This window comes from Sinohyriopsis cumingii, chromosome 13 (assembly GCF_028554795.1).
Source record: "Sinohyriopsis cumingii isolate HCF-2022 chromosome 13, ASM2855479v2, whole genome shotgun sequence".
Classification (NCBI taxonomy): domain Eukaryota; kingdom Metazoa; phylum Mollusca; class Bivalvia; order Unionida; family Unionidae; genus Sinohyriopsis; species Sinohyriopsis cumingii.
The window spans coordinates 36993419-37137367 of NC_142973.1; the positions used below are offsets into that span (position 1 = coordinate 36993419).

The 143949-nt window shown below is 35.8% G+C and overlaps 1 protein-coding gene across 2 annotated transcripts; it reads left to right on the forward strand.

Moving 5' to 3' along the window:
• The first annotated feature begins 42164 nt into the window (after nt 1–42164).
• LOC149785219 (DNA excision repair protein ERCC-5-like) lies at nt 42165–109468 on the forward strand. 2 transcript variants are annotated; one of them, XM_089979032.1, is made up of 14 exons: nt 42165–42252; nt 51172–51303; nt 58736–58911; nt 60629–60834; nt 63659–63743; nt 70267–70398; nt 74526–75381; nt 79271–79587; nt 80498–80617; nt 82012–82370; nt 88662–88750; nt 91971–92073; nt 94904–94988; nt 97857–109468. In XM_089979032.1, exons 2-14 carry the CDS (start codon nt 51216–51218, stop codon nt 98682–98684), a joined length of 3444 nt encoding a protein of 1147 aa, XP_089835158.1. In that variant the 5' UTR covers nt 42165–42252; nt 51172–51215; the 3' UTR covers nt 98685–109468. The 2 variants fall into 2 exon arrangements, with proteins under 2 accessions (XP_089835158.1, XP_089835159.1); XM_089979033.1 differs by lacking the exons at nt 42165–42252; nt 58736–58911 and having other exon boundaries at nt 51201–51303.
• Nucleotides 109469–143949: the final 34481 nt, after the last annotated feature.

Consider the following 143949-nt stretch of genomic DNA (forward strand, 5'->3'; position numbering starts at 1 on the left):
AAATATTACAAAAACTACCAAAAACAGGTAGTGGTTATAATATCTGCCCTGATAATATTGTCAATGATGTATCTCGGCTAGAGGTTCTTATCGGGGGAAAACGAGCTGGAAATAATTCACACGAAATAATTAATGAAGCAACAGATATTTGCAGAAGATTATTTCAGAGTGGTGTTATTGATGTAGCTATTTACCGTGATCCCATTGATGAGATCGTCGACTACCACAGCGATTAAACAATCAGATGATAAATAAAAATGATCGTACATAAAGGTCATCGCGTAACATTACCGTCTCGCGTGGTAAATTCACGATTACCAGTATATAAAGTCACATACGGCGGTCAGTTAGGATTTATTACTCGAATAGCACCTAAATTTGTTCCTATTGCTAAACAACTAGCGATGAAAGCTATGGGATTTGTTCGTGATAAAGCTATTGGTGTCGTTCGCGATAAAGCTGCGGCCGCTGCCAGCAAAGCATTTGACGCCGTCAAAGAAAGAATACTAAGATTAGTAAGACGAAAAAAATCACCCGCCAAATTGTTACCAATTACCGCTGAGATGCCTAGCGATGTTAGTAAAATAATAAATCGCGCAGCTAATCAGAAACTAGCGTCGCTGATTCAACAAGAAATAATACAACCACAACAACCGCTACAAGAAATAGCAAGTACTAGGGCATACGGAGATGGTCTTCGTTTTAGACGATAAATAATAAAAATAAAATTGATGTTCTCGCGAACAACTAATGAGGCTTTTAGGTTAGACGAGATAGCAGAAAAAGATGAATCTGTACGAGATTTTCAATAGTATTCGTATGACGCGATAACACCAAACAGTAGCAGTCGAAGTGAATTACAAGTACAAGATACAGCAAGATATTTTCTACCATGTGAGGCTTTTATCGAGGTTGTTGGTAGAATTGTTAAAAACGACAATACTAATTATGGACGAAATTTTAAGATCGGATTAGTTAATAACGGTATTATGGCGTTATTCAAGAGCGCTGCTTACATGGTTGATGGAAAAGAAATTGAATCAATTAATGATAACATTGACGTAGCAACAACAATTATGGGCTTGGCAAGATACTCAGATGATTTTACCAGATTAGCTGGTCCAGGTATGATGTTTACTAAAGATAATTCTGATGTTGCTGAAAATACTCAATATACCATTAGACGACCAAGAAATTTTGCTGGTAACGCTGATGTCGAAGTTGAAAGTATGATAATAAATACTTCTCTCGGTTATAATGTCGGATTTAAAATGCGCACAGATATGTTATCAACTGATGATAGAAGGTTTTCATGCACCATTCCACTATCACATATATTTGGATTCTGCAGGTGGTTTAGAAAAGCTATTTTTGGGGCCAAACACACAGTTGTCTTTTATAGAAAAGGCGACAGCAATGATGCTCTCTGGAGAGAAGCAGGTGCTGGTGCAGGTGATAACGGTAAAGTTGTATTAGAAAAATTAACATTATGGATGCCATATATGACGCCATCAATAACTGAAGAAAGAAAATTATTATCTTTTATGGACGGCGGTGGTAGGTTTATTATGTCGTGGTTGACAACAGTAACAGATAGCATCAATTCTAATGTCAACGGTAATTTTGCCTGGCACATAGCATCTCAACGGGGTGTTTCTGCACCAAGACATATTTTTATACCTTTTCAGAGCTCTGATAGATTAAGTGATCAAACTAGAAGTCATATGATTTTTGATAATTATAATGCCAGCGAGATCTCACTCAGAATAAACGGACATCAGGAACCGATTGAAGAAATTTCGTTAGATTATGCAAATAATTCAGTAGCACGCGGATATCGCCGTATATGGAGCTTTATGGGTCGAGATCAAAATATTGATACTGGATTACAAATATCTCAACTGGATTTTATAAAATTCTATCCGATCTATTACTTTTCTCTGGAGCATCTTGATTTGATAAAACAGTCTGTTGTTGATATACATTTTAAGGCCAGAGTTAATAATCCAGGTGCCGCTGCGTTTAGACCGGTTGCTGTCATACTCAGCGATAGAACTATGATTCTCGAGGGTATTGAAAGCAGAATGAGAATTACCGACGCCGCTGTAGAGAAAATGTAATTTAAATCAATCGCGTTTCTTTAAAAAAATGCCATATGAACACGTCAGCGTGACTCTTACTCCGAGTCAAACTAAAAAGCTTCAAACAGAAACAACAAAAAAATGTGGGGTAAAATTAACTCTGAAAAATAATCAAATTCAGGGTGGTCCAAATAAATTATCAATAACCAGAACACAACAAAAACATTTCGACGCAGCAAAATCGTCCAACGTCGGAGTGCAAATTAGTTTATCTCCGAGCGCCATAAAAGATATGGTTAAAACAGGTGGATTTTTCCCACTATTAGCTGCGATACCAGCACTGCTCGCAGCAAAAGCAGCTGCGTTACCAGCGATAGCCGCGGCGGCTGCACCGGCCTTAGCAAAAGCTGCTGCGTTAGGTGCTGCTGGATCATTAGGAGGATTAGCTGTAAATAAAGTACTTGGTGGGCGATATAGCAAAAAATAAGGACGGGGCCTTCGTCTAGGAAGACCACGATACGGGATGGGTCGTTCTCCGGGAAGACCTCATCACGGGCTGGGCCTTCGCTTAATATAACGCCGATGTCTAATTATGATCTAATTGAAGCCGCTAAAAAACTGAAAATAAAATTCTTCAGAGGAGTATTTATGCGAGATAAATTACCGGCGCGTCCAAAATAAATACGAAACAGGAATTATAAATCTCGACAACGACACCGGACCAGGGACTCACTGGGTTGCTTACGCTATTAATCCACGTGAAGTTGTTTACGCCGACTCATATGGACTAGCTCTACCTAGAGAAATTTTAAATTATGTAGCTCAGTTAAATACTCCAACGTGGTATTCTACGTTACCAACACAAAAACAAACCGATCCTCCGATATGTGGCCGTGAAGCAATTAATGTTCTTGCAGCGATATCTAATTCAGATAAACCATATCATAAAACAGTCCACGAGTACACGTCGGATAAATTAAATCAAACAAAATAAATATAATGTCTGACATCTACGGTAGATCCTCGTTAACAAGAACGGTGAAAAAAATATTAGAAAAAGAAAAACTTGCTGCTATCGATCTATCTAGATACGTAACACGGGATGGCATTAATGATATTTTATCAATAGCAGGAGTAGAACGTAACGACGTTGTTGTCTTTCAGGATCAACATGGTAAGTTGATATCAAGTAACGCCAAAATAGGTGATATAATCAAACGAAACGAATATAACGTTCACGTGAATGAACATAACGTTGCTAAGGATGATATTGAAAAAATTAATGATGCTATCAATAATCGCGTAAAAATCACCGGTGATACAATGTCGGGAGAAATTAACATGAATAAAAATAAAATAATTTCACTTGGTAGCCCAACATCCGGCGAGGACGCGGTAACAAAAAAATACGTCGACGATGTGAGCATAAAAATCGATAATGTGAGTATAAGATTACGTGACCTAAGTGAGGAGTATACTCAACATCTAGTTAACTTCAATAATTTAAGAAGAAACACTTTACCGACGAATAAAATAGCTGAGGAGTTTTTCGGTAAACCACCCGTAGCCAGTGTAAAACTAGCAGAGATTAAAGATTCAGTTCGCGTGGTAGCATCATCTACAATTACAGATTGGACCAGAACAGATAACACGATAAAATATACTCCATCAGCTGCCGGCATATATAGATTATCAGTAATCAGCCCGATGAAATTTAAAATAGTTGTTGTTGGAGTATCAGCTGAGTTCTCCTGCCCAGCGGTAATTGAATTAGAAAAAGGTATTGAAAAAATATTCGAGTTGCAACCATCGGATAATGGTCTGATCAGAACAAATTATTCATACGTTATAGAACTTTTAGTTAAAATAGCAACTAATTAATAATGAGCGCATCAAAATGCAGATACAATCAAGCACGTGCATGGCAGATGTCGCTGAAAAACATCATTGACGTCTACCAGGTAAAAATAAAAAAATATCAGCGCAGATTAGTTATAATTGATGTTGTTGTTTATTCTGTCTCAGCGGTAACAACTGGTGCTGCAATAATCCTATCCGCGGTAACAATGACGGCCCCGGTGGTTATTACTGTTATTGTTTCTGCCACAACAACGCTAGCTGATGTATTTGGTATCATAACAAAAAAAAAATATCTTCATGCACCAGAGATAAATTAGCCGCGTATAAAGATAAACTGAAAATAGCAACGATAGCGTACTCGAAATTATCCTCGCTGTTGTCAGAGAGTCTTAATGATGGGGTTATATCCGACGCAGAATTTGCATTAATAACTAAAATTTATAATCAAGCGATTAAAGATACCAATATAAATAATGACCGAGTTGCTACAGCAGATCGCGACGAACACGACGCAGATAAAAACAACAGTGATATCTGCCAGCGCAACTAAACCCGAATTTAGTATTATTTTTCCTACTCCTATTTCTATCAGCGAAATAGCACTAGCTCAGTTGCGTGTCTATCATAGCTGGCCAAATATCAGATCGAGCTCATTTGGTGGGTTGTTATCGAATAATTCGCTCGTTTTTGCTTATAAAAACAAAGATGATGGTACGCCAGATTGGATCACAGTTGGAATACCAACAGGTAGTTATGAAATTGATCAGATCAACGACGAGCTCATATACAGAATAAAAAATATAACAGGAAAAGATCCTGGAATAAAAATATCTGTACATGAACCAATATTAAAATCAATTGTTGAGGTTAGTTCTGATTACCAGGTTGATATTCATGCGAGTTCAATAAGAACAGTACTAGGTTGGCCTGTAATTCAGCCACCAACACCACAACCACCACCAGAACCAAAAATAGAAGATTTTACCACAGGTGGAAAAATATTTATTCCTGGTCAATATGAAATTGGAATACCATCCTATACGTACAAATATGGTAAAACATACGGTAATAATAACCCACTTTACATAAATGAAATACGTGATTTCAGGAAAAATCGGAGTGGATGGAGAACTAAATTTGAATTTAATGAAAATAATTTATCCTGGAGATTTACCGTCAAACTTCGTAATAATGTTCCGGGAAGTGAAAGTATAATTTTTTCACAAATTCCTAAATTATTCGAAGAGATTAATGGAGATCACGAAGAAGACATGCAGCAACTACGGAATTATTTTCAGGAGTGTATTTATGATGTATCAATTTCATGTGATAAAATTATCGAGATCGCAAGAATATTAGATCAATACGCATACGATATTGAAAGTATTAATTATTTCTTAGTTCAGGCAATAGTTGATAAAAAATCAGATAATAAACAAAAATTTTTAACCGCGTATTCACTAACTGAGGAGACGCTACCAAATTATAAATTTCCAGGTTATAAAGTAGATGAATTAAGAAAATCTCTCACTGACACAATTAATGAAAATTTTGCTAAATTACATGACGCATGGAGAAAAAAATTGCTGCTGCAACCACCAGCTATTCTTAAGCGCGAGAACTCTGAAAACGAAGGTACCGGACGGCATATTTCACCTGATATAGTTAACATAACCGGCGTCATCGCGATCAATCTCAATTGTGATATCATCGAAAACAGGTATGTCGCTGATGCACCAGTTTCTGATCAAGCCAAACAAGGATTCGTCTTGTATTCATTTTCACTAAAGGAACCACCAGGATTTTTAATCATACAAGAACCAATCAACCCAATTTACCTTTGATGTCATAATAATTTGTTACAGCGAGTAAATTTCTCTCTGACTGATCAATCTGGTCATCTGCTCGATCTTCGTGGAGAAACGCTGAGCATAAATTTGTTAATAAAATCATAAATTATGCAAGACAAAAAATTTTTATTATTTCTGAATTTTATTTTATTTATTTCTGAGTTTTGTTTTATTTTTTTCTGAATTTCAGTGAAAAATCAATAAATTTCGATGAAAAATCAATAAATTTCACGTTTTCGAGGGTATTTTACCCATCTTGAGGTGATTTTTGTCAGGTCAAACCCCGAGCGATTCTCTAATTGTTTTATCGATAAATTTGCGAAAACCTACAAAAATCATCAAAATCAGCTTGAAAATCATATTTTTTTAAATGTAATTTCTTGTCATTTTACCGATAAAATATTAGCAAAATGACGATTTTTACCGATTTATCGATAAAACAATTAGAGAATCGCTCGGGGTTTTGCCCTAAAAATCAAGTTTTCCTCCGACAAAATCGACCAAAAAACACAATTTTTCACCCAAAAACATATTTTTTCACCGAAAATCAGAAAACAAAATAAAATTAAAAAAAAATAAAATTCAGAAATAAAAAGAAATTTATTTATCGCCGTCGATTAATCTTCGCAGCTGTCTTGCACGAGTATCAATTATTTTTTTGGATTCGTATTCGTCAGACAGCGATGATTTGATTTTATCAACGACACGCGCCAACAAGGTAAAATCACCTATTTCTGCATCATTAATGTTAATGAGTGATTTGTACATCGCCGATTGAATCTTTTTTTATAAATCTGTACTCGGCCGATAAAGTGTATCGACCCTCTTGCTGATTTTGTTCTACTGTTTCAAAATCTGTGATGATTTTATCAGCATCTAGTTCGTCCGATAACGGTATCTCCTTGATTTTTAGCACCTCAATGGATTTTATTATTTCATTGATATTCTTCTGGTTCATTATATATTTTTATTCTTATTTCTAAATAAATTTATTTATCCAATGCTAAGGGATAATAACTAAATTCGATCCAACTACCGAGTTTATAAGAAAAGTTTGAGTTAGTTATTCCTTCTGCAGTTCGGCGGACTGAAGCAGAATTAATGCCAAAATATTTACCAGCAGCTGTCTTAGACTGAAAATATAATTCTTCGTTGGTTTCTGCGTTTACCGATTTAACAACCTTAGAAACCTTACGTCCATAACCGGCGTTTCCCTTCAAATTATTTTCACTGGATGTTACGGCCTGAAGATTTTCTATAGAATTATTAAGTATATCTCCATCAATATGATCAATTACCATACCATTTTTATTGGTCCGTGAAAACATTCCAATATAAATCTATGGCTAAGATAATTTTTACTTCTATTATTATCTCTGACGGTGAATCTGAGATAACCAGAATTAATAACGTTACCAACAGGTTTTTTCGTTTTAACGTGTCTGATAACACCATCACGAGACTCTTCGTAGTTATCATATATTTGATGCTTCATGAATATTGGGTTCATATACAATATTCATATCTCTAAATCGAAGTTTGTCTGAAAACCTATCTAAATAATCTTCTTCGCATTTGATAGCGATACTACTATCGGGAGATTTTTTATCATAATGTCGTTTTAGTTCTCTGTATTTTTTTCCGCCACATTCTGCGCAGATTCTAGTTTTGCCTCGAATTCCAATGTTACATCTGATACATCTCGTTGGTCCAACTCCGCCTCGTCGTATATAGGCTAGATGTATCCCACAGTATTCTTTTTTACACGATCTACCACAACAAACTAACGAGCCAACCATGAGCCATTTACATTTATTCATATTACTATTTAGATATTTGTTTAAAATATAATATGTCATTTGATCTCGATGAGGCATAATATATTGTTCCTGAAGTAGATCAGGCAAAAAAAGACTTCTACGATGATGGAGCAGCTCATGTATGGTCCACGTGGAAAGCAGCCGACATCGATAATACTATGAACGATACAAGAGCTAAAAGGATAATTAACTCACTCAGTAATGATAAATTTATATTCAGAATAAAATTTATTGTAAATAACGAGAATGATGTGTGGATCACTCGTGATAAATGTGATCCAGTAATTGGTGGAAAAAAATCTGTCACGGTGAGCAATAATTCTAAACCAGGATTATTGACAGGTATTGATAAGCCATACTATGTACGAGCGTATCCTGTGATAGCTGTTGTTTATGGTATTTACCGATTAAATAAACCTGTCGCTGAGAACCTAGCTAAGATGAAAATGTCAACGAAAATAAACTCCGTGGTTGAACGAGTGATAGAACATTTTATCAATGCACGACGGGGATATGGTTTAACAGATCTGCGACGAGAGAAAATAAATGACTGGGCAGAATCAGTCGCTGATGGAGCATCAATAAATGATGTTGCTACGTTATCAGCAAAATTAAAATTCCCTATAACGGTAAAAACGCTATCGGGCGAGATTTTATACTCATCCACGTATCGAAATAATTGATCATAATTCTCATGCTTGGTCTAAGTCGGTAACTATTTTCCCACAGCAACGTAATATTAAACTCTATTCCGGAAACATATTCGATTTTATTTATGAAATAAGTAAATCTGATCCTGTTTCTGTTTGGTTATTTTCTAGTGATGAACGATACGATCAATTTGTCAGACCCAACGGAGATATGTATCGAAATAAATCTTTACACGATTCAATGAATAATATGGCAGAAAAATACTCAGTAAATAAAGATTTACTTGTTAATTGCTTCACTATTTCATCTGTTGTTGCTCACGCAGCGGCGGAGAAAAACTCGTGGAAGCCAACCAGAAAAGAATTTCTTAAAGATGTTCAGGACAGTTGCGTTGAATACGGCCATGGAGGATTATGGAATACAAATTATAATTGTGCTAATATGATTTCCTTTGACATAATAGCGTGTTATCCAGGAAGTTTTTTAGGGATGGTTGTTGTTGTTGTTGTTGGGTTTAACGCCATTTTTCAGCACACGATAGGCTATACATGGCGGCCAGTATTAATGGTGGAGGAAGAACCCGAGAAAACCCCGGAAAGAACCACCGACCCACATTGGCTGAATCCTAGACTCGAACCACCGCAGACAGAGGTGAGATGGCAGTGATCCGTAACGAAGAGCGCTTTAGACCACTCGGCCACTCGGGGCCCCTTTTAGGGATGGGAGAATGTAACAAATATTTCACTCAATTTGATCATCCAACCGATAAAATGGCAAGAGTATCAGTTAATGGTCCATTACCAGATTTTGTTTTAACAGGATTCGCTCGTATTACATCATTTGAGTTTGCTAGTAATTTACATAAAATATATTATGTTTGGTTTGGCAGGCATTTCTCCGAACAAAGATGGGCTCCAATAGTACTGTTGAGATATATGTTAGATTCTGCTATGTTGACATCGTTGACGGTCAGTGAAGCAATTATCTCGTATGATAGACAAATTGATGTCTGTTTGCCAACGGATCACGACGACTCAAAAGATCTAGGCAGAAAAATAATTGAAAAATTTACTCAAGGTGGTGCATATAATCTACAACGACATCATTGTAGATTAATCATGGATGAAGCCGAATTAGATTTTATTATCGCTGATACCGCTGAGAGGGGTATATTTTGTGATCGAGAAGATGTTTATGTTGTAGACGGAACAAAATTAGGTACCGTGGTTAGTTATCTTGAAAGAGAGTCACCTCAATATACTCATCTGAGATCATCAATGTTAGCTTATGCGAGTATAAATTTATTATCAATGATAAACAGATTTCCTGAGACCGCAGTTAGGGTAGCTACTGATTCGTTTTATGTTGATAAAAAAACACCTACCAGAATTAGAAAAATTAACCGGAGATGGCTCATGGGGAACGTGGCGAGTAAAAGATGAGAGTATTTTATATTATTGCAAGCACGCGAATGTAGTTGCTGAGGAAAAATACAACTCAGATAGTGTGCTAGAAATCTCGACGGCGCCTTCTGTGTATGATTCTGCTTCGAGATATAAAACAGTCTACATGAACGGATCAGGTAGATCAGGAAAAACAACCAGAATGATGGAATTATTTAAGAACTGTGATGTAATTGTTTTAACACCAACTCTTCAGTTAGCGCGAGAAATGAGGCAGCGAGGGGTTAATTCGTGTACGTATCATAGTTTTTTGAAATATAATGGTGGTACGTGGAGTCCGTCTAGAATGGGAGAAAAATATATAAATAAAGTTATTATCTGGGATGAGATCTGTATTTGCTGGGGTATTAAAAATGTCCTTAGATTGGTTGTTAACGAAAAATACTGCTGTAATTATGTGTGGAGATCATGGTCAACCAAATCCAATAGATGGAGAATCACCTCATAATTGGCTGAAGAATTTTGTTGATTACTACGAGGAGGTTGATACCGATTACAGATCATTAGCTGGCCGGCTGAGTGAGTTTAAAAAACTAATCCGATTAAAATCTAATAAAATTCAATGTGACGTGATGAGAGAAATAATTCAAGAAACATCAATGAAAAATTTTTTATCGACGTGGACACCAAATGACTTAATAGCAGCTATTAGAAAAATGATTCGAGATGTACTTCAACAAAAACTATTCAAATTACATCAAGAAAAATTTCCATTATTACCTGTTCCGTTATGTTATAGGCCAGCTGATATTAGATTACAAAATATTGACGTCGACGTACCAGGACAGGAAAAATAAAAACTAGTGTTGAATGATATTGTCGTGGTTGATATTAATCTGGTCGAAGAAGCACTAAACGCGATAAAATCACCTTGGAGTTTAGGTTACGCTATGACAATACACTCCTCACAGGGACTAACTATTTCTGATACTCGAGTTTGGATTGTGGATGACTACGTTGAGTGGTCCAATTTAGTATATTTAGCTGTTTCTAGAGTGAGAAAAATATCTCAACTAGGTCGAATTATCCTGGATAGATCGATTATTAACGACGAAACAAACGAGTACGTGATAAAGAAAAAATTATTTAGCCACAAACAATTTGATTAAAAAAAATAATTATGAATTTGACTTGGATGTTGAATTTGTTTTATCACTGAAAGAAAAGCAGCGTAACCATTGTAGTGGTTGTAATTGTATTATGACGTGGACTTATCAAAAACAATGATACGAGACCATTTACCATAGACAGAATAAATAATAATCTAGGCCATAACAGAGAAAATGTTACTTAGGCGTGCTTAGAATGCAATAGACGCGTCGTAGGTTATCTAAGTGATTGAGGTGGTAATTGAGTATCAGCTGGAATTATTTGTAATTCTTCACGAGTAAAGCCGCGCTGAGGAGCTAATGAATCTAACATATAAATTGCTGGTCTACCTGATGATCTAGTAACAGATACTATTTTATGTGTTGTTGTACTCCAAATACGATCAGTTGCTCTTTTTCTGCCCCCTTCAGCCTCACCTGGTTTATATAAATATCTGACAATGACATCTCCTAATACCGGACGAGTAGAAAAATCACGCCGCTTTATTGGTAAAAAATCTTTTTGTATAGCAACTGATGGTTTCATTGATATTGCTGCTGTTTTCTCGTTATTTATTGCTGAAATAACACCAGGTAACCTAATAACCCAGTCATTAGATCGCTTATTCTGAATAAATTCCATCGCGTATTGATAGCCAAATAATCTTTCAGCTAGCGTTCTGTTGAATCGCTCAACAATTGCTTGATCGTTATGAATATTAACCTTTCCTCGTCTTATTTTTGTATTTTTCTGTTTCATTAAAAAAGTAACAGCACCAAGAAATTCTCGTCCTGGCTCAACCTGAAGTAGACGCGGCCACGTTAATGGACCTCGTTGATATATTTTTTCAAATGCGTTAGCTACTTCAGTTGCTGTTTTAGTTGTCAACAGCTCAGCTTCTTTATATCTGCTAGCGATATCAACTACGGTTAGAACATATTTGTAGGTTTTATCGTTAACGGTATCGTGCGGCAGAAACATTATATCTGCCTGATGAACCTCATTTGGTACACTAACATCAAAGTGAGCGTATTCGATCTTGCTAGGTGGTGGTAAATAAATCTGCCAAATAGCCTGTTTAGATAACCAAGCAGCAGCTGTTGATGGTTTTACTCGAGCAGCCTTTGCTAATTTCTTAATAGCTGCTTGACCTCGCCAAAATCCAACAGGAGATTAATAAATTGCATCCATATTAATTACCAGCACCAAAAACTAATTGGCCTTTCATAACAGTATTAATAATCCAACTAGCTAATTTTTCCTTAAGGGTTTTATTTTTTATAGAAGTCAGCGCGTGAATTAATTTTATATCAGCTAAATGTCGTTGTTGTAGATCTTTACTTCGATACTCGATATCATGAATCATTCACGCTCGATCAATTGCATTTATAGGATCCTCACCTTAATTTGGTTGATCCTGATCATTTAATCTGATATCGAGTCGTGTTCCTGGTCCGCAGTAATTATATCCGGGTAAATGTTTTTCTCCGGGGTATTTTGCCCACGGGACTCCTGGTAACGATGATAATTTTTCTGCAACATCACCTCCGTGTTTTCTTCTTTTTTTTAATGGTTTTTACCTTAGCAGGTTTCTGGCTAGATGAGGTGAATCTAAATTTTTTTGTACCACATATTTCACATACGCCGGTAACAGCTGATCTATTATTTCTTGTGGTGACCATGGTAAGATCCTTCGTTGGTGTTCGCGTTTTACACTTAACACAATATAAATCCATAACATAATTATATCATGAATGTAATTGATTTTTCGGCTACGAAAAAAACTGTCCCAGTTAAGCATCACGCTATATTACCAAATTCGATTAGAATGATAATAATTAGCCCATCAGGGTCAGGCAAAACTCAGTTATTGTTGAATTTGATAATGAGATGGTTGAAATGGGATAAATTATAATTAGTTGCACCATCTGTTGATGATCAACGATGTTATCAGTTACTAAAAAAATTTAACGAAAACGCAGCCCTGCTAAATAACGGAGAGAATATTATTGATTTTATTACCGATATTGAAGAAGCACCATCCATTGATGCTCTAGATGGATCTGTTAATAATTTTGTGGTTTATGATGACGTCATGTTAGATAAACAATCTAACCCAGCCAGAATATTTTCTCAAGGACGGCATAAAAGTACTGATGTCATTTATGTAACTCAACGATATACTCAAATACCTAAAGTCATCAGAGATAACTGTAATATGCTAGCTGTCTTTAACGGCGTTGACGCACACACGTTACGAAATATTCATCAGACTTGGTGCAGCGGCGACATGGATCTAAATAAATTTAAAAATTTCTTTAGTCGAGCTCAATCTACCCCTTATGGATTTGTGACAGTTAATTAATGTGATCCACGAACAAGATATCGAATAGGTTTAGATAGAATCTTCATTTAAACACGACTAAGCAGCAGGAAGGCGGCCCTGACAGATTGGTCGTCATAAAGTAAAAAAACGACAAAATAAAATCACGTAGAATGCTCATGGCAGCCATTTATGAACCTGAAACGTTTTCTATCAGGTTGGCGGCCAACTACGTGAAAACATTTTCAGGAACCATTTATTTGTCAAAATAAATGTTTCTACGACATAATTTTTCGTGGAGCGTTTTATTTTTTGTCGGAACTCATAGGTCTGTTCCGCCTTCCTGCTGCTATAGCGGAGAACTCGCCCCATGGAGAACTCACCCCATGGCGAACTCGCCCTGGGAGAACTCATCACAGGTGTCAGGAGAAGTCGCCCCATGGTGGTCGGAGAAGTCGCCCCAAGGATCATATATAGTAATTCTGAGATGTCGCCACATGGTTGTTAAGGCTTTATTTATTGTTGTTTTTTCTCAACTTAATAACTTATTAAATCTATAAAATTTGCAATTTTTCAACTTTTCCATTTGATCAACTCCGCTTCTGTACTTAACGAAAAATAAGTGTTTTCTGTCCCTTTTGCTGTGCTCTTCAAATCATTTGATGCATTTTATTTGGAAAAATAGAGAGGGTGTAAGCATGATGTGATGTCTGCAGTTTTTTATATGTAAGGGTTCCAACATAATAACCTAAGTCATCCTGAGATGACTTTATGGCAAGGACCTATATAACCCGAAATCGACTGAATTGGCGATGACCGTCAATAAGCCAAAGGGTTATACTATCATCTCTCTAACTGAACAATTTAATCAGATTGTTCATTGAGATTTGCTAACTATTGACGAATGATACTTGAACTCGATAAAAAGCATCATTGACGCCTACTCAGGAAATGCGGTCGCTACCAAGTTCATCATCATGGCTAATGCGCAGAATTCGGACGGTTTCTGAAAGATTACTTGTACTATGCCCATCATTTAGTTTATTTCTTCTTTTTTGTCAGTGTTCTTAGTTTTCTTATTTCTCAATAATAACAAACTATTTCAAGTTGAACAAGAAATTTAAAAAAAATATTTCACTACTAAATTACCGATGTAAAATAAACAAGATTATGTTATTTTATTATATATAAAAACACCATGATCACGCGTACATATTGGTGGATATTAATTTCCTTGATATGAATATTTGCAGAGATAGTGTTATCAATATTTTTTTTTATTACATTTACATCTAAAAATAAAATATGCATACTAGATGCAGTATAAGTAAATTTAATCGTCGGGTGAAAATGATTTAGGCGATCAATACATTTGTTCAGTTCTTCAGTTGAATGCTTCCAGATCATAAATATGTCATCTAAACATCTGAACCAAAGAGATGGATTAAACTTTTCGTTTTGAAGAAAATCCTTTTCTAATTTATCCACGCAAGGGAAGAGTATGAAGGAGCCATATTAATACTCATTGACGTACCCATTATTTGTATGTAATTCGTATAATTAAATTGAAAATAATTATTTTCCAAGATAAGTTTTGTTATTTTACAAATATCTTCACTAGATAGTGTGCTGTTATTAGGATTGTTATCAGGAAAATATTTACACGCGTCAATACCATCTGCATGCGGAATGTTGTTATATAGTGATGTTACAGATGATGATACCAGGATTGAAATTAACAGATAGCTGTGGAATAGACTTAAAATTTTTAATGAAAGTAGTTGTATCTTTAATATATGAAGGAAGTGATTTCATCAAACGTTGTAAAATACTATAAATATTTTTTTTTAGGTTTTCAGTATATGAATTACAACCTGATATAATGGGTCATCCTAGATAATTTAAAGGTAAATTATGGTCAAGATTTTTATGAGTTTTGGGTACTTTGTAGAATTGAGGTGTATGTATGTTAAGAGGGAACTTATCAAATTCATCATATACGGATTTTTTATATATAGCGATCTCATTTATGCATGTTGAAATTTTTTATTTAATTTCTAATTGACGTTCAACTTCTTTAACATAATCATCTTGATTCATAATAATAATAATAGCGTTTGACTTATCATCCTTTTTAATCACTATACTGTCGTCATTAATTATATTATATAAAGACTTAATTTCGTCCTTAGAAATATTACTATAATATTGCTTTTTATGATTGCTAGTTAATATCTCTTTTGTGATCGTATATATATAAAAATCTAAATATGAATCACGCAAAAGATGACTTAATTCTGTTATAAAAAGGTTATTTGGGTGACAAGTTTTTGGATGACGTCTCCAACCAATTGAGGCGACTTCTCCAGATACGTTGGGGCGAGTTCTCCCAGGGCGAGTTCTCCATGGGGCGAGTTCCAGATAGAATGTACGTAACTTCCAAATATTTGGTTCCACCCATGACCCTCGATTTCCTTCTACTATTTCACTTTTTAAAGGCAAACATCCATACTCTGTAGTTTGTTTTACTCCTGATATATTTTTATATTTATCAAACCATCATTGACTTTTCTGCGTTGTACCAAACTAAAGTTACGGGCTAGGAAGCGTGCGATTTTCGCGAATTTTGCCTGCCGGGACAACGTCGCGCTCATGTGACAACCGGTGAAAAGAGCTATATATACCATGGTTGCGACTATGCGATACATCCCTTCTTTAATTACAGAACACTGGTAGATGCAAAAGTAAGTTTTTACTTACCATTAACTCGATTCAACTTTAGAAATCATGTTCCCTGGAAGAATTAGACATTGTCTTCTTCACTGCACATACATCGTATACAAGCGACTCTCGTTTTCAAAACATGTACACTATGCGGCACACACGTCAACACCGAAAAATGATTGACTCAAAAAGTTATATTTTAATGTATACCCTCATTAATTTAACACATTCAAATTATTTCTAATATGATGCGATCATGTTATTACCTATTTTTGCCTGGGTACAAATAGTCTACATCGTGAAATGGTTCTCTGATGCATGGATGTTATTTATGTATAAATGGAAATCATCTATCTTTCCGAGTATCAATGTAAGCAATGATAAGCAATATTGTCAATCATGTTGTAAAAAACAATTAGTAATAATATTCCGCGAATTGTTTTGTCGTTTGTTGTTGTTGTTTTTTATTTAAAAAAAGTTGCTGATTCTCTTTCTTCAAATAACCTGAGTAAGGTTTTCTAGGACTGAAAGATAATTTTATCCGACTATGAAATTCAATAAAAGCATAACTATAATTTTATCCGACTATGAAATTCAATAAAAGTATAAAGATAAAAGTTCTTAGGCCAGCTCATAAAATCGACTGCTCCGATGGACTAGTTAGAGCGTCCGCCCCGGATGCGGGAGGTCGTGGGTTCGAACCCCGGCCAAGTCACACCAAAGACTTCTAAAAGTGGTACTAACAGCTGCCTCGCTTGGCGCTCAGCATTAAGAGGTTAGTGTTAGGAGTGGTCGGCCTGATGTCAGGATAATGTGTCTGGGCCGGACTTCATGGTACATATCTGCGGCATGATGCCCCAGTGCTAGACCTTACTATAAACTGCCACGCTGCAGACATCGTAGCGATATGACTGGAGAATTGTTAAATCTACGTTAAAAATCTAAATCACACACACACACACACTCGATCCTCAGTCAACTCTTGTTATTACGACTGTGGTAGATTATTCCTTCATGATGGTTTGTCGTGATCTAGAGGATGATAGACCACGGTGGAATAGCCCGGATCAAAATATGAAATTAATGCATGGGATAAATGGAGATCTGAGCAGAGATATAGAATAGAACAACACGAGCCCCCGTTTACAGAATATAACAAGTTAATTAATTAGTTAACAAAATACAATTGTATAAGACGATTTGTAGGATGCACCTCTACCAGAAAGAAAAAAAAATAATATTAAAGAATGCAAAGTTCTAAAATGCAGTTAGCAGTTCCATTGCTTACGTACAGCAAATTTCATCGTGAAATCAAGTAAGCGTTTCAAACTTTAATTGTCCGGCATATCTGCATAATCTGATGACTGATTGAGGGTCAAAATCAACACAGCTAGCTGGTTAGGGCCGATTTCTTCCCTCTGGCTTTCTCTTGCTCTTTTTTTCTCACACCCGAATTGAATATACGTCCCCTCTCCGACTCGGAATTAGCCCGTATAATATTTAAAAACTGACCTTTCACTGTTTATTGGTTTCAGGTCACACCCTTGCATTCAACACAACCGTGCCGTTTAAGCTCGATTGCTCTCTTTCCACAGGCAATTAACATAGTAGGTAAAATTACTGTTTTTCTTCAAATAGAACTAGTTATCATTACTAATTGATCGATAGCATATTTGCTATCGCTTAACGACATTGAAACCACTGCAGTGTGAGTATTAATCACCATATGGAACTAAATGTTGGACACATGTACACATACGGCTGACAATAAATCGCTGCATAGTCCACATTGCTGCTCAGTTAATACAACCGATTGATGTATTAAAAGATTTCACATCTTAAATATGCAAATAGATCAAACACAAAATTCACTTATTGTCTTAAATACATTATTTGCTAACTAACAGTTCATCGACATAAACATCATACAAACATAATAATGATCAATTCTTAGCATACACGATTCATATATCATTTAAGACAAACCAATTCAAACAATTCTCTTAAAACTCGTATTAAAGACAAATTGTTTGAAATTAAGACACCATACCTCAGCGTTGATGTTTACTCCATTTATTTTTACTTTTAGAAGAACCGTCCTTACATTCCTTGTTTCTTGTCTCTCAAAGACTATCAACTACACGTCCCTTGCACAACATTTACAAGGGTTCACCCTACCTCCCGAGCCAAAACCTTTTCTTACTTAGACTGCCTGTCATACTTCTTAAAACATGATACTTCGCTTGGGAAACATACTCAAATCGCTAGCTTGACCAATCAGAATTCGGGTTTATTTAACCGACCGTCATTATTAACATGTTCCCCTCCTGAGTTTGGCAAATCTAACATTTCTCTTCCGCTTCAATTAATATAATGATCTCCGCAAAGTTTGAACTTATGACATATTTCAACACGTACGAATGATGTTTCTACAATATTTGAACCAATGGAATTGCATTAAACAAAACCAAAGCTTTACGCCATGACCAGTTTCGCGTGACTCAATTATCAAACGGAACCTCATCAAGAACCAATCAAGTCCCTACTAGATGCTTTCAAATACTAGCGTCCTTAAACATGTCACTGATTGAACCGAGTGTAAAATCACATACATGAACTTAAAATTGCTTTGTGTTACAATGCCATCTACAAAATGCATACTAATAACAATACAGGGCTCGAAATTAGCGGTAGTCCGCTAGCCCGAGGCAAGTAGATTTCCTGTCGGACTAGTAACTTTCATGATGTTATTAGTCCGATGGGCTAGTAAGTTTTGTTTATCAACAGTCAGCATTTGTTTACACCATTCCCTAATAAAGACTTGACTTCAGCAGATGTTCTGTAGAATCAAAGCAGTGACCGTTGTAAACAAAGTCATAAAATATTAACATGAGAAGATGAAGTCAATTTCTGCCTCGGAAATGTGTGTTTCTATAACAAGAAGCCATCCGATTTTGTGCATTTCGCTTAACAGCGCCAATTATGGTCCCGTCATTAACAACGGAAGTTTGGTAATTGATCCTAATTAATCTGATAGCGAATTAAATGAAAAATAACCTGGTATCACACTTTATTCACGCGACCACAGTAACAAACTACAAAGCGTTATACCACACAAAAGAACATGGTATCAACTATTCAAAGAAATTAATTTGCATGTTTGTTTGTTTAAGTTTTTTTTTTTAGTTTTTTTTTTTTTTGCTTTTTTTTTTTTGCTTGCTAGCCAAACGCTCCAACAGTCACAAACGGGAAACTGCATATTTTACGTTTGCATCGAAATAATTATAAGAATTAGATCAATTTATTAAGATTACATTACTGACACATCATTAGGGAGAGGCCATTTAATTTGGGGTGGTGGTGGCAAAGGCACGTGTTTTGAAACGTGTTTCTTGCTCGGACTTTCTTATATAAAGGACACTGTGCCATTCGTTTTCTTACTTTAAATAATTCGCGTCAGCTATACTGTAACATCTCGTATTTTAAAACGAGGCACAATTCCCGCCTTATAAGACCGGTAGCAGCAGAGAGACTGAGCCCACCAAGTATTCCGTCCAACAGAACCTCTCTATCGAGAACACTTTTGATAGAGGATCTTATTCAACAAAATAAAGCCTCTATTCAGAAAACTATGATAAATAAACCTTCTCTGCTGACTAGAAGAGTTATTTCATAAAAAAATAACTAACTATAAAAATACTTCTTGACTCCGGGGTCTACTAGACGAAACATTCGGTGGCTCAGTCTCTCTGCTGCTAAAAATGCTTCGTATTTCTAATTCTAGAATTTTTAATACAAAGTATTTCTGCTGAATTAATTGTTTGTTTTTCGGGGATTTTTGCAAGTGTCGCCTCACTCTGCTGCTGTAAATTAAACCATCAGTTATCAAATAATGGCAAATATCGGAGAAGCTCTCACAACTAGATTAGCTCGAGAACGACTTCAAGCAATCAAACAATTTCTTCCTGTTCGTGATAGTGTCAGAGAAAAATTGCAAGCGAGACAGCAATCGCGAGAAGGTTTCGTAGAGTCTACAGAGGAATTATTCAAACCTGTCACTGCAGTCACTGGAAAAGTTTTAACTGCAATCGCAGGAAGAACTCCCGAGGATGTTGCAAGAGAGGGTGGAAAGCCACAGCGAGGTTTGCATCAAGCAATAGAACAACTTAGTGAACAACAAGCAGCAGGTCCACTTGCAACTGTCAGAGCATCATTTATAGACAAATTTACTGATGATGGTATCGAAGAAATACAAAATATTACACTGAGTAGCCCAGAGGAACTTAAACGGTTTCCTGTTTGGATTGTTGATAATTTTCATCGTAAACATGAATTTCTAAAACCGGGAACTAAAAGTATGACTCAGCTTGAGTGGGTTGGTTATATGTATAAAATAAATCGAGGTATCCCCCGGATATCATCAGACGATGATACTTATAATCATACAAAATCAGGTATATATGGGTATAATAAACAGTTGAGAGATGAAGAAATGAAACGACAACAAGCAGAGCGAGAAGTGCAAAAACAACAACGAAAACGAGTCCCGAGACGAAAAAAAAAACAAGTTCCTCCTCCGACTCCAGAGGGAGATATTCTTGAAGAACTATCTTCTCCGCAACCAGCAGAAATAGTTCCTGAGAAACTTAAGAGACGGGGAAGACCACCAAAGTCTTCTTATCAACTTCCTCCTCCGACTCCAGAGGGAGATATTCTTGAAGAACTTGGGTTGTTTGAACCTAAAACCGGATCTGGTCTAGCTATTTATCCTGATAATGTCATCAATGATGTATCACGGCTGGAAGTTCTTATCGGAGGGAAACGTGCCGAAAATAATTCTCCGGAAATAAGTAATGAGGCCGCGAGTATCTGCCAAAGATTGTTTCAAAATAAAATTATAGACTCTCATATTTATCGGGAACTTATTGATGAACTCATCGACGATTAGAGAAATATTAATTAGATAACATGATCATACACAATGCTCAACCTAACCCAGTCAGAGTAGTAAACTCACGATTACCAGTCTATCAAGTAACTTACGGAGATGGTCTCGGTGACGTTATTCAGGGTTTGTTTAGAAGAATAGCCCCTAGGGCGTTACCAATCGCAAAACAATTATCGATGAAAGCTATTGATGTTGTCAAGGAAAAAACTCTCGGCACTGTTAGTGATCTTGCGGGTAAAGCATTTACAGCAATCAAGGACAGACTGGCGCGGTTAATACGTAAATCTCAAAGAGGTTCGCCGAAAGCGGTCCAATCAGTAAAATTACCAAGCACAGAACTTATGCCCGCGGATGTCAGTAAAGTAATAAATCAAGCCGCAAATCAAAAACTAGTAGACTTAGTAAACCAGGGAATACCCGAGCAAATAAATACGAATCTGATATCAGGAAGTGGTTTTCGTTTTAGACGATGATAATTTATATAAAATGTTTAGACGTGTATCAGATCCAGCGTTCGATATGGATGCACCAGTACTCAAAGATGAGTCTGTGCGCGATTATCAGTATTATTCTTATGAAGCAACAGCACCCAATCAACGCGGACGAATTGAATTACGAGTCCAGGATACAAGTAGATATTTCTTACCCGCTGAAGCATTTCTTGAAGTCACTGGGGAACTTGTAACAGATGTTATCGCTAATACAGAATACGGAGCTAATGTCCGAGTTGGTTTTGTTAATAATGGCATCATGGCGCTATTCAAAAGTGCTTCATACAACATCGATAGAAAGGAAATTGAGATAATTCAGGATAATGTTGATGTTGCTACAACAATTATCGGGTTAGCACGATACTCAGATGATTACAGTAGATCAGCTGGTCCGACTATGATGTTCGCTAAGGATAATTCCGATCATCCTGAACACAGACCTGTTATTCCGGTACAAACAGCACAAGACACTGCTGTAGACCCACAACCAGCTGGATTTGCGGTTAGACCAAGTGCTGCGTTTTCAATATTAAGACCTAGTCCGGAGTATAATTTAGGTTTTGCTACACGTAAATTAATGTTATCAGGTGTACGTAGGAGATTTTCATGCGCAATTCCGCTGTCTCACATCTTTGGATTTTGCAGAAATGTCTGGAAGGTTATTTTTGGAGCCAAGCATTCAGTTGTACTTCACCGAAAAGGTGATGATAACGACGCTATCTGGCGAGAAGACGGCGCTGCTGCCGTTAAAGTAATATTATTCAAGCTTGCGTTGTGGATGCCAGTAATGTCCCCATCGATCACTGAAGAGCAACGGCTACTCTCTTTCATGGACACAGGTGGTAAATCACTGATATCATGGTTAACAACATCCACAGATTCCATTCAGGGCGCCGGTGCCGGGCAATTCACGTGGCACATAGTATCACAGCAACAAGTGTCAGCACCACGACATATTTTCGTTGCACTCCAGGCTAATGCGAGAGTAAATTCACAATCACAAAGTCATATGATATTTGACAAACTTAATGTCTCTGAAGTTTCGCTGCGAATAAACGGACATCAAGAACCATCCAAAGACATACTGATAAATTTTGAAAACAATCAAGTTGCACGTGCGTATCATCGTCTGATGACATTTATGGGACGTGATCAAAATATTGATACCGGGTTGCAGATATCACAGTTGGATTTTACAACACTGTATCCGATTTATTACTTTTCACTGGAACATCTTGATTTAACCAAACAATCTGTCGTTGATATGGTATAACGGTACCAATTGCGCAAGTCCAGGTGGGCGGAGCTTAAGGTGTATGGAACATTGTATTCAGAATTAAAGAACAAAACTAGCTGTGATTGGTGCATTATGTAAGACTTGTACTTTCTGTTTGGCTTAAAAAAAGTTGAGCCTCTTGGCAACATGTGAGTTTGTGTTAATTTCTATCTAGATCATATTTTGTATTTTTTATGATTTTTTTAAAATATGGTACACATGACTGAAAATGTGCTTGTTGTGACTAGATAACTCTTACCCCTGTCTAGTTCCAGTAGAGTTATCTCTCTTAAATGCAATGGAGTACCTGGTTATGTCATTGTCAAATTGACAATCTAGCATTGTTCTATATGACAGCATGTGACATGCATGCCCAAGTAGGACAGAAAGTATATTTATTTCACAAAACATTAGCATTGAGGTATATGGAAAAACAATTGGTACCGTGATACCTAAAGGAAAGAATAGCCTCACAGTGTTTCCATAGAAACGCATACATGTGGGCGGCATTTATGAACTATACTAGTTTGATGTAGGAAAACAAATGTATGCTGAACACTTTTGGTCAAATATTGAAAGTTCTTTAAGAATAAAATGTATGAAATCTTTAGAAAATAGCACAAGATGGCTTTGGATGGGGACTTTTGATAACTATAGCTATGATAGATATAGACTTGTGTTACCTGATGCCTTTATGTATGTGCTGTTACCTCCTAGATTGGAATGCATGCAACAAAATAAGTTATGTAAACATAATATAGTTGATTTTGGCCAAATATTGGCTATTGTACCTGCAAAAGATGAAAAATCATGTGTACAAAAACAACTATCTTGTTCTTGTAAGGCATGCCATAAACCAGGATAGAGAACATTCTAAGTACACTTGTAGATAGATCACTTGTACCATGTGGGATGTTCTGGCATGAGTAATTTTTAGGTAATTTATTAAGGATTTGGTATTCCTTCCCATTTTGATTTGAATTGTCCTGCTCTAATTGTCCCTTTTTTTTTTTTACACTCTCCTGCTTTGAAATTGTTCATGTAGTTAGTTCAGTTCTCTTGCATTCCCTTTTGTTGAAGTAGCAGTGAATACCAACAAACAAGAACAGTTTCCTTAAGTCAGCATTTCCCATTGGCACTTGTATAAGCCCAATTATAATCTACTACTGACTTTCAATTAATCCTATTTCTTTCTGTCAAGCTGCTCTTGTGGAATTTCCATGTTTGGTCCAACATTACAGAATGATAACCATTTTAGTCACACAGTGCGTATTCATTCCATTCAAATCCACACTGTTCTTGAAACTTTGCATCCCATCGCAAGAATCCAAATTGGCATGAGATGATATCTGCATGGTTATGGAAGGCTGCACTCTACATGCCGGCATTGTAGAAAATATGAACTATGTGATATGAAAGAGCTGCGTCATCTTAGAAATTAAAATTACATGACTCTTGAGGTCTCCACTAAACATAGGAGTCTAAATGTTAGGTTCTCACTTTGTCAGTAATGTATTTTGAGATAATTTAATTGCAATGAAGTTAATACAGGTTGTTGATGAACTCATCTATATTACATGGATAATGTATTCAAGGTTACCACACCTTATGTATATCATTCAGTTATCTCCCTTACACCAGTCATAACATTTCAAGGAAATAAAATCTCACATTTTCAGTGACTGATTATGAAAATAAAGAGAAGATTTGTGAAGTATTATATTAGCCCTCAATCTTGATGCAAATGTAAGTAGAAGCAATTTGATAATTTCTCACAGTAAAGTTTACAAGTTTAAAAACTGATAAGGTATGTTCTGCTTGGCTCTGAGATAAGTTTCTCTCTATCTTATGCCAATTATTATTAAATTCTTATGTAGAAGAAATATACTTTAGATGTATCTATATTATCTAAATTATTCACCCTTTTATATTAGATGGAAATGAACACAACTTCACTTGAAATTTGGGTCCTGTAAGGGATGTTATAGCACAGTTGCCTTTGGGCTGTCCTTGGACCTGTTGGGCCCTGCCCCATATATTTGTCCAAGGTAAGGTCATCAAACTTTCACTTCTCATTTTTCGCATTGCTGATTTTGCCACCTTTAATTCCTTTATCATAAGCTACCTCTCCCTTTTAGATAAACACTTTCCTCCTGTTTTTAACTCCATTTGATGTGCTATACTTAGTGTTTATATTTGGCATTTTTCTGTATTTTATTCCCCTAATTTCACCTCCCAATCCAAACATAACCACTTAGAAGCTGCGATTTACTATATTTGGTGACTGACTGGCTTATTGAAACAATTTTATTCACATTACAAAGGAGGAAAGCTTACTATTTGTGTTACAAAGAGGATGGGTAGGTGGACCTTTGTGTGAGGACTGGTGGTTAGTGACCTCTTGTATCTGTAGATAGTGTAAAGTGGTCAAAGCTTATACTTTATAATAAGATTGGGTCATGTCCACCTGTCTCTGATGTTAAGTTCTGCACCTACCAAACAAATATAAATTCCTTTCTTTTAGGTGAATTGTACATTTTGAAGTAGGACAGGTGCATACTATTTGGTACATTGACCTTTGACCTAGTTATTACATAATATGATATAATGTGATTTATCCCATATCACCTATGTGAAGTTCAATAATTGCTGATATGAATAATATACAACTCATAGTTGAAAGAATTCATTTTATTTCAAAAGATGATTTTGATGGTGAAGCAAAAGTATGAAAACAGTAGTTCAAACAGCTCAATGACATTTCTATACACATTCATATAAGACATAGGTTAGTACCTCATCAAATTGTTTTTCACAAGTGAGACTAAGTATATTTGTTACTTATACAGTCCCGAACTATTTCACAGATTATTGGAAAAATTAAGGTTTGCTATAGGTATAACGGTACCAATTGCGCAAGTCCAGGTGGGCGGAGCTTAAGGTGTATGGAACATTGTATTCAGAATTAAAGAACAAAACTGGCTGTGATTGGTGCATTATGTAAGACTTGTACTTTCTGTTTGGCTTAAAAAAAAGTTGAGCCTCTTGGCAACATGTGAGTTTGTGTTAATTTCTATCTAGATCATATTTTGTATTTTTTATGATTTTTTTAAAATATGGTACACATGACTGAAAATGTGCTTGTTGTGACTAGATAACTCTTACCCCTGTCTAGTTCCAGTAGAGTTATCTCTCTTAAATGCAATGGAGTACCTGGTTATGTCATTGTCAAATTGACAATCTAGCATTGTTCTATATGACAGCATGTGACATGCATGCCCAAGTAGGACAGAAAGTATATTTATTTCACAAAACATTAGCATTGAGGTATATGGAAAAACAATTGGTACCGTGATACCATATACACTTCAAGGCTACCGTGGGTGAGTTTCCCGTTGGTGCTGCAGGTCCACCTGTAGTTCCTGCTGGTTTCAGAGCTATTCCTGTCATACTCTCCGATAAAGCAATGCTACTTGAAGGTGTTGGTGGACGAATGAGAGTCATCGATGCCCCGGTGGAAAATATGTAATTTTCAAAAATATGTAACATCACTGCTAGCAATGCAATTAGATCAATCTCGTATTAAATAAAATGTCATACAGTCATGTTAATGTCACTCTGACTCCTGGTCAGGTGAAGAAATTACAATCGAAGAACGCGAGCACATGTGGGGCAAAAATAACACTAAAACACGATCAGCTAATGGGCGGTCCAAACAAGCTGTCATTAACTAAAACCCAACTAAAACATTTCAATAAAGCAAAGCAAGCAACGACTGGAACTCAACTTGATTTCTCTCCAGCCGCGGTCAAAGATATGGTTAAAACCGGTGGTATATTTCCTCTTCTCGCCGCGATACCAGCACTGATAGCTGCTGCTGCTCCCGCAGCCGCAGTCGCAAAAGCAGCCGCGTTAGGGACTGTTGGAACAGCTGCTGGAATGGCACTAAAGAAAGCAACAGGAAATGGATACAAAAAAAGGGACGCGGTCTAAGACTTCCGGGAACTCCACCCTCATGGTACCCAAAACGGTTTTAAAAGCACAAAGTGTTTTCACACCAATGTTGAAGCTTCCAGCTTCTAATTTTGATTTGCTTGATGCTGTTAAACAATTAAATATAAAAAATTTCAGAGGCGTCTTTATGCGAGATCAATTACCAACACGACCGAATAATCTTGAAACCGGAATAATCAATCTTGATAACAGCAACGGTCCAGGAACTCACTGGGTTGCTTACGCGATCGATCCACGTGGAATTATCTATTTTGATTCGTACGGGCTAGCACCGCCAATTGAGTTTCTTCGATATACTAAAAACATCCCCCTGACAACGACGAAAGTTTGGTATTCAACGTTGCCAACACAAACACTAACCGATCCTCCGATATGTGGCCGTGAAGTATTAAATGTTCTTGATGCAATCTCGAAATCAGCGAGTTCTCCTCACAAAGTTGTGCATGAATACACGTTGAAATCACAGATGTGATTTCCAAATTTAAACAACCACATAACTAATAATGGTTGATATTTACGGAAGATCAAGCAGAACAAAGGAAGAAAAAAAAAGATATCGATTTATCAAAGTATGCGACCAAAGATGAAATTGATAATCTTTTAAGTCTGACCGGGATAGACCCAGACGAGGTTGTTATTTTTCAAGATCGACATGGCAAGCTAAAAACCAGTAACATTAAGTGGAATGACATAATTCGCAGGGTTATTGGAGCTACCACGGACAACATCGTTGTATTCACTGACAGCGGCAGAATCAGAGATTCGTCGATATCAGTTGCAGCTCTCCGCGATGATATGCAAAAACTTGCACTAGCCCGTGTAGCGAAGACCGGTGATACAATGACAGGTGAACTCAATCTCGGCAACAACAAAATAACCGCGTTAGCGATTCCAACCTCGCCGGAAGATGCCGCAAACAAACAATATGTAGACACCATTGATGGTAAACTAACCACGTTGCGGGCAGAGTATGATGTTCACGTGGGCGCGTTTACAAGACTTCGAAGAAACTTCGCAAAAACTGATGAGGCGGTGGAAAAGTTCTTTGGGACTCCTCCAGTCATCGACATGAAACTTTTGAAATCATACCAAATCTTACTAATAACGCCAACGATATCAACAAGATTAATACCCGGTTAGGTGTAGTCAGAACAGATAGAAGTTTTTCAGATCAAATCTCGTTGATACAAAATAGCATTGACACGATCGAATAAACACAGCAGGATATCGTATCGGGAATTCCTAATATCGTTAACAAAACCAGTCTGATTAAAGTCCCCACTGGAGTTACTCCCGGGCATATCACCAACGTAGTATACACGGTATCATCGGGATTCGCAACATGGTCCCGACAAAATAATACTATCAAATATACACAAACAGCCACTGGCGTGTATAGACTGTCTGTATTCAGTGCCGCTAAGTCTGAGATCTTCACAACATATCCCTGGAGACATTCCACCGATAAGTATTCCGGGGTTGTGACTATCATACTAAAGAAAGAAACCGAAGAAATATTTATACTGGAAGCCGCAGACAAGAAATTAACCGCAACATCTTACTGGTGGTGTTTGGAATTTGTAGCTGAAACGCCTCAATTGGTTACCGCGTAAAATAATAAAATGGCATCAACGACAACTCTAATGACAGAGTCATTAAATGCGCAGCAATATAGATATGATCAAGTACGCGAATGGCAGTCAGAGTTAAAAAACACTATTGACAAATGCGCAACAAAGATAAAAAATACAAACGGCGTGTAACTGTATTAGACACAATAGTGTATTCGGTATCCGCGGTAATTGCATCTACTGAGGTGCTATTATCAGCGTTGACACCAGTGACAACTGCAATCGCGATTACAATTACAGTTTCAACATCAACGACAATTGCAGGAGTTGCTAATATTATTGCGAAAAAAATACCCTCGTGTACGCTAACAAAATTACACGAATATGAAAAGTTAAACAGCGCTGCCACAAGCACCTACTCGAAATTGTCCTCGTTGATATCATCCAGCCTTGACGATACAGTTATATCCGATTCCGAATTCACATTGATGTCCAGCGCATACAACGATTACAAAAATAAAAAGAACTTTGATTTGAAACGACAGCAAATAAATAATGACGGAGATACTTCAAGAGATAGCCGCAAATACAGCTCCGGTAAAAACATCAATGACAACAATATCTTCGACACAACCAGAGTTTAATATTAATTTTCCAACTGCAATTCCAGTAAAAGAAATCGCACTGGCACAATTACGAGTATATCACAGTTGGCCCAACATCAGGTCGACATCATTTCACGGACAGTTGCCAGATAATTCATTTGTATTTTCGTATCAGAATAAACCTGGTGCCGATGGCACTGACGGTACTCCAGATCGGAACGTCATTCATTTACCAACAGGGCCTTATCAGATAGAAGAAATCAACAAAGAAATACAGCGTCAAATGAAGCGTATCACCGGAAAAGAAGCATAAATATCAATAACCGCCCACGAGCCAACGTTGTCAACGATCATCGAAGTCGCTTCACCGGGTTACGCCGTAGACATTTATAACAGTTCAATCAGAACAGTATTAGGATGGCCTAAAAATCCACCACCGACACCACCGATACCACCTGAACCAAAAAAGTCTGATTATATCACCGATAATAAGTCATATCACGGAATTACACCGTCATACAAACAACATCTTGACAACATAAAAAGTGCAACGTTGGGTAACTTGATTAACTTCTATGAAGATGGCAGTGATATTGTGTGGGTTTTTGTTCATACAGCAGATGAAGGATTTAATATTCGCCTGAGCGAAATTACTGAATATTTTAAAATTATTAATCAATTACATAAAACACAACTAGCGCATCTACGGCAACGCTTCCAAGAACATCTTGGAAATGTATACATTTCCGATATAAGTTCACGCAGCGAAATTATTAAACAAATTGAGATATTAAATCAGCTTGCCGCAGATATGGAATATATTAACCAGCGAGCAATTCAAACAGTAATTGATAGTAAACCCGGTGATAAACAAAGATTTCTAAATAAGTTCTCGCTGAAAGAAGCTGATCTACCGAATTTTAAATTACCAGGATACGTTTTCCCGGTCATCTTGAGAAAATTTATCAATGATGTCATCGATTAATACTTCGATGACATACTTGACCAGTACAAGCGAATATTGCCATCGCCAACTATCCTCAGATATGACAATTCCACAGCGAGCGATGGCAGACATATTTCTCCGGGAATCGTAAATATCACTGATGTCGTCGCGGTCAATCTTGTGTGTGACGTAATCGATGGCAGTTACAACATAGACACAACAGTATCAAATCAAGCCCAGCAAGGGTTTATACTATACGCATTTACTCCTAAAGAACCACCTGGGTTTTTGATTGTACAAGAGCCAATTAATCCAGTATTTCTGCAGTGTTTAAATCCAATGCTGACAAGGATGAATTTTAAAGTCACTGACCAACAGGGTGAACTTTGGAACCTGAGAAATGAAACTATTAGTATTAATTTGCTGGTAAAGTCCTAAGGACTTTCAAATCGTGAAACGATTTTCAATTAATAATATCATATTATAATAATGTCCAAAAAATCTTCGATTTTCAAGTCAAATACTTCCCAGAAATGCAAAGCATTTCCGAAAAAATATGATGATGATGATGATGAAAATGTCTCTGACAGTGACACCGACAGTGATTTTATTGCTAGTGACAGTGATCTCTCTGACATTTCCACTGACAGTGACTTTATTGTTAGTGACAGTGATCTCTCTGACAGTGACGACACCGACAGCGATATCGGCAACAATAACAGTGCCATCACCGTCAGTCGCAACGCCGCTGTCACAATAAATTATATTAAATGGTAAAAAAAAATATAGCATGTATCAGCACTTGAAATGTTTCATATACGACAAGCAGGTACTTGAAGAATATATCAAAAAATTATTCAGCGGAACGTCGTCGATTTCATCAATGATGAAATTAGGTGAAGTTAAAATAGTTATTGATAAATACGGTAATGATGATTTTTTACTGACAGAATCACAGTTGAAACAACTACAAGAAAATCATATCATAGCGATCACATGTTTTCCAGACCAAATCATGAATTATGCTCACTCGTGTATTTCACGGGATCATCTTGATAAGATATTGCAGTGAAAGTGCAAGCACTTTTGAAAATCCTTTAGGATTTTAACGCTAGCGTTTCTGAAAATATATATTTGTTGCAAAAATGCTAGCATTAAAATCCTAAGGATTTCCACTGACTTTGTCAACGGGGGAAAAATCACAGAAATCGGACGATTTCATGATAATTTTATTTTTGTGAGCAGTAAAAATATTTTACTTTATATATATTTTTTACAACACTGACAATTTCTCTGGTTTTCACAGGGTATTTGCTAGTAAAAACCAGAGAAATTGTCCAAGTTGCTACCTTTGATAGGGTATTTGCTAGTAAAAACCAGAGAAATTGTCCAAGTTGCTAATCTTGATAGGGTATTTGCTAGTAAAAACCAGAGGAATTGTCCAAGTTGCTGCCCTTGATAGGGTATTTGCTAGCAAAAACCAGAGAAATCGAACAATTGCATAATTTTATTATAATAATTTTCTGCAACACTGCCAATTTCACTGGTATTTGATAGTAAAAACCAACGAAATCAGATTAATTGCATAATTTACGGAGTAAAAAAAAGTAATATTTTACTTTATATATATTTTTTACAACACTGACAATTTCACTGGTTTTCATAGGGTATTTGCTAGTAAAAACCAGAGAAATTGTCCAAGTTGCTACCCTTGATAGGGCATTTGCTAGTAAAAATCAGAGAAATTGTCCAAGTTGCTAATCTTGATAGGGTATTTGCTAGTAAAAACCAGAGAGATCGGACAATTGCATAATTTTATTATATATATATTTTTTTAACACTGACAATTTCACTGGTTTTCATAGGGTATTTGCTAGTAAAAACCAGAGAAAATGTCCAAATTGCTGGTTTTATTATAATATTTTATTGCAACACTGTCGATTTTACTGGTTTTCATAGGGTATTTGCTAGTAATAACCAGAGAAATTGTCCAAATTGCTAATCCTGATAGGGTATTTGCTAGTAAAAACCAGAGAAAATGTCCAAGTTGCTGATTTTCATAGGGTATTTGCTAGTGAAAACCAGAGAAATCGGACAATTGCATAATTTGGACAGTAAAAAAAAAGGTAATATTTTTTTTAACTTTCGATTCCACTTCCAAGTACTCGATTTCACTTCCTTGATTTTATTAAGGTAAAATGCAAAGCATTTTTGAAAATTCTAAAGAATTTTAAGATGAGGTATCTACTTCAAAATCCGAAGGATTTTCAGCGGACATGCAATGTTTCAATTTTCGGACGCGATTATTTATTATCTTTTTCATCTCATACTCGCCTGCCAATGCCTGATTTTTTCAATTGACCGAGACAATGGAACAAATTCATTTATTTGTGCTTCTTCTACGCCAGCTAGTGATTTATACAAATTATTTTGAATCATCTTTATGAATCAATATTGAACAGGAAGAATATAACGCCCTGCGCATTTAGATTCATATAACGATTCAAAATCAGACAGAATTGTTTCAGGATTTAGTGATATTAAATCCTTGTTTTTCTAATTTTTTAATAGCATCAATCACGTTATTGATATTTTCGTGATTCATATTTATATATTTAAAATAAAAAAAATAAACAGTAGTCATTGATGAGCGGTTAGTCTTATATTGGCTTATGGGTCTCCACGAGGTCCTTTCAGACTTGAGATTTTTTACTTCCTTGATTTTGTCAAGGTGATTTTTTTATTTTTCAGATTTTTTTATCTCAGTCTTACAGAGCTTTTCTTGTAGCTTCTCGGCATCCTCGTGATCGGTTCTTTTAGCCATATTTTGTTTTTTACCGTAGAGCTTATACATCCAATGACACTGTTTATTTTTGGGAGCTCCATGTGCATACCTCCCCCCAAATCGAATCCCAGGGGTAAAACGCACCCCCACGATTAGACGTGGAGGAGATATGCACACAAGGCCCCTGCTGGAGCCCCCATCTTATTATAAAAACCCCAAATGGGCACCGTCGACAATATGTCCGTGACGAGATTCGATCATGGCATTTGATAAAGTCGGGACGAAAGTCAAACGCGTTACCACTGTGCCACTGTCTAATCTGATAATATAGGATTTAAAAATTATTATATACCGATGTACCTGTTGCTAAATTTATACAGGTACGTGGACACAATAGGCCCGGCTTACAGGCAAAAAAATACACCTTAAGATATTATCCCGGAAATTATATCTTCACAAGTTCTGAACTGGATACTGACCAACGCGGGACTGTGACGTAGTGTATATACAGTTGTCTGTAAAAAAAGATAAATAGACCATTACAAAGTCTAGGATAAAATCATTCTTGATTTTGTCCGGATAAAATCAAGGGGAAAATAAAGGAAAGTTATTTACTTCCTTGTGTAGAAAACCGTCTGCTCGTACCTGTGAAGTGTTATAGCGCTGTCATCCTTGATTTTATCATCCTTGACGCTGTCAAGGTGACAAGAGGGAAATAATTGTATCATTGACTTTTACGCAGTCGCTGTAGAGTTATCTACATAAGAAAATATAATCTTCTGATTATTATTTTTTTTGACAACGCGGATTTATATATTTTTTCTGCGACTTTTAGTACTGAAGCCACACAAATATCAAAATGCTTACTGGCTGCATTCATCGAATGAAATGTTTTTTGGTCTTTTGTATTTTTATTTATGGAAACAACCTTCTTGGCGTATTTATTACCACGACCAGTATTTCCAGCTTTGCAATTTTCACTCTGCGTCACAGCTCTCAGATTGGATAAATTATTATTAAGTTTCTGTCCATCAATGTGATCAATTACAAGACCATCTTTGATTATCCCAAAGAAACACTCGTACACGATCCTGTGATTATAATAATGTTTCTTTCCAGCAGCAAACATTAGATAACCAGCATTAGTAACAACACCAACTGGTTTTTTCAATCTACAGTGCCTCACTATTCTCTCGCGAGATGCTTCATAATTCTCGATGGTTGGATGTGGGACAAATTCTTGATTCATTTATATAATAATATATTTGTCTAATTTATATTTTGTCTGAAAACTTAGTTATATAATCACTCTCGGATTTCAGCGCATCTCCATTATTTTTTTTATTGTAGTATCGCTTGAGTTCACGGTATCGCTTTTCTCCGCATCCCGCACATAATTGTGTTTTATCCCTGACACCAATGCCACATCGCAGGCATGGAATAGGTCCTGTGCTTCCTCGTTTGATGCTTTGTATATGTTCACCGCAGAATTCCTTCGTGCAAGGCTTATTACAGACTGTTACGGATCCAACTTTTAACCACTTGCAGTTATTCATTGTATATATATATATATATATATATATAATATTTCTTATTTAAATATTTGTCTTAAATATAATATGAAGGGTTTATTTGGCGCTGGGAGATTCGATCTTGACAGGCTAAACAGAGACTCACGACGGCGGAATCTAACTGATTTATTTAATATTATCAGGGATACCAAAAAAGAATTCCGCGACGACGGCGCTTCTCATGTATGGTCGTCATTTAAAATTATCCGCGATATTGACGAAGTCATCGATGACAGCATCGATGTTTACGAAGTCATCGATGCTACAATGACTGATGCCCGAGCAAAAACAATTATTGATTACCTCGCTGATGGATATCAAAGTGATGAACACAGTCAGAAATATTTTTTCAGAATAAAATTTATTGTGCAAACAGATTCCGATACGTGGATTATCCGTGACAAACTCGACCCCGTTCTTGCTAACGGAAAGATCATTCTGTTAAGTAGAGATTCCAAACCAGGAATGCTGAGCGAGATTGATAAACCATATTACTCTCGAGCGTATCCTGTAACCGCAGTCGTTTATGGAATCTATCTGGTAAAAAAAAACAAAAATTGATAAACTCGCCCCGATGAGAACGTCTCCGTCAACATTGACAAAGTCAATGACTACGTTAAATTGTGTAGCCGAGCGAGTAATGGAACATTTTAAAAACGCAAAACGAGGAAACGGTTTAACCGATCTGCGACGTGAAAAAATAACAGCATGGGCCGAGCAAGTCAAGGATACTGGGGCAACAATAAATGATGTTGCTGTGCTATCAAGTAAATTAAAATTTTCAATAACAGTAAAAACACTAACCGGGGAAATATTATATAATTCGAAGCATTATAAAAAGTCAGGATCACCGATTGAAATTATTGATCATAACTCTCATGCCTGGACTGATGCAGTTACAATATTTCCACGAGATCGTGTTGTCAAACTTTATTCCGGAAATATATTTGATGCTATTTACACGCTGAGTAAAACCGACCCTGTGTCAGTGTGGTTATTTAGAAGTTCCGAAGATTCCGAGTATGATCAATTTGTAAAACCCAACGGTGAATTATACCGGACGGAGTCGTTGCAACAACAAATGATAAAACTCGCAGAGAAATATGTGAGAAACGCAAGCGTTTCTGAAGACATTGAGCAGTTATTGGTTAATTGTTTTACAATTCCAAGTGTTGCCGCTCACGCTGCAAGAGAAAGAAATTCGTGTTGACCAACCCGAAGTCAGTTTCTTTCGGATATACAATTAAGTTGTGTCGAGTATGGGCATGGCGGGTTGTGGAATACCCGGTATGACTACCGGGATATGATTTCCGTGGATATGATTGCTTGCTACCCAGGAAGCTTTCTCGGGAACGGCGAGTGCAGCGAATACTTTAAGCGATTTGGACATCCCACGAACTCGATGACACGAGTTGCTATAAACGGCGTTTTACCCGATGTTGATTTGACAGGATTTGCTCGTGTGACGTCGTTTGAATTTGCTAAAGGGCTTCATCAGATTTGTTATGTTTGGTTTGGCAGACACTTCAGTGAAAAGCGCTGAGTACCAATAGTGTTATTGCGATATATGCTTGACAGCCGAATACTGGTATCGTTGACTGTCAGTGAAGCAATCATATCATATCAACCGCAGACCTCAGTTTGGTTGCCAACACCGGAGCGTGTAAGTGTAGATGAAGTTATTAGCGAGTATGCAAGAGAGAGTCCAAATACCCCGATGGATGGCATTGTCAGTGAGGCTCCTAAAATTCTCAAGATCAAACTCGGTAATAGTGAAAAAATAGTAAAAGATCTCGGACGAAGAATAATTGATAAATTTACTCAGGGTGCAGCATTTGATCATAAAATGCATCACTCGCGACTGATTATCGATGATGCTGAATTGGATTTTATAATTGCTGACGCTGTTGCGAGAAATATATTTTGTAATCCGGAGGATGTGTTCTTGTCCGACGGAAGAAAGTTGGGCACAATTGTAAGTTATATCGACGGAGAATCGCCTCAATACACATATCTAAGATCTTCAATGCTGGGTTATGTTTCTATAAATTTACAATCAATGGTAAATCGATTTCCTGACACCGCAGTTAGAGTTGCAACGGATTCATTTTACATCAATAAAAAAATATTCAGAATCACTGGCTCGTTTTACAAGCACTGATGAATCATGGAGTTCGCGGAGAATAAAAGCGGAGATGTTACACGAATATTGTGAATCCGCTGATGTTGCAATTAAGGATGATTATTTTAAATTATCAGAAATGTCGACGACAACTTCGATGTTGCCATCTGTGTATGATCCAATCACTAGACACAAAACCGTTTATTTAAACGGGCTGGGCGGGTCTGGTAAGACAACTCGAGCAATTGAATTATTTGGAAAATCGGATATGATTGTGCTAACACCTACACACAGACTAGCCAGGGAAATGAAACAACGAGGAGTCAATTCTTGTCCTTATCACAGCTTTTTCAAATACAGCGGCGGTGTGTGGACGTCAGATCGAATGGGATCAAAATATATTCCCGAGAAAATAATTTGGGATGATATATGTACGGTGCCGCTGGAAACGTTAAAAACATTTCTTGATTGGCTGCTAACAAAAAATACTTCAGTGATTATGTGCGGCGATCACGGTCAACCACCTCCGTTTGTCGGCGCATCTCCACATTCGTGGTTAAAAGATTTTGTTGATTATTACGAAGAAGTGTCTGATGATCATAGAGCACTTGATGCAACGTTGAAAGAATTTAAAACATTAATCAGATTACAACCGAATAAAATTCAATGTGAAATTATGCGCGAGATGATTCATGAAACTTCGATGAGCAACTTTTAGGGTGTGTGGAAACCAGACGATTTGATAGTGGCAAGTAGAAAGATAGCCAGAGACACATTTCAACAGCAGTTATTTCAATTATATCAGGAAAAGTTTCCAACGCTGCCAGTGCCGTTATGTTATAGACCAGCTGATACGCGGTTACAGAATATAGATGTTGATATACCAGGGACAGAGTCAGGGAAACAGAATTTAGTATTGAATGATATTGTGTTAGTTGATATTAATGCTGTCAAAGATGCACTAAAAATGAATAAATCTCCGTGGACGCTAGGATACGCAATGACATTTCATTCATCTCAAGTACTAACTATCAGTGATACAACTGTCTGGATTGTTGATGATCGAATCGAATGGTCAAACTTAGTTTACTTGGCTGTGTCCAGAGTTAGAAGAATATCTCAACTGCGAAGAATTGTCTTGAAAAATCATTCGGATTTTGAGTCAATAGCTGATAAAATTAATAATGAAAACAACAGCGATGGTGATGTAATAAGAAAAAAACTCGCCGGTTACAAACAGAGTGACAAAAAAAAATAATCGCGATTTCGACCTTGATGTTGACTTTATTACTGAGTTAAAACAACAGCAGAATAATCACTGCGCGAGCTGTAATTGTATAATGCTATGGCAGTATTCGAATAAAAATTCAAGACAATTTACCGTAGACAGAAATGATAACAGCCGCGGTCATACACGCGATAATATCATGTTGACCTGTCTTGAGTGTAATCGACGTCGGGGTGCTGACACCCTTGGCGCTAGTTAAGTGATCGAAATCACTGAAGTGATTTTGGCGGTAATTGTGTGTCCTCGGGAATTACCTGTAGTTGTTCACGTGTGAATCCACGTTGAGGAGCAGTTGAATCCAACCTGTAGATTGCTGGTCTACCAGTGGATCTTGTCACGGTGGTTATCTTGTGTGTGGTAACACTCCAAATAGGATCAGTTGCTCTTCGTTTACCACCTTCAAGTTCACCTGGTTCATATAAATATCTAACTGTAACATTACCCAGTATTGGCTGCGCTGAAGAATCACGTCGTACGGGTATATGTTTTTTTGTGATCGCGATGGCAGGTTTCATGTTGGTTGTTCGTGTGATCTCGCTATTTAGCGCAGCTATCACGCTTGGTAATCTTGCAACCCATTCGCGCGATCTCGTATCCTGAATAAATTCCTTCGCATATTGATATCCATATAACCGCTCAGCAAGTGTTCGATTGAATCGCTCAACAATTGCCTGATCGCGATGAATTTCAGTATGTCCTCGTCTGATGGTAACGTTATGTTGCTTCATCAACGATGATACTGCACCCTGAAATTCTTTGCCAGGATCAACTTGTAATAAATTTGGCCAACGTAGACCACGTTGATAAATTCGTTTAAACGCAGAAGCAACCTCAGATGCTGTTTTAGTCGTTAACGGTTCTGCATCTTTGTATCTACTTGCAACATCAACTACAGTTAACGCGTACTTGTATGTACGTCTTCGGATAGTATCATGTGGTAGAAATAATATATCAGCCTGATGAACCTCATTTGGCACACTAACATCAAAATGTGCAAAGTGAATTTGTTTAGGACGCGGCAGATAAATTTGCCATATTGCCTGTCGGGATAACCAATTTTTAGCAACAACTTTTGTAACTTTTGCTGCACTGGCAAGTTTACTAATTGCTGCGCTACCTCTCCAGTATCCTCTTGGGGAATAATAAATCGACTCCATTATATACCAGTACCTAACGCTAATTTACCTTTCATTGCGGATTTTATCAACCAGGATGATAACTTTTCTTTGAAAGATTTATCAGTGATGGCATTCAACGCATGAATTAATTTCACGTCCGCGAGATGGCGCTGTTGCAAATCCTTACTTCGGTAAGCTACATCATGAGCATGACACGCCTTATCAATAGCGTTTATCGGATACTCACCTGGTTTTGGTTGATCTTGGTCATCAAGTCTGATATCAAGTCGGGTTCCTGGATCACAGTAATTATATCCTGGAAGATGTTTTTCTCCTGGGTATTTAGCCCACGGAGCCCCTGGTAACTTGGCTAACTTGGCTGCGATATCACCTCCCTTTTTTTTTAATAATAAATTTGAACTTTTTTATGCCACATCGTTCACACTTGCCTGTAAGCGCTTGTCGATTATTTTTTGTTGTAATTGTTGTCATATCCGCAGTTGGGGTACGTGCTCGGCATTTCACACAATATAAATTCATATTATTTTTATAATATATCTAATGGAGATTACTGACTTTTCTGCGTCAAAGCGACGAGAGCCAATCAAACATAACTCAGTGCTACCAAATTCAATTCGAATGATAATTATAGGTCCATCTGGGTCGGGTAAGACGCAGTTGTTACTTAATTTAATAATGAAGTGGATGAAGAGGGATAAATTATATTTGATAGCCCCATCTGTGGACGATCAGCGATGTTATCAAGGTATTAAAAGATTTTAACGAAAGTGCAAAATCGATAAGTGAAGAAGATGTTGTTGATTTTATAACTGATATTGATGAAGCACCGAGAATCGATGATATTGATGGGAGTATTAATAATTTAGTTGTGTATGACGATATCATGCTGGACAAACAATCAAACCCCGCCAGGACATTTTCCCGCGGCAGGCATAAAAACACTGATGTGATTTATGTAACTCAACAACATACACAAATACCAAAAGTGATCAGAGATAACTGTAACGTTCTCGCGGTATTTAACGGCGTTGACGCACACACGTTACGAAATATTCATCAGACTTGGTGCAGCGGTGACATGGACATAAATAAATTCAGAAATTTCTTTAGTCGTGCTCAGGCAAAACCACACGGATTTGTGACGATAAATTTACATGATCCTCGGACACGGTATCGAGTTGGGTTAGATACAATTTTTAGTTAGAAATACTTTGTATTAAAAATATTTACATTAAAAATGCTTGCATTTTGAGCAGCAGAGAGACTGAGCCACCGAATGTTTCGTCTAGTAGACCCCGGAGTCAAGAAGTATTTTTATAGTTAGTTATTTTTCATGAAATAACTCTTCTAGTCAGCAGAGAAGGTTTATTTATCATAGTTTTCTGAATAGAGGGTTTATTTTGTCAAAAGTGTTCTCGATAGAGTGTTTTGTTGGACGGAATAGTTGGTGGGTTCAGTCTCTCTGCTGCTCAGGCAAAATGTGGCGTTTTATAGAAGGTGTTTAGCCTCCGGAAAGTAAGCAAAAGTTGAATGAAAATGACATAAAAGAGAGGAATAATTCTTATGATGGGAAAAGCGTAATCGAACGTTTCAGAAGACATGGACAAAAGACAGGGAATGGCCGAATTATGATGAGGAAAATAACGCTATGCGGTGTAACTGGTGTATGGAATTCGCAAAAACAAACACAGAGAAAACATCCAGTTTTGTTGCGGGTTGTTCGAACTTTAAAATTTATTCGGTAAACGCACATAAAAGCTGTGGGCAACACAAAAAGAGTTCAGAGAGAAAAGCAACTATGCAGATACCACCGGAAGAATTGACCGCTGGTAAGATCTTGGAAAGTTTAAATCGGAATGTATTTCACCGGCTCGTTAATTTGTTTAGAAATGCACATACTATCGTAAAGAACAGAAGACCCTTCACTGATTTTGTATGGATGTGTCAGCTGGATGAGATGAAAGGAGTTGATGTTGGAGAGACTTGCAGGAATGATAAACAGGTTGTTAAATTTACTCACTACATGGCTCAAAGCGAAAGACAAAAATTTATCAAAGGTGTGAATGAAGTAAGGTTTCTGTCAGTAGTGTGCGACGGTTGTACTGAGTCGACAGTTCAATTCAGGAGGAGTAAATAAAATTGTTGTTAATCTATGTTAACAGCGACAAGAACTACAAACCCTGAATAAAGCCCAAAGGGACTGAGAGCAAGTGCGGTATGGGAAGGGTGAAAAGGGAGGTCCGGGCTGCATAACACGAGGCATGCGTTTGGTTGTCATCGATGGCGTGACAATAAAAAAAACGAGCTGATAGCCAAAGAAAAAGAAGACGTCTTGTGGTCTCTAGAATTGAAACCTGTATTGCAAACATCTTTTTCTCTGATTTAGTTTCGTTTGTACACCGTCTTGCAATAACTGTTTTATACACTGTCTTGCAATACATGTTTATACACTGTCTTGCAATACATGTTTATACACTGTCTTGCAATACATGTTTATACACTGTCTTGTAATACATGTTTTATACATTGTCTTGCTGTACATGTTTATACACTGTCTTGTAATACATGTTTATACACTGTCTTGCAATACATGTTTTATACAGTCTTGCAATACATGTTTTATACAGTCTTGCAATACATGTTTATACACTGTCTTGCAATACATGTTTATACACTGTCTTGTAATACATGTTTTATACATTGTCTTGCTGTACATGTTTATACACTGTCTTGTAATACATGTTTATACACTGTCTTGCAATACATGTTTTATACATTGTCTTGCTGTACATGTTTATACACTGTCTTGTAATACATGTTTATACACTGTCTTGTAATACATGTTTTATACATTGTCTTGCTGTACATGTTTATACACTGTCTTGTAATACATGTTTATACACTGTCTTGCAATACATGTTTTATACTGTCTTGTAATACATGTTTTATACACTGTCTTGTAATACATGTTTATACACTGTCTTGCAATACATGTTTATACACTGACTTGTAATAAAGTTTTGTACAATAAACGTTTGAGCTGGAGCTTGCTTACGAAATTGTAAACGACAAAAGGCTGAAGCTCGTCGTAGGGCTGCCATGCACCTTAACTGTGAAAGACGATTCGCACGCCGCCATGTACCTCATCTGGAATTAAGATTCGCATGGCCGCTGTTTGCATAGTTTATTTATTAATCTATGTAAAGCTGTTGGTAGGGCCTTGGCATGACTTATCTGTGAATTAACTCATTTTGCAATTGATTACAGTTAATCCATGGTTGCAAGTCATTGATTTTTAAAATTTGTATAATGCTTCATTCAATTTTCGAATATTCGGGTGTATTGTCACCCAGTCGATCAACTTTTCTACATTATTCACTCAGAATAAACAATATTTTGTTTTAATGATAGGCATGAAATGGTTTTAATCAAAACGCTTCAGTGGTCAGTCTTGGTTCGAAACTTTAATACATGCAGGAGCGTTAATTCTAGTATCTTCGCGGATGTCCGTTTCGAGTTTTAGATCTAGTCTTATGCTACTTCCGGTCAGATAAGGAGGCGAGTACAAACTATGCACTGCAGACAAGAAATGTGTTGAATATTTCTTTGAGACTGACAAGTGACACCTAGTATAGGTAATAATGGACTGAAATCAACTCTTTGTTAGCATGAGTGTGTGTTGGGCCCATTCCCACTCATGAAAGCCCTTCATTCAGGTCATTAGAGACTAATAGCCCTACGACCTGACGGCTAAATTAGCAGTGCTCCTTGAGCACATTCGCCTGGGGTATGTGGCACTAATTCTAGTCCTACGTGTAAGACCTGACGCTGATATTTATGTTGTGGGCGTTAGGGTCTTACTGCCTAACTAACAGCGCTGTGTAGTGTGTTTTGATATGGACTAACATCGTAACGAAAGTCAAATTTTCAGGAATATCTCAAGCAACTGGCAACTAAAATAACGGCGCTTTTCTACAAAGTAAGGTAATAATGTTTTAGTCAGACTTTACTTACTCTGATGTCTTTTCTATAATAAATTCAAATTCTCACAAAATAAATGGACCTGTTTTCAAGTTTCATTGGCCTACATTTCGGTTGACTGGAAAGCGATGAAAGCCGGCAATGCCAAAATAGGGTTAAGTGGAAATATTATTCTTTAACGAAAGGAATAAAAATATAATATGCCTATTGGAACTGTAAAGCAACGTTTCGCTTCATTGAAGAAACATATCCGCCACATGAACCTACTTAAACATACTTCGGCATACCTCAACTATCGTTGCATTGCAACAAATTCAAATGTATATAAACGGAACATGAAAAGGTGTCCATTTGCTAGTGTCATATTTTCATTCCGCCAGGATAAAGGCAGCACAGTAAGTATATTAATTACACATAAATTAGTGGAAGAGTGTCGATAAATGCTGCCAGATGCGCAAGATATTCCTGAAACTTTGACTACTCATTCCGATGTCAACGTCATCGGAACACACTATACAAAGCCGTTATTTGGATAGTAAGACATAGCACCTAAAGAAAATCAACATGTGCTATGTCTTACATGTAGGACTAGCACTAATTCCTTCCCTCCATGAACATTTAGCATCCTGTTGTGTGGGAATAAACCCGTCGCACATGCCCCTCTGGGCGCACGCGATGTAAATCCAACAATCAATCAATCAATCAAAGCTGACAGTACTAATATCCTCGGAGCATCGGTTTCGGAACCCTTAAGAACAGGTCACGGAATAATTCGTAAACATTGTAAGTTTTATTAAAAGTTCATTTACACTTTGAACCATCATTATACCTATACCAAAACTCAATACTTTAAACTATTCATGGCTTCAGACATTTGTTCTGTGACAGTTTAGTTATGAGTACTGTCTTTTGCTTGTTTCTAACGTCATCTGTTTCGGAGCAGTTGATCACACAGGGGCTTGTATCGTTCCTCACAATTGACCTGTCATACATGTACTATATAATATCTACAAGGGAGGACAACTGTCTCCTGACTTGTGCAACCTATTTAATAAATGCTGATATTCAAACTATGCTTTGTGTAGCTTAATAAATCTGGTACTGATATTTAGCTCAGGCATTCGACTGTGTATCAATATCAAAAGTTTGACTTAATATCATACCTTTAAGGAATGTCATATTATTTTTCCATGCTACTGCTTGATGTGGCCCTGATCGTGTCCACTTAATATGCAAGAACGTGCTGAATGGAATACTACCTTCTCATTGGTCAGCTGAAAATAAGTTATACATAAATACAGGACGTCGTTTTTTTTTAACCAGTGAGAGGATGGTATTCTGTTCAGTGGGATCTCAACTGCATTTTAAGCGGGCGTGATCACGGCCATGTCAAGCAGTTGCATGGGAAAATGATTTGGTATTATATATGTATTAGATTGCATTTTTTCTTTATTCAGTACTGGAAATGAGGAAAGAATGAATAATGAAAATGTCATGAAATTCAACAGTGAAATTGGTACTTATTCCATTAGCAGGATTTTATGGGGAAAACAAAATGTGATTTGGGCGGAGATAAGAATCCACCTGATTTTATTCATTAGATAGTCGACAACAAACAAGTTGCATCAAGGGTTTCATTTCATTGACATTATTGAAAAATAAAGGTATTTTGAATGGGTATAAAAGTGTATAAGGCAATTCTGGTGTTTTTTTTGTCATTGTTATTCATAATGTATATACCGTTCAGGTGGCCTAGTGGTTAGAGGGTCCGCCTCGGAAGCGGGAGGTCGTGGGTTCGATTCCTGGCCGAGTCATACCAAAGACTTACAAAAATGGTACTAACAGCTGCCTTACTTGGTGCTCAGCATAAGGAGGTTAGTGTTAGGACTGGGCGGCCTGGTGTCAGGATAATGTGACTGGGTGGGACATCGTGCTACATGTCTGTGGCATGATGCCCCAGTGCTAGACATCACTATAAACTGTCACACTGCAGACATCTTAGCAATATGACTGAAATTTTTTAAAGCTACGTTAAAAATCAAAATCACACACACACATAATGTGTATACTTACAGGATTTAGACAAGCTTGAAGCATTTTCTTTACTGGCTACAAAGCTTGACATAACTTTCAAGAAAACATCTGAAAATTATGTCATCAGTTACATGCTATTACATTATATCAATAAAATAAAATGGCCACTCTGAAACACATGACACTCCAAAAATAATGTCACTACAACATAATAGACCACTCCAGTGGCCTAGTGGTTAGAGTGTCCACCTGGGATGCAGGAGGTCGTGGGTTCAATCCCCGTCTGAGTCATAACAAAGACTTACAAAAATGGTACTAACAGCTGCCTTGCTTGGCGCTCATCATTAAGAGGTTGTGTTAGGACTGGTCGGCCTGGTGTCAGGATAATGTGACTGGGTGGGACATCATTCTACATGTCTGCGGCATGATGCCCCAGTGCTAGACATCACTATAAACTGTCACACTGCAGATATCGTAGCGATATTGTTAAAGCTGCGTTATAAATCCAAATCACACACACACACACACATAGCATAATAAATTCAGTAGAGAATCACTTTTCATTATGTGACAATTTTCACCCAGCTGATCAATGATCCTATATATCATGGTGACCTTGCTCTATTAATGACAGGTTCACAAGCCTTCCCACTGGAGGTCCTTCATCATGGTTATGACATTATTCATCAGTAGTGACTTTGACTATACCCTGCTGCATGTTTCTAGACTCATTGGTTTGGCTGTATTGGTCTTGGAGTGTGTTCCATACTGTTGTGTAGCAGCAAGCCTTAATGTGTTTTTGTGCAAGATGAATAGTTTCTGTTCAGAAAAGTTGTGATCTGAATGGCTTTTTTGGTAGCTGAATCTACGTGGCAGTTGGAAGATAGTTTGCTGTCCAAGGTTACACCAGGACACTTTGCTTTGTTGGTCAGGGTACTGACACGAGCCTATTTGTTTCGACGGAGCAACTGGGTGTGATTCACACTCAGCAGATTTCAGCCTATTATAAATAAACACCTATTGTACATATGCTGAAAATAATTAAAGAGTCCTATTATTTGAATTGCAGCATATCATTGAAGAGATACATGTAAAATATAGTTTTTCTTAGTTATCTGATATGTTCTTTTAGATTGTCTGCCATATTACTTCATCTGCTGACTGCTTCTGCTTTCACCCTCATGTTTTGTGTGCAATATAAGGACGTTGCTGCCTTATTTAGAAATGTTGACAGATATTAGTAAAAATGGTATGTGTTTAGTAAGGTATCATACAATATCTAAATATGGCATAGGAAGCCATATTTGAAAAACAAATCATTGCCAGAATTCTTGTGTTATCTTTCTTGGTGGACAAAATATGGTTAGCAAGAGCATACCAATACTATTTAGCCAATAACTTTATCAAAACTTTCTGAAAAACAATACTGTGCTTAGGTAGCAGAATTTAACTAAAGTCATCTTTTTGTCTTTGATAATAGTTTAATGTTCACCATTGTAATTATAGGATTACACGGTGGAGGCTTCAACATTGTAGCTAATATGTAAGCTAGACCAACAAGTATATCTCCACCTTTTCTTCCCAACATTACTGGTGGCAGAGACTTAACATTGCTTGGCACTATTTGTGGTTGAGTTTTCTGCCAAGATATGTCAGACTATCAGCCACTAGCTAGTAATTAATAAATTTATTTCAATTGACCTTTGTATGCAGATGATAAGTAAAATCCGTCATCTGTCTTCTTTTGACCTATAGCATTAATTCCTTCCTATGACTCACTTTTTTAGTTTGAATCCCGGTCACAATGTAATACCTGTGTATCCATGGTTATTGACCTGAAAAAATTCTAAATTGCTGACGCATGCAAGGAAGTGAGCATTATGATAGTCCATTAGAGCCAGAGGCTGAAAACACCATCACAAATAGTGTCAAGTATCGTTGATCATTAGCACCAGCAATGTCTGGATACAAAAGGTGGAGATCTCCTTGTCGGCCTAATATGTAGGCCTATATTTTTAGACTATACAGTTATGCAAGGCCAAATCGATGCTGCATGAATAAGCAGTGCTGTGCAGCTGTGAGGTCAGTCGTCCTGGCAACTACAGTATATTCTGCGCAGCATCACAAATGATATATGTGTCTGTAGCTCTGAATTTTCAGGTCACCTTCTTTTACCATAGCAAAAAGTACCTAATTCATTTTGCACATGAACTGTCTCACACCATTCAAACTGACATACAGCAGGACACGTCTCACTAAATACATGCTGAAACTGGGTGGGCTGTCTATAGAAAATTCTTTGATCCCTCCATGGCCTGTGACAGAGTTCATTGTTTATTAAGGAGTAATCTGATTTTCTATTCAGCTAATTTTGGTCACAATGTAGGTGCCACCTTTGTAATTTCTTGGCAATAGCATGGCTACTGTGTTAAATGTACAAGTATTTTGATTATGTCAGACTGTGCTTCTCAGAGTAAGTCTTTTTCTTCAAACCAAATGTAGATTTTATTGCTCATCACAGAAATCATAGAAACAGATGTGATGTCAAAAATTTTTAAATAGTCAGTATTTTAAAAAAATGGACATTAAATTTCAAATCAACAGCAACATCCAGTTATCTATTTTTGATGTCAAAAATTTTATTTAAAAATGTAGTTAGATAGTATAGTAATGTAGCTTTAAGAAAATTTATTACATATTTTATGCCAATTGGTAGCATGGTAAAGAAAAATATGCCTTGAATCAAATCAGCATACCATTAACTTTTGATCTGTACCACACCTAGCATGGTAATGAAAAATATGCCTTGAAACAAATCAGCATAGTTTTTGATCTATACCATACTTTGCCAGCAGTTTTGATATTTACTATTTGCCTTCTGAAATTCAAGTGAAAAATAAATCAGCACTGGAATAGTGTCATTGTGTATTTGTGATAGAAACATTAAATTTTAAAATCATGATCACCATGACAGTCAGGTCAGCATATTTTAAACAGTCTCCAGAAAGTTTCTCATATGTTCAGCTCATACAGCTGCTATGGCTGTATATAAGTTTCTTCAGTGGATATAAAATGACGGTTACATTTCAGCCTATTATTGTACACTTTTCCCTGCCTGGTTATTTCTTTTAATGTAATAATTACTTGCAAGATACTTATGACCAAAACATGGATATGAAATGTGGAAATTGCATTGTTTGTTATTACTAGTACAGGTATCCAAAGTAGGCCTGCATCAAGGAGAATTTAAAAAATATACCAATTAACTCCATACTTCAGAAAATCTTTATCCAGTATTGTCGGTTGGACTGTAAGATATTTGTAAACATGTTTACATGGCCTTTTATTGCCCACATCCTGGTCATCTTATAATTCTGTCTTTGTTAAAAGGCTGAAGTTGTAAACAAAGTTTCCGTTCTGACGTAAAGTTCAGTTTCAAAAATCAGTTGTATTCAGATATAATTTGAGAGGAATCATTTATTTGAAAATTATATGTTGGGATTATAATGGGCTCATTGCTGCTCTGAACAAATCACTATTTTGGATTATTGTAAATTCATAACCAAAATATATTTTACTTGAAGAATACATAGAAAGTAAGGGTAAGAACAAAAATGTGACATATAAAAATCATAAAATATGTGTGTCTCCTATTGCATTGGTTTTAAAATTAAGGTAGGTGGGTTTTTTTGAAACGTGTTTTGTGTGTCTGGTTTGGATTTTTAACATAGCCTTAACAATTTGAGTCATATTGCTCGGAAATCTGTAGTTTAGCAGTTTAGAACGCTCCGATGGCCAGGTGGTTAGAGCGTCCACTTCGTAAGCAGGAGGTTGTCAGTTCAAACCCCAGCTGAGTCATACCAAAGACTGACAAAATGGTACTAACAGCTGCCTCACTAGGCGCTCAGCATTAAGAGGTTAGCTTTATGTTACTTGTTTAGGCTCAAATAAACAGTAACACAGAAAGAGTGAAAACAACAAGCTTTTTAAAATTTAACAAATAATTTATTTTCCTGGAATAATTCTGTAAAAATAAAAAAAACGAGAGAAGAACTTACGGTTTCAAGAATCAAATCCAAAACTAATCTAAGAATAATCCATGAATTATTTTGCAAAAGTCCTAGTAACAAATGAACTAATAATTTCAAGTTCGAATCCTGATGGAAAATCCAAGATGGATGACGATGACATATGCTGTAGTCAGCACTGTGCTTAACTACAGGTCCTTGTAAATAACACTCCTGTGTTGGAAATCAGAATAAAATTTGTAAGAAATGTCTTCCCAAAATTCTACATGAAAACTGTTCAAGTATTTCCAGAGAATAAAGAATTAATCCTTTTGAAATCGAAATGATCTGAAGATAATTAACTCAAGATCTGGCAACAACAAAGAAAACAACTTGATACCAAGTGTAAAAGTCCCAGACTGAGAAATCTCTCTCTGCACATCTCAATTAAAACTAACAAGTGCGTAGTTATGGAAAAACCAGAATTGCGAAATCAAGGGGGGGGGGGGTCACGTGCTCGTGTCTATGTCACATACACCAAAAATGACCCTGACGAAAACCAGTCATTTTCTCTAAGAAATAAAAAAAAAAATTGTTTACATCTTAAACCCAAAGCCCCATCATGACCATGACAACAACCAATCATTTTAAAATAAAATAGAACTGTGTTGCTAATTTTGAATCAAGGTCAGCATCCAGTCCAACACCTGGTGTTTATGAAAAGAATGATTCAGGTCAACCAATTTTCTGGAAAAATACCATCTCCAGTGAATAAATTTACAATAGTGTGTAAGAATTTTTATTTTATTTGTAAAAACTGACAAACAAACAATTAAATTAAAATAAATATATATTAAATCAGATACACATAACAAGATGTATGTAACATTTAAGACTGGTCGGCCTGGTGTCAGGATAATTTTACTGGGTGGGACATGATGCCACATGTCCACGGCATGATGCCCCATCGTTAGACATCACTATAATCTGTCACACTGCAGACATCATAGCGATATAACTGCAAATTTTTTCAAGTTGGCTTAAAATGAATATATATATATATATATATATATATATATATATTTGATTGTTAATAACACGATGAAATATTGTACTATGTACTATATTGGCCGCCATGTATAGCCTATCATGTGCTGAAAAATGGCATTAAACCCTACAACAACAACAAATATTGTACTTACATAAAGCTTTCAAAAAATAAATGTGTTAAATTTATTAATTATTTATTGGAAGTGCTTGTTAAAAGCATGGCAAACTCATGTAAAAAGAATTAAATTAACCATTTGGTCAAGTACTTTTGACACTGACCTCGCTCCTTCCAACCAGTCAGATGCCAAAACTTTAAATACCAAGTGCATGATAAGTAATTCCCCACAAAGAATTCTGAAAATTAAGAATTAATGTTCTTGTTATACACACATACATTTGATGATAAATGAGCTATGCAAATTAATTTTTTTAAACGATCAACACCGAGGAAATGCACTAGTCAGACATAGTAAAATGCTTATTTTGAAAGAGAGTAAACAGTTTTTTTTATATATGATAGCTAACAAGAAAGATAGTGGAAAAAACACCACATGTATATTGCTTACATCTAATTATCCATTCTCTGTTGAATTGTGTAAGACTTAGAAATTGAACCTGCGATAACCTTCATAAATGCAAAGGTGATGACCTACAAGTTAAGAACACGTGTTTAAGAAATGTGTTTTCACACCAAAAACGATGACTTTGCATATGATTAAGTTATGCTTCAAATCCATTTGATATATATTTCTTGTTATGAACAACATTTTAGCTACCAGTCTGCTATTCAGTTAGTGTTAGGACTGGTCGGCCTGCTGTCAGGATAATGTGACTGGGTGGGATATCATGCTACATGTCTGGCATGATGCCACAGTGCTAGATATCACTATAAACTGCCACACTGCAGACATCGTAGCGATATGACTGAAAAAATGTTAAAGCTATGTTAAAAATCCTAATCACACACACACAGTGTAGCACTTTATAGTGATGTTTAACACTGAGGCATCAGGCCACAGACATTTACCATCATGTCCTACACATCATTATCCTGATATCAGGACGACCAGTCCTAATACTAACCTCTTAATGGTGAGTGCATTGTGAGACAGCTGCTACTACCATTTTTTTATTATTCAATGATATGACTTGGCCGGGGTTGAACCCGCGACCTCCCTCACCTGAGACGGATCCTCTCATCATATAGGCCATCAGTGCAGTATATATATGTGTGTGTGTGTGTGTGTATATATATACAGTATATATATATATATATATAATGATTAGTATGTATAATGTACCAAGCACTTCAAGTTCTGGGCTAAAATAACTTAATGAGATTGCCATTTGAACTGGGAGGCAGATGAGGAAAGGTAATGCAGAAATATGTTTAACGAAACTCTGAAAATTATCTTTACAGTCAATACAGATGATGAAAACTATGTTAGTAACTGCTAAGTAGATATTCTATTTAAATTACAGGTTTGCAGTATTATGCCAGTGTCGTCACATAGATACACAGTGATATGGGTGTACATGGCCTGTGGCAGCTCCTTAACTCCACAGGGAGACCAGTTCCTTTGGAGTCCCTGGAGAACAAAGTGCTGGCAGTTGGTAATGACGTTTGTTGAAAATAAGTTTCTGAAACATCAAGTACTGAAATTTTACATGTAACATGGCTTTTTAGGAAATAAGAGTATCTTGAAGGGATAGCTGACTAAGTCATATATACAGATCAAAACACTTGTAATATGAAGATGGACCAGGAATTATGGTACAGTCTGAGGTCTAGAAGTAGACTGGAGCTTACGGGATTTTCACCGGGTAAAATAAATAACTTCCAGTGCATGATATGCCAGTTCATTATAGGTTAGCACCATAGTATGCTCAAGTATCCATTTTTAGTTGTTTTGTCCTGAACGAGCAAAATGCCTTGCCGTGGTGAGATCCAAATCCAAAATGGGAACTACAGGCTAGTTTTGGAGAGAAATCAGATAGATAGAAACAGTAAACAATGTTTATCCTGAAACCGTCTTTTTCATCATTAGGAAAATGGTATAAAATTTTGTCTTAGAATTTGTAATTCTCTAAAATGAGAATCACTTTTTACAACTAAAGGTAATTTTTTGCTGTTGGTGATACCTTTTCTAAGAGATGGGAAAAACATTTCAAAATGCCATTAAACTCTTTCAAATTTTTAATTTTCTTTTCTTTATATGAATTTCAATGTTTTCTGTGATGAATATTCTTTTTCAGCTTATGATAACCTAACTGCTTACTCAGCTTTCTTATGAATGCTTGGCAGGCAGTATGGTAAAAAAAATCTCTAGCAAGGATGTACAAATTTCCTGAAATAGTGGTGGAATAACAAGCAGAAACATATGCAACTTTTCTTTTTGATGAGTCCTATCATTCATCCGATGACTGAGCAAATGTTTTTATTTTTTTAATAAAGACATTCTGTTTTATCATTAACATGATAAAAAATCACCTTCCTTCATTAAAATCTTGAAAACATTTTACAACATAATTGTAAAATCTATGAACTATCATTTGGTCATAGAGTTTCAGTCTAAACATCATTTCTGTTCAACTGCATTCTCCTTTTGTAAATCTCTTATTATTTGTCAAGTTTATTTACTGGTAGAGCAGTTTTTCATTTTATGAAACATTTCTTTATGGTCCCCAGTTCTGAAAGGTAATAACATAATATCTGATTTTTTGTCTGTCTGTCTATCTGTTATACTTTTGTTCCCATGCTATAACATAACAGCCATTCAGGACTGTGGGGTGAACTAGTGCATCATCATTACAAAGTGTGTTGCATACAAGATTTTTTAAAATCATTGATATGGCTCACTCTGAAGCTTTTTGTCCTCTATATAATTTGTAACCCATATTAACAGCCCCTCAGGTTGATCCCTTAAAAAATACTCATGAATTTTTGGTGTTTGGTAACGGTATCTTTGGCTCGACATACTTAATGCCTTTAATCTGGTATTTTTCCTTCTACTGACCTGTTGAAGAAATGACATTCACTGTAGGGCATGTGACAGTTGTCCCTGTTAGTTAACTTTAACTACAGGAACATGGCAATTTTAAAATGTGAGACCAGTCTACATTATTATGGTGTATCATATTGGCTTGTTGGGTCAGGACTAAACAAAAATCCCACATGGACTGTTTACAGCTCCAGACAGTTTAGACAGAGTATTAAAGATAACATTTAGGAATTAAATGTGGGTGCAAAAATATGTGCTTCATTGGCACAGTTACCATCTTAAATCGATGTATATTAAATGAGAATATGTCTGTAGTGAAAACAAAGAATGCATACATACTGTTTGACTTATTCAGAGAACCAAGCATTGGTACATATACTTGTATACTGTTTATATATACATGTGTGATGTATAGCATGCATAGAGTATCAACACCATGTACTCACCTGTGAATTTCATCACTTACATTAAGACAACAATACAAGTAATTCCATCAAAAATGTGCACACACACAGAGCTTTAAAATATTCATTAATTTTGTCACAGGTCATATAGGTCTGAATTCAGTGGGGAAAAAATAGCACAATCATGTAACAAATGATGAAGCACATTTAATTTTCAGTATGTCCCAAGTCAGTAAAAGTTAGTTTGTGTTTTAATCCACCACTGGTAGAGTTTGTAAGCATAAACTTTTTTCCTGCAAAAAGGAAACTTTCACGGTACAGTACATGTTCCAGTCACATTGGAAAAAGAAACAATCCATCAGATTCCACTGTTTCTTTATTAAGTTTGGTACTGACTTCCTTTGAAGGAAGGTTCTTTGTTTTTATTGAAGATTGTAGTCTGCTTTCTTTGATGAAAGGTGCATGAATTATTGAAGTCACCGCTAAAGACCAGCTTTGAAGAACCAAACAAATGCCTGTTTCTTGTTGTTGCGAGAACATCAAATAATTGTATTGCATGATTGAGACTGATTTTTTTGCCATTTGTTTAGTACGTTTTCATAACAAAAAATCGGTGCTTCAGAGGTAATCTGTTGTCTTTGAAATTTCAGCAAACTATTTTATTTGGTTACATTTTTAATAAAGGAATTGGCAGTCGTTTTGGTCGATATTAGACACTGTTCCTCCCTGCCTATTGAATAGACAAAATATTTTATTTTTTTTACATTTGTAGTAGTGGAGTGATGCTGCATTCCATGCATGTGTAAGAAATTTAAACAAGGGTAAATGATGATAGATACGCAGGTGTTTTGTTCTGATTACAGGGATTACTACAGAAAATGTGAGTGTTCTGAAGGATTTAATTCTGAGAGAAAAGAAGAGGAATTTTACTTACAATTCACATACAAATGTCAGTCTATGTAAATATATTAATCACTTTCGAGCAGCCAAAAATCCAACAAAAGATAGATTATGAGATAATGACTCATCCAGTTGATCTCTGCCACCATAAATGTCAACAGCAAAAAAAGTGGATATCTCACAACATACAGTATTCATGCTAAATGTCAACATAAGCAGATTATGATATAACAATGCGCTGTTAAGATGGTTTGTCAACATGGACAAATAATTTGTTGATGTAACAATAGACACATTTCAATGCATTTTATATCAAGTTTGCGGCTTCTTTTTATGGGGCCTCTGACTTTCTCCACTCCAAACCGTTGTTGTATATACAATGTTGCCAATAATAAAACCACTTTGGTGGCCTAGTGGTTAGAGTGTCCACCTTGGAAGCAGGAGGTCATGGGTTCAAACACTGGCCAAGTCATACTAAAGATTTACAAAAATGGTACTAAGAGCTGCCTCGCTAGGCGCTCAGCATTAAGAGGTTAGTGTTAGGACTGGTCTGCCTAGTGTCAGGATAATGTGATTAGGTGGGACATCATGCTACATGTCTCTGGCATGATGCTCCAGTGCTAGACATAACTATTTACTGCTACACTGCAGACATCGTAGCGATATGACTGAAAAATTGTTAAAGCTACATTAAAAATCCTAATCACACACACACACACATACACACCCAATAATAACAAAAAAATCACCAGATTGTATATTTTGCCACCAATAAGGAAATAAATTGCAATTTGAGACATTGGCAAAGCCCTTTGCGAACCCTGAAAATACTTTTTACATGTTTTATTCAAACTCTTAAGAAAGAAAAACATTTTTTGTGTATAAGAAAAATAGATAAAATTTCAGGAGCCACGCCACAATCGTCTTGTATTGATCGTCTTGTATTATTCATACGTGATCCCTTCACCAATATGACAATACTCTTTTTACATTTTTTTTGTACTTTTAAGACCATGTTATATCCAAATTTGTGTTATAACAGAGCATGTTATAGCAGGGTCACACTGTATTGATAAGATAGCGGTCAGGAGTTGCAAGCTTGATGGACAGCAAGACAGTGTCAAAAATTGAAACTGTTTCATTATCTTTTATTTGTAGAATTTTATCTAGATTAAATAAGTGTGTATATTTGTATAACACTTTCCGATGAGCAGGACTGATGATGAGTTACAATTATTGTGTGAGAAGTGTATATATATATATATATATATATATATACATACACACACACACAGTACAGCTCACACAAATTTTTACAACCCCACTCATCACTGTAGGGGTGGAGAGAATTAAGAGAAAAAACTCCCATTGCATCACACAGCTGATGGAGTTGCCATGACAACTTGCAGAGTATTGCTCTGCACACCACACTTTCTTGCGAAGTAGTCACAGATGACCACCACAGATTGGACATGATACCTATCAAATGGGCGTGGTTTACTCTTTGTGACCCCTGCGAACATGTTCTTGAGAGGTTCTTGGTGAGAGAGAGAGTCGCTGATTTACCTATATCATTATGAGCTGATTATAAGCATTTCCTAGTTCTAATGAAGATAATGTAAAATGCTAAAATACATTTTGACCACACCAGCGGTCCAATTGGTTAGAGCATTCATTGCAGATGCAAGAGGTCGCAGGTTTGAACCCTGGCTGAGTCATACCAAAGACTATATAAAGGTACTTAGAGCTGCCTTGCTTGGTACTCAGAATTAAGAGGTTAGTGTTCGGACTGGTGTCAGGATAATGTGATTGGGTGGGATATGATGCCACATATCAGCAGTACGATTCCCCAGTACAAGACATCACTAACTGACACACTGCAGACATGATAGCAATATGACTAAAATTGTTAAAGCTATGTTAAAAATCCCCCAAAACACAAACACAATACACAAAAGCCAATTTAAATCATATGTATAGTCGCAGAGCCATAAAAGCTGTAATAATACTACATTTTTTTATCTAGAAAAGGTTGATCAACTTCTTTTACAATAAGTTTGAGCTTTTACTTTATTCAGAGATATATGAACAAACTTACACAATGGATTGAGACCTTGTTGAGCCCTCTTTGAACAGTGTACATTTATCCTACTGTTTAAACACGAAAAGTATTCCTCTTAGGTAAGAACAATTAAATTCCAGTTGCTCCTGTTTAATAACACAGCAAATCAGAAAACAGTGAATGTACATTTCATTAAAAACCACATATTTAGTACTTAAGAAGTATTGGTACACTTACTAAGCTAAATATATGTATACGCAATTAGCTCAATTCTGACTGCACATATACTATAAGGGACTGGCCATTTAAGTATGGAGCTAAATTGTTCTTTCTGATCAGGCTACTTTTTCTTCTGTGATTCTTCACAAGATAAATTTGTTTCAAGCAAATCAAGAAATTGCATAGTGTCCTTTTTTATGCTACATATCATAGTTTCCAGCATTTACACATCTCTTTAGAAACTGAAATGGTTTCTCCCAAAAAAGACTTGGCTTCAGCAGATGTTCAGCAGAAATCAAGGCAGCAATCATTGTAAAGACTGTTATAAAATGATAGCATCAGAAGATTGATATCAGTATTAGCTTGGAAATGATTCATTTGTAATGTGAAGCCTTCTGACTTGATGCATTGTATAAAACAACTAAAATTATGGTCCTGTCATTAACAGCAGAAGTTTGGTAATTGTTTCTAATTACTCTAACCTAATTGTGTTGACAGATTTATTAAGAACAATTACCAAACTTCCATACAATATATAATATACAAGTTTTGTCAGATGGCTTCATGTGTTTTAATTGTACCTTTCCAAGCAGAAATTGGGTTGGGTTTTAACATGGCTCAGTTTAAATCCATTTGAACCTGTGGCCTACACTTTGCTAAAGTCACTGTCATACAAGTCATGTTTCCTGATAACTTTAGATTGCACAAGAAGGGTAAGAGAGTTGCATACCCTTTATGTCCACCTGAACTCTCTTCAGTTCATGTCGGTGAGTTGGTAGTTTTCTTTATACAATCAGGCTTCTTAACCCAAAATAGGTTACCGTCTGTCGGTAATTGAGTCATTACTCGCTCTCATCCATAGAGAGGTCTAGAGCAGCAGTCATGCAAGATCCTGTTTGTGCTCTCAAGCACTAACTTGATGCATGCACAGACAAGTAGTGACATGCACAAACGCCTCTATTTTCGGGTGTGGGCTGGAAAACAGGATATCACATTTCAAGCCCTTCATGGCTGAAGTGTGTTGCATGCTTGGAGTACTCTGACATCGGAGTCGCCTCACATAGATTACTGCTCAGAAGTTTTGAGCAATCTCTGCGAACCTCATATTCAAATGCAATATTGCAACCTGAGATATAATAGAAGCTGTTGGCTGGCATGCAGAGTCAACCTCCTCGAGCCTTCATCTCAGAGATTTTGCATTGCTTAGGCAATCTTGAATCTTTTAGGTCCAGTGGCAGCAGCACAGATGGCCACTAGACCCAACTGGATCAATCAACACATCCTGTTAGCTACTCTGGATTCGCTGGTGAAATTTTTTAGGCAAGAAGATTTCAAGAATCATCTTCATAACCATATGTTAGGGTCACAGATCAAGTAACCAAAGGCTGTGTTGCTTATGTAATTAGGAGAACAGGTTAACATTCACATGTGGGAATTGATTTATTCTTCCCCAGAAGGATACACAAAGTAGATGTCGGATGCTTAGCATTCCTTCCTTTTACTTATTCTACATAACATAATGTGACTGGGGTACAGATTCGAAGGAGACAACAAATTTTAAAGTAAATTATGTTTCTTCGAGATTACTTGTCCAACCACATTACTTAAAAAGCCTCCCAAGTACCCCGCCATGCGAGCATCCTCATTAGTATCCCGTGCAGCTAAAAACTAGCAACACCTGGTGGTGCCAAGGGAATGTAATGGGCAAGAGTTATTGCTCTTTGTCTATTTAATAGACAGGGAAAGACAATTTTCATTTTTTTGTAGGGCTGGATTTGTGAAATAGCAGGCTGATATTGCTAAGGTAATGTGATTGGGTAAGTATTCTTGGAAAATCATAATTTACTTAAAAATTTGCTTTCAGCATTGTAAGATATTGGTGAGCTCACCATAGAAGGTGGGGAGATGCAGATTCACAAAATTTGCTTGTTTGTTTGTTCCTTCATTTTTTTTATATTTACTCAGTGAATTCACTGGAACAATGCCCTATGCCATCATCTCACAAGAAGAGAGTATCAGCAAAGGGGAGGCAAGAATCATGCCCTGTTGAAACTTTGTAGACAGTACTTATATTAGGTGAACATGTGCTTATTTTTTTGCCATGAAGAGTTTTTCGAGAGTTATGTCCCATTTTGAAGATTAATTTGTATAATGTATATTTTACAACTCTGGTGCACAGCTAGTACCACAGGTTTTGAAGATTTGCCTGTTGATACATGCATATGTCCTGCCTGAGTTATTGCTCTTTTCTGAGAGCACTACTCATTCAAGCAGAATGGGCGATGGGTGTGAGATTATGCATCTATGTCCTATTACATATTTCTTGTTTTCTGATGCAAGCCCAATAGTGTTATTAACAAGATGATGATCTGTTGTATTATTAGAATGATGTTTTGAGATGCAAATTGGATAAAGGCTAACATTTTGTAATAAGTGCTTTAATTATTGCCTGTTTACAGATATAAGTGTATGGCTTCACCAGCTGGCGAAAGGAATGAGGGACAGGGAAGGGAATCCTCTCCCCAATGCCCACCTTCAGGGTCTATTCACCCGGATCTGCAAGCTCCTATACTACAGGATTAAACCTATTTTTGTCTTTGATGGGGGTGTGCCAGAATTAAAGAAACAAACCCTTGTAAGTGAAGATTATATTGTTTAGATAGGGATATCCTGGTTTATTTTAAATCTGTTCCAAATATAATAGTATCAAGCATGTGTGTGTGTGTGTGTGATTTAGATTTTTAACATAGCTGTTACAGTTTTAGTCATATCACTACTTTGTCTGAAGTGCAGCAGTTTATAGTGATGTCTTGCCTTGGGGCATCATGCTGTAGACATGTAGAATAATGATCCACCCAGTCACATTATCCTGACACCAGGCCGATCAGTCCTAACACTAAGCTCATAATGCTGAGCACAAAGCAAAGCAGTTTGGTATGACTCTGCTAGGTTTCAAACCAGTGACCTCCTGCATCTGTATAAAAGAATAATATTCATACATTACAATATGAACTGTGATGTATTTACTTGCATATAATTTAAGGTTAAATTTTTAAGGAATGATTTTTTAGAATTTACTAATAGCATATTATCCACACAATCACAACCATTAAACATTGCTGTAAAGTCTATTTTTATTGTGCAGGGTCCATGTTGGTGGGGTGGTGTCTTTTAGGTAAGAGTATATCATGTTGAATGAACATAACCAAAAACTGAAATTAACTTCACTTTGCCTTTATTTCATGCTTTTTCCTCATCCCAGTTTGTTTCAGTACAGAGCATTGAAAATCTTAGTAAAATGACAACTTGAGTGCCAGGTTTCTTTTTTAAATGGAAAGGTGGAAAGTAACAAAAAGAAGTTTGTATTTAATTTTGGAGGATTTTATGACCATAAATTACCTTGAATAAAATTTCATTCCCATCTATGGAATTCCCACCCAAAATATCCACATGATCACACAAAAAAGTGAAAGTGACTGAAAATTTGAGTTGGAAGTGAATTATAAGTCCTGGATGTATTCTTGTACATCATGAATAAAATTAAAATTTTTATTCAATATGTCATCCTGTAAATGTATGCAAAAAAGACTTCTACAATGTAAACAGTTGATGAATTTTTAATGTTACATATTTTTGAAGTTGGCATTTTCTACAATATGTATAAAACAGCGGTGCTGCAAAAAAAAGTTTCAGTATTTGTGTGTGTGTATATTTGTGTGATTTTCGATTTTTAACATCGCTTTAACAATTTTTCAGTCATATTGCTACAATGTCTGCAGTGTGACAGTTTATAGTGATGTTTAGCACTGAGGCATCATGCTGGAGACATGTAGCATGATGTCCCACCCAGTCACATTATCCTAACACCAGGCCGACCAGTCCTAACACTAACCTCTTAATGCTGAGCACCTAGCGAGGCAGCTGCTAGTACCATTTGTGCAAGTCTTTGGTAGGACTTGGCCAGGGTTCAAACCCGTGACCTCCTGCATCCAAGGCGGACACTCTAACCTCTAAGCCACCAGAACAGTTTCATTATTTTTGCAAAGTTTGAACAGTATTATATATTTTAATCATCTGACATGAAATTATAAAAAAAGCTTAAGGTGACATTCTGAACATTATAAATTTTGAGCATTCTGCAAATACTTCACCCTATTTTAATGAACATTGCTCTTCTTCTGGCTGGAGAGCGAAAGCATTTTGCCCAAATAATAAAGTCCACAGTGAACTCTACTGTAAACCCTGTGATTGAGAGATTGATTTTTATACACTGAAGCTACATATAACATTGAAAGAGTGATTGCTGGACCATTGCCATGACAAGAAAAAAGAGCATATGCATTGTTTTGCAGAGAGCCAGGCGAGAGAGAAGAGAGTTTGCAGAGCAGGAGAGTGGACAAGCCACAAGGAAATTACTGACCAATCTGATCCGCAGTCAGGCCATTAGCCATGTTTTGGGGGAGGGAGAGGGCAGCATCCCTATCACATCTGTCCTCAAGCTGTCATCTTCCAAAAAAACGGACATGTTTGAGTTGCCTCCAATTCCTGAAAGTTCCAGGTAAATTTTTCTGATGAATAATTATAGAGAAAACTAATGAACCTAAAATGGCGTAAATTCCTCTTGTCTTGAATTGTTGAATCAATGACTGATCTACTACCATGTGTCAGTCAAACATTGCTTATTCAACATAAAATATGAGAGCTAAGTTGGTAGAGTGACCGACTCATGATCCAAAGATCAATTGTCTGATACCCATCTGGGCCACCTGAGTCATCTGTTTTGGTGTGTCTTTGGGAAGATATTTAGCTCACATTTCCTTGACAAGATATTGGCAGTCATCTATTTTGGTGTGTCTTTGGGAAGACGTTTTGCTGTTGTTGTTGTTGTAGGGTTCACGCCATTTTTCAGCACACGATAGGCTATGCATGGCGGCCAGTATTAATGGTGGAGGAAGAACCCGGGAAAAGCCCGAGAAGAACCACCGACCCACGAGAAGCTACTGGCAAGCTTTCTCACGTACCCACATTGGCCGAATCCTGAACTCAAACCCACGCTGACAGAGGTGAGATGGCAGTGATCCATAATGGAGAGCACTTTAGATCACTCGGCCACTCAGGGCCCCAAGACGTTTAGCTCACATTTCCTTGACAAGATACAGACATTAAAGAACATGCCATTAAACCAACAAAAAAAAGAATCAACATTAGAATGGACCACATCTCACTTAAATTAAACTAGATTTATTGAGTAATAATGTTTAGATAATAAACTTTTTTGACTACATCTTCGCTAGCCGAAGGTCAGTCCACCAATTCATTCCACATTGACCCTTACCATATATGACTTTCGAAAACAATATTTGCTGCTTCACTATTTGATTGATGTAACTAAGAGAAAAAGATCTAATCAATTACTTGTTACATTTACATCGAAAGATCATGATGTCTAGCACTGGGGCAGACATATGTGAAAGTAAGCCACAAAGGCGAGTGCCTTAGACAACATTCAGTAATTCTTCATCTGAATGAGGGCACTGATTTGAACCACTATTTTAGGTAGCAACATATGCCAAGGATAAAGCATGGAATGATGTAGATTGATGACCCTTGGCTGGCAAAGATTATCTGACTTTTAAGCGCCTTGGTCAGCAGATAGTCAGCTTGGCTAGTTTTACTATAAAACGTACAAATTCAGATTTATATAACTTAATTCTTTTTCATCCATTTTAAAGAAACTGGTATGGTATGATCGGTTGTATAATCTCTAATTATCAGTTGTATAATCTCTGATTTATCAGAAGTTGTTTTAACAGAACTTATCAGTTGAAAGTATACTTAGGTTTAAATAATTCTTAAATATGAAAAAGCACACTGCTTTTATATTTTCTTGCCTATCGGTTAGTTTTTCGGTCAGACTTGGTGCATGCTTGAAATAATGATTACTTTGATATCCTGGAAGTGGCGGCTTTTCTCTAAGGCACTTGCCTTTGTAGCTCACTTTCACATATCTCCTCTGTGAGTTTGAGTTTTGCCTCAACCAGTGTATGTCAGAATGCTTGCCAGTAGCTTCCTCTAGGTTTGTGGATTTATCCTAGGGTCTTCTTCCACCAAATATACTGGCTGCCATGTATTGCCTATTGTATGTTGAAAAATGGTGTCAAACCCCACAAACCAATCCAAACCTTTCATGTGTCCATCTGTCTGTGCATCCACATATAAAATGAACTAAATATTCTTTTTTTAAATAAAGTCTTTTTTTCTTCTTTCATGTAAGTCTTTTATGGATAATTAAAGCATGGAATCAACAGAAAGGAGGTCTCTTGGTAGTATAAAATTTCTCTTTGTATTTTGTTTTTTCTTTTTCCCATGATTCCAGTCATTATTGGTTGAATTTTATCAATAGAGAGAAGTCGGAGATTTGAAATCCCAGATACATATATTGAATTGTTTCCCCTTAAATGTTTACATAAGATTTGTGTGCTACCCAGTCTATTACGTTTACTAGCCTACTGCTGTGCATTCTTTTAATTTTGTTGTTTTGTTTTTTTTTATCACTGGCACTTATAGCACTAATTTAGTTCATGGAGGAAGCCCTATAGTTTTTATAGAGGTATAATTGTTTACTGAGTTTCTAAATTCATTGTTTGTAGCAACCACAGACTCCACAAAAATTGGTATCCAGTGATAAATTGTAACATTGCTAAGTACACATGTTTAATACACGAAGAGTTGCTGGAAAAGCTATTCATGTTCCTGAAATTTAGATTGTTTGGTTACTTGATTAGTTTTATTGTAATTTTTCTAGTGAAATATTTGCCATATCTTTCTGTGGCAGTAGGAGCTAATTGCCATTCCAGCAAATACACCGAGGCAGTTGACCAGGGCTGGCCTTGATGTGTGTGAAAACCATATCTCTTGAATTATAAGTTACATGCTGTACTGAGTCACCTCAACTCCCAAGAATATTTAGAATTGATTACTGCTTCTAATGCTATCCATTTAAAATAAAGTCATTGGAAGTTCCACAAGGCATTGTTGTCAATGATTTAGGAGAGTGAAACAAAATTATTACAGGTATTTGATGCCATTGTTCCCAATGGGATTACATTTGGCAAGATACTAGAACATGTACAATTAAAGTCGAATTATAGCATTTTGTTATGAAACAAGTACAGTACTGTTGCATGTAATACTTAAAAAAATTTAGTAGTGATACTGGCTTATATTATATAATATATATCATATAATATCATGGAACACATAGAGCAATGTTGTATGTAATGCTTACATTTTTTGGGAGCAATATGGACATGTATCATATCTCATATATAATTGTGATAAAAAGGAAAATATTTTAACATTCATGACAATCTAACCATTAGATCATATCTGGAGGGTGGAGATGCAGGAAACGAAAGTCCTGATGACTCATGGGAGGAAAGAATGATGACACGACAACTCCTTGAGGTAAATGATACAACTTTGCTTAGCCTTCTTGAATCCTAATTACTCCAATGCTTTAGCTGAGGATATTTTAATATATTCATCCTCTATATCCATCTTTTCTTCTCTCACTGTTTCTGTCTTCTTTTAAACTGTAGGGAGGAAATTCATAAAATTTGGTGCACATGTTGCCCATGCTGTTCACATATAAGAGGTTTATAATTTTTGGTGCCTCACTCATGGAGTACTTATTGGGTGAGAGGTCAGATATCAGATATAGTAATTACATGAACATTTTTAATATCTGCTAACCAGCCATTATATATGCTGTCATGTGGGGAATGAGGGACACAAAACAGCTGTTTGATTTATTTGCTTATGACCCCTGGGTAAAAATCTGGAAGTTGTGCTGGGGTAAGATTTGGAAACATTTGAAGAAAACCCGGTGGTTTTGCAATGGTTAAATATGGAAATAGTGGAGGGGACATCTTGATTTTATCATGCCCATTTATCCTTCCCTAGAAGCTTGTAAGACTGCATAGCGACCACTTGGTACAGACAAATGCAAACTGGAAGATGTATTTCAATAATGCATACATTCAAAATAATTAGGTTTTTAATTATTGCAGCAATTATGAAAATATTTGCTCATTTTTAGACCTATTGGACATTGCTGATTTTGACAAAATGTGGCCACATAATAAACCAAAAAACCACATGAGGTAGACTAAAGATATTTAGCAGGCATATTTATCAGTGTTGTTGCCAGTCTTTTTATAGCACTGAGTTGCATTACAATCAGTGTTTCCTAAAACATGCATTACCATAAAAGTGAAAACAAACAGATGAAATACTAAAGTATCTAAATATATTTACTTATCATTTTATTTCTTAATTTACATTAGGTGCTGAAGCCAGTAATCTTTTCCGCCTTTCAATAAAAGTCTGTTCCTCGGCACACCATTTATTCTCTTTATTGCTGAAAGCTTCCTTTCAGTCTCTCAGTCAAAATATAATTCTGAACTAATTTTTGAAGGTTTATTATGGACCAGTTGTCTTTAAAACAAGCATCTTACAGCTTGGAAAAGTGCACATAGAAAATATCCATTCCACAAAATTTTCTTTGATTTATGTCCTAAAAGCAGGTTAGAATAAAGTTGCTTAATTTTTGTTTACTTCAGATGGACAAAGATACATATTTTGGGCAGCATCCTGTTAAAGTTAAGATTTAGTGATCAGACTGAATGTTAATTTGATTTGGTTTTTCTCTGTGTAAAAATTAAAGCATATCAAGGATGAGAAATCATTTTCTTTCATGAACTTTTTTCTCACCAAAAAAACATCAAAAACTTAAAAAAGTATTTATCCTCTTGATCTGAACATTGTCTGTTGTTAAGTAAATGAGGAGATAGCAGTATGAAAGACTTATTACCTGATTCAGTGATTTCCACCCATGGAGAAGAAATCTTCTGTTCATTGTTAAAGCCAGAATTTAATTTCTTTGGCTTATTCTTAACAGCTTCCATTTGTATCTGACTTGTTTCCATATGGTCAGTAAATATTTTCCTGAATACTCATAGGGTGCCAGTATATTCTCCAAGTTAATGATTGTGGAACAGGCTTTGTAATTGTCAGGAACTTTATTTTTCCACTGCATGCACAGGATTGTATTATCATTCAATCACTTTGTAACAGAAGGTGTCCAATAGGCCCAGAGAAAATAATAACATTCTGTCCCTCCTTACTAGAATTCTATCATTAGGCAGACCCAGAGAAAATAATATTATACAATCCCCCAACAGAATTTTGCTGTACGGCAGACCCCGATCATCCAATCCCTCATCAACAGAATTCTGCTGTAATAGAGATCTGCACCAAATTCATACATCAGATTCTGCTAGTCATGTGTTCATGGCATAGCCATTGGTGGCAGTACCATGAGGCATTCAGGGATGACATAAATGTCTCTTCCATGTTATCCAGCATGTTCTATATGGACAATGAAGCCAGAATGACCCACACAACGATTGTGAGGACAAGCCTGAAGATCTAACAAACTCAAGTGTGGACTTCCCTCTGCCCCCTACTGCCACACAGTCTTATAAGGTCAAGTCCTTGGTAGACCAAGACAGTTAGGAGTGTCTCTCCTTTCATCTTCTTCCAGTCATCCAAAATTAAAGAAATTTAAGACCATTTGTCTAGCAAAATTTGATGATCCTGGCATTTCTAATTCTTTTCAGAAAGTCAATTACAGCAACTTTTTGAGCTCACTGGTAAAAATGACCTTTCAGATGGAGCTCCTTTCTTTAGATAAGAATAAATTTGATTGTGTGTTTCATGCTACATTGAAGCTGGTATATAATTTCGTTGTCATGTCTTCATTGTTGGACTTGGTAGCGATTTTTCAGTGAGCAGAAATATCAGGCAAGACCGTGCCTGGAAGTCAACAACAATAATTGTGAAAGTCATCAACAGAGCAGCACACCATTTCATAATGAATGTTTTGACAGCTACTTCTAACTTGGACATGGTGCAGTGAGACAAATGTCTACACTTGACATTGCTTAAGCTGCATCACATGTTGATATTTTGGACACCACCATTTGGGTTGCCATTACTGTTTGGATGCAGATGAAGAGACATGCATCTCAGAAACCTCTTTTCTAACTTGCCTTTCAGTCTCAAAAGAGTAATATAAGTCCAGTCAATCTCAATCTTAAAGATGATTGCAGGCAATGGGTAAGAGGTCATTTACTGCCCAGTCGTGGAACTAGTCTTGATCCCAATCTTATGTCAGTAGGCAACAGCCCAGTGAGTTTAGGAGGCAGTCTTATATAGAGGGCAAAATAGGGTTTCTCATTCTACAAGCCTCCTAACTCAGACCATTGACTCGCCATCCCACCCACCCCACATACAGCCTATCAAAGGGTGCCAAACTTCTGCATTTCAGCCACCAATGCATTGCTCTGTTTCCACAAGTTAAACAAATGGGCAATCCAAGTCATTTTGGGGTGGATTCATATTGGCCAGAATCATATATTCATATTCATATTTATCCAACCCCCTTCTCTTTCATCCTCCCTGCTCATGAATGACATACCATAAGACTTGGAGAAGGACAAAATTATGCAGCATAAGATATGGTCATTAATCAACAAACAGTTGATGGAGATTGTTTGGAAACTGCAGTCTGAGGTTTTATTCCAGACTTTTATCTTGTGTGAAAGGTAAACAGCAGGCTCATGCAAATCATCGACATAAACCACCTGAACAAATACAGTTCCATCGAAATTCTTGATGTAGAAATAAATCCATTTCTTCATCAGAAGGGATGAATTTGTCAGCAGTCTTGATCTGACCAATGCATACTTTCACGGAAATCTCTTCCAATCATATATCGGGAATATTTATCAGGTTCAGAACACTCCCATTTCGTATAAACATCAGCCTTTTGGCATTTACAAAGATAAAGTGCATCATCACCCATTTATGGCTGACTTCATCCACAGTGATGGTTGTGCTCTTGGATTATCTTCCAGAAGGACATGGTAAGTTCTTTTCTTGTCAATGATAGGAATGATCATCTATCCCTTGAGTCATTTTGGTTTTCTGAAAACGGGTGGAAAAACCCAACCTCTGTCCATCCCTTTGGTTTGTCCACCTGGGTATGGAGTTTATCATGAATCTCAGTCAAATATAACTCCCCCACGTTTTCATGGTATGAATCACCAAACTTTTAAAGTCTGTTTCCAAAAGAAAGTGAATTACAATGAGGTGTTTGCATCTCAGGTTATTCATGCACCCCTTAAAGATGATGTTGCTGACGCAGTGGTACCTCTTTTCCCGTCAACCTGATCATATGGTCAGGATCAAGAATTATGTAGTATCATACCTGCATCAGTGTTTCAGCCATGTTTGACTCATGACAGGAATTTCTCTGGAAAAAGCCCAACCACAAGTTATAGTATATACCAATGTCAGCACACACAGTTGGGGAGCCCGACTGTTGCTAGCCTTGATAATGTCAGCAGAAGTTGGGGACTGAGGAAATGCCTCTTCAGATAAATATACCTTCTGAAAATGAATGCTATGATCAATGCCTTTCATTTCTGGAGGGAATCCTTTGCGATAAAAGAGTTGTAATCATGTTAAAAAAGTCAGTGGTGGTGATTTAGCTTCTCAATCAGCAGGGAACCAAATCACCCTAACCCATGTATTCTGGTTTGGCATTAGTGCTCCCAGCTCAGTATCAGTGTACAAGACAGACACATTCCTGGGAGTCTCAGTGTCCTGGCAGGTGTTTCCTACTAAATGGCCCATTCATCAAAAAGTCTTTCATTGGATTTGTGCAATTTTGGGGTATCTGACAAAGTTTGGAGTGGCCGAGTGGTCTAAAGTGCTCACCGTTACGGATCACTGCCATCTCACCTCTGTCTGCATGGGTTCGAGTCTTGGGCTCTGCTAATGTGGGTATGTGAGAAAGCTTGCCAGTAGCTTGTTGTGGGTCGGTGGTTCTTTCCAGGGTTTTCCAGGGTTCTTCCTCCACCATTAATACCGGCTGCCATGTATAGCCTATCTTGTGCTGAAAAAATGGCGTTAAACCCCATTACAACAACAACATTACAACAAAGTTTGTGCCATGGATGCACTTTTGTGGGGTTGTGGTCCTTTGTCCACCAACTCATTGTCTTAGTACTGAAAATAATACAGCATTTATGTGGTCAGAATTGCAGACTGACTGCCCTTTTCAGATGTGACTTGTCCTGCATCAATGATCTGCTCAATCTAGATATAGATCTAGGCTGGTAGATTCTGGCCAAGCTGAATCTTCTCAAACAACTGTAGTCACAAGTGTTCCATCCCTATCCACACTGTCTTCTCCTTCACACCAAGCTTCAGGGGAGCTTTGTGAAGGGAAGAATTTAAACCTTCGGTTGTGAAGAGAATCAGAAAAGAAGGCCCTTCACATTGAAGGCTTATGTGTGAAAGTGGCATGTAAAGTCAGCATTGTTCCTTTGAGTGCCTCAGTTCCTCAGGTGGCTGATTTTTTCCTCTGGCTGTACAAGGAATACAATTTAGGCCTGATTACCATCAAATGCTACCACTCTATGATATAGATCTCCTGTTATCCTAACATTAATGTGATTAAGAAACATTTGAATAAGGGGGCAAAGTATTTTGTAAGTTATGTTTCTAAGAGAATATTTATTATAACACATTACTTTAAAACCCTCCCCCTCCTGCTTTGTGAGCATACTTGATAGATTGCTTAGCATACAATTACCAACAAGATCAACACCACACCCTAACATGACAGTAGCAAAGGGAGTTACTGCACTTTGTCCCCATAATATAGATGGGAAAGATGATTTTCATCTTTTTGGGAGTACTGGCTCCAAGATGTTATTTTCCTAATGTAAATTTTCGGTAAGTATTCTTTGAGACACAAAATTTACAAACAAATTTGCTTGTTTTAACCAGCAGTTTTTTTTCTTCAATCTTTTTTTTTATTTACATTTTGTTAATTGAATTGGCATCATCCAAACTCATTTTGTTTGACAGCCATTGTATGCACACATTCCAGTACATACAAGTAGTAGGCAGAATGATTTCAAATTTGTTTTATGGTTTGACAACATCTAATAATACTACTAATATTAATAATAATAGTAATGATGATAATAAGAATTATTTATTTATTCAGAGCAGTCTAATTAACTAACACTTATTTAAGATTATGGTCCACAATTAAAACAAGGTTGACATCTGATAACAGAAGTTACTACAGATTATACCAGGTTAAGAATCTTTTATCACATAGATATACCACTGGTTAAGAATCTGTTATCACATAGATATGTCATAGCTATGATGGACAAATTTTGTGCATTGCAGTCATAAAATCAGGATTGATCATTAAACTGTATGTCAAGGTTTAATATTTCTTATAAGCTAAAACATTAGGTACTTGTTCCAAATATGAAAAAATCAGAACAGTATTGAATATTGGTTTTGGAAAAGAGTGGGTGAATTATGCAAAATCAGGAGTGCATTATAAGGAGAAATGGAGGCTCAGTTATATGGATGAGGCACTATGCCTGTATAAATATAGCTTGCAGAAATAGTTTAGTAAGTACACTAAACTCTAGATTTATCAGCTTTTGACTTACCCACATATCGCATTTACATGAGTTAAAATTAACACCAAAGCTGGAAAGTACACTGAGAGACATGCATCATTAGCATATATACATTACACGAACGTACAGCATAAATTCCCAAGTAGGAACTTCCCTTTTTTTATGTGTTTGACCAAGGTGAAGATTTGGCTTCCAGTTGATGGATGAGTTCAAGTCATGCAAATTCGACAAGTATTCTCAGGAATGCAGTATACACATAAATCAGGGGTTTACTGCAGTCTCATTTCAAAGTTGGGAAATGATGTTCTGCAGTATTGTTTCTTACAAACAGTGATATTGTAAATAGTTTAAACAATTTCTTTAAGATAATTTTGAAATTATTTCATACTATAATGGAGGAATTTCAGGATATGGATGCAATTGATGTTCACTCTGATGACTTCAAGAGTTTGCCTCCAGAAATCCAACATGAAATCATTATTGACCTGAAAGAGAAGGGAAAGAGACCATCAAGGAGAGGAGAATTCAAGCTACCTAAGGTACATTTTTATTTGCATATTCCTAACTTTGTTATTGAATAATAGTATTTTAATTTATAGTACTTTCAAAGTGGAATTACCATCTTGCTAGTGTTGGTGTAAGGTGCACTTGAGTGTAGTTCAGTGACATATACTATTGTTACAGTCTGGCACTGGCAACACTACACAGGTGTAAATTATGCAGCTCCAGAAAAACTAGTGGGATCTTCATTGCCAATTTTTGATTACCTTGAGTAGCAAGGTTGGTGAACAGACCAATCTACTGGGCCACAAGGAGCCTTTCTTTACCATTTCCCACTGTCAAGACAGCCCAAAAAAGTAGACCTCCATTTGAAAAAATCCCATCTTGCCCACCAACCCACAACACAAAACTAGGTATGTTTAAAGAATATGCTTGTCTCATGGGTAGACTTCTAAAAATATATAAAAGATGACCCCCACCCTCCAATGACCCAGGTCTCTAGATAGGCTTTAGTATGTTTAAGAAAGTATATAACTTAAAGTTTATGATGTAGAGCATGGTAGGGGATGACATTTTGGAACTCTTTGATTGTCCCTTTTGTTTTTGGTCTGCCAGAAGAGCAAGGGCTAGACATGCCCCAGAAATGCTTATTTTAAGGAGAGCATGTGAAGCAGTTTGTTTTTGAAATATGTAGTGCCAGTTGTTAGTTTGGAGGGCATTGGTTAACTGGTATAATGTGCAGTTGTGCAGTTATTAACTTTCGTAATTTGGGGACTTATCAATTTTATTGTGTTCATGTATCATGTAGCTGCCCTTTGTAATCCTCTGAATACCACCCCAATTATAGCCCTTTTAGTACTCACCGCTGCACACCATTGCATTGCAGAGGTTATTTTATTAGATATGGCAGTTGTTGAAAATGGATTCGACTACCAGCCCCCTTCAGGTGTTAGCTTCCATAGTTACAGATATCACCACCAGCAATTTCTGCTGTTATTGATGTCACCACCAGAAATGTTCTTCAGGTTATTATACACTTGATAATTTTGTTCATGACAACCATACCATTGATGTTTGCACCTGTCTTGTGCATTTGCTTTTCCCGCTTCACTAACTTTTCGTGGCAAGCCTTTGTTAGGCATTGTGCTCTGAGGGTGTTTTCAAAGTTGTTTTACCACATGCTGTGGAGCACAGTTCAGGTCACCATCTATTAGAGGGATTAGGTTGTCATGCCAGGCTGTCATATGGGGTAAAGACCATGTACTACTGCTGTCAGCAGGTAACCATTTTCGTATTTAGGTTTATCAAAACCATATGTCCAGGCTTCATATCACACAAGCTCTCATGTGGTATTCTGGCTTCATTGGGCCATACTTGCCTACTTCCACCCACTATTCTTTCTCATTGTGTAGAAAAGTTTAGTATGAACAGAAAAATGTTGTCCTAATGAATGATGGGGAGGGCCATGTAAATAGTGGCACCTGCATTGCTTATTTGGCTATTTAAGATAGCTAGTCCCTCTCATTTGGAAATCCAAGATCACCAAATACAAATAGGTCATTCTCTTCATTATGAAGCATGCTAAAGACATGTGCAGGTCTGACAGGCTGATCTTTGGTATCACATGAACGATGATATTAATAAAGATTTAAACTTTTGGGAATAGGCACAGGATGTAGCTCTACCTCATCCATATCAGCGGGTACTTTGGGTTCCTTGATTTCAATAGCTCACAAGCAGCAATATTCCTGCCCCTTGGTCTTGGTTCCTTTTCATTCATCATCAACTGATTAACTGCAGTCAGTGGTCAGTATTTTCCAGCTGCTGTGATGCTGTGCAGCTCCAGTTGTGAGAGGGTTGAACCCCCATCAATGTTTCAGACTTGTATTGCAGTACACATGACTGTCGTGCATGTGCCATCTTTATGAATGTTAATGCAGCAGAAATTTCTGTAAACAGGATACATTAGGCATGAGGACTGTTCTTGTAATGCAAGACCAATTATTTTCAATGATTGCTTTTCAGAGTAGGCAAGCTTATGGGCCCCACACAGATGACTTTGTGACTCATTTCTTCTCCTCATCGGGAACAAAGAACAGGATGGCTACATTGTTTTAATTGTCTTAGCCTGTGAAATCAGAAAAACTTGTAAATGCTGCGAGACTAGTTATGGCAGTATTTTTTTAAAATAAAAATATTCATTGCTTGTTCTGTGCTAACTTACATTCAGACTAACAAACTCTTCATGACAATCCTCCAGTTTTTCACAGTACTGTGGCAGATCTCTTGGTTGGCATCAAGCATTCTCACCTTTGCATGGGCTTTTGTGGCTTCCCATTTAGCCTCAATCATGGCACACTGTGCAGCTTTTAATTTAGCCTCCAGTACTTCCATATGCACTGTAATCTAGGAAATCTCTTTTTCATCTCATTTGAGTTCCCAAATATCATTGTCTATTAGTTTGAAATGCCAGTAAGTTGACAAAGTTTTTTGACTTCTGGTGACAGTTAGGTTAGAAATCATCAGTTGATTTATGAAATAACTAAGTTTAGTGCATTTTTTATATCCATGATGCTTTTGGTTTTTAAAATCGGTATTGGGGTACAAAGAAACAGAAGGGTGTGAGAATACTATAGTCTCAGTTCTCAGTGCTTTGATATGTTGACAAATTGCTGCCTTTTTTATTGTCCATTTTATTTTGCAGCTGAAGGCAGTTATGAAAAAATATTGTGACTGCAGCCAGTTCTGCAGTTTGTATAGGTTACTGTGAAACATGGTACCTGTCATAGTCATCATCTAAAGATGCAAATTTCAGCAAACTACTTTGCTCCTCTGATTTTTGTTCAATTTACTGTTTTGTTTTTCACTTGGAGCTGGATGTATGATGGAATCTTATGACAACAACTAGTATTACAACTTTTTTAATGAATTGTCATAAAAATTGGGTTGTGTTCATTGTTTTTGAAGGTGCATTTATTGACAACTTACCACTCTCTTGCATTTGTTATAGTACAGGCCCTTTTTGTCTAGCAGTAGAATGTATGTAAGAAATAATGTTGAGAACACAACTTGGCTTGAAGTTTTTAATGGATCTCTGCAGAACTTGATCCATTATGTAGTCATTATCTAGAGATGTACATATGGACAAGTCTTTGTTCTCCCATGAATTTGCATGAGTCTTTGACCTTTTCTAGTTGCAGCTGGATATAATATATGACAAAATTTGGCAGATGTAGCTTGTAGTTTTCTGTAGATTGCTGTGAAATTTTGTACATATTGTCCTCATGATCAAAAGATAGGCCTGTTGACCATTAACTAGGCCTGTTGAGCATTAATTAGGCATGTTGACCATTAATTATGCATTTTGACCATTAACTAGGCCTGTTGAGCATTAAATAGGCATGTTGACCATTATTTAGGCATGTTGACCATTAACTAGGCCTGTTGAGCATTAATTAGGCATGTTGACCATTAACTAGGCCTGTTGAGCATTAATTAGGCATGTTGACCATTAACTAGGCCTGTTGAGCATTAAATAAGCATGTTGACCATTATTTAGGCATGTCGACCATTAACTAGGCCTGTTGAGCATTAATTAGGCATGCTGACCATTAACTAGGCCTGTTGAGCATTAATTAGGCATGTTGACCATTAACTAGGCCTGTTGAGCATTAAATAGGCATGTTGACCATTATTTAGGCATGTTGACCATTAACTAGGCCTGTTGAGCATTAATTAGGCATGTTGACCATTAACTAGGCTTGTTGAGCATTAAATAGGCATGTTGACTATTATTTAGACACGTTGACCATTAACTAGGCCTGTTGAGCATTAAATAGGCATGTTGACCATTAATTAGGCATGTTGACCATTAACAAGGCCTGTTGAGCATTAATTAGGCATGTTGACCATGATTTAGGCATGTTGATCATTAATTAGCCATGTTGTTCACTAACTTGGCATGTTGACCATTAATTCTACTTACTGTTTCCAGAAGAGCTGTGAGCCTTTTTTGTTTTACTATAGACTGATCTCCATCATAAAAGTAGTGGCAGGGGATGGTGGGTCAATTGACTTGAGCAAATCATTTACCATTCTTCTTCTTTATATATGGATTTGATCATTCATATGAAGTAATCATTAATGGGTGCATGTTTTGCTTTAGGATTCCATGGATTTCTCCAAGTATCAAATAACCAAGCTTTTGAAACAGAGTAGGCTGAGTAATCGATTAGATGAGGTACGGAAAGAAATGAGCACTCGCAGTACAGGGGAGTTAACTCAGGATCTTGAGAAGGACTTCTTCAGTGACGAAGTACAGTCTAGTAGGGTGGTCTCAGAGGATACATCACATTACATTTTGATTAAAGGTTTAAGGAGAAAAGATGAATTGAAAGCAGATGAAGAAAATGAGTTTTCAGAAAATGTAACAGCAAGTGCTGAAGAAATTGAGTCCTCTGGTTCTCGGATTGTAGATAAGTTACTAAATGACGGTGATGTGAATAAACTGAAAACTGGCATTGGTTTCATCAGTGTTGATCAGGAGAGCACTATTTGTCAAGTTGAAAGAGAATCCACTGTTAGTAACAGCACTGAAAGTTCAGTTACTGAAGTTGTACAAACTAATATTTCCGAAAGCATTGATAATAAAAGGGAAGGAAAAGAGGAAACATTAACAAGGAAGGAACTTTCAGATTGGAACAAATACATTGATCAGAGCAAAGAGAATTTGCTTGAATTGAGTCATTTGAATACAGCTGATTTAAACTCAAAGTCAAGCAGTAAATATAATTTGTTATTACAAACATCTCTAAGTTCAACTTCCTCAGCCTTGGCTCATGAGGCAGAAACGACTGTTGATATTAATGGGTTGGATTCAGAGAAAGAACCGATTGAAATTTCTGATGACATTGTGGACTTGAGTGTAAAACAAGGAAACACGGATAAAATAAAGACTGCGTCAAGATTAGAAGTGATAAATAAGGACCACCATGGTGAAGAAGATGACTCTGGCTCGGAAGGTATGCAGATTATATGCATCATTGTTTTAATTTAATTTTCTCAAATCATATAATTCAAATTGATTACAAGGAGGTCTGTATATGTACCCCTGTATAATGTCATGCCTCATATCATATCAGGGTTGAAAATTCTCAAAACTTAGGCAAGTACACAAACATTTGCCAACCCAGAATGAAATCATACTAACCAGCTATAATTAATAAGGATATAAAAGTTGAAAATATTAACAATCTAAATGTGATCTTGTGAAAGGTCGCTTTATGAAGTTTTGGAGTGACCCTCCTAACACTAGTTGTTGGTAATTACATAGTGAGACCAATCTGAACCTCATGTTATAAATATATTTTTGTTAATACTAAAAGAGAGAGAGAGGGAGGAGAGAGATTATATTGGCTTGATCATGAATGAGAGACAGAGAGTGAGAGAGGCAGAGAGAAAGAGAGAGAGAAGGCAGAGAGAGATTATATTGGCATCATCTTGAAAGAGAGACAGAGAAAGAGAGACAGACAGGCAAAGAGAGAGATTATATTGGCATGATCAAACAAATGGAATCAAATTTTAACTGTTGAAAGTGTGAACAATGTTGGCAGTATTGTAACTAGACCTTGTTTTTCATACAAGAGAAACACTTGTCATCCTTCAGTCAGTACTTATTTGTTTAGGTGAATGATTGAAAAATTCACTTGACTCCTGGAAATTTTCCACTCACCATTTCATGCTGGGTGAGTGAATTTTCAATATGTGCATATATATCTGTGTAACTCATATGGTATACATCCCTGTATAATGTCATAGTTCATACTGTATGTATCCCTGTATAATGTCATAGCTCATACGGTATATATCCCTGTATAATGTCATAGCTCATACAGTACGGATCCCTGTATAATGTCATAGCTCATATGGTATGTATCCCTGTATAATGTCATACCTCATGCTGTATGTATCCCTGTATAATGTCATAACTAATCTTGTGTATCCCTGTATAATGTCATAGTTCATACTGTATGTATCCCTGTATAATATCATAGCTCATATTGTATGTATCCTTGTATAATGTCTTAGCTCATATGGTATACATCCCTGTATAATGTCATAGCTCATACTGTATGTATCCCTGTATAATGTCATAGCTCATACGGTATATATCCCTGTATAATGTCATAGCTCATATGGTATATATCCCTGTATAATGTCATAGCTCATACGGTATATATCCCTGTATAATGTCATAGCTCATACTGTATGTATCTCTGTATAATGTCATAGCTCATACAGTATGTATCCCTGTATAATGTCATAGCTGATGTGGTATGTATCCCTGTATAATTCATAGCTATATTGTATGTATCCCTGTATAATGTCGTAGCTGATATTGTATATATCTCTATAATGTCATAGTTCATTGTATGTGTCTAATGTCATACCTCATACTGTATGTATCTCTGTATACTGTCATACCTCATATTGTATATATCCCTGTATAATGTCATACCTTATATTGTATATATCCCTGTATAATATCATACCTCATTCTATATTGCCCTGTATAATATCATACCTCCTGCTTTATTTACCCAGGTATAATGTCATATCTCATACTACATGTATCTCTGTATAATGTCATACCTTATATTGTATATATCCCTGTATAATGTCATAGCTCATACTGTATGTATCCCTGTATAATGTCATAGCTCATACTGTATGTATCCCTGTATAATGTCATAGCTCATACTGTATGTATCCCTGCATAATGTCATAGCTTATACTGTATGTATCTCTGTATAATGTCATAGCTCATACTGTATGTATCCCTTTATAATGTCATAGCTCATACTGTTTGTATCCCTGTATAATGTCATAGCTCATACAGTATGTATCCATGTATAATGTCATACCTCATATTGTATATATCCCTGTATAATGTCATACCTCATATTTTATGTAGCCCTGTATAATATCATACCTCATGCTTTATTTACCCCAGTATAATGTCATATCTCATTCTGTATGCATCTCTGTAAAATGTCATACCTCATATTGTATATATCATACCTCATATTCTATGTAGCCCTGTATAATATCATGTTGTTGTTGTTGTTGTGGGGTTTAACGCCATTTTTCAGCACGATAGGCTATACATGGCGGCCAGTATTAATGGTGGAGGAAGAACCCGGAAAACCCCGGAAAGAACCACCGACCCACGAGAAGCTACTGGCAGGCTTTCTCACATGCCCACATTGGCTGAATCTTAGACTCGAACCGCCGCAGACAGAGGTGAGATGGCAGTGATCCGTAACGAAGAGCGCTTTAGACCACTCGGCCACTCGGGGCCCCCGTATAATATCATACCTCATATTCTATGTAGCACTGTATAATATCATACCTCATATTCTATGTAGCACTGTAAATATCACACCTCATGCTTTATTTACCCAGTATAATGTCATACCTCATAATGTATGTATTTCTGTATAATGTCATACCTCATATTGTATATATCCCTGTGTAATGTCCTAGCCCCAGTATAGTGTTAAACTTCTTAACATATTTACCCTGAATGAAGTATCAATTGGTTACATAAATCATTTAATAATTGTGAGTGCTTCAGTGAAGGAGAGTTGTAATTGATGGTCTGTATCATTCATAACAGATTACACTTTAGTGGATATGATAATTTGTATATTTATTTCCCCAATTAAGAAAGTGACACAAATTTACAGGTTTATACAATATGAGATCTAGATGAAAAGGTCTAGTCTCAGTACAATTTTTAATTCATTACTAATCTAAAATTAAAATAGACACAGAAAAAATACCCTTCATAAATATTATTTATTTTTCTCATTAGAAATTCACAGGTATTTTCAGGTAGGTGGTAGGGATAAAGATAAAAATGTAACTTATTTTACCTAATACCTTCAAAGGTCTTGTTCTTCACACAATTTTCAGATAAAGTTTAGATGAAATGTAGTTAGTGTAATATCTTCACATGCTTTGTTAAACACGTTTCTCTCTCATGACTGAAAACTCATGTATAATATCCACAAGAATTCTATATGCCTTGATCCGGCAAACGTAAGTGATTGAAAGTAGCAGCTTAAATCTGATAAGAACATTTAAATTTTCTTCAAATTTACTACAATGCATATCTGATGGTTCCTTATACTTCCACTCTGAGGATTAAATCAGTCTTTAAAAAAATATATAAAAAATGGCTTTTTCATGTTTTTACTTAATGCAACCAACAAAGTGATAAGCTGACACTGTTGACAAAGGAAGCTAACTCTGATGTTATCTACATTCATTTGATGAGAAAGTAGTTATTGACATCAGGAATGTGTACTTATTATGAAGAACTTTAATCTCATAAAATGTATCCAAATAATTATTTTTAAGTGCACAATGAATGCAATACTTTATAGCAGATCAAATTAAACTGAATTGAGAAACTTATTTTTTTATGAAATTTGTCCAATTTTTGTCTTCATTGCAAAACAATGCTAGTGGCACCCTTCATATTAATATTCAGTAAAAAAGTTTTGTATTAAAGCGTTTGCTAGGAAGATACAGCTGTAGTATAGCCAAGTCCTGTTCAGATCAAAATGCAAACTGCATAATTCATGTTGATGGTCTTATAAAGATCATATAGAAAAATAACTAAAATATTCCTACCATTTTCACAAAGGGATTGGTGGGGGAGGGCTTGATTTGCTGTCCCAAAGTTGGCCCTGGTATATTGTAGGACATCATGCAGGTGAAACATTGCATTTAGTGGAATCCATGCTCGGAAAATCTAGTCCATCTGTCCTTGTAGTTGCTATTAACATTGTGGAAAAAAGTTCTGACATTTTCTCATATATTTGATTTACTTTTCTTATCTAGATGAATTCATTGAGGTTCCAGAATTCCCATCACTGATTTATGAGGGTGACTCCTCTACTTCAAGAGATATGCCAGGTATAGAAAGTGCTGATCATGCAGAAAATTCCAAAGGAGTTCTGACAGCACCGAAAATCGAAGGCAATTCTAAGGATGTTGTAGCAATGGACCTCACAGAGATAGAAGACATTCATGAGGGAGAGGATGCTAAAGAGGCAGAGGTTTCTGAAGTGATTAAAGAGGCTGAGAATGTAGATACCTCAGATTCCAGTGCCTCTGAATCAAAGAACATGGCAGGAAAATTCCAAGTAATGAATGAGGTACCACTTATTCTGTAATTTTTCCAACACTTAAAATTTTTTTAAAATCATTTTTAGGCAACGTGCAAAAAGTATTTGTAAAGTAAACAGATTTTCATCTTCAGCTCATAATTTTGAAACTTTGCTTAATTTTTGAAGAATGAAATATTCTCTATACCTAAAGATATTGAATAGAAGTGAAAATTGCATTTACTAATTAATAACATTATACGGTGTTTACTCGCTAATATGTTAGGTCTTACATAAACTCTGATCTTCAGTCACATAATGCACCAAGCATATAAAGGTCTATACTGTTAGTTCTACTGATTAATCCTAAGAAACTGCATAGACCAAGATCTGCTAGTGCATGACATGATGGCAGATTTGGGTTTATACAGGTTGCATTTTGATCTGATCATAAGCAATGTCATATATGAGTAATAATAACAAGTTTTTCAAAGATGTCAATCCTGGCAGCCAAATGGAATGTCTGACAGGCACCATTTTCATTTAGGACCAAAGAAGACATCATATTCTACAAATATTTAGGATATTCAGGATAGTCGTAATGGTGGCCATAATGACTAAAAATATGATCTGTTGGGAAACCAGAAACACATTTTTTTTAAAAATAGGCCTAACACAAATAAATTGCTCTCAATTTGAACTGTCTTCAAAACTTGCAAAACATTTGAATTGCTGAAAACATTGCATTCACATTTAGTGTATTATTTATTGCACTTATAAGGATGCATGTGAGATATGAGGCTCCACTGAATGCTCGGTTGTTCTTTTTTCTCAGCTGCCTTCCCAAATTGACATGTACTTTTACACTGAATACCCCTCAGAGACTTACAACCGACATTTAAAATGTTAAAATACCATGACTGCATTGTTCTAATCATAATCTCAATTATTTAACACATAGATGGATTTACATGAATTGCAATATGATTTGGAGCTGGAGTCCACAGCACTTAAGGCAGAAAGAGGTCGACAGGAGAGACTTGCCACATCCATCACTGACCAAATGCATGCTGAGGCACAGGTATTCATACACTCTCCTGTTGGTAACCAGAACATTTATATGTCAGATCTGGAGTGTTTGTTTTTTTTAATCAAATTTAGGACAAGAATTTTATGATTATACATTCTAGTGTCAATCAGTCAACTAATTTCATAATGCTTTCTTATCTGATAAACATTGGATCCAGCTGTAAATTGCATAGACACAGATCTGCTGTTGCATCAGCTTAGCTTGTATAAAATATTTCATAAAATCTCTAACAAATTTCTTTTCCATCATTCAGAACATATTGTCAAGTTGCATAATATATTACTTGCCAAGAGGTCAGCTTGCCCTAAATTGTCATCCACTTTCTTCTTGAAATAGAATACATTACGAATACAACCACTGCCTTGGTTATCCATCCATCTTATTCTTAGTGACAAAAGTGCTAAAAGTCATCTTCCCACCTACATGGAAGTCAGACTAGATTGATCTCCCCTTGAATCTTGAATACAGACCTTGGCGCTATGTCCTGTCCATTTAAAAGTTACTGTTTTTGTGCAAAGGAAGCATGCTGTTTTTGAGACCTCATAAAGCTGATATCCACTTATTTATCACATGGGGGATTATACTAAAGCCATACTTGTCATTCTGTCTTTACCATTGATAAATATTTTGCACTTCATTTGCCAAACTTTGTCTTAAAATAAATATATGTGTGCCATTTTAATAGTCGGCCCAAGGGTCTATATTGCTTAAGTCATTTCAGCTGCAGCACTAGTCTTTACCCACAACTTCCAAACCTGCAAACTCTTATGATTTAACTACATGTCTTAACTAAGTTACCTTTAAATTATGGACTTGGGGAATAGTAACAAAGAATTACAAAAATGATTATTGCAGACAAATGGAGATATTGGCCTGTCCAGGTATGGGCCAAATCCAGTTTGTTAGGACAATTGATGAAATATCAGAATAAATTTAAAGGAGCACCTCATACGCTTTAATCAGCATGTTTCCTTTGCAAAGCTTGATTTCAGTGATACTGAAAAATGTTCAGCTGATATGAACTTACATGTACACAGATCCCAAACATGTATCTTGCCACACACTTACAGATGCTTTAAATGTATTTAAATTGCACAGTCACTTACATGTAATTGCCTACATCCTCATTTAAATTAGCTATACATTATGAATAATCATCTGCCCCTAAAGGACAGTTTTCCAAAACACCCTAACAATTTCTCATAAATAATTATGCTGTGTGTCATGGACACTTTTCTCTAAAGAACAAAATCATATGATCCCTGTGTGTCCTCAGCACATGGCTCAAACTGATGATCCCTGCATGTCCTTAATAGAGAGGTCTGACTGGAGATCCCTGCATGTCCCTAATAAGTATGTCTAATTGATGTTATTCTTTCCAATAGGAACTCCTCCGATTGTTTGGTATCCCATATCTTGTGAGTCCATCGGAGGCTGAAGCACAGTGTGCACAGTTGGATCGAGCTGGTCACACAAATGGTACAGTCACTGATGACAGTGACATTTGGTTGTTTGGTGGACACCGAGTCTACAAGAACCTTTTCCAGCAGAAAAAACATGTAGAATTCTACACAGATACCAATATAAAAGCACAGTTAGGTTTAACACGCCAGCACCTCATTAACATTGCGTTGTTGTGTGGCAGTGACTACACCGAGGGTATCCAAGGAGTGGGTCCAATCACAGCCATGGAAATCCTTGCAGAATTTCCTGGAGAGGAACTGGAAGGGCTGGTTGCATTAAAGTAAGGCTTAAGATATGTGGAACTTTTTCAGTTAACAGTGACCAATGTATTGCTTGTAAATTTTATAAGCTACCTTGGAAAGGTTCATATTTTCCCCCTCTGACAGTTTGAATACTGTAAGCAAGGTATGATGATATTCATCTTTCTCTAAACTGCAAGTCAAACATTTCCAGGTAAATGTTATATTATTGGTAAAATATTAAAATAACAAGGTGTACTAACCAGTTTGAAATCATTTTTAAAAAAATTTCTCCACATGCTGGTGAACTGCTTGATGCCTATTCAGCTGTCATAGCATAATCTTTAGCAAGAACAAAAATACCAAAACATCCAGCCATATTTTGGGACCCATCTGGTTAAAGCAAGAGATATGTTCTAGCCACAGTTTAACTAAACATCTCAAATTTTATATAAATTTCCTATAGCATGGTTAGTATCGGGTGATATTTTTTGCCAGACAGAACATTCATCATCCATTGGAGATTAAAATCCAATAACAAAATCTTGAATTTTCCTTAAAGGTGTCTTGTTTTAACCCTGAGGAAATTTTGAGGAATTTATTAATTGTTTTCCAAGATTTAAAAGATTTCTTGTATTAAATTTTAAAATTAAAAAGTTATTTGCATCCTTTCCAATGTCTCTTAAAATTATTGATATTACTCAAAGTCTCACAAGTAAAATAATAGACAGTCTCAAAATTTGAGGAGAAATATTGTATAACCTCTGTCTGGCACTTACTTAAACACTATTACTTAACCACTGACTGGCATATATTCAAACACTATAACATAATCACTGACTGGCATTTACTCAAATACTGTTAGGTAACCACTGACTGGCATTTATTCCAACACCATTACATAACCACTGACTGGCATTTACTTAAACACTCTTACATAACCAGTGACTGGCATTTACTCAAACACTATTACATAACCAGTGACTGGCATTTACTCAAACACTATTACATAACCAGTGACTGGCATTTACTCAAGCACTATTACATAACCACTTTTACTCAAACACTAATATATAACCACTGACTGGCAGTTACTCAGACACTATTACATAGCCATTGAATGATATTTACTCAAACACTATTACATGACCACCGACTGGCAGTTACTCAAACACTATTACATAGCCATTGAATGCCATTTACTCAAACATTATTACATAATCACTTTTACCCAAACACTATTACATAACCACTGAATGCCACTTACTCCAACACTATTACATAACCACTGAATGCCACTTACTCCAACACTATTACATAACCACTGTCTGGGATTAACTCAAACACTTATTTAACCACTTACTGGGATTTACTCAAACACTATTACATAACTACTGACTGTCATTTACTCAAAGACTGTGATATAACCACTGACTGTCATTTACTCAAAGACTGTTATATAACCACTGACTGTCATTTACTCAAAGACTGTTATATAGCCACTGACTGACATTTACTCAAAGAGAATGACAGTAGTCTCTTTCTTGTAAAATATAAACCCAAGGTGGACCATGAGTATGCCTTTTATGCATTTGGACTTTTTTTAAAATTAAAAAAACGGCTTGGTCCATTTTCATCATCAATTTCATATCTTCACTTTGGAAGTTGCTTGTAACCAACATAGCACATTAATCATTCATACTGGATTATTGTGTGAACTAGCAGGTCTAGTGTGTCTCTAATGAATTTGTCATAGCATTTTTGGACTTTATCAAATAAATTTCACATCTTCACCTTGACATTTTTCTTCAGACGGCTCTGGTGGCCTAAAGGGTTAGATCATCCACCTCGAATGCATTAGGTCGTGGGTTTGAACCCCAACTGAGTCAAAATGGTACAAGCAGCTGCCTTGCTTGGTGCTCAACATAAAGAAGCTAGTGTTAGGACTAGTCATCCTTGTATCAGGATAATGTTACTGGGTGGTAGATGATGCCGCATGTCAGCAGCATGATGCCCCAGTGTTAGACATCACTATAAACTGCTTCACAGCAAACATCATAGCAATATTACTCAGACTGTTAAAGCTACCTCAAAAATAATTTAAAAAAAACAGATACACATTTTTCTTAAGTGGATGACCCTTTGTGACTTAGTTTTTCTTGTTACCAGTAAGTTCTGAAATTCACATATTGCTGTATGGTGATTGTCTCTGATCAGCAACAAAAGTCAAATAAGACTGTACATGTATCAAGAACAGTAATATACAGTGTAATTTTCAAAAGAACCAATAGATGATGAATTAATAGCTAATATACCAGGAATTGTCACTATGCACATTTCCACAACCCGTAAATTTGTAGCTTGTACCTATAACAAGAATTAAATTGTGGTGAATGTAGCAAGTAAGATGTTGCCACATTGTTGTTACAGTTTTACTATAGTATATGCATTTTCATATTTTTGATATTACCACACATTAACATATCACTTTATGTGATTCTGATTGATCCAAATAAGGCTATGGAAATTATTATGCAGTATCCTCTTTATTGATTGTCTGCAACCATGGGAAAACTTTTTCAACCCCCCACCTTCTGGAATTTTCTTTTTTGGAATGAACATTTTTGGCCACCATTTTTTTATTCGACTTGCGAAAGGGAATTGGGGTAAAATGGTCTCATCTGTTTCATTATGGCCAATTTACCTCTACAGGGGTTTGTTGTGTCAAGTATAACATATTATAACATGAAAATGCCTTAAAAAAAACCAAGACAAAAACAACAAAAACAAGTAAAGCTATGGGTCTTGCTTAGTTGGTAGTGGGGGTGGAGGGGCAGTATATCTGTAGCATGGAATCCACCCTATATAAAAGCATGGTTTATATGTGAACTTACAGAAGTAAAGAAACTCTTCTTTGTTCACAGAAAAATGTAGACATAAACCGGTCTCCCCAACTGATATAACTTTATCCAACCACAGTATATTTACATGGTAAATATGCGATCAAGTCCAACTCAAAAAGAGATTTGTTTATGTTTTCTGTACAGTCTAATGTTCTAAATCAAATACAGCGAAAATCCAGTCACAAATACATTACAATAAATATGTTATTTCTGCATCCAGTAATCTTTTCACAAAACTATTTCAATAATGTACTGTTTAGTTGTGATGTAGAATTGTATTGTGTATGCCAACAAAAAGCCATTACTGTGCACCCTATCAGATAATGTGACATCACACGCATTGGACATTTTATGTTGACAAATGATTTTGTCTTTGAAAAATGTTCTGTTTATTTCGATGGACGCTTATTCTTTGATTTGTAATTAGCAAACATGTATAATCTACTTTTACTATTTCAACTTTGTTTGGGACTACTTTTTACGCACAACAAATGAAAGGTGCACAATCTGTCAGAATGAATGAAATTATTCATTCTTCTATGTAAATAATTTCCACTTAAATAAAATGTACTTGATAAAAAAGACTCTCAATTGGGTAATGATTTAATATTAAATTTATGAAACTCATTGAACAATGTCCAGCATTTGCTTGCCAAGGATCACATTGAGGTATTGAATACAAATTTGCATGTTTGATTTAAAAGCTGATATATTTTGAGTGGCCAGAGCTCCAAATAAATAATGTAATTTTGCATTTTTGCAAATTAGCTGATTGAAAATGCTAAAATAATTGTTTCAGTGTATTCAAGGTATGCCGAACCATATGATTTTGATAATTTAGTCAAGAGTTGTGACCATCTTTCTCCTTTTGTAAACAAGGTCAGTTTTGTATTATGACTCGTTAGATCAATGAAAATAATGTGATCAGGGGACCCTGAGTGGCCAAGTGGCTTAAAGTGCTCTTTGTTACGGATCACAGCCATCTCACCTCTGTCTGCGTGGGTTTGAGTCTCAGATTCGGCCAATGTGGGTATGTGAGAAAGCTTGCCAGTAGCTTCTTGAGGGTTGGTGGTTCTTTCCGGGGATTTCCTGGGTTCTTCCTCCACCATTAATACTGGCCGCCATGTATAACCTATCATGTGCTGAAAAATGGCATTAAACCTTACAACAACAACAATGTGATCAGTAGAATTTCATTGTGGTCTGTACATGTATAAAATGATAGAAGTGAGTTCACTTTTAAATTATAATCATTATAATGATAAAAACTCAGTTGAATTGAGTACATTTTAAAATTATAACCAGCATAATGATAGAACTCAACTGAATTGAGTACACTTTTAAATGATAATATAATGATAGAACTCAACTGAGTTGAGTACGTATTAAATTATAACCATTATAATGACAGAATAGAGTTGAATTGAGTACACTTTTAAATTAGAGCCATATAAATGAAAACACAACAGGTAAGTCTTAGTCACTAAGTTGTTTGAAACATTATCAAATTCATCATAAAAGTCATGATAATTCAGATTCAGTGCTGTATCACAAATTGTGTTTTGCCCTGTTACAAAATGACCTAGTGAAATTTTTTAAAGCCCTAGTTATGTCCAACCAGGGACTTATATAGTCACATCGTTAAAGTCTTATCTTGACCTGAAGGGACATTCAAAGTCAAAACTGGAGGTATCAGTTTAAAAAACTTTTCTTCCATTCTTCCATACCTGAAACCCCAATTTCATTGATATGAAATTCTGTCATACCAAAGACTTATAAAAATGGTACTAACAGCTGCCTCGCTAGGCACTTGGCATTAACATGTTAGTGCTAGGTCTGGTAACCCTGGTGTCAAGATAATGCGACTGGGTGGGACATGTTTGCAGCATGATACCCCAGTGCTAGACATCACTAAAACTGCTACACTGCAGACATCAAAGCAGTATGAATGAAAAAGGTTTAAAGCTTCATTAAGCATCAAAATAACACACACTCACACTTCATAGTTTGCAGTTGTTTTTTGTCTGTTGTTAATTGGAAATGCAGAGGTAAAAAAGAAGACATGTTTTCAGTTTAAAATTTCTATACTACCCCCATAAAAGGTTATGATATGTTTATAAACATTCCTCTCTCTTCCATATGTCTTGCTTTCTCTCGTTTTCTGACTGTAATTGAATAATATTTATGTCTAAATCATTTTGTCATATTTTGAAGGTTCTATGATAGTTTTATAGCTTGTAAGAAAATCTTAAACAGGCAATAATCACATGTCTCTTTATGGTACTCCCTGGTTGTCAACAATATAATTGGTAGATCAGTATTTTCTCGACTTTCTTTGAAATCAAAGAAGAAAAATAACAATGAGAGATAAAGTTCAGTTACTGTTATTGGATCCAATGAGTAGGACTACCAGAAAATCTGGTTCAACAAATAAGGAAATGAATCTAGTTTATCTGCTTAAGTTTTTTCATTCTGTACGATCAGTTTGTTTGCTGCTATATTAACATTTTCTGTTGACCAAATATTTTGAACGTGAGGCATTTTTATAGTTTGTTATTTATTACAATTTCATATATTTCAAACATGTGGATTGTACACAGATACAGTTGTGCCTTCTGTAGTTTTTTTTTTTTTTTCTCCAAAATTTTTTCTTAAATGATTTCCATTGATTTCAATTTAACCTCACCTTTCTGGCAAAATTCTCAAATATATTTGTAATCTCTGTACAAGAGATATCTTCATTTATTTACATTTATTTTGATTTCCATCAGAAGTGACAGTACTGGGGTATTCATTAAAATTATGACAGAAAAGTATTCAGAAGGTTGAAAGTTATGTGCCCAGCTACTTTTTTCCAAGATGTAGATCTTGAGAACTTTTATTTTTTGTTAACTTTTTCAGTTCAAGTATGTCACATAATAGACTTCTTGGTATCAAATTTTTGAAATGCTCAGAAATAGCTTTACTTTAAAGTTTGTTTAGCACTGAAATTTGCAATTTTTATAAGTAAAATGCCTCGGTATGAAAATTAAAATTATATCTTGAATATGAAAAGAATTGTATAGAAATATCATTATTAGTGTGAAGTTTATATTTAGGTGATTGTATTATTGGGGACAGCAATAATTTACCATAAGTTATAACTTAATTGCCAGACATTGCGGTACACTGTTGATGGTCAAAACGTTCAAAAAGTGTGCCGTATATATGAATATTGTCACCCCCTTCTCCAAATTTGTAAAACCAAAATATCTGGAAAAGTTCTTATGACATTTTGATTGATGCAATGTTTACTGTTGTTTATGCTGAGATGCTTTCTCTTTTTTTATGTTAGGATTATTTCAAGAATTCATTTTTACATGAAGTACTATTCAATTTTTCCTCTGCTATCTTTGAGTCACTCAGTGGGTAATGTTTATTTGATTTCAGATCATGGTGGGAAGAGGCACAGACTCAAGTGAATGTTCCGAAGGAAACATCCATCAGGTCCAAGTTGCGAGAACTGGATTTACGACCAGGTATTGTAAATCATAATTTTCATGAACTTTAAATTTAAGAATTAAAAGCCTTAGGGATATAAAAAAAGGCTCAAAACTTGGTTATTTCATTCATTAACGCAACTGTGACCATGGGGTCCCTAATACTGTCATATTGTTCATGTTTCAAATCAGTCAGAAGTTTCTTTATAAACACGGCATCCATATTGTATGGAAAACTCTACATTTTCAGACAACATGAGTGATGTGGTGCAGTGTCTCTGAGCAGCTTGAGATAATTTTATAAATGTCCGTAACTTTGGGATCTAAATCTTATTGAACTCAAGTACATAAGAGTCAAAGCACTTGACTTTTTTCTTCTTCTTCAGACTTTGTTGGAGAAATATTAGAACCAGACTTTGAAAATAATGGATTCAGATGACATAGTTTTAACCTTCTAAGTACATGTTTTCCTAGAAACCTCCCCCCCCCAACTGAAAATGGAACTTTCCGACAACCAGAAAAGGGCAGTGAGCAGGCTCATTGTTTACACCAAATACTCCCATTTGGGTTGAAATGCAAATTAGATGATAATATTACTGAAATGCAAACTAGATAATATAAGCTAGTTGTTTATATTATTGAGATGCAGATTTCATGATAATATTATTGAAACGCAAAACAGCTAAAATTAATATTACTGAAATGCAAGGTTGATGATAATATTGCTAAAATGCAAACTAGTTGTTAATAGTATTGAAATGCAAACTAGATGATAAAATTAATATTATTGAAATGCATGCTAGCTGATAAAAGTATTGAAATGCAACTTAGTTGTTAACAGTATTGAAATGCAAAAACTAGATGATAATATTATTGAAATTCAAACTAGTTGATAATATTCCTGAAATGCAAACTAGATAATAATATTATTGAAATGCAAAACTAGATGATAATGTTATTGAAATGCAAACTAGATGATAATATTATTGAAATGCAAACTAGATGATAATATTATTGAAATGCAAACTAGATGATAATATTATTGAAATGCAAGCTAGTTGATAATATTGAAATGCAAGCTAGATGATAATATTACTGAAGTGCAAACTAGATGATAATATTATTGAATTGCAAACTAGATGATAATATTGAAATGCAAGCTAGATGATAATATTACTGAAGTGCAAACTAGATGATAATATTATTGAAATGCAAACTAGTTGATAATAAATGCAAGCTAGTTGATAATATTGAAATGCAAGCTAGATGATAATATTACTGAAGTGCAAGCTAGATGATAATATTATTGAAATGCAAACTTGATGATAATATCAAAGAAATGCAAACTAGATGATAATGCTCAGACCTCCTGGTGACAAATAATAAGTTATTAATTAGTGAATGAAATAACCAAGTTTTTTTTTTCATTTTTAAACATTCTTGATGCTTTTTGTTTACAAAATCACAAGGGTGGGGTTGTGAATAAAATAACAACATTTAATGTTTGGTTTAGAGTTTTCTGGCACAGCAACTTGTGGAACATTGAACAATAACATAAAAAATGTTGACTTTCATGATTAATATTTCAAATTACTTGCTAATGGGATGCAGGAAGTGTATTTTTGTTTCTCTAGAATCAAACTTCATACAGTTGCATATATTGATCATTAATTGTTTAATAGGCATTTTATAAACATGATTTATTTTTAAGGAACTATCAACAGATATTTTTTTGTTGCGGCGGGGGGGCGGGCAGAGAAAATGGTTTCTTAAGAGAACTGCTAATACACATGAGAGTTTGAATTATTTAGTTCTTCTGGTATGTTGTTGTTATGGGTTTTAAGCCATTTTTCAGTGCTTGATAGGCTATACATGGTGGCCACTATGTCTGTTGGAAAAAGAACTGGGAAAACCCTAGGAAGAACCACCAACCCATGGGAAGCTACTGGCAATCTTTCTCACACGCCCATGTTGACCAAACCCAAGACTCCATCCCAGACAGACAGAGGTAAAATATCAGTGATCTGTGTAGGCAAGCTCCTTGGACCATTCATCCACCCATAGTCCCTCTTCTAGTATGAAAAATATGTGTATCATATTTATTCTTTGTCCCTCTTCTAGTATGAAGAATATGTTTATCTTATTTATTCTGATTTAATTACAAAATTCACATAGAGTGTAGAATATCAGTATTTATTATATGCTGAAAAATATTCACTCAGATCTTTTTTATGCTTTTCATAAAAGTTGTGTATAATCTTCAAACTGTGCCAATTCATTGAAGTTTTAAATATTCATTCCATGAGCTGTTATAGGTATTAAGTGGTACGGTTCTTTTTACCCATAAGTTTCTATGGGATGACCCTCACTTTGGATAGATCCTTGCTGAATAGTGCAAGAAGTAAATGCACACCATGATTTTTGATGTTTTCTTGGTATTGGATTATTTTGACTGTTAATCATGTAGTTATAATAGATAATATAATATATATAAATGTTTCCATTTTTTTTTGAAAGTGAAATATTCCCAGTATTTCACAAGCAGTCATCCCAAATATATAAAATATAGACTAAATGTAAAAAGAAGCATTTAAGCACAACTGTCACTTATTCACTTATCCTGCAAGACAGTTGAACTTTAATTCATCATGCAGGAATTGTAAACTGAATTTTGTCCAGGTTGTGAAAATTAAATACCTTAAATGTATGATATTCCTTAAAACAATGAGACTGACAAATTCAGGCCAAAAGAGCAAGATAGAGCCAATATAGTAAATTAACTTTGTGAACCAGTCCACATTCTCTGGCACTCATGTGTTTTGTATAATGTTCAATGAATGAAAAGAATATATACTGTTTTACAGGTAGTGAGTTGATATTTTGAAAACATTCATTTAAACATAGGCACCATGAAACTTGCTAATTCTTCCTGGTGCAGCAGATGCTCATATTAATGTAGATAAGATTACATGATTAAGTTTAATGTAGCATTCATGCATCTGACTGATTGAGACTTAGTATAAATTAATGCTTGGTTAGTTTCAGTTCATGTATGCATCATCAATCATCTTCACTTGTATTTTCACAATAATAATATGATTCAAAGGTTTCATGGCAATTGTAATGGAAATTGATATGTGTAACATAATGAGTGCTTTCCCTTTGACAGTCTGGTGAAAATATCTCACCAATTTGACTTTGGCAAGCAAATACATCAGTATTATTCAAGACTATTCATATACACAGTTTTCTATTGCAGGGTTCCCCAGCCCTAAAGTGGTTGAGGCCTACATGAGTCCAGTGGTAGATGACTCAGAGGAAACATTTTCTTGGTCCATGCCAGACCTTGATGAACTTAGACAATATCCTTGTAATTATTAATTATAAGTTTTTCTAGTACGTATATATTTCCCATTAAGCTGTACCCGTTCACTTTGTATTCACTGGTACAATTATTTCTTAGGCATTGTTGTTATATTTAGTTACTAATTAAAATGAATCGTAGACAGAAGAATCTGTTTACAAACAACATGGTAATTGGTTAAATATGAGTAACTGTAAAGTACAATATTTGTATTTTATGCTTTTATTTATTCATATTTTTAAAAACAAATTTTACTATTCTCTTGGGGATGATTGTAAGGGTTTCACATTTTTTAGAATATGAATGTACATTTTATGGTATTGATTGTAACACAGTTAACTGAAAAGGTATATAATGCAACATCCATGCTGATAACTGCAGTTTTCTTGCACAGCCCTCTTTAGTACTTACTACTAACTTTGTTACCATATATACATGCTTATAAGTCAAGTCCAGCTGCAGCAAGATAGACCTAGTTCTGCCATAGCATAATGATCTGGTAGATCTGGGTCATTGGTATTTGTTCTGCTGACCAACTGCATATATCCAGATCTTTTGGCATGTTTTCTGATGGCAAATGTAGGTCTGCCAGCATGTTGTCTGATGGCAGATCTAGATCTGTCAACATGTTATCTGATGGCAGATCTAGATTTGCCAGCATGTTATCTGATGGCAGATCTAGATTTGCCAGCATTTTATCTGATGGCAAATCTAGATCTGTCATCATGTTTTCTGATGGCAGATCATGATCTGTCAGCATTTCTGAGGGCAAATCTAGATCTGTCAGCATGTTATTTGATGGCAGATCTAGATCTATCAGCATGTTATCTGATGGCAAATCTAGATCTGTCAGCATGTTATGTGATGGCAGATCTAGATCTGTCAGCATGTTATCCGAGGGCAGATCTAGATCTGTCAGCATGTTATCTGATGATAAATCTAGATCTGTCAGCATGTTTTCTGATGGCAAATCTAGATCTGTCAGCATGTTATCTGATGGCAGACCTAGATCTGTGCAGTTTGCAGTTGGACCTGACAAAAGTAAGCATTAGCAATATGTTTCATATATTATGTTGAATGTAAAAAGTAGTTTAAAATTCTCCAGTTTAATTATACCTCTCTGCTTTTCCATTCATCTTTCATGACAGTACAAATTATGGAATATTATTTTAATTGTATTTGCATTGTGATATAACAAAAATACAGTATGGAACCATATCACAAATGTAGTAGTTGCATTTTGGGATGAAATCTGCTTAATATACCATATAGGCTCGGGTTTTTTCCTTCTCGTTTTATTATAGTATGGGGAAGAGTGAATAAATATATTTTATATTAAGTATGAAAATTTGTACATTTAAAAAAAATATGTATGGGAAAAAATAATAAAGAAAAAGGAAATTTATTTTTGTCATAGACCAAAAGCATTGGAGGGTATTTTTTAAAAAAAGGAACATCACAAAATTTCAGATTGTTTGTTTATAGTTTTCCAGATTGTTGTTCAGGACAGATGATCCCATAACAGAGGTAATGTTTTGGTAATCTTTATCTGTTAATCTACTGTGTACCACCATGTTTGATGTCTTTATCATTTATAGGACCACGCAGTGAGATATGGGAGACCCTCAGTACCACCTTTACAGTTAGTCCATTTGTTTATCTGTCTGTCTTATCTACTTTTTTTATACCCATCATAAATGAATGCTGTTTGGTAGGTGAATTACCTATTGCATTTAGATGTGCCTTTTAAAGATTTCATCTTTTCAGGTCCAGTTTGACAGAGTTATTGCCCTTTTCTCATCACTGTTACATTTCCACTACTGCAGATTATTGTAACCAGCATAGCATAGCTGCTTAACATATTCCTGTTCAATTTGGTATGTGCACTGGCTCATAGTCTATATGTTTCAGACAGAGTTATGGCCCTTGATAATGAAGTTCCTTGTAATAGCATAGCTCAAGATCCATTCAATAAATTCTGTTACAGCTTTAATAGCAGCAATAAATTACCTATAGCTATTGCCTAGCATTATTTTTCATGCAAAAAAACAATATGGAACATTGAAAGTTACTCATTCAGTATCCCATTAATATAAAGCTGCATGTCAAGCTCTATTTAAATTAAATAATACTAATAAAATAAAAAAAAAACAAAGACAGAAGATTGGTTAGTCAGGAGCCACAACTCCTGTAAATGATGCTGTGTAATGCTACAATTTAAACTAACTCATGGTTTCATAAATCTGAAGCCAAATACCAAATCTGGTTAAAATCTTAAAAGTTATGGTTATCTTGTAGTCAGGAGGTCAGCAGTAAGAATTGGCCATCCTTCTGTCTTTGGCTTCTTCAGCGTAACATTTACTAAGTTTTGTTGGATTTCAGCAAAGTTTGACAAGCAGCTTTATGTTAATGGGATATTGAATGAGTAATTTTAAGTGCTCCACATTGTTATTCAGAAAAGTTATGATCCCTGAGTGCCCAGCTGTATAACTCTAAGGAATATTGCATTTATTTCCCAGAGTTATCATGCACCTTAATATTGTTGAGAGTTTGATTGAATTGGGGTTTCTATTTATTCAATATCACCATTTGGAAGAGTTATGTCCCCTACAAGACTTAACTTTTACTGTTTAAAATCCCTGCTGAGTCATTTGTGGAGAATGGGGCCTTCTGTATTTTGCCTCTTGCTTGTAACTCGGATTTAATTGAATTTGTTAAAAATTTAGTAATTTTGGATATTCTCAGATCTTGAAATACACAAAACTAGGTATAAATTTAGTGGAAGATACGATAGTGTGTTTCCTCAATTCTACCTTAACAAGTCTTACATTTGCTCTTGTGAAACTAAACTGGACCAAAGCTCGTGTTGATGAGATTTTACTGCCAGTGCTGAAACAGCTTAACAAGAAACAGGTACGGTTTGATTACTAATCTTTTTCTCTATTGACATACTTTGTATGCCATACCACAAGTGGCAAGGTATATGGTGTTAACCTCTCTGACAATCCATCACTTTGTCTGTCAGTAAGGATCTCACGTGGACAGATGTAAATTAGATTGTTTCATGTTACCCCAGTTACAGAACCTGCCTTCTATTAAAATGACAAAGTACATGACAGAACGATTAATATCATCAGATATACAGTGCCTTTGTATGCGTGTGTGTGTGTGTGTGTGTGCGCGCGCGAGCGATTTGGATGTTTAAAGTAGCTATAAAAAATTTTCAGTCATATTGCTACGATGTCTGCAGTGTGGCAGTTTATAGTGATGTCCAGCACAGGTGTATCATGTTCCACCCAATCACATTATCCTGCCACTAGTCCAACCACTCCTAACACTCACCTCCTAATGATGAGCGCCAAGTGAGGCGGCTATTAGTATCATTTGTATAAGTCTTTGGTGTGACTCGGCAGGGGTTTGAACCTGTGACCTCCTACATTCAAGGCAGACACTCTAACCACTAAGCTCACTGGAGCAGTGTGATGCACAGTTTGTAATTTTTGGTCTATATGTAAAACTGATGTTAAGGATATATATATATATATATATATATATATATATATATATATATATATATATATATATATATGCCAGGACATATTACACATGGCTGGATATGAAAGTTGAAGTTTAATATATCCTATAATCTTGATTACAGTAATGTAATTTATGGAATAATCAGATCAATGAGTCGGTCCTTATTCCATGAAACACTTTGTCATGCTGAAGTTTCTTGATTCTTTCTTTTGTAAACATTCAGGTGATAGTTTAGGTAAACAGGTATATAGTCTTACCAAGGAATCAGAATTACTGTGTAGAATATTTCTTTTTGGATTTTATAAGTATTTTGTGTTCCAGTGGTTGTGTATATGTCTACAATTTTGTATAAATTTGATAGCATTATCTGTCTGTCTTTTGCACCTTATTTGCTTTTAGATCAAAGGCATCTGCATTCCACAAGTAAATTTCTAATTTGTTTTGCTTATGTTAACAGATGGAGAGATGTAGGTAAAAAAAATTTGGGCAGTGATAGCAGCAGCAGTGGCCTCTTGGCTTGGTAGAACCTCATTACATTGACCACCTTGGCATCTGTCCATCCATCCATTTGTACAATCATATGTCCTTCCTTCCACAACTTCAGTTAACATAGGGGTTACCATTTTTTGCTTCCCTTTTATTTCCATTACCATTTTGTCACGCCCTCTTAGGATTTGGAATAATGCTCGAAAACAGGTCCAGCATGTAACAGACTTTGTTGACAATGTTGACTGGAGGGTCATGGTCACATAGATCATGCGTATTTAAGAGAATTTAGTTTAAGTTTGTCATTTGATTTTATCTGCTAAATCCCTTAATAGATCATGTTTGTACTCAGAAGTTATTATTATAAAGAAAAATAATTCAGTCTGCGAAACACATGCTTGTTCAATACCTTGGGATCAAGTTCCTAGAGAATATTTGTTTTAAGGTTTTGGTAAATGTTCCTCATTTGCTGCTTCATAAACCCTTCAGTAGAATGTTCACAAGATGAAGGAATCTTTACGAAGCAAAGACAGTTAATTATGCAACACACATACTTGCTGATTTGACCTTGGAATCAATGCCAGTCATACAAGATTGACATTAATGTTTTGTTAAAAGTTTTCATTGGCACCTATCCATATGTGTCCTTGTTGGAATCTGTTCCTACTTGCGATTAAACATTACAATGTGAAAGAGATTCATGCCAGAAACTTATAAAAATGGTGGTTAGAGTATCCACCTATGATGCAGGAGGTCACTGGTTATGACCCTTGCCAAGTCATACCAAAGACTTGCACAAATGGTACTGGCAGCTGCCTCGCTTGGTGCTCATCATTAAGAAGTTAGTGTTAGGACTGGTTGGCCTGGTGACAGGATAATGTGACTGGGTGGGACATGATGCTACATGTCTGCAGTACAATGCCCCAACACTTGATATCACTATAAACTGCCCCACTGCAGACATCGTAGCACTATGATTCAAATTGATAAAGCAATGTTAAAAATCAAAAAAACATACACACGCAAAGCAAAGACAAAACATATTTTGACATTCTCACTTATTCCTTTGAGGTTGGTCATCAAGGTCAGTCTTAGAAGATTTATGTTAATATTCAGTTGAAGCATTTTATTTGCTTTATGTTTCCTTAAGCCCTTGATGGATGGGATTAAATGGTTTTAAGGCAAAAACAGATTGTTCTGTGACACACTTACTTGCCCATATTAAGCTGAGCTGAGTGTTACAGTCTTTGATAATTTCATTTGGTCTTTAACTTCCACAATTGTATGAAGCGGTATGTTTATCAAGATAAATCCAAAAGATACATATATATATATATATATATATATATATATATATATATATATATATATATATATATATATATATATAAAGCTAATTTAACTGTACCATATATACTCATTTAGAAGGACACTCAACTGCAAAAAAACAAAAGATCCTGATCTGCTGTAGCATAATGCACCTGCAGATCAGAGTCAGTGTTGTTTGTTCAACTAACAGACTGTATCAATCCAGATCTGCCAGCACATTATGTGGTGGCAGATCTGGATCTGTGCAGTTTGCAGTTGGACTCTTCTCACAAGCAAGTATATATGGTATTTCAATGTAATACTTTATACACCATTCTGTATTCTCTTAGTTTGGTACTTTTTCATCCTTTTCAAGTTCCTGTTATTCTAATTGATTCATTTATATAGTAATTGTATTGACCTGTTTCATTTGCTTTTTTTATATGTCAGACTCAGTTGTCCATCAGAAGTTTCTTTCGACCTGAGAACTTTATAGAACCAGAGAGAATCAAGAGTAAGAGGCTTCAGAATGTAGTAAAGACATTTTTGAAGCCATCTCAATCAGCAGATGGTATGGAGGAAATTGATGTAAAGAAGAGGGAGGCAAAGAAGATTCAAATGAAATCAAGAGGAAAAGGGAAGGGAAAGGGCAAAGGAAAAGGAAAGTGCACCAAAGCTGAGTCAGTGAAAAAAGATGGAAAGAAAAATAACAGTTCTGTGACTGGATGGAAAGATGAAGTGGATCTGTCCGAGGAAAGTTCCAGTGAAGAGGAAGAAAAGTTAGAGGGAGGGTTCATACTGGATGAGGGGGATGAAGATGAAGAAAATAAGAGTGGAGTCAGTCTATCTCAGAGAAAGGGAAAAGCTCCAGTAAAGAGAGGAATAGGTCCTAAATCAAAGAGCCACGGGGAAGGTAACTCATTGGCAAAGGAAGAGAACTCTGTAATTCCTCCCAAAAGAAGGAAAGGAATAATATCATTGAATGCAAAGGATTTTGAGAGAGCAATTGGATGTTCTGATAGCGAGTCTGGTTCAGATGATTGGTTAATTCAGGTAGATATGAATGACCTTTCAGGTAAGAGAGAGAAGAAAGGCAAGAAAACTGCAACAGTAACACAAACAAAGGAGAGAAATTCAAAATCCAAGGAAGCATCAATGAGACAAGCAAAGGAACCAAACCAAGTTCACAAGAGAGCATCTTGCTCTGGTCAGACGTCAGCTAGAAATACCATTAATAAGATTTACCTATCGGAAAGTAGTTCAGATAGTGATAGCTAAAACATGAGTCATGCAGATATACTATTGTATGGGTGATTGGATCATTTACAACAGTGTTTAGCAAAGTTGCAGCTCCTGAACTAGATTCTTATTGATCCAACTCGGCATACTGTATGTACTTAATTATGAGTCCAACTGCAGACTACATTGACCTGATTTACCATTGTACAATGTGTCAGTAGATCGGGGTCCATGTTGTTTGTTCCAGTGATCACTCCTAATAACCTCCATAGACCCAGATCTGCAGGCACATTATGTTGGAAAGTACATCAAGCTGTTAGAGACAATGGTATTAATCTCGTAGTGTTCATATTTATACTCTTGGCCTTCAGTGTTGGTGAAAGACAAGACTATCATTTTGATGTTGTATGTGAAAAACTACTGTTGTCAGGGGTACCTGCTGAATTATTTGGGGGGGTGGGGGTGGAAGTGGCAAACATGTAGTGGTCAATTTTAAGTTTCATGGATTTAGGCCAAGACATGTTTGGAGGTGATATCCATGAATCACTGTCATCTGACTAAATTTATAGAAAACAAATCATTGAATAATAGCCATAACAGTTCATTCAAATGGCTGGTTACTACATTTTTTAAAGTTTTCTTTAAATCTGAAATTTGTTCAAGCAACCATTTCTCAGGAATTCATTGAGACAACGAAATGTGATGCAGTTTTATTCACTTTAATACCATTGAGCAGTTGTTATAAGATATGGTGTATTTATGATATAGAAGTTCTTAATGCAAAAGTTATCGATTGAAATGAAAGTTAGTGATAATGAAGTTATTTTGGTGCTAAATTGAGTGATTCATGTAGAAATAAGTGTTTGTTTCATTAATTAACTTTTGCCAGAAGAACAGACATTTGAGAAAATTTAAGATTGGCACTGATCTTATTTTTCTTTGTCAGTGTGATCATGTAGCACAATTAGTCAAATTAAGTTAAAAATTAATTGTTGTAAAATTTAATACTAAATATAGTTTAACCAGTCTATTGAATCCATATTATTTAATGTTTTATACGAGGATCCAAAATAAAGCGAATAATTGCCATTTAAAGGTATTTGTAATAAAATTCCAAACCTTGATGCACATAATTAAAATAGTTGGTACTGAATGCCTAAATGACCTGTATGACTTGTACTATACCATTTACACTTCCGTGCAAGTCTAGTCCAACTGCAAACAGTCTGATATGCCATCACAATGCTCCAGCTGATTACAGTCTGTGTTTATTCTACCAATCATTCCAAACAGGCTGCATAGACCAAGATCTGCCTGCTTATTATGTAATGACAGATCTGGATCTGTGAAGTTTGTATTTGCACTTGACTTGTGAGTATATATGGTTTGTACAACAGATCCATTGTGAAGTAGTGACATTCTACTTCTTTGATGTAATATAGAGCATAGCATTTCAGAACAATCATTCTGTACACATTGTTTTTAATTATTAGACCAAAATAACCTAATTTCTTTTTTAATAAGAATGGGAGAATCAGATAATATCAGTGTTTTTCATTTGACACAGTTGTGCATCAGAGATGCAGGCTGGAAATATCTGATGCACACATTTTGTTGCCGTGCATATTTTTGATGCAAAGGAAACACATAATGTAATCAGGATTTATTAAATATCTAATGCATAGGATGATGGACTGAATTGCTTATACTTCGAGCAGACGCATTGTTAGGACAGAGTAGCTTCCCCTAATCTTGCAAGCTCTCATGCGACTTCCATCTAGATCAGCAAGATGTCCAGACAAACTAACCTCAATGCTTGTCAGACTAGAAAATGATCTCCCGATGAAAACAGTGTGCAGTCATTAGCACTAGACAAGAAAGTTAAAGAAGCAGAACACAACAAAGTAACTGTGGATCTAACTTTGATGAAAAATGAAGAAAATAATTCCTTTTACTGGAATACTGTACATCCATTGGGATTACTGGTGTGACTTCTGATATAGCATGATGGCAAAGACTGCAAAAGGGAACAATCCTTTTGTGTTCTAGGACAAAGTAAAATAAAACCGATGAAAGTTCATATGTCATGACAGGCAATAAATTAAATGCCATTAAAAAGATTTATTTGGGTTTTTGTATTGGCTTACATATGTATAATTATATATGTAATGTGTTGGTCTATAGTGTTGCTACAAAAAGATGAAGATTCTTAAAAGTATGACTTTAAAAGGAAAATGAACTAATACAATTACTCCATGATTGGACAGTACAATTGTTTGTTAGTTGTTTTTTGTGGAGTTTTTTTTGTATTGAAACAGAAAGAGAGAGAGTATGTAGTACTAGTTGCAATTTCCTATCTCACGCTGAAAAAGTAAGGGTCAGTTGAAAATTTGTCAGTAAATTTTTGACACCCACATTTTGCATTTTTTCCCCAGTTCTGAAACCAAGGTTTTTTTCTGACCCTTAGTTTTACACCCCTGGGGGATGCACTATAATGTGTAGGCCTATAATGTAATGCATGAACTTATAATTGAAACCATATTAACTACAATCTACAGTTGTTATAATGCCATCATTCATTCATGTAGGAAATTTTCATTATACTGAGACTGATGTATAAAGGCATTGATGATTAAGAGACTGGATAGACAAGTAAAAAGAAAGTTACATATTAATTATATTATACACTAAATATATACAAATACACTAAATGTAAATTGCTGCTTGAAAATAATTACAATATTGAGTAATATTTTAGTGTATGGTGGAACCAGCTGGCATGATAATGAAATTATTTAGTGTAGAAAATGGCATTTTGTCCCAATTTTAGACTTGTGAATGTTGGTATGCAAAGGTGGTGGTACGACTCAAGTTATGTGGTTTAGAAATCCATTTTGGGCAGTTTGTTTGCAGTAAGTGAGGGTGGCATTATAACAACACACATATGGATCTATATATTGTGTAAGTATTTGCTGTTACTGTTATAAATGTGCTACTTTCTGCAGATATCTTTATATGAATGAGTTTCTTAATTTATTTTGTTGTGCTTAATTTAAGTTTTGATATCTAATACACCATTATACATGTAATTTTGAGAATGGATTTGTTTAGCCATGCGATTATTACCTAAGTAGATATTCTTCATCTCATCTCATTATATGTCTTGTCGCAGGTACACAAATGATGTTATACACTGGTCCTAAAAACTTTGTATTTAAAACCAAAATACCATTTTTGATTTAAACAAAAACATAGCATAGTTTTTAATTAACTATCTGTTAGAAAATACCTTTTCAAAGGGGCTTGTTAACTTATTTAGAATACGTTAAAGAGATCAACAATGTGTTTTTCTTTCTTCAGTTCATCACATGCTTGTCTTGTAAAGTTACCTTTATATTTAAGCTCAGACCATTGCTTTTTTGTGTATGTATCAGCGTCTAATGTATGTGTGTGTGTGTGTGTGTGTATATATATATATATATATATATATATATATATAACTATCAATCTATCTATCTATCTATCAGCAGGGTTTGAAATTACAACATAAGAAATACATTTTTTTGTCATATTCTATGGATGTGCTTCCTAGTGCAGGGTATTAGAAGAACACATTTTTGACACAGTATTAAAGAGATCATAGAAAATTAATTTAGTATTTGCTAAGGCTGTGCTGATAGAAGATTTATTGCATTCAAGTTAATATTCTTTGGTTGAAAGAAAATAGTCATAAAGCATTCATTCTCCACAAACTGAAATTGCATTTAAAATTGACGACATTATTCATGAGTATTTATTTAAAAAAATGTTGTTAAGATTTTTCCATATACAAAGGAATAAAGAATAAAATGGTTCCAAATTGTAATTATAGCTAGTAGTTCATTTTTGACTCTGTTGCTAGTCTTTCCATCCATCTCACTATCAATCAATCTCATATATACATACTATATCAATAATGATTTATCATTGGCCTTTGGACACAAGTTAGAACACATAATTTATGATCAGTGACTGTTGATAAAAGTCAAAGGTCATTGACAAAGTTTATCAGTGGCAATAAAGTGTACATGTATTGCAAATGATTTTCTTGTAATGTATCACACTTTGTGATTGGTTCAAACCGCAGGAGACTTCTAACAAATTTCAGTGACTTTGAGGTCATTGTGACCGCTTGTTCTGTGTGGCATCTAACCCCAGTGAATGTTATGCATATAATTTTGAAAAATTGCTCAGAAGCATTGTTAATCAATAATACATAGAATGAGTATGAAATTCTAGTGCAGCTTTTTCAGGCATTGTGGTTTGTTTTACTGTTGCCAATATCAGATTTACTGGCAACACTGATGTGTCATGGTTAAACGTTTCTCAACAGTAAAAGCGTCACTAATGTTCTCAAATAGTCAAATGCAAGGTTTTTATCTAATGTTGATCTCAGCTATGGCAGCATTACAAGACATCGGTATCACTTTTCATCCAGCAACAAAATGCCTTGATGTTATGATTATTTGTGACAGTTTGGAGTTGAATATTCATACATTAGATAGAGAGTAATATTGGTGCACTGGTCACATTTCAAACACCAAATTCTTCTACAACATTGTTTATTGGTGAGCCAACTGATTTGGAATTTATAAAATTGGTACATACATCCATCTAGCTCCAGATAATACCCAGGACTAGTAATATGACCTTCATAAGGACTAGTTATTACACTTGTCTGTCAATATTTAGACCTCATAGTATGACTTTCACAAGGACTAGTTGGTTATTACACTTGTCTGTCAATATTTAGACCTCATAGTATGACTTTCACAAGGACTATTTAGTTATTACACTTGTCTGTCAATATTTAGACCTCATAGTATGACTTTCACAAGGACTAGTTGGTTATTACACATGTCTGACAATATTTAGACATCAGAGTTAGAACTATGAATTTCAAAAGGACTAGTTGGTTATTGCACCTATGGAACAATTTTCAGACCTGAGGACTAGCAGTATGGCCTTCATAAGGGCTAGTTATTACACCTATGCAAAAAAATTTTGATATCAGGACTTTTAGTATGATGTTCTTAAGGGCTGGGTATTTATTAGAACTGTCCAACAATTTTAACACCTCATGACTAGTGGTATAGCCTTCATAAGGACTAGTGGTGTGGCCTTCATAAGGACTGGTTATTACACCTATCCAAAAACTTTTGGTCCTCAGGACTAGTGGTGTGGTCTTCATAAGGACTAGTTATACGCCTATGCAGAAACGTTTAGACCTCAGGAATAGTGGTGTGGCCTTCATAAGGACTAGTTATTACACCTATCCAAAAACGTTTAGACCTCAGGACTAGTGGTGTGGTCTTCATAAGGACTAGTTATTACACCTATCCAAAAACTTTTAGACCTTAGGACTAGTGGTGTGGTCTTCATAAGGACTAGTTATTACACCTATCCAAAAACTTTTAGACCTTAGGACTAGTGGTGTGGTCTTCATAAGGACTAGTTATTACACCTATCCAAAAACTTTTAGACCTCAGGACTAGTGGTGTGGCCTTCATAAGGACTAGTTATTACACCTATCCAAAAACTTTTAGACCTTAGGACTAGTGGTGTGGCCTTCATAAGGACTAGTTATTACACCTATCCAAAAACTTTTAGACCTCAGGACTAGTGGTGTGGCCTTCATAAGGACTAGTTATTACACCTATCCAAAAACTTTTAGACCTTAGGACTAGTGGTGTGGCCTTCATAAGGACTAGTTATTACACCTATCCAAAAACTTTTAGACCTCAGGACTAGTGGTGTGGCCTTCATAATGACTGGTTACCTGCTCAGCAATTTTTAGAATGTGCTAAATTAAACAACTTCACATAGGCAAATACAATTTGGCTTCTATGCTTTTACCACAGTTTGGCTTCTATTTTTTATCCATATGTAGGCAACCTAATTAGATTTTTATGCAATTTAAATGTTTTTTATTTTATTTTACAAAATAAGCTTCTTCAGTTCAATTCTACAAAAGTGGAGATAAGTTATTGTACTACACCTCCACTCCCCATACACAGTCAGCATTGTGTTTGCATCAGCATGCACACAGATTAAAGTAAATACATACATACACTCTCACTTACTGGTGACCATTTATGCTTCCTAAATCTTAGGCAGCAGTTTTGATTGGATTTTATAATACCTCCTCACTAGGGAAGGGGCTGAGGTGGTTAACTTAGCACATATGCAGTAGTTGTATGTTCTTGGCTATGCTTTTGCATTTGGCAAAGGTATTTTCCATACTGTATAAATACTGTTAACCTGGAATCATGATCTTGATGATGGAATGCATCTTGAGGGGTTCTACAGCCTCAACACAAAATGGTATTTTTCATATTCACATTTTCCTGATGTTGCATAAATTTTGCGTTGAATGCTTATTTCTCAAGTTCGGTTCATGCCAGACTAGTCAAACTAGATGAGCATATGCTTTTGTCTTTGCAAAGGATACTCCTTAATTTTGTAAGCTTTACAACAAAGAAATATCACTGACTCACATTTCACATTTTTCTGGGTTAGGTTAATTTTGTGCGGTCATGATACAGATTTTGCACCTATTGTTATGACTCTTTGGTCATAAACCAAGTAACAAAAAGAAGCAAAGTCAACAATTTTGTAAAACATACACTAATATGAATTGAATCCAAAATATTCCTGAAAAAATCTCTTCAGGTGAATTTTTTTTTTAATGTTTAGAATCATGATACAAGGGAGTGCATCTCGATGGGCACTATGCCTTCATTTCAGTTGTAAGTCATTTCAATAGTAAGTCATTATGGCCCATATTTTATGCCTCATTGACATGGTTTCAAGTAATGTGTTTCATGTTCATTTCCCATGCACTGTTCATACAATGATACTTATAGTGATATACATCTCTATCACTACCACACCCTCAAAACAAAGTGGTTCATTGTGACCTATATTTCATCATTTATTAGCAACAGTTAAGATTTTTCATTTGGCTCATTACTATAAGTTTTGGGCATGTTATATGCATACTGTCCTACCTAAAATTATGAACCTTAGTGAGTGGATGCAATGTTCTAGATCCTTTTAAGAAAAAGAGGTCTCTTTGACCTATATGTTATGCTTCATTGACTTTTTTGACATCTTGCTTTTTCAATTTCATTTATTTGTTGGGTATATGTTCCAGTCATAAAACTTGGTAATTGAATGCATCTTTGTTATTACTACACCTATAAAACAAAAATTAGTCACTGTGATGTTCATTTGTTTTGCTAAGATGGACTAAGTAATTGTGTTTATTATTACATAGATTCAGTCATAATGGACTTGTATACATCTTAGCCTACTCAGAAGATGCTTTCTGACCAATCCACCAATGTGGGTGTGTGAGAAAGCTTGCCAGTAGCTTCTCGTAAGTCGGTGGTTCTTCCCGGGGTTTTGCCGGGTTCTTCCTCCACCATTAATACTGGCTGCCATGCATAGCCTATTGTGTGCTGAAAAATGGCATTAAACCCCACAATAACAACAACTGACTAATCCAGATGGAAGAAGGAATGAAAAGATTTGTTTATTCAATAGTAACATTCTAAGTTAATGAATTTACATTGTGTAATGTGTTATGTTACACAAAGCTGGTTAACTGTGTATTATGTAATTGAATTAGTACAGGCACTAGATGAGTGGTCTGCATGCTGTTTGTATGGCCTTACCAATAATGGCTGATCGAGGTAATTATTGATATATGAACCTTGTACTGCTGTCAGTTACTCCATTGTTACTCAAAACCAGTAACTTATACTGATTATAAATATTATATAAATCAGCATGGTCTGTATACTTGGCAGAGCATGTGGATGAAAACTACAGAGACAAGCTTCATTAGGTCAAATCCATCACTGGGGAGTGTCATCCTTCATTTAGAATAAATAGCATAGATGGGTTGGTGTAGTGCTAATTAGTAGGACACACAGACCTGACACATCCATGCCTCCTGAAAGTGAATCTCATCAGAATGCATACTCCTCCAATGACAGTGGAATACAATCTTGTTGGGTGTATAGACATCCATTCTGTGAAACTTACGATTTTTATGTCAGTTCTTTTAAGCATCTTTCTGATGATGTACCACACAAGAAAAGCCTGGACTTTTTGAGGGAATATATATTATCTTCCATTACATCATGCTTACATTTATTTTGGAAGGGTACATCATCATCATCATTTTTTGTGCAATTCTACTTACATTTTTAGAGTTTTGTTTATGGTTGGCACCACATAATCATTTTTGTGCTGTACTGTTAAATTCTTTTTGAGGAGCATGGTGCGTAGATTAAAAATCATTTCACCAATAAAATTTAACTACAGCCACAATTCTCAAATTTACCATTAAATTTATTTTTAAAATGTCCAAAGTTATGTTATGTGTGATGCCATTTAGGAACCAACCAGTTAATAATGTACTAATGTATTGATTGCAAAGTCATTTCAGTAAAAATACATATTTTATGAATAGTATGTTTTAAGGATTTTACATGTGTTACCTTTACTTTTTGGTGTGTTTTTTATATGTACTTTTTATGGAATTTTAACAGTTTTACTGTAATAGTTATACATGTATGTGTATCTTGTTTTGTTCCTTATGTTGATATATGTTTGAAAGGGTTTGTGCAATTCTTCACTTTTACTTTTTAATTTTACCTTTAATTGGTACCATGCAACCATTATTGTGTTGAAATAATATAATATGGTACCATATACATACATAGATGATATGTACATTTTTATAAGTACTTATATAGAAATATTTTATGAAGGAAGCGTTAACATTATATTGTCTTGAGTGGTGATTTCACAAGTGGCAATACAGAATGTTTCTATTTCAGGAGTGAAATATATTGATATGTCTACACAAAAGTATATAAATTTTATTTTTATTGTATATATTTGAAAAACAGAAGCTGTTGATTGGCATGGGTTTTCTCCATTCTGATGCCAATGCAATTAAGAGCTGCATTACTAGAATCAGTAAAATGAAGTACTGAATTTTACAATGACTTTGAGACAGTAATGTCTTACAAATTTAGCTTGTACACATGCTTCATATTGTGTATTTTGTCAAAATGATGACTGTATGAAAATGAAAAGATTTTGTTTTTTTAACATCCCACTCTGGTTTCCCAAGTGGTTAGAGCTTCGTCTCAGATGCGGAAGATCCTGTGTTCAAATCCTGGCCAGGTCATACTGAAGACTTATAAAATAGTACTAGCAGCTGCCTCGCTTGGCATTAAGAGGTTAGTGTTAGGACTGGTCGATCTGGTGTTAGGATAATGTGACTGGGTGGGACAAGATGCTACATGTCTGATGCATGATGCCCCAGTGCTAGACATTACTAAACTGCCACACTGCAGACATCATAGTAATATGACTTGAAAATTGTTAAATCTGCATTCAAAATCTAGATCACCCACACTCACGTAGTCCACACACATTTTTGTTAACACATTTCATGCGTGGATTAATAATGTTTGGGTGGAGTAACTAAAAACATAACAAAACTGTTGTAACTAACAATCTTAGAGCATAATAACAAGAAACAAAAGATTGTAAATATAGTTTACTTATAATGATTTTCATTCTCCAAGTTAAGTCTACATTGAAATGTAAATTTTTGTGTGGCCTTGACAACCTTACAGTCTAGCTCAGTAGCTTATGCTGTATTAAATTTCTGATTGTCATTAAAAAATTTTTGCAAGATTGTGATGCAAGTTAAAATCGCTGCTTAACAGATTGTATCTTTGTAATTAATCACAAGTTTGTTTTCAAAACTTATGAACCATTTGTCAAAGGGCGTTACAGGTATGCATTACTCTGTGGTTCTGTAGATTCAGTCTCTGACGGTTTCCATCATTCATGTAGAAAATTAATTATATAAAAAAGTTAATATTTGAAGTCTGCTTTTTTTGTTTGGAGTTCATTTATATGCATTTGTTGATGGCACCTCATTTTCTGCGTAAATGTACCCTATAGAGGGTCTACAGGATCTATACATTGCCGATGTGGAGGGAGAGAGAGAGAGGGGGAGGGAAGGTGTGTGAATGGGCAGAAAGTGAAGAAAAATAAATTAGGCATAAATACGGAAATGCAGGTTCTAATAACATACATATCGACAAATGTTTCCTAAGTATAGTAAAAAACATAGCTTCAAAAGGGACATCACAACTGTAGCGATAAAAGTGGTACTGCCTCTGTGGTGATATCAGTTTTCTCCCACTGATATATTTCAGTATCTCATTATGAAATATGTAATAAATACATATATCTCTTTAATTCTTATACACCCAAATGACCATTGATTTTTATGTCTTTTCCACAATAATTTAGTTTCTGTCATGGTTTTTTTCTCTGAATAATTCTTGTCATCTCTCAGTGGACTTTTTCAAATATTTTTTTCACAGCATTTTATCCCCTTATTTTTTGGCATTAATGTTTCATGGATTCAAATGAGAATGTCTGTGCTATTAATTATGAAAAGGCTATTTTTATCTCTGAAATAACTGACAGCTGTAGATATGTATATTTCCTATTTTTGTCATAAGACCCAACAGATTTGCCTGATATACATTACAATTTACCAATTTGTGTATTGTTTACATTGGCCTAATATATATTACAATTTACCAATTTGTGTATTGTTTACATTGGCCTAATATATATTACAATTTACCAATTTGTGTATTGTTTACATTGGCCTAATATATATTACAATTTACCAATTTGTGTATTGTTTACATTGGCCCAATATATATTACAATTTACCAATTTGTGTACTGTTTATATATAGATATTTTTTACACAGACATTTTGGAATACATGCACTTACACATCTTCTTAAAGAAAGAGACAAACAGAGACACAGGCACAGACAGTAACCTTAATTTTGTTAATTAGGAATGAAACAAGGATTCTCCTTCCTTTTTGTTAACAGAGACCTTGACAACATTTGATTGGTACCGAGTGAAAACTTGATATAAAAAAATCTCAGTCAAACTCAGTCTTAAAAATCACAAACTCAGTCTTAAAATTCTCCAACTCCATCTTAAAAATCACAAACTCAATCTTAAAATTCTCCAACTCCATCTTAAAATTCTCCAACTCAATCTTAAAATTCTCCAACTCCATCTTAAAAATCACAAACTCAATCTTAAAATTCTCCAACTCCATCTTAAAAATCACAAACTCAATCTTAAAATTCTCCAACTCCATCTTAAAATTCTCCAACTCAATCTTAAAATTCTCCAACTCCATCTTAAAAATCACAGACTCAATCTTAAAATTCTCCAACTCCATCTTAAAAATCACAGAATTAATCTAAAAAGTCTTAACCTCAATCTTAGAATCTCGGACTCAATTTAAAACATTTAAAACTCAATCTCAGAAACCTCAAACTCAGTCTCAGAAATCTCATACTCAACCAAACAGTTTTAAAACCTCAAAAGTCTCAAAATTAATCTAAAAAATCCCAAATTCAGTCTCAGAATCTCAGAGTTGTATAATTTTGATTACAAAACTAAACCCTCGGTAATCACTCAGAATTGGTCAACATGGAGTATGATAACTTTGAAAAATTCTGGTGAATGTTATAGACCAACATGCTCCAGTAAAATATATCCACATTGAAAACTATTACCCTATATGAATAGATAATAAAGGAAAGATATATGTTATGCATATGATATTTACAAAACACACTCAGTACAGATAATGCAGGCCTGGGAAAACTGGAAAGCAGCAAAATCTTGTAAACTTACTGACATCTCTGAGAATATACTAAAAGTGCATGGGTGGAGGTGGGGTTAGAATCTAGGAACCTCTGGTCAACAATTAGCTCTATTTATTAATAAATCTTTTCCTGGGCAAGGTAGGATCAGTGTTGGTTAAAAGAAAAGAACTTTTGAAAAATACCAGGGAAACGTATGAAATCTTCAATAATTTTTATGTTATGTCAAATTAGATATTGGCAAGGATGTACGTTTTGATTTTGTTGTTGTTATGGGTTTAACACAGTTTTTCACCACATAATACTTGGCAGCCATAGAACCTGCCAAAGCCCTGGTAAGAGCCATAAAGCTACAGGAACCTACAAGCATGCTTTCCCATGTATCCATGTTGGCTGAGTCAGAGGCAGGTTTTAACCCATACAGACAGAAGTGATATCAGCAGTCAGTAAAAGCCTTAGACCACTCAACCCATGCAGACAGAAGTGATATCAGCAATCAGTAAAAGCCTTAGACCACTCAACCCTTACAGACAGAAGTGATATCAGCAGTCAGTAAAAGCCTTACACCAGTCAACCCATACAGACAGAAGTGATATCAGCAGTCAGTAAAAACCTTAGACCAGTCAACCCATACAGACAGAAGTGATATCAGCAATCAGTAAAAGCCTTACACCAGTCAACCCATACAGACAGAGGTGATATCAGCAGTCAGTAAAAGCCTTACACCAGTCAACCAATACAGGCAGAAGTGATATCAGCAGTCAGTAAAAGCCTTAGACCACTCAACCACCCAAAGCTCCAATGTTCCCTTTGACCCATTAACTCCCCACAGTATCAAAGCTATTAAAGATAGTAGTGTAACAAAGATACAGTTTTTGATTTTAATCAAATTAAACATGAGGTAAAATAAATTGTATAAATTTGAAAAAAACGCAGAGGGGTGTGTCAGATTCTTGTTAAGCCAATAAAAAAGCTAGTGCACAAATTTTCATTAGCCATGTTACAGATCTAATTAGCAAATATACCACAGTATATTTTTTCCAGATCATTTGAAGTAGGACAAGTAGCTGTGTTTTTGTAGCGTCTAATGCCTTACTTTCTTACATATTTTGATCTCTAAGATCAATGCTATACTTTCTTACATAACATTTTTTTATGCCTAGGATCAATGCATTACTTTCTTACATGACAGATTTTTTTATATCTTAGATCAATGCATTGCTTTCTTACATAACATATTTTGATGTCTGATGTCTAAGATCAATGTGTTACTTTCTTACATAACAGATTTTGATGTCTAAGATCAATTCATTACTTTCTTACATAAACAGATTTAGACGTCTAAAATCAGTGCATTACTTTCTTACATAATTTATTTTGATGTCTAGGATCAATGCTTTGCTTTCTTACGTAACAGATTTTGATGTCTGAGATCAATGCTTTACATTCTTAAATGTAACAGTTTGATGTCTAAGATAAATGTTACTTTCTTACGTAACAGATTTTGATGTCGAAGATCAATGTGTTACTTTTTTACATAATAGATTTTGATGTCTAAAATCAATATGTTACTTTCTTACATAACATATTATAAGAAGACTACTCTGCGTGACGGCGGCAAGCTGGTGGATGTTCTGTTTTGGCCACAAAACGCTGCAGCGAAGTTCAAATTGATCGCCAAGACATTGCCTCAAAAGACGTACTTCGACGACCAAGATACAATGAGAAAACTATGCCTCAACACAATGTTCGAGAGGTTAGGGGCAATATTAGCGTGTGTTGATAAGCATGTCGTCTTTGAAGTTAACAGGGCCGGCGTTATATCTAGGGACAGAAACATGACGGCCAAAAAGATACAACTATTAAATTATACATTTATTCCGCATTCATGACCTTCGGTGATTACGTGAACCGCGGGTGGGCGCTCAAGATTACCTACATTATTGTCGGCGCCCTGGATATGGCTAAAAACAAGATCGTAATTTTAGCCTACTCCAAAAATCATCTAAACACCGTTAGGATGGCATATGTCGCCAATATTAAACGGCGCGCTAACTTAGCGGTCTTCTTTGTGACTAATAATATGCTTACGCTGCGGAAAAACTCTAGTCCCACTGATATCCTCCACGGAGAACCCTCGTTTGGCTAGAGTAGAGTTTCTTACATATATTTACTTGATGCGAGTTTTGGGGTTGACACCTGTTGTCTACCACTGTTCAGTCGATGCATATTGGATCCTGGATTCTGCACGTGGCAACGAATTTAGCATTTCATTTATGCGCCGTAACATCGTAACCGACATTGGCAGCACCATGCCGTTCGCCCTTAAAATATGTCCTGAGCTAAATAAGGTAAATGACACCGGTTTCATTCTACATGTTGCGGCTATAACTCACCAAACTCGTGCACAGCTATCATATAAAAGTCGACTAAACGTGAGAAATGTGCAGGAACTGTTATCCTGCTTATCGAAATACGACCTAGGTACTTTAAACATGCACATCAAGATACTGATTGAAGAGCCACTGTACAACCAGTCGCGAATAAAGATCTACAATATCAAAGTAGAACTGTCGATATACATACACCACCAAGCTTGTCAGTTTTGTTTTCAGATGGAGTTTGGCAGATTCATAACAAGCAACAATGGCAACAATTCACCGTCACGGCGCGGACTACTACTTTGTAAACGCCCATCTGAACCACGTCGATAGGCATGGGTGGCTCATTCGATCCATGTATACGAGGCCTCAGATCAAAATAACAGCTGTTAACAGTTGTTTTTACTGTATTTTTCTTCATATTTGCACTAATTTTACAGTCAATAGCTTATTTTTATGATGAACACCGTTTTATTATATATCTTTCGTGATAAGTTCTAAATCAATACATTTTTATTTCTTATAATAATATTTCAAGAATACAAGTGCATTAAGCGACTTGTCTGAGAGACGCGATCTTAATTTTGTACAGAAATTCGTACAGACCGAAAAAAACTCTTTCAACGTCCGTTGATGTCGGTTTAATGGATAGAATTGCGTTGTACAATTTCTGGAGATTTTCAGTGCGCTGGCCAGAGTTCCTGAAGAGCGTGAATTCAGACTTGAGCCATTTGAAACTGTCTTGCCCTCCGACTGCAATTGATGATCCATCTTTTTGAAGCAACAAATTCAATTATCTTGAAGAGACAAGTTCACACTTTCAGCATCATTTGACGACTGTTCGACATCTTCTACATCGTTGACTTCAGATAGTAGAGACGCTAGATTTCCTGCGAAATTTAGCGTAGTTTTTGACGGGGCGACAGATGGATCCTTGAGACTGCTCAGGAGGTTCATGACATCATTGTTCAATCGCTCTTCAACGCGACACTTCAAATTTTCCATGAGCTTGGTACTAATGTCATTATTCAGGTTAGAGAGCTGTTGAACATGAATTCTAAAATTGTGTCAGCACTCATCAACGTCGCGTCTTCTCGACTTAGATTCTCAACAGCAAGTTTCGCAGGTTTCATTGCCTTCAGAAGAGTCTTGAGAGCGTCAAAATCCAATGTCTCAATGTCCGTTAGAAACAGTAAAACAGTTAGAAAAAAAAAACAGTTGTTTAATGTTTTTTTATTTTGGACGAAAAACAGCTGTTTTACTGTTACTGTTAAACAGTTACCAGAAACCCTAACCTATATGGAATTAAGAGGTATTCTCTTTTACGGTTTTATTAAACGTACCATGTATTAAGCTCCCTATTTCTCGAAATTGTCTCAACGAATTTATTTTAAATTGTTTTACTTTTGGAAAAGATTAATCTGAAAGTGGCGTCAAAATCAAAATCCTCTGAGTTCTGGTTCAGTTATTACAAAATGTTGATATATTCGATCCATAATGTACGTTTTTCTTCATACTCTGTGCAGATAAGATGACCCTCAATTTGCTTATTCATTGCAATGAAAATCTTCACGCATCTTTCATTAGTTGTAAAGCTCCCTGGAAATAAAATATCGAAAAAGGTCTATAACAAAACCATTTAAAGAGTGGATGTCAGGGCCTGTTTGTTTAAATTACATTTAGTCATTTTACGAGATTTGTTGCACCTTTCCTTGCCATATTTTAGCCTCCCATTCCTAATTCCTCGAAATTTTTATTTGTCTACTGTTGGAACGGAACACTAACTTGGAACGGCCAAACGTGGGTGTTATGATATCTATATCGTGTCTTTAACATTTTGTGCATGAACTTAGATGGCACTTAACTATAAACAGGGTCGCTGACAAGCTTTAAACTCAATCTTAAGTATAAAACCGTTTACAAGTTTAAGTTAATTTCCCATTGGATGATTAAATCAGGTGGATTCTCTTGCGACGGGGAATTGTATTGTGAAAGGTATCACGTGTGAGGTCTTGCGACATAGATGGGGTGTATATAAGGTCAAAGAAGTAGATATTTAGTTTATTTCAATTCCCAGTGACCATGTCTTAAAATTGATTGTATTTAACATATAATTTGAGAGAAATCATTCATTGATTAACAAAGCATTCATAGTCTCGGGAATAAAGCCACATTTCGGAATTATTGTGAGCTCATTCAAATGAATTTAGAATAGTACCACTGTGATACCACAAAACTGTTAGCGCATCAGTATATTCTATGATATTGCTATATCACCAAATCTGAGACATGGTATTCATTCAGAACACAATTCTGTTGGACATGTGATAGATTTTTAATGACTTTAAAAAATGTGAATTCATAAAACTAAGCTACCCCTAAAGTTCCATTTGTTATCTTAGAGAATTTAAATTGTTGTTAAATTTCACAAAACGTTTCGGCTTTGCTTAATTCTGGCACTTAATATAATACCATAGAATCGTAACACGGCGTTAAAGGAAACTTTCCATGTATTGTTTCACTCATTAAAATATGGCTACAACCTATCCGACGTGAGTTACGGTCTAATAAAAGCGGCAAACTTAAAGACCTTCTGCCTTTATCCGAATGCTCTCGACGAGCTTCAACATTACTTCTTCAGTCAGTCAAATATATCCTATAGTACAAACTCTCAAAGAACGATCTATGTCAAAATCTTTTTAAGGATGAACTGTTGGGTCACGACATCTTGCGTGCTTAGAAAATCATCCACCCCACCCGAAACGCGCCAGAGATAAAACTCTCAAAGAAGGATAAGTTTCGAAACTCTTCATCAGAACAGTTAGAATCCCTGCGATGGATGGCGAATTGTGCGCTTCAGCTGTGTCAAGGTCTTCACTACATCCACATCAGAGGATATGTGAATCGTGATCTGAAGATGGAAAATGTTCTGGAACGAAACAAAATTAGTTACTACACTGACTTATATTCAGCTTCGTCCAAAATGTCAGTGAGACATTCACTGAATGTCATACAAATGACTTGTGTGTACGATCTCATAAACAAGGCTGCAGTGAAAGCTTGACAGACTCCTATACAGTTTTCGGTATACTTCTATTACTAATTTAATAATTTTTAATTTCTTAATTATATTTTTGTAATACCTCTAATTTGTTCATGATTGATTGATTGACTAAATAATAGACTGTTATATATTATATCATTGATGTTTGTAATTATTGCACTGCCAAAAAGATTTTTATTGTTCACTCCTTTGCTGATACTAAAATTGAAAATAAAATCTATACATGAATTTACAGTTCAGTTTTGTCATCCATAACCTATTCAGCATGAAAGATTTAATGTACCGAAAGTGCTCACTTATATGTCTTATGCAATTGCAAACTGCACAGGCCCAGATCTGCTATTGTATAATACGATGGCAGATCTACATGTTGGTGTATGCAGTATTTTTAGGAGTAATCACCAGAACGACAACATAGACTCTGGTCTGTTGGCGCATTATGCGACCTCAGATACAAGTCTATGTTGTTTGCAGTTATACCCGATGTACAAGCGAATATACATTATAATACGTTTTCTTTTATATCATTTTTTTTTCGTCTCTTTCACGAAACAGGTGGATAGCTCGCTATATGTGCATATCTTGAAAATTATTATTATTATTATTATTATTATTATTATTATTATTATCTTCCTCCACCATTAATACTGGCCGCCATGTATGGCCTATCGTGTGCTCAAAAATGGCGTTAAACCCCTACAACAACATTATTAATTTCAGCTCACCGAAGGAGATGTGGTTAAGCTAGCCGATGTCGGTGTGGCAAAAACGAGTCAGAGATATTGCAGTAACGAAGGTTGGAACCCCAGCATACATGGCACCAGAGCTACTTCTTGAAGTTCATAAATACGATCACAAGGCTGATATATATATAGTCTTGCCATCATCCTTGAGACATGTGGTATGGTATAGATGTCGCGGATGAAACTGGACCCAAAATATGTTACTCAATAGAACAGGCGGTCGAGCAAGGGCTCCGACCAAGTTTGAACATGAAGGAAAAACTGCCAGAAGAATGGGCAAGATTAATTATCACGTCCTGGGATTTTACCTCAAAGAACAGATCCGAAACAATGGAGCACTGTCGGTTCTTTGAACATTTCCTCACAAACAATCCCAGTAAGAGGAAGGCATAGAATGGCTAGAGAAGTACATGGGTTGTTCAAATTTAGCACATGGATTGGGGCATGTTGTTTTTCGTTTTACATATTATCTTCACATTTCATTTCCTCTCCATTTAAAAGTCCCGTTCAGAAAAGGGTTTTAGCATACTGTATATGTATTACATACTCATTGCATGTACCGTCTATACTCGCTAGTAAGTCCAGTCCAGCTGCAAACTGCATAGTCCATGATCCGTCGACGCATCAAGTCTATATTCATTGCATAATAATTAGACTATGGAGCAATGGGCTATTTTTTAGGACTTATTAAGACTTATGGAGTCATTTCTTACTTATCTTGCAGACATTTGGTAGAGATTTAGTATTCATTACCTACCATACGTCAGTATTTATTTTGGAATCAGTTACATTGATAGACATATATCGCGACTATTCCTTGTTCAGTGATGAGAATATTATTGTAGAGAGCGGTAACAAGTTAATTCCACATTGAAATGAGGCATTTGGAAGTAATTATCATGAATTTTTACCTATGTCAATACAATGTTTATTGTGATTCGTAAAGGATAGAAAAGTCGCGGTGGGACAGTGGTGACCGTGCCGAACTTAAAGGGTGTTGTTTTGAATCACACCAACATGTGTCAGCTACGGTAATGTGTTGCCTCAGTACTAAATAGCCTAATTGTGTTGACATGCCTTAATATATCAAACTAAACTTATCCTAAGGGATACGTTTCTGTTTTTTAGCTACGCATTTGTCAAGGTGTAAGGAAGCTTTAATCAAGTTCTGCAAATATCAACTGTCAATGGTAGTATTGTCATCGCGAAGACAATGTATATCGGTTAAATAATTTTACAGTTTTGCCAATAATTTTTGCAAGTGCAGGCTTACAAGTTATACTTCAAGGCAGAAATACAGACCCGACAGAGCTAAAACGGGTGGTACAATGCCTTACAGAAACTGTTTTTTTTTTCGAGTAAATGGGGATTTCTGCTTAATTGTTTACCAGTCAAACCAGGCGCGAAAACCTAACACCAGTTGGCCGTAGAGTTGTTGTATAATTAGCGCTAGTCTACGGTTAGAACTGATAGGTAATTAATCATGGATCAACCTTGATTGATGGAAAGTAGCGGATTTTCACGGACTGGTGCAAAGTCAATAACATCATCTTTCTGAGTGTCTTAATCCCTAAAATGACCGACATTTAACTCTGATTTTATGAGGAGAAACAATTGGCCCCTATACGCATTAAATCCTAGCACCCCATGATATCTGACACATTCTGGCATCATGAAAGACACGATATCGAACATGCTAAAGATTTTTCGGACCTTTAAGCAATTTTGATCTGACTTGTCCAAAATCCCCGTCCATGGAATCCATCGTCCTACATTTGTGGCTGAATGGGTTGTACGCTCGTAGTACTCGGAGGTCTCGAAAGATCAGAGTCGCCTGAAGAAGATTTCAGCTCATGAAATCAGAGCAATCTATGCGTTCCTCGTGTTCGAGCATAACGTTTCTACCTGAGACATGATAGAAACTGCTGGTTGGCATGCAGATTAAACCAGTTTTATCTCGGCGATTTAGCCTCACAGAGACAGACTCTGAAATTCTGAATCTGGTGGGTCAGGTGGCATTGGCCCAAATGGCTACCAGACCCAATTAAAATCAACACAGTCTATTAGCTTCTCTGGATTCGCCAGGGAAAATTTGTCCGAAAGAAGATTTCAATAATCATCTTCTTAACCGGATATCATGGTCACATATAACGTAACTTTAGCTGTGTTGCTTACGAGATTAGGAGAACGGGTTATCGTTCGCATGGGGGATCCAGTCGCTGTTCTCAAAAAGGGATACCAGAAGTATAGGTTGGGTGCTCAGCATTCTCGCCACATATTACCTATTCTCCTAACCTCATGTAATCGGTGAAAGTATTTGAAGGAGAAAGCCAATTTTAAGTAAATTATCTCTCTTGGATAATACTTACTCGATCACGTTACTTAAAATCACAAACAACGTCGCCATGAAAGCGTCCTTGTTGGTATATCGCTAAGCTTAAAACTATCGACACCAAGTGGCGAAAGGGGATATAATGTGGAAGAATGATTGCCCTTTGTCTATCTGCGATAGAGGAAAAAAAAAAAGAAGTTTCGTCTTTTTTTAGTAGGTCTGGATTCTGGAAGTAGCAGGCTTATATCCCCAACGTTAATGTGATCCGGTAGGTATTCTTGGAGAAACAATTTACTTCAAAATTTGTGTTCATGGAAGATCAGTTGGCATTTGTTGGCTCATATATTCTGATATCTCCACTGGCGCGTGACATTTTCTTTCCACTAACGGGAAACCGAAACTGTTCTAGTAAGTAAATTCGTATCCGAAACTTTTCATCATCACATCTATGGACAAGTATTATGATCCAACATCTTTACATGTCAAAATTATTGGAAGAGTTTTTGTTTGGGGCTGCTAAACCATAGACCTTGCACTTTGGATTAAAGGCATGAAAGGTGATACCAGTATATGTAGCTCATCAACACATCTAATTCTTATTCTATTTTCCATATGGAACTCGCCCAGCAATGCTGCCAGTGAACTTGGTAAAAAGGTTATGTATGTTGGCTTGGAAAAAACAGCAAAATACCTCTTTGAAACGGACTGAGAATAAGAGCTGTTAATTTTCCATCGAAATAAGGTTCTCTTTAATTAACTCCACGTCTATCTTTGACTCCAACTTAGATAAATCGTATATTGTCATGCTGAAAGCATCCTTTACTATTCTTTTCATATGCCTACATTCATTTAACAATACGAAATGGTTCTATACTTTGTCAGCATCTATATTTTGGTTGTCTGAATGGTTATAAGAAGAAGAAAACAAAATCATACTACAAATTTTACGGTGCATCTAACTGTGATCGGAATCATTCGTTTTTCTGTTGGTCAGTTTTTTAATCTGTTGAGTGGGCACATCGGTTTTGGTTATCTGTATTAAACTGACTTTTATAGTAGTTTGTACAAGGCTATAGATTTGTCACATACACATTGTGTGTGTGTGTGTGTGTGTGTGTAATCTATGTAGCCACTTGGTTATGGTTCCGCACGCTGATGTATAAACATATCCTATCCTGTGCCATATATGCAGTGACTATCGATCAGTCATACTCAGTGAAATACCATGGTGCTGTTTTGAAATTTATTAACTGGAGGAATTGTAAACGTCAATAAAAAAGTTGAAAGCTATTTTGTAAACAGATACAAATTCCAAGCTGATAAAGAAAATTTTCTTTCCGCATGAAATATGCTTTAATCACCTGTACACGTTGTATTCAGTTTTTTAAAAAAAAAAATACTTTTATTGTCTTTGCACTTTGTTATATTTTTGAGCTGAACAATTAATAAAATGTTTTGTCAGTCCTAGGTCCAGATAATCTTTGTATTCTGGTTCAGTATCATGTTTTGCTTATCTTGTTTATACATGTTTCCTTTTTGGGGGAAAATATATTGAAAATATATATCAGTTGTACCATGTATATAATGCAGTTTTATGTCGGTTGTCATGGTAATATTATTAGCATGTTTATATTTACTTGTTTGTGTTTAAATATGCTGCGTATACATTCTTGTTTAAACTCTGTCATACGTGTTTACATTATGATTGTAAAATGTCTCTTACATAATAAACTGATAGAGACGATAGAGACTTTTTAGGTTGTCATGACTCCCATTGTAAAATAAAGTTTTTCGTGTCTCTTTAACTTGTATGCCTTGTGTGAAGGTAAAACGTTTGTACGATGCAATTTGTATATAAGGGAACGGTGAAGTCTTGTACGATGCAATTTGTATATAAGGGAAAAGTGAAGTCTTGTACGATGCAATTTGTTTATAAGGGAACAGTGAAGTCTTGTACGATGCAATTTGTATATACGGGAAAAGGGAAGTCTTGTACGATGCAATTTGTATATAAGGGAACAGTGAAGTCTTGTACGATGTAATTTGTATATAAGGAAACAGTGAAGTCTTGTACGATGCAATTTGTATATAAGGGAACAGTGAAGTCTTGTACGATGTAATTTGTATATAAGGAAACAGTGAAGTCTTGTACGATGTAATTTGTATATAAGGGAACAGTGAAGTCTTGTACGATGTGATTTGTATATAAGGGAACAGTGAAGTCATGTACGATGTAATTTGTATATAAGGGAACAGTGAAGTCTTGTACGATGTAATTTGTGTATAAGAGAACAGTAAAGTCTTGCTATAAAGCCCTATCTGATACATGCGTACCATATTGCCTTGAGTATTTAAGTCATATCAGGCTGTAGTATTTTCAATTATGCGTCTTACTCGATGTTTTCCAACAAGTATTGACTGTCTAATTTTGGTTACGATTATTGTTTTGATAGATCAAATGTACGGAAAGAATTGCCTCCTTAAAATCCTTCATAGTACTGTTAATTTAGGGGACGTCAGAAAATAAACCATAAAAGGAAAAAACATAACAAAATACCATTAACAGTATTTATGTATATGTAAGGGTTTACGGGCACGTCAGCACAATACTAGATATAAAGTGATAATTTCTTAAAATAGCATGATAAAATATGGCTTCAAAATGTAAGAAGATAAACCCATCCAAATAAATGTAAACATATGAACCTTCAAGATAAAAGGTAAAGATGTTATAATTCTGTAAAAGCCATATACTATATTAACAAATAAATGTATCCAATATACATTCAGCAAAGCTCTATCATTACTTGAACCTCACTTATATGTCAATTTGAGAAAACCGCCCCGCTTTGACAGCGCCGATGTTTAGCACTCTGCAGTAGCCCGCTAACTATACTGTATCATATATATGCTAGATTTGATATATCAGAACAACACATTTGAATGAAAACATTTCATCAGAAAGTAATACATTTTCTATTGCTATCCGTGTGACCGGGACATTGCCATGTATTTCCAACGTTCTTCAAGAGAAAATTCAGCTTTAATATGTAAATCACATACGAGACTAGGTATCTATATCAGTGGAAAAAATATCTGTATGATTCTGATTTGCTAACAGCAAACGTAGAATTTTGAACGTTTCTTGATTCTAAGCTTGAATTATAGAATTACGTTTACCAGTTCCCTCTGAAAGAATATCCAACACTTCATGTGAAGTTTTGAGTTCAATAATCCTTTCATCTCCATCTCATGAGTCTGAAGAACTCCAACAACCTCCCACCCATGTTTGCCCATGGTATCCATCACTGAAACCCAGCCTATAGAACAAGAGTGACTAGACTCTTGCAGAACATCGCATCCATATTCAACGTCATATCAAAAGTCTAACACTGTTCATTCATATAAATGAGACAAGTCATTAAACATTGAAACTGGTTTCTCAAAAAAACAAGTGGTATTCTTTTGTATACTTGATGTGTTGTTCCCGATGATGACATATCTGCTAGAATATATACAAGTCTCCAACCTTTTCCTAAATGTTATGTCAGAACATCACTCCAGTCACAGACACACTTCCATTTACTCTGTCACAGACACGCTTCCATTTACTCTGTGAAAGATATCTTCTAAACTTGCAGGTTATGGGTACACTCACAGGTTTGTAGGTGTGACGTTCTAATGTTGAATCATCAATGCGTGTTTCAAAAAAGATATCAGCACGAGCATCTGCATTAAAAAGGAAAATAACGACACTGGAAATAAATTACATTATGATTGACATGTATCTAGTACATTCCAGAATATCTGAGTTTTAAACTTTGCTATGAGTAATTAGTTCCAGAAAGACAATTCATTAGTGTCTGCATTAGACTCTAAAGTCCTATTCCAAAACGTTTTTAGCTGGTTGTTCATTTCTGATGGTGATAACATATTGCATGGAGTTATTCTGAACCAAGGTAACAACCATTAGTGCTAAATAGTATGGCATTATGGTATGGTCCACTAGCTGATATATTACTAAGATTAGATCTGATCTTCGATGTATGTATGTATGTATGTATGTATGTATGTATGTATGCACTATAGTGGGATACCCTATGGACAATGGAAATCCCAGTCAAAAAACCCTTAGGAACGTTTACGGACAATATTTTTCAGACCCTCCTCGGGAACGTTTACGGACGATGGGAATTTATTATGGGGAATATTTGGACTGTATACAGACAAGGGAAAGTGGAGTTGTTGTATGGGGTGGCGAGTAAGTTCAACGGGTGACGGGTAAGTTCAGCTATTTCAGTGGGTGCTGGGTAAGTTCAGCTAGTTCAGCAGGTAGCGGATAAGTTCAGCTAACTCATAAACTATACCAATAAAACAGCGCTTGGTGAGGCCGGACATATAACTTTTTTATAGGCAAAGACAAAGACATAGACATATGACACATACATAGATTGATGAACATCAATATATCACACAAACAACTATACAACCAACTAAAACAAATCTAGGCAAGAAAGCAAATCTTTTGGAGGCATATGCGTGGCCCTGAAAAGAGCCTTTGTTTTTTGGGGTTTTTTTGTTGTTGTTAACACCATTCCTTTAACAAAGAGGACATTGCATATTCTAATTCTCTTCCTCAAACTTATTCTGACTTCTGTTCCGTAGATGAGGACTCTCTTCAGACAGCCTTGTCTCTCCACATAAATTTTTCTTTTCCAAACACTCGTATCGGTGATCCGGATAATTGTCCATGATTTCACGTACATGGGTAAGTTCGTACGGAACATCATCGACGATACGAGATTAGATGATTCAACGTTAGCTCACTTCTTGTGATGAGAACAGCTGAATGGAATGAAATGAACTGCAGTTATTTATAGTGGAAGAGCGAATCAAAACGGATTGAGTTTTTTCACCAATCCTAACGCGTTACAAAATTCAGTCACAGTGTGGAGTCTGTCTTCCAATCCGAGGAGAGCTACCTGTGATATCACATTCCCTATATAGGTGGGCTAGCGTCTGTGCGCAGTGAATCAATACGACAGAGTTTTCAAACATAACGGAAAATCCATGCGACACAGTTTTCAGACATTCGTTAATCTGCTTATCGTCGGCAATTACGCTCTTGGGATTAACTGATATCAGCTTACGTGTAGAGAATTTTTATTCTGTGATCTTTTGTAAAAAAAAATTTACAAGGACCTCATGTATACTTTAATTTCATTTATTTTCACATATTTTATTTTATTTCATATTCATAGTGTGTAAATTTACTTTGATTTTGGAAACAGACGGTTAACGTCATCCTGTATGCAGAATTCGATAATACTTCAGAAATCAACAGTTTGATAGAAGTCATTCTAGACTATTAGAAGCCATGGAAGACTGTTATCCCTCTTTACGTAGTGGATAATCTTTGGACATGGAATGGGAGGAGCCTGTGGAAGCAGATCCCAAAGACAAAGACGAAAATGGCATAGTGATGATGTCCAGATGGCCAGAACAAGAACAACATTTAGTCTCCTGTCTTGCCAAACACTTGACAGACAAAGGTACGAAATTGACCAAGGAAGATTGCTATGGATGCCAAACGATCATCCCAGTCAAATTCAACATGATAAATGGCTGATGCTGAGTCAAGAAGAAAAATTGGACGTGTATCTGGAAGAAGCTTGGAGTCTCATCTCGGAAAAAGCCGTGTTGCATCAGTGGTATAAAGACTTGCGTGAACATTCTTGTCGTCCATTAACGACGCTAGAAGAGATCTATCACATCGAAGCTCTCTTGGCTCAGAGTGAAGAGACAACACGAAGAAACTGTTATTTGTCAGACAAATTCGAAGAGAAAGTCAGGATTGAATTGATCACTTATTATCACATGTGAAGAAAAAACAAGAAAAAGAAAACAACACAAAAATGGATACCTGGGATCTTAATTACCTTTTGAACCATAGTTCGTACACTGCTTTTTGGAATCCTTTCGTGTGTGCTAAAGATGAACTACCTCATCGCAAACCTCAAGACCATCAAGCTTATGTTATCAACACGGACGACAGTCATCTCACAGGAACCCACTGGTAGCCGTCTACTTTCCCCGTGATGGTTGTGTGGAGTATTTTGATTCGTATGGATTACCCCCTTTGGAAGACGATATCATTGACTTTATGAGAAGAAATGCTCATAACAACACGATTCAATAATGTGAAATTACAAGGCACAGATTCCATGGTATGTGGACAATATTGTGTGTATTTTCTGCATCAACGCAGTCTTGGACATTCTTTAGAACATTTAGTAATTTATTTTGATCGTCATTCTTCTAGAAACGATGAGAAAGTAGATAAATGGTTTTGTGACCATTATGGTTATCGTTTGTCTTTAGCTAGGAAACGTAGTGTTCATAAATGGCCCAGTGACTTCCAACAGTGGAAGTCTAACTTCAGTTCACAACGTTGTCAATCTGTTACCAAAATAAATGGTTAATTGAAAACAATATTTGTTGTTGAATTATATTGTTAATTTAAAAAACAATTGTTAACTGTTAGTTGTTAGTTATTTGATTAAAAAAAATGTGTTTTGAAACAAAACGAGTCTGTTGTTTGCTTGCCATTTGTATCATGAACCATGCTCTTTGACTTCTCTCTATCCCTCAAATCAAACTATTTTAGCGTTCCGGCACTAAACTGTGTAGGGATGTTTTCGATCGCGTCCGCGCTCGAACCCAAAAAGCGGGGTAGTTTCCAGTCTGACCATCCACTATTGACTCATCCTCCTATGAAGATGTGCTCAAGACTAGTCAAGCTGAACGAAGCTTACGTGAATTTGCATCGTGTCAGGCAAAGCCTGATACCGAATGTTAGAATGTTAAAAGTAACTGAAGACCTGATAGAAGAGCTCTTCAGAGAGGAAGTAAACAAGGAGAAAGATGAATGGACAGAGAAGTACAGACTTCAGAAGCAACAGAGAGAGCAACAGCATCAGCAGGAAACTGGCAGAGGTTTTGTCGACTGCCCTGTCGACAACAAAGAGTTCTCCTTCTCTTTCCGAAGAAGCATACCCTATCCTGTGGGAAAGCCTGTCGCCAGACGAGGCCGCAACCTTTGATCATAAAAGATTGACATAAATCCAGTTAGAAAAAAAACAGAAGTGCGTCTATAAGCAATTTTTTTTTTATTATCTTAGTTAGAAAGTGTGACTATAAGCCCTTCGTTTCCATAGCTTTTAAAAATTTAAATTAGTGATTGTTAACAAAAAAGTGAGTGAGTATTTCTTTTAAGTCCGCGCGTATTTGGTGATAATATGGGCAATGTAAGTTTTGGTGTCAGGGATGTTTTCCTTCACGTCCGTGCTTGGCCAATATATATGGAACGCTCGTCAGTCTGGCTACCCCTGTTGATTCGTGAAGAACAAAAAAATGTGCAGCAGACTAGCGAAGATTTTGGAACTTCAGATGCATCTGGAGTACGCCCGACGCCTGTTGGATGAGCTGGCCATGGAGGCAATTGAAGAGAAAGAGAGAATAGAGAAGGAGGAGGAGGAGAGACATAAAAGAAGAGTAGGAAAAGAAAAGGACAATTTTGCCCTACCTGATCATGAGGAAAACAAGTAAAGTCAAATCTGTGGTGAGGACGCCTCCACAGGTAGCACCAGCACGACAACCACAGCCACAACAACGACAACAACCACTAGCAAAAGTACTATAACCTGTAACAGTACCACAAATTCATCATCCACGGGTGTGGCTTAGAAGGCAGGAACTCTTCAGAATCCCACAAACAGAAAATTGGGAATCTGAAGCCAATCATCCCTCCTCTGCGATCCCAGCCACACGTATCAATTGGGATAACGATTGGAGTCGTCCATGTGTCTGCGGTGCCAGATCTGGGAGATGTCATCATTAGCCAGGTGCATCTGAAGTTACAAACAACAGCCCTTTTCAGGGCTAACCAAAACTCTAGAAAAGAGACACTATTCAGTTTTCCAATTTGTGTGAATGTGGAGTAGTGTATATATAAACACTCACTCCTTTACTAATGTAATTATGTATGTGTGTGTGGGGGGTGGGGCTCATGTACGTTTGTTTGGATAATATATTATTGGGGTTTCTAAGCGCTCACGTGTGTGGATGGTATAATTGGGCTTGTTTCGCTTCTTCGCGTGTGTGGATAGTATAATGTGATTATTGTTTTGCTTCTTCGCGTGTGTGGATAGTATATTTTGGTTTTGGTTTACTTCTTCCCGTGTGTGGATAGTATATTATGGTTATGTTCTTGCTTCTTCGCGTGTGTGGATAGTATATTTTGGTTATGTTTTTTGGCTCCTCACCTCTGTGTGAATAATATGCGTAGTGAATGTAAGGGACGTTTTCCTTCACGTCCGTGCTTGACAAATAAATGTCAAAGCGTTCGTCGTTCGCGCCATTCTACGGAATAACCAACGAAGATAAGCATAGAGCTGTTTAACAAGCTAAATGGCTCTTGGTATTGGATGATGGATGTAGCCTATGTCGTGGAAAGGCTTAATATTTAGACTTTAGACTTAAGATAGAACTTTTAAGATTATTTTTAATTTAATCACAACACTGTAGGCTTCTTTTAAATTATTTAACTTTACATTCTGATGGAATAAATTTATTTGTTGAATTTTACTAAACTTGTTGGTTTTGCTTTTATGTTACTAACTTTAAGACCATGAAGGCCTGTATATAGTTTGGCCAAAGTTATTCGGCGAAAAGATGTTTTAGTCGTGCACAACATAGTTATTTCGATTCTGTCGTAATAATATGATCAGTCCATTGCCAAACAATATATACACTGGACACACATCTCATTAGATAAATATTTATGTAATTAGACGATAGTGTATTGCGTACTTTATATGTTTAAGATTGTTTCTTTTTCAACTTGCAGGTTATTCATGTGGATGAACTGTCCTACAGGGACGAGAGTACTGTGTACTATGGAGAAAATACAAGCATTAGCGAAGATTACGTGAAGGCTGCATTTATGAGCTGACATTATTATGTATTTTATATGACAAAATCACACCAGGTAATATGCTGGAGTGCACTCTCACTCTTTGTAATTAACCATTAATAGGCGTTCCGTTGGCAAAATATAAAGCATAAGTGATTCTGGCTTCTTTGGTTGGTAACGGTCAGAAAGGATTTTTAGACGACATATTTATGATCTGGAAGCATTCAAATGAAGAACTGAAAAAATGTATTGATCGCCTAAATCATTTTCACCCGACGATTAAATTTACTTATACTGCATCTAATACGCATGTTTCATTTTTAGATGTAAATGTGATAATACATATTGATAACACTATCCCCACAAATATTCATATCAAGGAAACTAATATCCACCAATATGTGGAATATTCTTCATGTCATGTAAAAACTGTATAACATATAGCCAGTCCAAAAGATACCGACGCATTATTTCAGATGAATGTCAATTACAAAATTCGTTGAATAAATTACAAACATATTTACAAAATAGAAATTATCCTACACAAGAAAAAGTTGAAAACTTGCGCATTTTTTTTGATTTAATAAGTTATTAAGTTGAAGAAAAACAACAATAAATAAAGGCTTACCAACCATGTGGCGACATCTCAGAATTACTTAATATGATCCTTGAGGCGACTTCTCCAGGCGAAGTGGGGCGACTTCTCCGACCTCCATGGGGAGACTTCTCCTGACACCCGTGATGAGTTCTCCCAGGGCGATTCTCCATGGGGCGAGTTCTCCGCTATTCTTTAAACTTCATAAGACGACACGAGGAATTTTAAGAACACTTGTAATAAGGTAAATAGCAATACAATCGTGTACATGGCGTATTTATGTTGTATATATAAACAAGTAAAAATATAGTTGATTAATTTCTCATAAAATTCACGCCGGCTATCCAGAAATGCTGCTGACATCTTTAATCTAAAAGTGCCCTGATTTGCCTATTGGCGGTATTTGAGGGGGAGGGGAGGGAGAGCACGGATACATCCAGCAACAACCATCAACCTACCTTAAGCGAGTGCAAGTTTTCTCATTTTCTCACATGCAAAGTTTCAACATGTCTGACATTGGAATCGAACCTGCGGCGATGAGCTGGATGTATTCGTAAGGCGATAAATTAAACCACTCGGTTATCGACTGCCTTAATATTTATACTTCCATGAGTCACAAGTTGCCGTTATACACATGACGAAAATTTAAAACAAAAATCATTATCTGGTGCGAAGAAAAACTGAAAATGGAATGGTTTATATTGTTTTATTTATTTCACAGACCCCTAGTATTGGCGAGTTGCCGAATGATATTCCTGTGGCCGAGTCAACGGAAACTGAAGTGGATCCATATGGAGCAAGTACGATTGTCCACATCCCCGACACAGACACTTCATTTGATATCAGCGACAGAAACATTGGGCCAGTGAATCTTATTGAAGAAGAGTACGTATATGCAAGTAATACTAGCAATATTGGCAAAGAGTATGAGAAACGTTATTATAAACTTGATTTTGAATTCCTTGGTAATCATATACAAACATGAAACATGTGCAACCGTTATACTTCCTTAAAACATAAATGCATCAATACTGTTTTATTGCTTGCATAACATTGTTTATTTCAGGTCAGTGCACGATGCTTTGACTGAGATGATGGTCGAATACCGTGGAATAACGTATACAATCCTAGAGGGATCTTCACAGAAACATACCCGACTATTGGTATCCAGTCTTGGTTATTCATATGGGATAAAGGTGTGTGAAAATGCAAAATTATAAATAATAATGTTGTGGATATCTTGTCGAAAAAGTGTGTGTGTGTCTGCGTTTGTAAAATATACACCAACAGACCAGGGACACACCTTGACGTCCCCGATTTGTAATGTCGGCTTAAATGGAATGCCAAGACCTTACTTAATGATACAAACCTTAAAATAAGCGTATCTGAGCATCACCCCGTTCTGTTGGTATTTCTTCAGATCATGATATATACAACAATACACATGTCCCACTCGACTCAAAACCTCGTATGTATCAGTCGGAAAACTGCGTCCCCGTTTACGCGGTTAAAATTCAGCCTGTTTTGCTGTAGGCTTGCGCACTTTGCTTCCGAATTACTCACCGTAGATGGCATCAAGAACAACTAACAGTGTTTAAATCATTTATGTAAACGTAGACAAATATATATGATTTATTTTCAATTCTGACAATTCAATTTCTTAAAAATCCTGGTCAAACATTTTTACTTTTATATACGACAAACATAATATAACAATTCCACGTGATAATTTCAATTTAGTTTGTTAATATGGATGTTAACTTATGTGCATGAGGTGAGATTACTGCAGTATTTAGATTGAATTGATCCGTATTTAGAATAAAAATACACACTTACTGAATGTCCCCTAATTGATTGCTTAATTTCTAACACTGAATATTTGTGTGTCCCCGTTCTGATTGTAACAACTGTGATGCGGTGTTTTTTGGAAATAAAAAACAAATCAATTAAAAATGGCATGTACATATCAAATGCGTTGTAAAATACATCTTTCTCGACCTTAATTTGTTACAATAAAATTGGCCCCATTTTGATGGTAAAAATCATATGTTCCCGTTTCGTAGGTTTTACAAGAATGTGTGTGTGTGTGTGTGTGTGTGTGAGTGTGAGTGTGTGTCATATCACATCTTTAATTCTATTACATTTCCTCATTGGACAAGACTGTTCAAGGCCATAAATGCATGCATTTTTGTGCTTGCAGCAAGATAACGTAAACTGTACTTTGTGGCGCTGCACTTCTAGAAGTCTCAACGTGAAGTGTCTCTTGACAATACGCCAGCAAGGGAATTTGTTTGTTCAAAGCTATGCTCAGCACACACACCCCGCTGTCCCTGACCGTCACCTAAAGGCACAGGCGCACACCAAGGTAACCTTTTGTCAGCATAGCATGTTATATGGAACGCCAGAGCTGTCTTAAGATAAGAATATTTATTATATGCTGTGCTTTTGTACTTATATGATGTGCAAACTTCATTATATGCTGTGCATTTGTACTTATATGATGTGCAAACTTCATTATATGCTGTGTTTTTGTACTTATATGATGTGCAAACTTCATTATATGCTGTGCATTTGTACTTATATGATGTGCAAACTTCATTATATGCTGTGCATTTGTACTTACATGATGTGCAAACTTCATTATATGCTGTGCATTTGTACTTACATGATGTGCAAACTTCTTTATATGCTGTGCTTTTGTACTTATATGATGTGCAAACTTCATTATATGCTGTGCATTTGTACTTATATGATGTGCAAACTTCTTTATATGCTGTGCAAACTTCATTATATGCTGTGCTTTTGTACTTATATGATGTGCAAACTTCATTATATGCTGTGCTTTCTTCCTTATATGATGTGCAAACTTCTTTATATGAAACTTCATTATAATGAGATGGCCGATAGCTGCCGCCAGAATACAACATCAAAGTAACATGAATATGTCATCAACTTGTTATTAGCAAGTGTGAATTTCATTCATGTCAAAATTAATTGCTTTTAGACTCCCAGCTAACTGTCCAGCTAGAATGCCCCTATTTCAGTTCCCTGTGTTTGAAAGCTAGCTTTTAATATGGGATTTCTATATTGTATTGTGCATAATAGATTGTAGGTGATATTTTGTACCAAAATAAGATTAGCTGACTGTTATTGTGATGTGTTTGATTGACAGGCACTCCAAATACATTGTCTGAATAGTGTTGTGATTTTTTTTATATTCAAGAATACTTAACTTTATGTAATATAATCAAGAATTCCAAGAGGAAGAAATGATAAGAATTCTATATTATTTGTATTCAGTATTTTGTAATATCACATATTCAGTGTATCACATACCTACACATACTAATGTGAGCCTCAGTTTTATATATATATATATATATATATATATATATATATATATATATATATATATATATATATATAATTGTAGAAATTACATAGCTTTATACCACAGTAAATTTTTTTCTGTTTATAGTATCAGTTAAGTTAAATAACAGTTCAATGGCAATAAGTTCAATAACAATGCTCTCTTCAAAATCAGTTTTGACAATTTGTTTTATTTACATATCATCAATAGGAAAATAAATATCAAGTTCATTAAATGGATGGGGAGGTAACATTTAATATCACCTTGGTATATTATGTTACACATTTGTATTAGGGACTATAGTTCATGAATCAGGCAGCCAGTCACATCATGGTTATTGGTTTGGACGTTTTTTGTGGATTTATCACAAGTTGTCAGCACACGATAGGCTATACATGGCGGCTAGTATGGCAATCGTTTTAGACCACTAGGTCTCTCGTGTTCCCTAGTTTCGATGTCCCAGCCTTAAGTACTGGATGTTTGTAAATTTTTAGTGGTATCATCATTTAAAGTTTCTTTATTGTCAACATATAAGTACAATGTTTCTTGGTATTTGTGATATCCAGGGAGTGATATGAATAGGTAAGAATTTTAGAGTTTAGAGTATAATTGTTTTGCCTTATTGAGTGAAGAGAGATGTGTTAAGATATAGACAAGTCCACAAATGTAATATTTGTATAATCATAAATGGGGTAAGAGCGAGAGGGAATTCTATCAAACCGGAAATGCTACTAATGTACAGCATATTTATTTTTATTTGCATTACAGAAGGAAATAATGTTTCAAACAAAATTTATTTCAACAGCATACTTGTTTTTACTTATCATGCGTACACACAAATCATTATATATCATACACACACACACACACACACACACACACACACTCACACACACACACATACAGAGGACCGGATTATCCATATTGCAAAATGGGCAACATGGCCAGGGCCCCCGAGGATCAAAGGGCCCCGTATATTATCTGATTTCACAGGCAGGGCCCCTGTGGCTCAAGGGGCCCTGTATAGTATCGTCTGATTTCACAGGCAGTATAGTTAATAGTACTGTAACCATATATATGGACAAGGCAGGATAGCTATGTGCCCCTATGTTGGCTGTGTCCAGGGCCCCCAAAGGCCTTAATCCGGGCCGGTATATATAAATTACAATACAAAATAACAGATATTGATTATGCACCCATGTATATTGCAGTAGCATAAAATAGTTATTACATGGTTGGTAGAGTTCTATACTTTACATTTCAATCTGTTCTCATTTCTTAGGCATTTATGAGAACTTGGCTGAAACACTGACAGGGGTCTCCTTTCTCTTCTATTCACCTACTGGCCATCATTATTTTAGCTTGTATTTTAAATAAAGCAATGATTGTTTACGCATCTGAAACAGAATGCTACTTCTGCCCACTTCGAAATAAAAACCAGAAAATACATTTTAAAAAGTCTCATCATTTCAAATTATTTGATTCATGAAGTTCATTTGAAATGAGCAACATACATGCTTAGAATTGGAAACAAATTTCTTTGCAGCCACAAGGACTAGTAGAGTGAGAAATTTACTTGTCCAGCTGATCTTTCAATATTTCACTAGTCCTTCACACAACATACTGTCAGACAGGTATCAAGAGAACTAGCCATTGAACTAATGTAATTATGTAAATTACTAGTCGGACAGAAAATGTACTAGTCTTGGACTAGACGACTACCAGTAATTTCGACACCTATATATATATATATATCATGTGTAATGTCATCTTGTTGCTGAACTGCAATCAAACTAGTAAATGAATACTACTTATGCATATTTTCAAAACCTTTAATTGCGAGCAATTATTTTTTTGTCTTCAAAAGGTTTATTATATGTGAATAAATTCCTTTCTTATCTTCAAGTTATTAAAGAAAAGATGAGCTTTTGGGATGACATGTTGCCTGTCCATTAGTATATTTATTATCACCACTTATCGTAATCTAATTTGGAGGATTATCATGACACTTTATGCACACATGTTCATTCTATGGTCTACTCGGTTGTAAACGAAAATGGTGTTACTCCGACATTTAATATGGCTACCGCAGCAGGCATCTTGAAATCTTGTTATTACTACTAGTACTGGAATTGAATGAATGATAAAAAAAAAATTAAAGTCGCCTATGCATCGGGTGCTTTTGCGACTGGTTAAGTCTTGAATGTCGAAATTCTGAACTGTATGAATGGTGCCACTACAGTTCCGTGTTTATGTTTGAGTGTCACACTTCTTAATTGGTCTGTCTGGACGAGGCAAAAGTGGAAAGAAATTTGGGATAGACCCTCAACACCAAACAAACAATTTCCAATCTGCCAACTAATAAGAGCGTTTTATTAAATTCAATTAGCATTTCCAATAATAATTAACACCAAATATTCCCAGCTAAAAGAATTAAGTTATTGTGAATTCAGTCCCCAATTACATTTATTCAATCTTGCTTGTATGATACAAATTAAATTTCTACAAGAGTATTAAACTACCAATCAAATCTGAGTTAATATATCGAACCTTGCAAGTTGCAAATCCAGCCAAAGAATTCAACCTCCAATCAGATGCAGCCTTACATAGTTAGTATGTTTGAGTTAGCTCAAGGTCTCACTGGATAGTTTCGTATTTTGACACCCCCGTAATTTTTAAGGTAGAAAGCATGAACCTAATTATCACAAGCCTAGCATTTATAAATTCATACATAAGCTAAATCTATAATGTGGTTTAGATTTACTTTGAGTTAGGCTTGAAAATAGGTTGGCATGTTGGTGACTGCCTGTCACAGTCAGATGGGCATTGGAGATCAAATACGTAACTTGTGCTGCAAATGAGCTGCCGACTTGTCTTTCGTATTTATGTTACCTGCCCATCCAATTAACGAACTTGATATTTATTTTCCTATTGATGATATGTAAATAAAACAAATTGTCAAAATTGAATTTCAAGAGAGCATTGTTATTGAACTTATTGCTATTGAACTGTTATTGAACTTAACTGATACTATAAACAGAAAAAAAAATTACTGTGGTATAAAGCTATGTAATTTCTATATATATATATATATATATATATATATATATATATATATATATATATATATATATATATATATATATATATATATCAAACTGAGGCTCACATTAGTATGTGTAGGTATGTGATACACTGAATATGTGATATTACAAAATACTGAACACAAATAATATAGAATTCTTATCATTTCTTCCTCTTGGAATTCTTGATTATATTACATACTCCGCGTCTTCAAGATAAAGCTAAGTATTCTTGTTATAAAAAAAATCACAACACTATTCAGACAATGTATTTGGTGTGCCTGTCAATCAAACACATCACAATAACAGTCAGCTAATCTTATTTTGGTACGAAATATCACTTACAATCTATGCACAATACAATATAGAAATCCCATATTAAAGCTAGCTTTCAAGCACAGGGAACTGAAATAGGGGCATTCTAGCTGGTCAGTTAGCTGAGAGTCTAAAAGCAATTAATTTTGACATGAATGAAATTCACACTTGCTAATAACAAGCTGATGACAGATTCATGTTACTTTGATGTTGTATTCTGGCGGCAGCTATCGGCCATCTCATTATAATGACGTTTCATATAAAGAAGTTTGCACATCATATAAGGAAGAAAGCACAGCATATAATGAAGTTTGCACATCATATAAGTACAAAAGCACAGCATATAATGAAGTTTGCACAGCATATAAAGAAGTTTGCACATCATATAAGTACAAATGCACAGCATATAATGAAGTTTGCACATCATATAAGTACAAAAACACAGCATATAATGAAGTTTGCACATCATATAAGTACAAAAGCACAGCATATAATGAAGTTTGCACATCATATAAGTACAAAAACACAGCATATAATGAAGTTTGCACATCATATAAGTACAAATGCACAGCATATAAAGAAGTTTGCACATCATATAAGTACAAATGCACAGCATATAATGAAGTTTGCACATCATATAAGTACAAAAGCACAGCATATAAAGAAGTTTGCACATCATATAAGTACAAAAGCACAGCATATAAAGAAGTTTGCACATCATATAAGTACAAAAGCACAGCATATAATAAATATTCTCATCTTAAGACAGCTCTGGCGTTCCATAATGTTACACTGGCAGCTAATTGTACAATTTGTACAAGATCAACGCACATTTGAATTATAAGAGCAAAAATTACATGTAATGAAAATTCTTGAAATATTCAATCCTGACACAGTGGTGATACTAAAGACAATACTCGTGAAATGAATTTCTAAGTGCTTTTCATAATGTTAGTGGCTTTCGTGGTAAAGGCAACAAAATTCCATATATGTTTAGTGTTTAATTATACGCTTGTGTTTACCACCTTTGACATAACATCATATCCTGTTTCTCAAAGGTGAGACGTGCTGCTAGAGAGCAACTATTCACACCAGCCTTGAAAATTGCAGAAGACGCTATTCTGGACAGTTCGGTACCAGATACAGTCTCTCTCCCAAAGAAGGCGATTTTGAAAAGAGTTGCTAATAGAACCAGAGCGAAGCTACGTCCTAAAGAGCCAAGAACGTTGGACTTTGAAGTTTGTGGTTTATATAGAACTCAGCCAAATCTACAGTTAGATATAAATTTACTATAAAATGTAAACTAATTGATTTTTACTTTTTTTAATGTTTGCTCATTAATCTTACTGTCTGCTATCACATTTTTGTTTTTAAGAAATTTTCTAGGCCCGCTGGTAAGCGACTACCTTACCAAATTTTCGATATGCAGTTGCAATGACCCCACACCCCAACCTAAATGTCCAATTATGAAAAATGGGGTCGGAATATTCGGAGGAAACTCGGACAAGAAAACAGACTGCTATTTGTTTTAAGCCAAATTTGTAATCCTAATTGTTGAATCTAGGATTTGAAATAAGAAATTGTCGTCCCTTGTATTATATATTAAAAAACGATACGAGCCCTGTATCAATACAGGTTTGGGGACTGGTTTAACAAATTACAAGAAGACAAGTTGATTTTACAGAAAAGTCAGTCCTTGTTTATACAACAGTATATAATTTTGAAGGCCTTTTGTCAAAATTTAAATCAACCCTTTTGAAAAAATTTTAATGATGGATTTTTAACCAGATGGTCTTATAGATATTAGGTTGTTTGAAAGCCTTGTTTGGGATTTATTTGGGACAGATAAATTCAGAGTTAAACTCTTCTCGTTACAAGACAAGATTCTAATTATTTTCGCGTTTATTGTTTTGTTTTTTAGTATTGTAATAGGAAATGTTACTTTCTATATAATGTGTGTGTGTGTGTGTGTGTGTGTGTGTGTGTGTATTTGCTATATAATTCTTTAGAATTAAAGGTTTGAAAGGAAACAAAACATAATTTATGTTCATTATGTTGTTTCCACTTAGCAACATAATGCATCAAAATAAAGTTAGAATTTTTATTCTGTACATTGAAATGACTTTACATGCCAATTTATAGGAATATAATCAAAGTTGTTTCGTGTAATACATTTTTGTGGTTTTGTGCATGATCATCTTTTTCTGACTTTGATGTTTTTGGAGAGCTTGAAAGAGAAGCATTTTTAGATTTATAAAATACATGTTTTGTAATTTAAAATGTTCTTTAATTCTATTCAATTATGGCCATATGTGAACGTTGAAAAAGTAATTTCGTCCTAGAAAATGCCTGGAAATGACATGGAAATTTATCTTTAGAAAAGCTTAATAACCGTGAACAACATTACTATATCTCTCTGTTATTCCAGGATTGCATCCTATATCGTAATATTAACGTCGGCAGCCACTGTTGTGCAATTTTGTTAAATTCTTTGGTTGAAAAGTGAGTATCTATGTATGCATGTTTTATAGTTCGATGATTATTTGTTGCTGTTATTGTAGAATTGTTTACTATATTTTGCTGTTATATTTATTTGACAGACATTATGAGCAATATTGTTGTAGTATTTGATATTAGATTTTAATATTCATGTATTAGCAACATTGATTGTTATTATTAACAAATTTATAAATCTGAAATTGCATTAGTGTTTGTCTTTTTTTTTTGTTTGCTTATACTAGTTAGATATCGTTTCTTCTTTTTCTCTTTCTAACCTATCGTACAAATTTATGTTGTTAATTTCTGTATAAATAACATCTTAATTCTTTTCCAATTGTGACTTGACTTTCATAGCAACCACAACGCAATAACGGTGCCTACAAGGCACAGAATATAACAAATGTCTATTGAAAGCATAAATTATAAAATACGCATACACATGTATTAACAATATTGAATGTATGTGAAACAGGAAAAGTATATAGTCTTCGCAAATGAAATTATTCATCCATCATAAATGAAATCGTCATTACTTTATTAAGGCATTACCATGACAAAGTTGGTATGCACAACCAACACGTGGATGACACTAACTCGTATTCAGTCTTGATATGTTATAACAAAGATATTACTGATTCGCTTTACATGCAATGTTTTCTAACATAATTATTATTTGCCTTCTTTGTTCATTTTATATAGAACATGAAGTAGCGTGTCGCAATTATTTTCATGATCACATGACGTACGATTGTGACATATGGAACAACGATTCTCTACTGCACATTATTTATAAACATTTACCAGTAAAACAAGGATTTGATATTACTATTAGTTAATTTTATTAGACATGATACTAGTAGGTGGTAATTAATACATGTATGGGACTTTTTTGGGTCGGGCGTTTTCGGACCGGACCTTTTAAGCACTAGTCCGTTTTGGTCGTGGGCCTTTTTGGTACCGGTCCATTTTGACCCGGAACCTCGGATCCGAAGAGCACAATTTCGAATTGTCGTAATGGTCGATATCACTTTGGCGCGTCCAGGCCGCTATGTAGATGCTGCCCATATTGGACAGGAGGCCAGTCAGATGTAGAGTTGCATTGTATTGGGGAGAAGGGTTAGAATGATGGTTTTGGATTTTTCCCCTCTTGGTCCTGACCCGAAGCAACCTCCACTAACCCCTGGGTCTGGTAATGTTATAGTTGTCATGCAAATATTGATCTACAAGTTTGACAAAATTATCATGAATGTTAGCTGGGTAACGTCCGTAATGTTAATAGATATTGTTAAAATATTAAGCGTATTTTAATGTGAAATAAATAATTACTTGTGGGGTTGGTAAACTCTCCAGAGACACGAAACGCCTCAGCAACAAGATGATCGCATATTTGCCCATTTAACCGTGTTTGTACTGGTATAGTCGAATGAAACAGTGGTTGCTTATGGTTCTTCGTTAAATAATTAACAACTTCAATTGGTGGTGTTAAGTCCATACGAGTCAAAATACAAACGATGATGATGTGTCACCATGATTGCGACTCAATGAGTGCCAGGTCCTGTTGTCGAATCCATGTTGATAATACCGGTTACAAGTGTGCATGGCACAATCAATGCAAGTTCATTTCGCATGAAGACACTACGAAAATGTTTGACTGATTTTGCCATCGCGAGTAAATCGAGATTGGTCAATGGACGGGTCAACGGCGTGATCTTCTGCTACCGGGTAATCGAAGACATCTGCCTGATGATATTGGACGACTTGTTCCTAGTAATCGAAGGCCTTTTCCTTTTATTATAGGCCTCCAGCCGCTTTTGTCGGCGTCATTCCTGATATGGTTATGACAACCCAAACGCTGCAGCTTTTGCTACTGTTAGAGTCGCTGCTGAAAACAACACTGGAATCTCTCTGCCAGGAATGAAACTATTGCACCGGCTTTTGCAGTTGTTTACCTCTGAATTGGATATTTTTATTGTCAATGAGGTATTGTTTTGTTTGGCCGCATTAAGCTAAGCGAGTTGTTTGGGTCAACCACACGGGGAATGTTCCTATCAGTTATGCTGAAGAAAACTTTAATGTGACCTTACAATCATTTTTAATTACGTTTTTTATTTTCGCAAGTTGATTTTCACTAAGGCCGACCTACAGTTCGTGATTGGACACTAATTAAATATGTAACAGGTTCAGTTACGAAGTTCATGTATTTTCCACAGGTGCATCGACGACCCTCATTCGACAACCAGCACCTTCAAACAACAGTCTAATCAGAAAGGATCACAGAATAACATATGTAATTAATACCAGCTTCACATAACCGTGCATGAAAATACATGTCGATAACTGATTGTCTGTTCAACTCGAGGTGTTCCAATGAAATGTAATAAATCGGGTACAGTGTCACGAAATCATATTGGGAAATCTATCTGCAAATCAGTGTAAATGTCTTGACGCCGTCAATATACGACCACGGATTGTGATATGTACGTGCACTGTGATTAGTTTTAAAGTTAAGCCGAATTTCTTCAGAAGGTCCATGATGATCATATTTTTGTAACGAAACGGCAGTCACATTTAAGTCGTCATGTATCATCCTGCTATGAGTTTGGATATTGTCCCGATTTGTAAGTTGAAACGCCTCAAAGAATGTTTTGGAGTAGTAAGGCCATGATGGGAACTTATTTACTTGTTTGCCAATTAAATTTTCCCGCAATACCAGTGAATGGATGCACGTCTGTGGCATGTGTGAGAAACGACAGCGTTGAAACGGTTACAGATTGCATAAACGATAACAAACGTGATTCTGTAGAAAGTGAACGCGATAACATATGCATCTGAAATGTTAATGTTTCTAATACAGTTCTACTATCATCAGCAGCTGCACGACGCAAAATCGCATCCAAATATAATTGTGGGCACATCTTCGCAAAAATCAAATATGTATCTGAGAGGAATTGTACCACAAAAAAATAGTAACGACGCTCCACGAAGCTGTCCTCTGCGCACGGCAGATCCACCATTAAAAGTGACATTAACGCCAACATCTTCGGCTTGGGCATCTGCATCATCATTGCCTGCAAGGTTTCTAGGTTTTCTAATTGGGTACGAATATTAGATGATATGCATCACAGTCGGACCAGCTGATCTGGAAAGTCTAATAATCGGTGTGGCAACATCAGCGTTGGCAATAATTGATTCGATTTCCTTTCCATCAACGAAATAGCGTGCAGTGTTAAACAACGCCATGATTCCGTCGTTAACAAATCCAGTTGTTGTATTGGCAGGATAACATCGACCTGTACAAGATTTCCCTCAACTCCCAAAAATGCTTCAAATGCAGGGAAGAACCTAGGCGTGTCCTGCACTTGCAAATATATCTTTAGTTGATTGGGATCCCTGGCCGGGTATGTGCAATACTGAAGATTTCTTTGCTTTGATCCACCAACACAGCCTCGCCCATGTTAAATTCAGCATCAGATATATCAGGTAAGACTGACTGACTACAAGCAACTGTGTATTAACGGAATGAATAAACTCTGCACAGCCCAGTTTAGTGTGTCCGCTACAAAATGTATGTCCTGACTTTTTGCGGATAATCGCAATCTTCTTTGCAAATTAATAAATTATTTTTTTAGTTCTCAAGCTTCTATTTTCATTCATATTGATGAAATAAATATACGACATACATTTTATTTAAACAAGAAAGATGGTTTTAAAGCAGAAAGTTGTTGTTGTTGTAGGGTTTAACGCCATGTTTCAGCACAAGATAGTCTATACATGGCGGCCAGTATTAATGGTGGAGGAAGAACCCGGGAAAACCCCGGAAAGAACCACCGACCCACGAGAAGCTACTGGCAAGCTTTCTCACATACCCACATTGGCCGAATCCGAGACTCGAACCCACGCAGACAGAGGTGAGATGGCAGTGATCCGTACCGGAGAGCGCTTTAGACCAATCGGCCACTCGGGGCCCCAAAGAAGAAAGTAGAGCACTACAAACACAGCATGGCCTAAAAAACGAAAGTAGAGCACTGCAAACACAACATGGTTTAAAAGAAGAAAGTAGAGCACTACAAACACAGCATGGTATGAAAGAAGAAATTAGAGCACTGCAACCACAGCATGATTTAAAAGGAGAAAGTAGAGCACTAAAAACACGGCATGGTTTAAAAAAAAAAGAAAGTAGAGCACTGCAAACACAGCATGGTTTAAAAAAAGAAAACAGAGCACTGCAAACACAGCAAATTTAAAGAAAGAAATTAGAGCACTACAAACACAGAATGGTTAACTACCTGTACACTGAACGCGATGGCTTTTAAATACCGGCATATAAAACTAAACCAAATGACGAACAAGCAGGAGGTAAGTCACAAATTTAAACTGTATCTTTCTACGATAGTGCAAATGTTCAGAGAGAGAGAGAGAGACAGACAGACAGACAGACGTACGGACAGATAGAGGGGGGTTGATGAGACTTACCATAAAACTATTCATTCATTGCCCATCCCTATGTTCAATCAACATAGTGATAGAGAAAGGTTGATGGAGGGTAGATGGGCCTTCGGACAGTTTAATATTGAACAATTCGTATTCAGACCCACACTAATAGATTTTATAAAACATGAAGAAAGAAGAAAAAAATAAACAAAACAATAAAGAGAGTACAGTATGTGTGTTCCTCTTTACAAATCAATTTACAGTAAAAGTCTTGACAGGCTATTGTAACTTTATATCATTGGTATTGCGAACAGTGTCTTAAAATCGCATGGAAAGTTTACACATAACCGTTAAGAAGTCATGGGTTCTTGCAGGTTACATGGTGCAAGTTCAGTTATTATTTTCTTTTCTCTCACTTCCCAGTATTATCTTCCTTATGCATGTGTGTGTGTGTGTGTTTTTTTTTCTCTCTCTCTCTCTCTGTAAAAGAGAGAGAGAGAGAGAGAGAGAGAGAGAGAAGGGGAACAGATATGGTAAATTATTTTGTATAACTGTTCAGATTCCATTCCTAAATAATACTCCCAAAACATATGTTTCATTGGCCTGCTCTTAGATGTCTTCATCATTACAGCTAGAACATTCGCTAAAATTATCTAAGGTTTCAGACACTTCTGACGTAGTGGGCTATATTGTGAGAGGCTCTGCTTTTTCTTGCACCATATTATATACATTTTTACCTTGTCTATTCCACATATTTTTTACCTTGTTTATCCCGTCCATTTCTAAGGTCACTCCCAAGTTAATCAATTTATCAATATTTTTATAATATGTCTCTGAAAATGCATATTGCATCTTTTTAGTTCCTTTGATAAATCAATATGATGCACAGCCATCAAAGTTTTTGTGCTACGTACCTTATATCCCAATCGTTTGGTAGTTCAGTACCATTTCTAAAGACCTCAATAAACTCCTTCAAAATATTATTAGCTTCGATCCAATTTTATTGTCATTATACACCACAGTAATTCTTTAATTATTCTCTTCTGCTTGTTGTTTTGCCAGTACAAAATTTTCATGCCTGAGAAAATTATCAGCCAGGACAAAATCCATGCTGCAGAGTGATGTAGTGAAAATCAAATAGTAGCTTCTGTGCAGTATGGTTACAATCAGTATTACAGGAGAGATTGAAAACAACTTCACTTTCACGAATGCTTAATAAGAATCAACGGGTTGCGCATTGTATGTGGCTTACTTGCTAAAATATCAGACTGTCAAGTTTGGATCGGGATCCAAAGGGGGAAAAGAAATTGAAAATCGGCTTTCTAAACCTACTATGGGAGGCGAATCTGTAAATTCTGTCAGTTACATATCCAGGGGAGGTAACTATCTTCGGTTATTTTTCTTCGTGTGCTTTTTATTGGTGGAAATAAGTAAAGCTGAGAATCGACATTACACGAGGCTGACCACTAATACAGATGCGCCTATAAAATTAACTTTAATGATAACTGTATATTATACCGTATTGTTAGATATGCGTGTATTGTATTGGGCTCTAAAGTGAGGTGAGAGAATAGCAGCATAAAGAAACAAAATAAAGAGTCCCTACGCGTCATTCAAGACGACAAAAGTAAAGTTCAATTCAATATATAGCTTACGTTTTATGCATCGAATTATTTGACTGCGTAAGAATTTTCAAACTTTTTGACCCTCTTACGTTTGCTTATGTTCTTGT

Coding starts and splice junctions, on each gene's coding strand:
- LOC149785219 (XM_089979032.1), top strand. CDS start 51,216: ATGGGTGTACATGGCCTGTGGCAGCTCCTTAACTCCACAGGGAGACCA. Junction 70,399..74,525: donor GAGAATTCAAGCTACCTAAG/GTACATTTTTAT, acceptor GTTTTGCTTTAG/GATTCCATGGATTTCTCCAA. Junction 79,588..80,497: donor AATTCCAAGTAATGAATGAG/GTACCACTTATT, acceptor TTTAACACATAG/ATGGATTTACATGAATTGCA.